We start from the raw sequence: 144,179 nt of genomic DNA, 5'->3' as shown, positions 1-144,179 counted from the left end.
TTTTTGAGGTGAGTTAGTCATGTTAGTGTAGAAAACGAAACCTATAACAAGTTTTCTTTGGGTGTTGCGCCAGCAAGAACATGATAACAGAAAAAATTTAAATAGGCTGACAGACAATGTATAATCCATCAGTCTGCTTTAGCTTCCCCAGTACGGGGTCTTATAACTGAACAGTTAAAGTTTACCATGATCATGTGCAAAAACATAGAATCCATTTTCTATCAAGTACATGGCAAGTTCTGTGTAATATAGGCAATGTTCTGCTGCTCCATGACAAATGAATACAAGTCCCCTACAAGGTAAACATGTCATTTAATAAATATGTTTGATCATATACAATATAAGAAATATCATGAATATCTAAGCCCTACTCTACCATGTCTACATAAAAGAATTACCTAGGCAGAAACAAATATCTTGTTTGAGGAAGTGACATTGCATATTTTGTAACAACAGGCTCAAATTAGTTGGTATCTCTCACATATAGCAGTACCAAGATATCATTATGCTACAAAAGCTGAAAATTGTCAAAGTCCAAAAACTCCTCCATAAGTCAGTCACATGGTCAGCATGGTCAGGGGCATGTAATACTCATACAAGTCATGTTTATTTATTTCAAGATGTAAGTAATATTTACTTGTATATAAGCATGATAAGTAAATTTGAAGATTTTCATTTTATTTTCAAGGTTTGAATAATCTCCCTTTAATCCATGTGTAATCTTTTCCAAAAATTTTACAAGTAAATTTTTTTTGCAATCCCTTAAATTCTCAAGTTTTGGGAGTTCAAAACATGCCTAAACAATTTTTTTTTAGTTCAACCTGTCATCTCAACAACTAAGCAAAGGAATCTACTGTGCACAGATGTTAAGTAACTGCACAAAGCCTTCAAAATTACCTGCAGGAGGCTTGTAAATGAGCAGTATTTTGAAGATAACAGATATAGAGCATAGCCAGAAAACCTCAAACTATAACACCTTGGACAACCTTATCTTGGAGGAGTGCACAACAATTCATACCTGGGCCTCCAGATTATTACAAAAAAATACAAAGCAGAGATGAAGGATGTAAAATGTATCAACACAATGGCAGTGGAGGTTTAACATGTAAAACCACCCACACTTGACATGCTTGACAATGCTTGAACATGTTGAAAGTAGAAGAAAATACTTAAGACTCAGACTGGTGATGTTGTGCAAGGTGGTTCTAGCAGATCAATTTGTCAATAAACAATTGCAAAGACCTAGAAAATGAAGTAAAACTTAAAACATTCAAAAACTGTGACACATCAAACCTTTGTGACAGTTAAATGTGTAAAAACTCTAAAAGCCTAACTGTTACTAGAGGAAACACACACTAATAGAATACTGGAATCATCTACATATTTTACAATGTAAAACAGGAAGTGGTCTGAATCAAATCTGTGGAAGCCTTGAAATCAGCCATGGATGGGCTGCAGGAGTTAAACTATTTGCATTCATCCTGCTGTGAAAAAAGCAGTTGCTTCAATGAACTATTACCAATACATGTACAGATCAAGCAATATCAGCCGAAACAGCAATTACAGAAAACCTGATTGTTATCAAATCATCTCTTAATCTCTCATGTCTCTTGAACCTCAAAGATGCAGAATTTGGAAGCATTCATCCTATTTGGAATACTTGTTGATCTGAACCTTACTCCACATTGCATGCCTGCATCAAATCCAAACTAGTGTGTAATACATATACTCTTCAGTGTGATAAGGAATATAAAGTGTTCATCAGGGACAGTGTTAATTCGAAATGGAGCTTAATAATGAACTTTAACAGGTCAAATGAAATGAGTCCCAGTTTCGTACGTGTATATATCATTGGATGTACATATTCTCGTGTGTAAATAGGCGTGGTGGTAATGTGTAAAAACGTAAATATTATAGTGTATTGGATTAGAAATCTCACTGAAAAGTGGGTCGTCTGATATAGGCGGAACAGTACAGACTAAAGTAAAGTAAAAGCAGAGACATATAATACAAGAGATTCGCAACTCTAGTAGAGTCTATATAACAGCCAATGAAATGACGTGGCCACCGGAAAGCCGATTAATCCGATGGATTTATGGGTAATAACCCGTATTGTTGTGTAAAAGGTTCTACGCCTCACGATTTTTCTAATGGATAATGCCGATACCTTTCACAGCTAAAGCATGCAAGTATATTTAAAAGTTACAAAAAACTTATTCTAATAATTTTTTATTGATAAGATGTGTTCTAATGATGAGATTAATCAAATACAAACAAAGTTAAAACTCGGCCCATTTTACTTCACCTATTGCCGTAGAAACCATTTGATCTCCCAATTGTTTTCTTAAAACTTGAAAATATGCTAATAAATATATAATTTTATGGGCCAATAGTACTCCCAAATGTTGTTTCGTGACTGAAAATAAGACTATTTTCGTAAAATTTGAAACAACAATGTGGCGATTTTTTCTGATTGATACCCGAAATTTTTTATTAAACTGGCTAAATATTGAAATTGTTCATGGACAAATTTCCTTAAATCAGTCCTTCTTTTTTGTGCACTATGAAATTTATAGCCTGCATTTTGTTAGACATTTTATTCATTTTTCATTCTGTTTATAGCAAAGTTGTTTATTTTCTCCTATTCTGAAGTTATTGTTTTTTTTTTCTTCTTTTTAGGGTGCCAAAGATGAACGAATGCAGTAAATTTACAAAAGGAGTAAAATTTTCCTAGTAAAGAAAACCTTCTGCTGGTCGTAATATTATGAATGAGCTTCATATGCATCTGCTGTCGTTTCAGACTACGCTTCTCGTTCAAAACATGAACCTAATTCATTTTTAAATTAAAATCGTATTGAGGACATTAATTTCAATGGTGACTGCAAAAGATATATATATATATGTTTGTGGTATATCATCTTTTCCATAAGTTTATTGTTTTCTGTTTGGTATTTAATTAATATTAAGATCCATTTTGTTAGATCTGGTGATCAATTTATTTGGCAATCGCCAATGGCAGTCAGCAGGGTTTAAGAACATCAGTTGTTCGACCTGTTAGTCAAATGCGTTTTGTTAAAATAGACTTTTTCACTTTTTTTGGTCTTTTGGAAATTGTTGTTTGTGCTTTATTTAGACCCCTCTACCAAGAAATTTGTTTTACATGCACACGTATAAAAATTGCGGTTTTTATCCAACGCAATCATAGGTTTGAACGTTGTTTTCAATTTAGACTTTTATATATATATATATATATATATATTTGATAATAAAAGATTTTATTTACACTAAGGATTTGTATATGTATACACATAAACAATCTTACTTTTAAATTGCCATCTCTTTACCCGAGAATAAAAAGACAAAAACCGCTACAAATGATTAAAAGACAAAAACCACTACAAATGATTGTCTCGTGGAAACAAGGTTATAAAATACTTTTTAAATAGTGTCTTCCGTGTTGCTTTGATGTATGACCTGTGTTTTTTTATAGATGTTTTGTTGCTTCGAGGACACACATATCCATCTATGTATGCAGTATTGTCAATTGTTTTTGTTGGTGGGTCTCTCGCTTATGTTTTCGTCCTTTTCACTATCAACAAAGAGTTCGTTATCAGTTTATTCAACTAGGAGTATATCTAAGTCGTAATATTAAGATTGTCATCCCACGAAATTAAGATTGTCATCCCACGAAATAAAATCGGAATTTTCCATATTGCGTGCACATGAATGAAGCTTTATTCAAATGAGAAATTAATTGTAATTTTCTTAAATATTAATTCTCAATACACACTTCGAACATGAAGAAACCATAAATTTACCGACAATCATTTAAAAAAACAACTCAATGCAAGCCTTTTTGATAAAACTGTCAAACAACACTTAGAAATCAAACATTTACCGACAATCCTACAGAAAAAAAACTCAATGAAAGCCCAATAAATGAGGAATATAAAAATAAATAAAATTTTAATAATTTATAAATATCAAGAATAAAAAACAAAGCCTATCATGATTAACAATTAATTAACAAATAAATTAAGTTTTTTTCCATATTAATTAATTATACATTTTGTGAATTGTATTTTTGGAAAGAGTGTGGACACCTGTGGTGTGACAACTTCTTGTTTACAAGGTGTCAATTAAAACTCATTATTTATAACATGTTCGTGATTTACCTGGTCATCGAATAATTCAAACCTAATATACATGTCACACTGTGAAATTATGTCTCCGAGACAGGTGTATATTCAATAGAAACCCATTATGTAACTATCAAATAAAATGAACTCTGACACAATTTATCAAGTGTTAATTATTTAATATCAGTTTTTTTTTATATACAATATCAAATTATGTCTCTTTTTCAATAATACAAATCTAAAATCAAAATTACATTAAAATAAATAATTATATATGTACTCAAATTATATCTAATTAATTATGATAAATTTAACACTGAAACAGTTTATGTTATGCTTAAACATTCGTCCTTACTTCGAGTACTTTTAATACTTTTATTAATGACTTTATTACCTAAGGAGATCTCGCGAGGTTTAACTAGTGGCCGCGTGTTATTACGGGATTTCGCCGAGTTGCGAATCTCTTGTATTATATGTCTCTGGTAAAAGTTAAAATGAATCTACGTCTTCTTCACTACTTTCATTCTAAATGAGCACATTACCTAGTTGAACTATTGTCTGCTTGTTGTTCTTCGTTCCAGTAACGACAGTATAATTTTTTACCATTATTATTTACAATTTTCTTCTCAAATCTTTCGCTCGTATCGGTTGTCATTTTCAGGGACACTACAACGATGGGGGATAGAAACTAGTCAATCGATTGCGTGAACTTGTAATATTTATAATCTTCCTCCTATAAAAAGATAATCAATGGTCATATAGTTCCGTGTATAATTTTAGAAATTCAAAGCTTATCAAAGATAAAGAGTTAGATGCACGTAGATGTTTTGAATTACAGTACATTTTTTAAATTTTCACCTTACTTTACCGGGACCTGACTACAGACCTTCTAAAAGTCAAGCTGACCACACGGACGATACACGCACGGACGATACACGCACGGTGAATGCACGATCCATGATTCACGCACGATGAGCGATGAGCGTTACACGGAGGATTAACGAAAAATTAATGATGAATGATGAATCCACGATACACGCACGGTGAATGATGAATGATGAACGCACGATACACGCACGGTGAATGATGAATGATGAACGCACGATACACGCACGGTGAATGATTCATTGACGAATGAACGATCAGCACTTAACACACGATTCGTAAATCCATTTTATTAAGAATGGCATTTAAAATGGATATATGAAAATTAAAATGTATAAGGATTGGTCGGCAATTTTACTTAACATTCAATGTCGTAAATAAATTAATTTTCGTATATCTTTTAGTGTATTTCCGATACATGTATCAATGAGTGTTGTCAAATTATAAAACTCATCGATTTTTATAATTCAACTTAATATTTAATAAGATAAAAAAATTATTTATAAATTGTTACATTTCAAAGAGGGGCGGATCGACCATTTTTAAAAAGGGGGTTCTTAACCCATGATAAACTGAAGGGGTGGTTCAAACCATATGTCCCCATTCAAAAGCATTGATCGTAAAAAAAAGGGTGTTCCAACCCCAGAACCCCCCCCCCCCCCCCCCTTTTGGATCTGCCTTAATTTGTAACCTTATCTAATTTTTTGATCATTTGTTTTCGTTCAGAATGTATGAAATATTTGCCACTGGACATTACGCACCCATCAATCCAGGCGGAGAAAATTTACAGATTTAACATTGTTGTTCTAATATTTAGAGTTATTATGTATATATCTATATGAAAAAAAACGTGCATCGTAAATACAACATTGCAAATAATACTTTTTAAAAATTCCCATTATAAGACTTAGGACTTTTTTTAGTATTTTCGACGGGATAATGAAGTTTTGAGAATTTCCCGGCCCATAGAAAATACCCGAAAGAGACAAAGGAAAGCCCTTTTAGATAAACAAAACGTCTAAGATGGGTACGTCTAAACACCGCTCAGGACCTCCTGAGTGCACTCAGGACATACAATGTGCACTCAGGACCCTTTATAGTCATCGTATTTGCACACAGGATGGATGGATATATTTGTTACACGCTGCTTATTTAAGAGTTAAATTTTGGTACAACTTGAAATCGAACTTAGATAGATATGTTAATTCTTATGAAATAATGAGGGCACGTGTCACTAATTACACAACTATACTGAGCCGTGAATTATCCAATCAACAAAATTGATTGGATTATCTTTATTGTTGTTTATGAATTGTGTTGTTAGTACTGTGTTACGTTTAAAATGAATAACACGATGTTATTAAGTTTTGTGAAAGTTGCAGTGTAGAGACTGAAAAACATTTCCTTATGGAATGCACACTTTATGACGATATTCGATATAACCTTTTTCATGAATGTTCAAAATTTATTCAAGATCTTCACAGCCTTGATATAGATAACAAATTTATTGAAATTATGAACTGGTCCTATATTTTCAATGACAATATTTAGAACTTAACCTTAATAAGACAGATCAGTATTTATTTATATGATTTGCTAAGTCTAATATCTTGGCTGCGTACGTGCTGTCTTGGTCTTTTCCTTTGGTTTGGCTTACGAGCAAGTTTTGGGGGTTTTGGCACTTCAAACTCTGTGCACGAAGACTTAGTCGTGGTTCGAACGGATTTCGTTTACTTACAAATTATTTAGAAATAATACCCAAATATGATAATTTTCAGAAAACGGAGACAATTTAATTTTTTAGAATTTATTTTCACATTGGAATTCGTTCAAGGCTTGTATTACAGCTAGACAAGAACAACTTTAATGAGAAAGATAAATCCTAATAAATGCGGATTTTTTTAACATTCGTATTACTCAAGAATGAAATTACTGGACAAGAACGATAAAAATGAGAAAGAACACTAACTATATGAGATTTGATTATTTGAAAAGCGTATTTTGGCAAGTACGGCTTCTACAGTTAAGAACGGGTTCCATTTACAAAACTAAATCTTAATTCATGAAAAGTATGACAAATTTATTTCCCTTTTCAAACTCGTTCAAGGGATTTATTACTGGACAAGAACGAGTTACAATAGGGGAATAAATCTAAATGAAATTTTGATTGAATCGTTATGTTATACATACACAGCCTCTCATTGGTCAAAAAGTGTTAATTATTTGAATGAATCTCAAAGACAAGAAAATAGAACAAAACACACACACACAATTATATAAATAAGAATTAGAACGCAATGATACCAATATTTTTTTTTTATATTCATTGCTATTTTTAGTGAGTGATCAGATTAACTGTTAGCTTGAAAGTAAATTATAAATGGTGTTTCACCGATTCTTTTTTTTACTATGGAACAATGCAATTAAAGTCTATTGTAATATATCTAGAGATATGAAAATACGAAAGAATTATTCTTCTTAATTTTTGAACTTGTTTGCCAATCTTACTTGTATGAGGTCAGTACCATCACTAATCACTCCTAATTATTAAAGATCAAACGACCTAATCAACATGATAATTGGTATTCAATGTAATCATCGGTCATGCCTGACATATTTCATAAAAACGGCGCGTGCCGATGAAAACCTTAATAACTTTTTAAATATAAATTGATTTTATCAAAACAATAATTATAAGATGAAAAATTAAATTATCTATCGAATGCATACCTTCACCACTAACCAAAACATATATTTCATGTCCTGAGTGCACTTTGTATGTCCTAAGTGCACTCAGGAGGTCCTGAGCGGTGTTTAGACGTACCGGTCTAAGATGGCCATTTCATTTAATATTATTTCATAATGTGGTGTATACTTAATGATTCGGACATCTGTGTCCCTGGATCTGAACAAGGATTTGTATAATCTAAATTTTATCATGTCATGTCATTGTGTATTATTACTTATCAAATATGATTTCATGCTATATAATGTCATTTCCGTATTTGATAAAAAAAAAAAAAAAAAAAAAATCCAATAAGTATTGATTTTTTAATATATTTGTATAATAACTATTTAATTAGTTGACATGCGCCGATGTTGTCGACACGGTAAGACTTTAAATATCAACGAATACGTGTTATCTCTGCGGTCAAGCGTAACCGGGAGTTTAAGACATGCGTTTTTAATTGGAATGATAAAACCGATCCCGACGGCCCCTAAATAATCACTAAAACGGAACTATATAGAACAATGACAAATTCAATATCAAAAATGTCTGCGGACGAATTTTCGAGAACCAAATTTAAAGTGTGAAATAATTAGTCGTTTTATTCCTATTACATTTAGTCTTGTTTTTAAATAATAAACATTCAATTGGATGTCATTCTCTTTATCTCTCTCTATGATGTTTTTGCAGACAAAAACAATTCGCAGAATTAATCTAAATAGTCAGACCAAGGAGGTCATATAACCTCCTTGGTCAGACCATGGAAGTATAATATAATACTTCCATGGTCAGACATTAAACTCTCTCTCTTATAAAACTTTTAGCATTAAAACCTAATTGCATGAAATTGAATAAGTATGTTATTATTCTCATCACTTTGGTTTAAACAATATTTATTCAGATAAATCAACATTAAACGATATTATACAAATGAAATAATATTAAGGATTCAGAAACAAGCAATTTGCTTTTACAAATCTGTCTCCTTTTACAAAAAATAATACACTTATTGGACAATACATAAATATAAATACTGGCATGCTCTGTAATAAATATATCAATATGAAAAAAGGTGAAAGAAGAAGAAGAAGAAGAAGAAGAAGAAAAAAAAAAATAATTAATGAGAAAAGAAAAAAAAAAAAAAAAAAAAAAAAAAAAAAAAAAAATAAAAAAAATAAATAAACATGAATTATTGTAATCTATACGGTGTGAAATGCTTGGGTTTCTATTGAATGATGAAGCATTAACATCAAGGGTTAAAACGTTTACTTTTAATAATATATTTCTGCACCAAACTAAATAAAAGACTATTTTGCTCATCCGAGAGTACCGTTGATCCAAAAAGCAAAGTTTTTGTGTTAACTTGGACAGGAAGAACTGAAACAGAATCTAATAGTTCATGTCTTAAATCAGTGTATATGGGACAAGATAACAGGAAGTGAGAATTTGTTTCTACATCACCACAACGACAATTTGGAGAGTCTACCAAATTACGAACGAATAGGTGAGAATTCAATGAACTTGAATCCATTCTTAAGCGAGCATGAAGAATTTGACCAAAACGATGTCCTATATAATAATACGCTGGGACCTTACAATTTTGGGTACTAATTTGTTTTTTGAATAATGATAGAGATTCACATTTTCTTATGTTTAAGTTAAGAGTGTTCCATAGTTTTGTTGTTGCTGGGATGAAATATTCAGAATATAAACGGGTCCGAGTATTGACTTGTGTAATATTATTTCTTTGTCTTGTATTATGATCATGCCTACTTCCTACTGAATCGGGCAATAAGTCTCTTAAATACTCTGGGGTTTTATTATTCAAAATTTTGTGATAATGAATTAATCTATGATTGCGTCGTCTTTCAGATAATTTTTCCCATCGAGTTTCAACATATAAATTGTTTATACTGGTAAGTTTAGTACCCCCCGTGACGATACGCGCTGCGTCAAGCTGAATATTTTCAAGTTTAGCAATCAAATTCTGATTTTGAGAGTCCCAAACGACATCGGCATATTCAAGAATTGGGCGAACAAATGATATGTAAATTTTTTCAAGTGTAAACCTATCAAGAACATTTTTCATTTTTCTCATTATATTTATTCTTTTATAAGATTTAGAAACTATGTATTCAATATGGTCGTTCCAGGATCCGTTGTTAGAAAAAAAGACACCTAGATGTTTGTGTTTACTTACTGTTTGTAGCTCTTGGGTATTCATATTTAATGGAGGATGAAAGGGTCTATTTATTTTTTTTGAAATTATCATACTTTCAGTTTTTTGGGCATTAAAATTCACAAGCCATTTTTTTGACCAATTATAAATCTTATCTAGATCGTTATTTAAAATTGTAGCTGTTTCTGTTGGATTGTCAACCATAATATACAATGAAGTGTCATCTGCGAATAGCTTAATTTGAGCTTGAATGTCTTCTATTATATCGTTTATAAATATCAAAAAAAGGAGAGGGCCCAGAATGATAACCTTAATAATGTTTACCTATAAAATGATTTTTTGACAGAATTTTTTATATTGTAGAATTCGTTCTTTTCATAGACACATTAATTGCTAACGTAAAATGTTATTTTTCGCGACGTCAAACTGTGAAATATCTGGAAAAGATGCATTTTTTTCGAGTGATTTAACCATTAGCTTAAAAACGAGCACATGGAACCCTCTTTTTTTAAAATGACATTTGGCTTGATACTGTATAAAGATTATTCGTTCCAACTTTTACGAAGAAATCACCGATCTTTTTAAACTAGATAAATATACAACAAAATGCCGTTTTTTTTCTAAAATCAATTTCTTTTAACAAAAATGAATTATTAAACAAATGTAGAGCTAATTTTGTAACGAAGATATTCACAATCTCTTTACCGAAATCCGCATATGTTTATCAAAAAAGTAAAGGATGATTGTTCAAAGGACAGAAATGTCCAAGAAACCGAAATTTTAAGTAAATGTCGAAAAATTCAAACCCATTTATCTTTTAATTTAGCACATGAAGATATATTTTTTTATTAAATTTCAATTTGATTTTGTAAAGAATAGCTTGTATGCAAACTTTCGTAAAAAAAAAATCACTGTGGGTTTAAAACTGTATCGTATGCCCATAATTGCCCTAAAGCTAAATGTCATCGTCAGATTATGAGGGTCTGAATGGGGATTCATTATTTCTGTATTCTATTATTTTTGGGCCATTTTTTTCTATTCGTTATACTTTTTGCCCATTATTCTTTATTCCTTATATTATAGTTCCTCATTATTCTCTTTTCTATATTTCTTTGGTTATTTTCTCTATTCTTTATTTTTTTTGTTAATTATTTTCTATTCTGTAAAACCCCCATCCACACTCTCATGTATAATGGAAGACGATAAACATTTTAGTATACATACCACCTGTTGTTATTTCTCACATGGGCACAGGACTTATATATATATTACGTAATAGTAACGAATATAAAATTATCGATATAGTAAATTCAGTAGAATATAATCTGTATCAATGCACTGGCTTGTTAAATGTATTTTGATCTGACAACAAGAATACATTTGTTCAACATATATTTAGTTTATAAAGTTATATTTGGTCATGTTTTAGTTTCGAACAAGGCGAAAACCATCGTATTTTAAAAAAATCTCTAAAACGTGCTGAATTTAGAGCCTATTTTACCTAGCTTTAGTGGTTTTGAAAAATATCCATTTAGGAACCAAATTGTGGCTTTTTTATATTTATATCAAAATTGAAATTTAAGGTCGTATTTTGTCGAAGAGAACAAGGTTAACAATTACCCAAAGTGCGACATGCAAAGGAGGTTTCGTTTTCCCTAAAAAAAAAAAATTATTGAAGAAACTAATCTTTTGAGGTTACGTCACGGAAATATATTTTAAATGAAAAGGTGCAACTGGATGCATCCCTAAAAAAACAAAAAAAAAACAAATCATAAAATGGCGGGTATGCGTCAATCAGACAGCAATCCAACATAAACACAAGTAAGTTACCTGACATCTAGAATAAGAGGTTTAAGCATAACCCGCGCTGGTATCAACTTTCTGAGTTCTGAGTAAAATTCTATATACATGTAGGACTCTGAAACGTGAAATATACGAAAGTTGTTTGTTTTTACGTACGTTGGAGCGTGGCATTCCCTAAATACATACGGGTCCACAGACTCTTCAAGGCTTATTATAATATAACGGTAAATGAGGATCTAATGAGAGGAACAAAGTAAAGATACATGTAAACGCAGAATAATTTCCACATGATGCAGAAAATCAAAGAGGACGATCTCTCAATTAGTATGCAACTGTAACTAACACATCCATAGACAATAACACTAGTAAATGCAAATTTATATACTGACTTTGAAACAAATATACTGCTCATAATAATTGCACATCTGTAGATTTTAATCTAGCTATCACGCGTCATATAGACCATCGCACATCATCGAACGGCTCACCGCACTTCGGCGCAGACCATCGCACTTCAGCGTGACCATCAAACTTCATGGTCCGCATTGCACCTCCCAGTCATGCATATATATACACTTCTTTTTACTTGATTTCAATAATTGCAAACACTTTTATACCGATTTTCTGATAATGGTTTTTATTGTACTAAAGTAATAATTTGTATTCCCGCGGGCAATATTTAAGGGTTTACAAATCTTCATGGCTGAAATATTTTGATACTTATGTCACGAACAGATATGTACGACAAACATTTCTTAAATTGTCAGTATATAAATTTAGAATTTTTTTTTAAGAAACGTAGGTTTCAGCCACCACAGACTAAGTTGGCCTTTGATGGATTTAGCTCTTATGTAAAAATAAGAAGATGTGGTGTAATTGCTAGTGAGACAACTCTTCAAGAAAGTTCAAATCAAGAGGATGTTAGCAGTTATATATATAGGCCGTACGACCTTCAATAATGAAAAAATACGGAAACCGTAAAGTCATTATTAGGGGGAGAAAATTAATTATGATATAATTATGAACATTGGCAATCATACCACATCTTCTTTTTTACGGACGTACATGTGTAGATTTTCGTTTTTTTCTGTAAACGACAGTGTCCCCGGGCGTCAAAACCGAAATTAGACTTGTGTAAATTTCTGAAACATACATTCATTATTTAACCAATGTAATGTGTACCGAATTCACTCCACATTTCTGAATTTATTCTCATTATGAAATCAAGAAGAAAGAACCATTAAATGTTCATGCAAAACAAATAATACCGTTTTAAGCTATAAAACCAAGCAATCCTTAGGTAAGGAATACAGACAAAACCTAACGGTTCACCTTTTATTATGTTGAACCAATTTGAGAGTCAAACGTAAAAATGTATATTTGATGGATGAGTCATGTATTCTGTATTATTCCCCAACAATGAAAGCTCAGATGAAAAGGAATTGGAATGATTTAAAAACCAAAGTTATAAATGTACATGAACAGGCAAAAAATGTACTACATCTCATTCATTGGTGATTAAGTTGCATATCATATAATGTACGTATTACTAGACAAAATTGCTGGACGGGATTTGTTTTATCTTGATAGATGCAAACGAAACTTCAATGAATTATTTGTATTTATCAAAATAACTATTATATCCGATAAAAATGAAAAAAAATCTATCGGATAAAAACTACCGTTTTTTCTATGAGACAAAATATATCCTATTGGAGTCAAATTTGTCCTATGGATTGGCAAAGGACAAACATATCCTCAGTAACGGAACAAAAAATACCCCCATGGTAAAAAAAAATCCCGTCATTTTTTAATAATCCTAGAAGGTTAACAAAGTACTATTGTAAATTATTTTTTCGGAATTTATCTTTTAGACATACATTAAAACGGTGACCCGGATTTGCAATCACTGATGAACCGTGACGATGAAAAGTTAATCCGAGAAAGTGTTACATGTTTATTTTAAATAAAAAAATTGTTATGATACTACCATATATTTAACGATTTTATCAGAAAATAAAAAAACTGTATTTTAAACCCGTAAACACAATTTCAAGTAAAAAAAGTTCCTATATTAAAATCATTCTTAAGGAATACGTGATATATTTGCCTGATCTTATACTTGTTTATTTACAAAATGCCTTCAAATACATATAATGTTTATATTTTTATTTAATTTGCCACAAAACGTATTTAGCTTAGTTTAAATGAAAATAAAGAACAGAGAATAAAAATATCGTTGAAGAGAAAATACATATCGTGTTAAATTCGCCTCAGTATGTTTAAGACAGTTAATTCAAGTTTGACATCTAACTAATCAGTTTATTTTCAACTTATGAGTTTGAATGTCCCTTTGGTATCTTTCGCCTCTCCTTTTAATACTGAGTGATCACCCTATGATGGATATACTTGTTACAGGATAGATTAGACCTAGATAAGCGACAAGGTTCCGGTGCAAAAAATAGTTGGCATGCATTTAGTAAAATCCTTGCGTATGACGTAATATTCTGGCCGATTTATCGTAAATTAGAAATGTCAATATTGGTAGTAATTCAATAATTAAAGATATCCAGCTAGATTAGGACAAATAGAAACAACTCAGTCATTCTCATATTTTAGATGTGGGTTTGATTTAGTATAAATCACGATTTTCTGTTAGTCTGCTATCATATTTTATATGAGTTTTAGAACATAAATATCTTCACAAGTCACCAACCATAAAAATTATTCTCCGACGAAAGCCTAATAAAACCATCATATTTTTTTTGATGACTGAAAGGCTTTCTATAGTTTCAAGAACAGGACAGTCTAATAAAAAATGCACCAGTTTCATCTTTTACTGTTTCTTTACACATATATATTCTTTATATTTCTGTTTTTAATTTCTATGTTTATCACATCTAATTTATTTAGCAAAAATATATCTGTGTTCATCTTAGTCTATATTCAAGTAAGGTTTAAATTCATATATATATATATGTTACAGGGAATTTGTAAAATCATGGATTTTGTAAAATCACTGGACTAATTAGTGATTTTGTAAAATCACTAACAGTTTCAGTAAAATCGTTAGGGATTTTACAAAATCACTGAAAATAGAGCTAGGGATTTTGTAAAATCCCTGATTACAAGTTTAACTTGCTATTAGAAATGTGTTTTTCTTAATATAAAAATAGACTAATGATTTTGAAATGCATTTGTTTAATAAACTAGTGTATAATGATAATGACTTAAAGGCATGTAAACAGATATTTAGACCACAATTTACTTATTTTTGCATCACAAGTTTGGGTGACATCTACTGTTACATAATTGTCCTGCTTTTCTACAGGCATACATATTTTGTTAACATCTATTCTTTCCAGAACATCCACATTTTAAAACCCTTGACCATCACAAATGGAAGACAGTTTAACAGCTTGTCGAAAAGATATAAAGGATTCAATTGAAACAGCTGATGGACTCAAAAACAAGGAATCAGTGGGTTCAAACTGGTTTCTTGTGTATGACCCTTACAGAATACCATGCTTGGTAGCAAGACGATAGCCTTTCTCTGACTTTCCATGAACAATAGCCATTATATTTCGGGGATTACCTTTTCCACGATCAACGACTGGGATAGGAACAACAACATTACATCCAATATCTACTTGTTCTAAAACTCTATTAGACCGACTCAATATACGATTGGCTTGTTTTACCATTGACTCGGAAGCGTTTGCACGTTCTTTTTCAATGACCGTTTCTGTATCACACAGAAAGCAAATTACTTTTGACGTAAAGTCTTCTGTTATCATAGATTTTCCACATAAAGCATGTACAGTTTTGTTACAAGAAGAACAAGAAGTTGCATTCAATGCAGTTGCTTCACATACATCACACATGTCAGTTTTTGGTTCAGTAGGTTGTGGCTCAGAAATCTCTATTGCTTCATCATCAGTTGTACATGTGTTTTCGTCATCAGTATTTATATTGAGCTCCATGTTTTCTAAATCTGACAAATGTTCTTCGCTGTCAATTTTAGCTATAAGTTCATCAGGGAGTGAGGATGATGTTAGCCCAACTCTTGCGTCTACCCCAAACATAGCTTTGTAGGGAGCTCTGTTTATGCCTGAATGATGACTTCTGTTTTTCTATACATATCTATTTTTTTCATATGTTCTAAATTATTACTAGCTGTGGCTCTTGTTTTCTTATCATTATTCAGTTCTTTATGCCAAATTAAAACCCTATAAAAAATGAAAACAACACGTTATAAATTTCACGCGTCCGAAGCGCTTTTCTGGATTTACCTTCCGATGATCCGGAACGCACAAAGCCGAGTAATTGAAAGCCAAGGATGCAGTTGAAGAGCTATTTAACCAAAAGGACATAAAACAATAGCCAAATACGTCTAAGGTCAACTTTGCCTGAGGGAGTTGAAAACTAAATTTCTTTATAATTTCAAAAATTTATAAACGGACAATTTTAGAAAGGTTTGTTATAAATCATGAAAGTATAGAAGTACTGACTACCGAGCTGATGATACCCTCGGGGAATGATAGTCCACCAGCAAAGGTATCGAAACAGTGCTGTAAAAAATGAAAACACCACGTTATAAATTCCATGCGTCCGAAGCGCTTTTTTATTTATCTTCATCAGGAACGTTCAAAGCAGAATATTTGAAAGCCAAGGATGTATAAGAACCGAAAAAGTTGAAGAGCTATACGACCAAAAAGGACCCAAAAGAATAGCCAAATCCATCTCAATTTCGTTTTTAAACAACATCTTATCTATTCATTATATAATTTTGTTTATATCTTGATATATTTTTATGTAAGTGTTTAAGATTCAAGAATCTTGTGAATACAATTAACCCATGCGTCTTGTTGACAGTTGACATAGCACGGCAACTTTCAAAATTGTGTTAACTTCATTATCATCAATACATGGGACTTTGTTCCTTATTTCAGTTCCATTACAAATGTCCTGTATAGTGAGGCTTTAAGTTAACCCAAAATTTAATAACATTAGATATACATTATAGAGCAATGGTAAACTTCCAAGTTCTCATCTCAAACCGTGTTTCAAGTCTTTGGTCCAACTCTAGTCCGAAATGACAGAATTTTAGACGGATCTTTTCTAGTTGTTAATTTTCCAAATTGCTTGTGGTAAATTTTTCAGGGTCCTTCAGAAATTTTTGAACTGTGAATTCTCCTTATTGTTCAGACCCGTATAGCAATGCTGTTTTTTTACATTATAAAATATCAAGACGATTGATTGATTGACTGATTGATTATTGGTTGCTTAACGTCCAGTGGCAAATATTTCATGCATGTTCAGGACGAGAACGAATTAACAATAAATACAATTGGTAGTTCCTGTAATAGAGGCCGCCCGGGATGAAGGTCGGGGAAATTTAGACTACCACGGAAAAATGAGGGTATATTGGATAGGGACAAAAATTTAGCCTTGCAACAGGCCACCTTCGGACCCCTCAAAGAGTTGTTGCAATGTTTCTTAACGTGCAAAGAGTGTGGCACTCTGTTTATACTAGGGATCGGACTTAACGTCCCCATTCTGACCGGACTTGGCTGCGAACTTATACATCCCGAACAGCCAAACGGACGCCCAACTCTGGCGAGGGTTTTACTGCCGGTCGGAGAAGACAAATGGTGACCATATTTCTATTCCTAAGTCACCCTTGGGGATATCAAGACGATGATGATTTATGAAACTTTTATTATTTACACTTTGTAGCTTTAATGGCTCTTATTTTCTCAACATACTAAATGATACTACATTGCCCTTTCCAGGTAATTATATATAATGATTGCACAGGAGACATAAAAACCAATGTTAATATTACATTCGAATACTATTTATCTCCCCTTGTGCACGTTATACTCAATGTCAAGTTAGTCTTCAGACAATTATAAAAGTGAATAATTCAAAGTTGAATTTCTTTTCACTGTCATTAAAAAAAGGTAATTCTGTGATTTACTACCTAGTCGGACAACACTTGACACATACAAAAAAATCATAATTTTTTTATCGTATGCCCAAAATACACTACACGTAGAGAAATTTTACTAAACAATCTTAATTGGCTTACTGAAAACTTTGTTTAAGGTACTAAACTATTAAATTGCAGAGACTTTGAACTTTCGAATGAACAAAATCTCCTAATTTTCAAACATGTTCAAGATTTTATTTAAAGGTCTAACGGATTACTAGTACCTTCATAAAGTGTTATTGATACTGGCACGGACAATCATCGTCACCAAAACCTTAGTCATCATCACAAAAAAATATGATTTATAAAAAAGAAGATGTGGTATGATTGCCAATGAGACAACTCTCCACAAGAGACCAAATGACACAGGAATTAACAACTATAGGTCACCGTATGGCCTTCAACAATGAGCAAAGCCCATACCGCATGGTCAGCCATAAAAGGCCCCGAAATGACAAATGTAAAACAATTCAAACGAGAAAACTAACGGCCTAATTTATGTACAAAATAATGAACGAAAAACAAATATGTAACACAGCAACAAACGACAACCACTGAATTACAAGCTCCTGACTTGGGACAGGCACATACAGAATATTGCGGGGTTAAACATGTTAGCGGGCGCCCAACCATCCCCTAATCTGGGACAGTTGTATAACAGTACAACATAAGAACAAACTATAAAAATCAGTTGAAAAAGGCTTAATTAATCAGATGGATACAACTAGAAATACATCTAACAAAAAACACAGAGTGGACGTGGACGGGTACTCGTACATCCCAACAACAAAAAGACACTAAGTACAGATCTGAGAGTAATCGCAGTTACTGACAGCTAGTTCAAAGCCAATAACAACTAATAAAAAAAAATCATACATCTAAGACTAAATCATCAATCAGTACACATCCAACATCCAATGGATTTAGTGTAAAGACGTCATAAATAGTCATAAATAGTCAGAGAAAAACACGACCTTGTGCAATGCCAAGCTACAGGTACATGTATCGACAGATTGTAGAGCCATGAATGTGCGTATGTATATAACAATAATATTTAGTTTGCTTTTAATTTACTGATAACAAAATCAATATTAATACCAATAAAAACAATCTATATTTGCTTCTTTTTCTTTTCTTCTTTTGCTTTTCAGTTTGTATAAAATCTAATGAATTTGTTCACTTTATATGCATGCTCATAATGTTATTATTGTATATATACTTATATTGTGATATGCAGAAGACTTCATCAGTATGATTTACTTGTGTCCCATCCATTTGGCTGATATTTAGCAAATAAAATATGTTTAAACTAAGTAACCTACAGCTAAACCAATAAATAATTAATCACACAGAGTATGTTATTACATCATAGAGATCATATTTGTAAAATAAATATTATCCAGTTTAATTCCGATGAATGCTTCAACTACACATGATGGACGATTCATGGAAGATGCAGAACAGCAACCTTTAACCTTGACATGTGACAGTTTTTAACGTAATCTTTTCGACTTTTAAATGACCCAAGTTCATAACAAATTTCTTTTAAATATAAATAAGAAGATGTGGTATGTGTGCCAATGAGACAACTATCCATCCAAGTCACGATGTGTAAAAAGGAAACAATTATAGGTCAAAGAACGGCCCTCAACACGGAGCCTTGGCTCACACCGAACAGCAAGCTATAAAGGGCCCCAAAAAGACTAGTGTAAAACAATTCAAACAGGAAAACCAACGGTCTAATCTATATAAAAAAACGTGAAACGAGAAACACTGATGAACCACACAAACAAACGACAACCACTGAACAACAGGCCCCTGACTTAGGACAGGTGCATAAAAATGCAGCGGGTTTAAACGTTTTAACAGGCGCCAACCTTCACCCTAACCTGAAACAGTGGTATAACATTACAACATAAAAAACACACAATAAATTATCAATGAAAAGGCTTAACTCGATCAAAAAGACAATACACAAAAACAAGTAAATATACACTGAACGAATAAGTTTGATCTATGGCACAATATAAATAAAAAAGATGTTTCAATGTCACAAAGACAACTTTAACCTAGGACAAAATGGCGTTAAATAAAGTAACGTACACAGGTAAATTTAAATATAATAATTTTGTTGTTAGTACAGAAACATTTTACAAAATGAATTTGTTATTCATAGTACGAGCACAGAAGTGATTTTTTGTTCGTCATACTAAATACTTATCAAAGGTGGTACATATTAAAAATAGTAAGACGAGATACAACACAAAATAAGTAAACATTGAATAACAGAAATGCATTACAAATTGTGTCAACAGGTCAAATTAACACGAAAGTACGATTTGAGAGTACTCTCAGTTACTGAAAGCTAGTAAAAAGCCAAAAACAATTAATAATAAAAAATCATGCATCAGAGACTAAAATCAATTAAAACACCTCCCAGACAGGGATTTATGCATTCTAGATGCATGATCAAATACAATTTGGTCATTTTTCTCTATAGTTTCAATAACTAGTATTGTCTGTTTTTATTGGGAATGATTTTCGACCTTAATGTTTTTCTCTCTCATTTTGCAAATGTTTAAATAGTCTAACGCTTTGCATGTTGTTGTTTTATAATTATTTTGACTTCATCTAATTTTCTCTCCTTTTTATGCCAAAATTACGTAAATTGACATACGAAATAATAAATTTTCATACTGAATGGTCAGGTGTATAATTTAAAAATGCAAACCACATACAGTATCTCAGCAGATAATGAATGGCTAACAAAAGGAAACTGAGTAGAAATCACAGTAGATTCAAATTTTGACAGAAAATGAACAACTATATATAATATATGATAATGTATGATACCATTTGATTAAAAAGTAAATTTCGTTCCTTTTATTTTCAATTACAAGTCATTGAAAGAAGCATTTCATTGCTCGCATGCTTTTAACAAGTTCTTTTAATTTATTGAGATTAAAAAAAAAATCTCTTGAAAATTCATGTTTACGCCCGGGCGTTTTGACGTAAACGTGCGAAACGCGCCTGGGAACGCCTTGTAGCTTTTAGAATGACAAGCAATGCTAGAATAATTCGTAGTGCTGATGTTTCGAAATAATCTTTTAACACATTAATTATTATATTGAAAACGTTAAACTAATTCAAGTGTACTTATTACGATTAAGATAAAACTAAGACTCATTTCAGGTTCATTGGCCTTTGATTTTTTAGTACGTTTCGGAAAACAGATTACGATTTGAATTCAAGTCTAAGCAATACAGACCAGTTATAACAGTAAGGCAGAACGGTAAGACCCAATATACTAGTATAATGTAACGAATCTATGGACCCTTGGCCCTCTAAAAAAGAGCAATTTGAGCTTCCTCATCTATAGTTGATGAAGCAGATAGGATAGAATATTAGTAGATTAACTAATAACTTGGTAAATATATTTTTTTTCTAATTATTTACGTGTAACTATATTTTTGATTTAGTACATTGTATATGTTGCATTGATAAATTGCTTTTTTCATGCAATTTTGTTTTTATTGAAAAATGCCACTTGAGATTTGAAGCTTAACCTTGAAGCTTGTACCCTTTATACCTTACGTTTCGACTGGTACGAAACATATTAAACTTTTGGTACCAGTTCATGTTCTTTGAGCTTACGTGTTTCACAGCATTTTTGCAAATATATTGTGTGGTCTTACACATTAACCAAAGGATTTGAAAAGTTTATAGTTTTATTATATCATTTCAATAAAATAATGTACTTCAAAATTTAAGAATGTTTAAAACACGGAACGATTATTAAATATTTGAACTTATTATAAGGGTCATATGGACGTGACAGAATGCGGTAAAATGAACATTTCCAATATACATGAACATTTAAAATTCAAAACCAAATTCAGCGGAAAGGTTAACTTTAATGATAATCCTTTAATTGAAATTTATTTGTAAACAGGAATAAAATTCAAATGTATTCAGCCAATTGAAATATTACAAAAAGATTTAATTTAAGCTGATGCAGACATGTTCAAAATAAAAACTAAGGTCTAAAATATTTCTGCTTTTAAGATTATCACATAAATATAAAACAAATAGCCACAACAATAAACTTGGAATAAATTATTTTTGGACAATTAATTAAATGTGAAGGCCAACACTATCTATCGACAATAAGGCTCGGGTGAGATGATAATTTTACGACAAGAGAAATGATCTCAATTTTTTCAATGTGAACATTAAATTCAATGTAGAACATTTCAGAAGCAGCTGGATTAAAGAGTATATATCTTCTTGACGATATGATATGCAAGCGTATAATATTGTTTACTTAACAGGTACTACTATAGTGGAGCAAGAAGTGTTAACCTTTTCACAGCACACGTGTTTATTCACCTGTCTTTGCGAGGGTCATGTTGGTAATTCCTCTCTGTATAGTGTTTTTGAGACTGTTATTTGTCTTTCCTCTTTCTAGTATTTATTTGACAATGACTGTTATCTTGCGTTTAAAAAGAAAATCGTATTACCTTCTTGTTGCTTCCATTGTAAACATGAATTATTTCAATGAAAAATTAAACGTTTTCCATACCTTTATTCCAACAGTGTACACATTTCCATTTTTAAATTGAAGTGCATGTTCTTTAATGAAATAAATTAAATAATATAATGTCAACGACTAACATAGAAAATATCCCTACGTTACCAGATCGTAATTTAAGGAAATGCACCACAAAAAAAGTCAAATCTTTGACAGGGAATAATTTAAAATTTGAATTAAAGGCGATGTGGGTTATACGTTAAAGTGACAGCAACCTAACGACACAAATAATCAAAAGATATAAATAGAGGTAAACGTTCGATCTTCAACATTTGACAGATGTTTGAACAATATGCTAACGTTTGAATAACCCCAAGTCTAAAATGGTTATGGATAAATCAACAGAAACTATGATAAATACCCCAAAAATCATTTAATTACATTAAGATATATACGAAATCAACCATGGTTTATGCCTATAGCATACTAAAGGGTACATAGCAAAACATATACTCAAATTAAGTTCAGAAAACGCAAATATCAAAGTCACATGCAGGTACGTAAACGGAGAAACTCACTGATTTTTATATAATTTTGCATGCAACCATATAAAGAACACTGCATGCATATGACTATCGAAAAAATGATGCATGTTACATTTATGTTTTCCGAAGTATCGAAATTAAATATTGGAAAAATAGAAATACAAATACATAGAATACAAATGAAAAGCGCAATAAAATTTAGTAATTTTGAATTTAAAATTGTTAAATTGTTATTACTCATAATCCTATTCCACAAATTTTATTTAAAAAGGATATGTTTTTTGCGATGTTTATGTGCATCCTATCTGTACTTCTTTTTACATAATATTCAATTTGTTTGTTTCATCTCCAAAAGTACAAAAGTAACTTAATCATATAATTATTCGATATTTATATGCAGTTCCTCGTGCTCTTGTTGCTTGCAAATTTTCATTTAAAAAATCATGAGATTGCTCATTTACGTACCTGTTACAATAATTAACTCTTTAATACAGGTACATGTACAAAAGACAACTAAACTATTTGTACTGGCTAAACAATAAAAAAAACCAAGACCGCATTAAAGAAAGCTGACAGTTTCTGAAAGGTGCTTAACCTGTTAGTGATATGAAATCACGCTGTCCTGTACTCCATTATTGGCGGTTGACTTGATTATAACTATAAACTTAACCAGGAAGTTTTGTTAAGCCAAAAAGAAATAATTAAAAGAACAAATGCTTGCTTAAGAATCAATATAACAATTAAATACTGGATGTGAAATACAGGTTTTTATCATTAGATTCTCACAGGTGGTATCATACTTCAACAATAAACATCATCATGGAACAACAGTCACGTATCAGTCCTTACAGCTGAACGGACGTGCTTGGTCAGCTCATCATTTACTGCAAACTACAATGTTTAACTGCTGAATAGATGGCTCACCGACATACTACTTGTGATTTCAGAAACCAATTCAACGCTGTACAGGATGTATAAATGTTGTGTCAGCATACATTTCCAAAACCCATTGTGGATGGGGAGTGCTATGCCGTCTGACGTCCGAGAGCCCTGTATCCGTGGTGTTGGGTAATGGACCGTCATTTCACCGTCTCACGACAGTGGTCATGATAATCATTAATACTACGTATTCGACTCATCTGTACCAGTACTACAACAACGTGGTAAGCGGGCTGCACAGCTGACCTACGTGGTCCCGATTAGAGTCGTTGTGAAGTGCAGAGCTGTTAATAAACAACAAAATAGTAAAGAAACAAAATCAACAATTGCAAAACCAAAATGACCGCCTACTTCCAGACCATCTTTGATATCGACAACTAAAATATTTAAGCTCACCAGACGACTCAGGGCACCGAGCTTAATAGCCAGTCATGGTCGTAAAACACACCCAACCGACCGGTCCACAATAAACCCAAATACTTCAGTTCGAATTCAGTTAACGTTTATACCAGTTTATACTGTCTATAATATATATGGTCAAAGTCTATTAGTAATGAAAATATTGGGTTCTTTAAAATTTGAGACGGCTCTGTAAATATGCATTTATATCGAACTAACTGTACCATGTGCTTTCCTTAAGAGAATTCACGAAAAATCACTATTAAGGTCCTAGGAGATGGAAATTTTACAAGAGAAGAAAAGATCCACGTGAGAATTTCCAATATCAAGGTGAAACAAGGACAACGATCACTCTTAAGGTTGGATTTAGTCAAAGTTAGTTGAAGCAGTTAAATCAATATGATTAAAATTCAGATCTATCGTAACCCGTTTACTCGTCGTATGAGCATAACGAAATCAGAGATCTATAGTTTAATAAGATCGCAGTTGAATTTTGTTTCTATATTTCAATAATTCTAATATATTTAATATAGAGTAATGGGTTTTTATATATCCGTGTGTTATTTAAAATAATATGACAGTGTTTCTTTAAGTTCTATGAAATTTAAGATGACATGCCATTATTTTAGCATTAACGAACCCCATTTGTAGCGATAAACTTTGGTTGATAGTCGTATGAGAACAAATCTGACACAAGAGGTGTACAGTAAACCCTTATCGTGATACTCAACTACCCCCCCCCCCCCCTCCAAAAAAAAAAACAAAAACAAAAACAAAAAACAACCTTCTTTAATCCTAAAACCTGACTGAATGTGAAAGTATGAAATGAAAACATGGTTTTAAAAGACAATGTAAGAAAAACTGTTACGGATAAAAATATCGCATAATTGAGAAATAAAATGCCACAGAAAACTAAAACATAAGTAACATGAACCCCTTTAACACAAGTCAAGGGATGAACTCGGGTTCTCAAATTAAAATACACCTAACTGATATATTATATGTAACTTTTATTAAGAAACGAAAACTACAACGGCTACAATAAAACAACGTATATAATTATAACATGCGTCTTTGATTATTACGTTATAGAAAGACCATTTGATAAAATAGGAAAAAGTCTGTCTGATCATATTTTGTGATAGTATAGTATACAAAGAAGAGAAATTGTATCCGTCATCAGAAATTCAACTGACCATAGCGTATCCGCGACTTGCAGTATGCATGACAATACTAAAATTTGTATGTCAATAGTGAATACCTTGGTACAGTACTTGTTATACGTAAAACAACGACATTGATGCAAGACGGCTTTTATAGCTGGTATCTTCTTTGCCTAATATTTTTCTCTCTTTTTCAGTTTGAGTAATGATTGTGGTTTTCAGTATTGACATCCTTATTGTAGACAAATGTTGTTTATAAACTATAATCTACCATATGCATGCATTTTAAGACAGAATGTTTTATAAGCTTCAAATGCAAAATGAAAGAGACTCATTGATGACGCTACAACATTTTTCTGTTTCTATAACTGAAAACTTTCTTTAATATGCTTTGCATTGAAGGAACCAAATTTTGTATTGTTTTAACCATTTGAAAATTTAATTCTTATAAAAAAAAACTCATCATATAGATACCAGGATTAACATTTTGTACGCCAGATGCGCGTTTCGTCTACAAAAGAATCATCAGTGACGCTCGAATCAATTTTTTTTTCAAAAAGGCCAAATAAAGCACGAAGTTGAAGAGCATTGAGGACCAAAGAAATTCTGGAAGGCTTTGCCAAATTCAGCAAAAGGAGAGAAATCAAACACTGTGTATTTGATTTGATAGTTTTAAATGTTTTAGTTATGTTCTTGCAGCGCTATTTAAATTAACAATCCATGTCAACCGTTTATATCCAATGTGTTAAGATAGAAACCCAGATTAGGCGTTTCGATTTAACTTAAAAAATATGAAATTGGCGTGAATTCAAAATGCAAAATAATAAAGAAAGAACAGGTGTAAAAACTAAGTTTAAAAAGTTATAAAGGAAAAGTTAATTTGTTATGATCACGATCGTAAATCATACTTTAAATAGTTTCGTTTTTTGTTTATTTATTTGTTTGGCAAGTGTAAACTATTGCCTGTAAACAATCTCTTAAACTGTCTATTGATAAAGAGAATTCATGGTATTATTATAATACATAAAGCATATTTGGTACAACGTTTTCGCAATATTAAGTAGTATATTACATTGGTTGTCACAAGATTATTGGTTGTTATTGGCTTTTAATTAGCTTTCAGTAACTGCGAGTACTCTTGGATCGGAACTTCGTCTTTTGTCTTTATATTACATGTAGTTGGGTTTTTTGTGCTTCGTATCGATCTGATGAGTTAAGACATTGCCAACTGAATTTAACAGTTTGTTCTTATGTTGTGCTGTTTCACCATTGTCCCAGATTAAGGGGGGGGGGGGGGGGGGGGGGGGTGTTGCGAGCTGACAAACATGTTCAACTCCACCACATTTTGTATGTGTCTGTCCCTAGACAGGAGTCTGTAATTCAGTGATTGTCGTTGGTTGTTGTCTGTTATATCTGTTTTCGTTTATTGTTCTGTCATAAGTTATGTCGTTGGTTTTGCTCGGGTTGAAGGCCTTACTGTAACCTATATTTACTTATATACACGTCATTTTGACTCTGTTGGATAGTTGTCGTATTGGCAATCATATTGATAAAACCAAATTCAGGTGGTCAAGATCGTGTTAAAACGTAATTTTAACAAACATAACATGGTTTGCGATAAGCCGACAGGTTAAGCTAGATTCTTATTGAGTTTGGCCATAAAGAAAGCTCGTAGGAAGAACTGTCACCTTGTTTGAACACGTAACTCTCTCTTCGAGGTGACCAGTGATTGCTCTTACTCATAATTGCCTTCAAGTTTGTGACTTTTTAAAGTCATTTGTCTGACCTTGCCGAAGATCGAACAAATGACATACATCAAAAGTGAAAGGCATGCAAAGAAACATCGCAATAACTTGACTACGATACCATATACATTTCAATATAGTTGACATACATCTGGTGTAAGTTAAACAGAATGCAAGGAACATCTTTCCAATTGGTTTTTGGATAAAGTTCATATTTTTGCAGATAAGATATAAAATTCATCATAATTCTTTGATTGTCAGTAGTTTTATTTGGAGAATGTCGCACCCAAGCCTGTTGTACAAGTTGAACCCCTGTCGAGATTTATCTCCGACTAGAGCAAAAACCACAGTTTACTCCATCATGGATGGCTTGTATACGTACACGTCTGTATCAATGGAAAAAAATTGCATTATGTGATAATCCAAAACAAGTAGGTGTTTGCTGAATGCGGGAGAATGTTTTTAAAGGATTTATACTGCAGTTTTCAGCTAATTCTTAATAAGATATTGTTCCATATATCCTGATATAACATGGTGTACACAGTTTACTGATCAACTTGGTGTACTAATTTTACTGATATGACAATTTGCACATGTCTATTGGTTTTTATATTGATGTCTGATTGACGTACATGTATATCCAACATCTCCATTAATTCTGATATATATGAACACACCTTTATCAAATTAAAAAAAAAATCTGATGTATGAAAAATTATGAAAAATATTGTAGTGATATTAAATAATGTTCATTAACCACACATGGAGATTTTGGTTTCGATGTTATCCGTTTATATTTCACTTCCAATTTTAATAATAGGAAACCAGATATGAGTGCTGCCTTTTTCTGTCTTATTCAGCAAAAGATAAAACGATTGTTAAGTTCAAAAGTGTGCGACACAGTTAACTATCTTTAAAGGAATAACATTAAACGTGATGGTGAGAAGGACAACACATCAACAGCTTATGTAAAATCATGATCGATTACAGAAGATAAATCGAAATAGATTTGAAGAAATGCACCAAACCCACTGCTCATATTTTACAGCAAAAATGTATTGAATTCAGCGCATTGTACGTGTATATGATAATTGTATGTTATTAAAATGAACCCAATTACAATGTCTGAACTATAGATGACACAATTTAACATATGCTTAATTATAACATAAACTTATAGATGGCTGAAAGTGATAACAGCAGATCTTGATGGTATTTCTCTGTACAAAGAAGTTAGGTTATCGCAATACGTCATCAGGTTTAGAATATGTCGTGTACAATTTATATGCAAATTACTGTTAATTGAATAGTAATTGAATAATAATTAGTTTCATATAGATTCTGTTTGAATGCGTGTATGCTTAAAATGTTAATAACGATTTAATTTTGTACAAAAGACGTTAGCTTTAATATACATTGACAACACACACATTTATGTATCATTGTGAAAACGTGGAACAGTAAAGTTATGTTCAGTTTTTATTGTAACTAGGAAATTTTCCACTAGTTAAAACCGGGTTACGTCATGAAAAAGCAGAAACGTCTTGCTACTTGTCTATGTCTAAGGTGTAAGATTCGCATGATCGTTTTTGGTAAAACAGAAAGGGTACTTTTGTTTTAATTCAGGTTGACATTCAACACAATAGATTAACCTTATGTACGATTTAAACATATGATAAATTGATTTGACTATCTGTGCGTTACTAAACTGATTTATCTATGTTTATAGAGTTATGAACAAACTGTCTGGCAAGATAATAATTTATGGCGTAGACCCAGAAATCTGTTAACTGGTCACTAATCTTGTATTATATCGACAGACCACGAAGACCCCATGATCAATTGTTACTCTTTACATAATTTCCGCCATAGTTTAACCTTGTTCTTATTTCTTAAGTAATTTTTATTTAAACTAAGCTACTTAGTTACATGTACTAATATGCTAAGACTTACTATTTTAATGCACTGCACAAGTATATTGTTGGGTGTCCATCGATAACGATTTCAGTGAAAACTCCTATTTAGAAATTACCAAGAGTTACAAAGGAGTAAAATACACATCCAAGGCTTTAATTTTTACAAACCAAAAATGTGTGGGTTAAACGACTTGGAGAAAACAATCAAATATCAATAAAACAAATAATGTGTTTCTTCTATGGAATTGAATATACCGACACTTTGTAAAAATTTTACCATTTGGTATTGTAAGTTAAATTGGTGAAAGAGAACCCTACCCTTCAGTCAAAAGTCGATAAATTCTAAAACACCCCCTTGTACTTGTCTTTACTCAATTGACCCAATTTACATTCGTTTTGCTGATTGATTGAAGTAATATGTACAGACATGATTTTAACTACACAGACAACTCAGACACCGATGGCCTTATACCGGTATTAAATCTAAAGATTCGTAAAAATACTAAATGATGATGATGATGATTATAGGTTGGTTTGTTTTTTCGTCCATGAGCAAAACTTGCATGCATATCTTATTATAGCACAACGTTGACAGCTGTGCCCTTATTTTTGACATTTTGACCTATTATGTCTGTTTGTTTTGTTCATGCATTGTTGTCAATATAATGGAATTTTATGCGACTGTCATACAAGTGAGAGGTTAAGCTAGCTATAAAACCAGGTTTAATCCACCATTTTCTACATAGGGAAATGCCTGTATCAAGTCAGGAATATGACAGTTGTTGTTCCATTCGTTTGATGTGTTTGAGCTTTTGATTTTGCCATTTGATAAGGGACTTTACGTTTTGAATTTTCCTTTGAGTTCGGTATTTTTGTTATTTTACTTTTTATGCATATCAGAACGAGAACATATTCATATAATATAAATATCAATCGTGCTTTGTACTAGACCAACTCGCTGAGCATATACATTAATATGCAAGTTCACAAGGTACAGAAAGGCCTGTTACTTTAACTGGACATGTTATTCTGATTTCAAGTCGACCAGTCTTTGCTCTTACCCCTAAATGACATAAACTTAGCAGGGAACAGAAAACACCAAATAGTTTTAAGTCATTAGTTTTACCTGATCAAACCCACGAAATCCCGCACGCGAGGCGAGCACGGTATCGCCTCTCCACCGATGCGGTCTAATGAAAAGGAGATCTAACACACTGTTGTAACTGCTTTACAATTCAGAAAACTACCTATTTCTTTCTAATGGGACGAGATGAGTTCGTCCTTTTGGAAGTAAGAAAATTATACGTATTGAATTTAACGAAAGTAAGGCTCCTTATATTGTTTTAGTTGCCTAACAAATAATTGCCTAAACAACAAGACTAAGTGAATATAGGAGAGGTTTTAGCGCTCACAAACATGTGTAACCCCACTACATTTTTTAAGTGCTTGTTGCAAGTCAGAAGCTAGTTATTCAGGCGTTGTCGTTGGTTGTTGTCTGCCATATTTGGTTCTCGTTATTGTTTTTAGCATAAATCAGGCCGTTGGTTTTCTCTTTTGGATTCATTGTTTATCATTTTGTCATATTCGGGACTTTTATAGCTTACTATACGGTATGGTCTTTTCTCATTGTTTAAAGCCGTACGATGACCTATAGTTGGTTATATTCTCGTCCATTGGTCACTGCTGGATAACTGTTCCAATGGCAATCACGCACCTGCCAATGTTTATACTGATTAACAGTTTGCACTAAATATTAAAAAAAAGTTAATACAATTTTAACAATAAGCAGTTAGCATATTTCATAAATAATAAGGCTATTGATTACCAAACTTATAGCCTCTATCTACTAGTATTTAAATTAAAAAAAAACGATCCATAATTATGCAAGTATGCCTTTGGTTAAAATAAAAATATCTTAAACAAAACAGCTCATAATTATAATCCTTATAACATGCCAAATCATAAAGTTTCAATCACTCTATGTTTTTGTTAGTAAACCAACAGTTGCATGCAGAACTAAGCATGGATCTTTTGTACCACACAAAATTTTAATCATGTACATTTTCTACATGACGTAGCTAATATTTAAGCAATGATTTTGATAGTTGAATGACAAATCCTTACAATATTAGAAATATAGTGAAATGTTATTTACTTGTACAGTGATTTGTCGAGTCGGAATACTTAATAATAACTAATGTATTGTTTCTTCTTGTTTTGAGTAGAAAACTCCTATATTTACTAAGTGGTTCTTGTAAATTAAAAAAATTGTTTGTTATATTTTTGGGCGATTGTCATTTTGTAGTTTACTCACATCATTTATTTCCCATTACGAAGTGAAAATGTCATTGTAAAGTGTTTACTTAGGATGCACTTTATGATGCAAATTTCTAACAATTCAAATTCTCCAAAAGCTGAAAAATTTATTTTGACGTAAAGGACATCAAAGACAAATTAGGGTAAACATTATAAGTGCACTTCTTGTACATATAAAAATTAAAGATATTGCAGTTGAAAGTTTCAAACGCCTATTGTAATTATTACCCTTAGAAAGCACATCACAAAAGTATTCCTATAAACATTCAATTGGCAATTTAAGTCCAGTGTCTGAATGTATGCACTTTAACAAACACTTGTAGGGCTTCAAATGTGAGTCTAAGTAGGAGGTAATTGTCATGACAAACACTACAGGCTCTTGTCGTGTTTTAAATCATAGTACATGCACACAATAAAATCCATTAACAAAATTTAAATGTAAACAATACATCATGAAGCATTCATAAGTATCCGCTTATTTATACACAAATGGATCTTTGATTTACAGAAAAGACATATCAAATGTATCTCTATACATCTCTTGAGAAAGTACACGTTGTTGACCTATATAAATCCTTAAGTAGTTGCTTGTAAAAGTTTGTATTTTCTTTTATTTTATCCGCGCGCATTTTATCCTTTTGTCATTGAACCTCTTGTTATATGAAAACTTTAATACACATGAAGTTTCGTTTTTGAGTTTGGGGATTTAGTATAGGGTATCTTATCTTTAACTCTTTCATGATGTATCATTTTCTTTTTAATACTTACATCGTAGCGATATTAACTGTTCTGTTGCCTTTAAAAAACAGATCCTGTTTAAATTTTTTTGAGACTATTAGTATCAAACCAAAGCAGAAACCATCAGGATAATATGTAAATACAAATCTTCCAAGACTAATGAATTTTTCATCATTGAAAATAAGAATGGGTTCATTACATACTTTCCTTTTTGAATGTATTCCTTTGTGCTGTTGTCCTATATTGGCTATTATTTCGGTTTCTATTCTTTGTAGTTCATAATATTTGCAATAAATGATTGAAAATGTGGAAACAAAATAACTAACGATTATAGTATTGATCATTTATATATATATATATTGCAAGAATTTCAGATAACTGTGTCTCACACCCTCAATACATATGAATGGTAGATACAATAATTGGTCGAAAGCATGCAGATTGCTAGAATCTTCTATATTCTCCAGTCAAACGATGTTCAAGATTAAAATTGGAAATAAATCACTTATCGGATAATCCATAACTTTTTAGGGATCCTTTGAACCTTTTGGATGTCCACACGCATTCGGGTCATAATTTCTAAGATCTACCGGAATAATTTCGCAACCGGGCCGCTTTTGTCCTGTCATTACATATACTTTTTCAATTTTAAAATTTGAGTATCAAAAGAAACCCTCCTTTGATGCTGATGTAAAGTGTGACTATTTAGCAATTTTTGTTTAGCAATTTTTTCCCTTCACTTATCTATTTATTTGACCTTATTTGTTAAACTTAGAATAGGAAAAACAGTATAAATCTGGCATTTCTTAAGGGATATGATGTATAGTCTACCAAATAAAAAATTGCCATAAAATATTAGTATATGATGTCGTTAAAAATTTTTTAAACGAAAAAATGTTTTTTTGTTGACGTCTTTGTCAAATTTGCTATCTACTACAAACACTTTTTTGTTGGCGTCTTTGTTGGATTAATTTGCACGTTTCTTTGAACTTTTTAGTCAGTTGTGATGTATAAAGTAAAATAACAAAAATACCGAACTCCAAGGAAAATTCAAAACGGAAAGTCCCTTATCAAATGGCAAAATCAAAAGCTCAAACACATCAAACAAATGGAAAATAACTGTTATATTCCTGACTATGGAAGGGAATATCCGCTTTAATTATACATTTCTTAATTTGTGAAATGTCATTTCTTAATTTGTAAAATGCAATTTCTTAATTTGTAAAATGTAATTTCTTAACTTAAAATATGTATTTTTTCCATCCGTATCATGAATTTCTACATTTCTTGATTTGTGAAATGTAACTTCTTAATGTGTAAATGCAATTTCTTAATTTGTTAACGTATTTTCTTCGTTCGTTAAATGAAATTCTACATTTCTTAATTTGTGAAACGTAATTTCTTTGTTTGGGTCACGTTTTGGGAGAATGTGTCAGTGTAATTGTTACCGCTGCCAGACAATGACAAGTTCCGTACCTCAAGAAATACTACAAATTACAAATCAACAAGTTACAAATCAACAAGTTTTACAAATCAAGAATAAAATAGTTCCACAATATTCCGTACGTGGGCGCTGTCGATCCATGTCAACTCGTACCTTAGCTAACTCGTTCTCAACCATCTCGTACCCAATATTTACCAACACGTACTTCTACCAACTCGTACCCAATATTTAATTATTCATACGCATTTAAATTTTTATGTTCTTTTATATAAAACACAAAATACAACAAAGTACAACTTTATTAATTGGTAATCTAATGTAATTAAATTTCAAATCAGAAATATCTAAAGTTTTCGTCTTTAGAAGTAAGTGATTATATTGTTTGAACGATAATTTATTTTGTATACATGTTGAACAATATAATCATAAAATATTCCAATCAGTGATCATTAGTCAGTGGCGGGGGTGGGGGAGGGGGGTGGGCGAAAAGTATGATCTTACATGTGCAATCATGGTTCGTATCTGTTATAGTATCTAAATAACTGTATATGTAAAAACGTTTTGAATATGTTTAATTTCTGTGCTGGCTATATCGCTTCAAAAAAGATTTGAAAGGCGAATATGTTTGAAGCGATAAAGCCAGCACAGGAATTAAACATAGTCCAAAAACATAAATATAATCGTCTGGTGGGTTTAAATAATCTAAGTCAGTTAATATCGTTTCAATAAAAATACAGATATCATGTCCAAACAAAATGTCAATGAAATCCAGAGACAGCAGTCTTTTCTTCAGCCCATAAACATTTAAAAAAAAACAAAACTTCAAGCTATCGAGGTTCAATTAATTTATATTCACTATTAACAGTTCCATTACTGGTCGATTTCTTTTTAGATTGTCCTCATGCAACAACACCCTATCTGCAGAAGTCGGTGGAGTATTTGCGTTTGGTGGACGAGGACACGGCCCCAGTCGCTGTCTTTTGCTATGTGTGGTATCACTAGAGTAAGACCCTTTTGTGGTCGTGTCATTATTTGTTGACCAAGAGCTGGTACGCTCTGTTCTAGATTCGTCGAATACAGTGCCAGGAATATAGAGCCTACTGTCCAAGACGAATGATTAACTTTAGGTATTTCTGATTCTGAAACAAATTGCACCAGATTACCAATTAATAAAAGTATACTTTATTGTATTTGTATGTTTCTATATTATATAAAAGAACATAACAACTTTAATCCGTATGAATAATAAAATAATATGTACGAGTTGGTAGAAATACGAGTTTTGAAATATTGGGTACGAGTTGGTTGAGTACGAGTTAGCTAAGGTACGAGATGATATGGATCCACAGCGACCGCGTGCGGAATGTTGTGGAACTATTTTATTCTTTATTTGTAAACCTTCTTGATTTGTAACTTGTAGTTTTTCTTGGGAAACTAAACTTCTCATTGTCTGGCAGCGCTGAGACTATAGTAGAATGTCATGTAACGAACGAAGAAAATACGTTAACAAGTTAAGAAACTGTATTTACACATTAAGAAGTTACATTTCACCAATCAAGAAATGTAGAAATTCATGAAAAGGATGGAAAAAATACATGTTACAAATTAAGAAATTACATTTTACAAATTAAGAAATTGCATTTTACAAATTAAGAAATGTATAATTATGGTGGATATTCCCCTTCATACCTGACATGGTACAGGCATTTCCTTATGTAGAAAATGGTGGATTAAACCTGATTTTATAGCTAGCTAAACCGCTCACTTGTATGACAGTCGCATAGAATTCAATTATATTGACAACAATGTGTGAGCAAAACAACTACACATAATAGGTAAAAATGTCAAAAATTGGGGTACAACAGTCAACATTGTGTTATAATCTTAATCACTATAAAACAAATAACTTTCAACAAAGAAAAACATGGCATATAGACACTCTATAGACAAAGTACATAAGCAAAAATGAAAGACGAGAATACAAAAATGACCATAGCACAATAACATAATGGCGGGTTGTATAAATACTGAGCCACGCCGAAAGTATATTACCAAAAATGGACTAAACAGTAAAGGTAAAAAATATAAAAAAAGACAAATAAAAAACAGTATAACTCGTAGTTAAGATGATAAACAACGTCAGTACCTAGAATCTATACTTCAAGACCATAATCTATTGTTTGTGAAGTTGATACGGAATATTTATCAACAAGGTCTTGTTATCTTCCTATAAACATTTTTTATAAAGAGGACGAGACGTTCTTTGACATAACCCTGGTTTATCAACTTTTTGCTCAGACATTAGTATGATTACACAGTTTTGGCTGCTTGATACCAATTATTGTAACATTACCGGTAACCTATTATGTCTGTTTAGGTTGCTCACCCAATTTTGCAATTATAATGAAACTACAAACAACTGGCATACAAGTGGGTGGTTAAGCTAGATATAAAACCAGGTTTAACCCAACATTTTCTTCGAAAATTGCCTGTACCAAGTCAGGAATATGGCATTTGTTTTTCACTTGTTTCGTTGATTTTGCAGGTTTTTTATGGACGTTTTGAATTTGCCTTGGAGTTTGGTATTTTTGTTATACTTTTTTCCTCTCAATGCAGCTTGTTTGTATCACTCAAAGACTCTCTCAATTCCCAGAGAAATTGTATATATTTTACTATTTCCAGTTCATAAATAATGTTATTGTACCACAAATAGATAGCAACAACCTCAGCCAAAGTTGACGTAGTCAGTTTACAGTGATCTAGTAAGTTCATTTAGATTTTTATGGTCGTTAAATGTTTTATATTTTTGACCTCTCTGGTGTACTTGATTAGGGTTATTCCAATAGCAGGAGTCGAGTGCACAAAAGTACTATGGTACGATTAGCTATCATGAGTAACACAATGCTACAAAAAGTAGTATATCAAATGACTTGTTTCAGTGCAAAAGTGCACTATTCACTAGTTCAGCAATGTCACGTCAATATTTTAAATGCAAACTCATCATATAGTACTATAAGAAACAAACGTACTAAAATAACCTTGAATAGAAATATTTATGAATTTTACAACTATGAATTTATGTGTTTACACTTATATTTATTATGAATGGGTCTTTGTTTATGATATTTCACATACAAACAGGTTAATTTTCAATATAGCTATAACGGAAATTAAAAAGAAAATTATTTAGTGTTTTTTTTAAAGATCGATTCATCTGACTGGATAGAATTACTGAATCAAAACAAAGCAATTTAGGATATTGATCAGGAATCCATAGGGGTTAAAACTGGGAGTGATTCTTAGATTCAAATGCTTTGTTAAAATCTTCAGTAACATGCAGAACATATAGTACTTTACTACACAGGACTGACTGAACCTGAACGTTTCTTACACCAAAGAGAAGTGTTCTTTCCATATACAACATAAAAAAACCACAAGCAAAGAATTAAAATTTGCGAAAGGTAGCTATAGATTTAGGTGTATATGAACTCGATTTTTATAATCTATAAATCTACTAAATGATATTATAGTATATTTAATACTTTTGATGTTGTTTATTGGCATTATATTTTTGTGAAAATTTATACGTTGACATTACAGTGCAGTGATAATAATTTCTTTAACATTAATTCAACTACTTTACATCCACAAATTTTATTTAAATGTTAAATTTATGTTGTTTTCAAATTTTATTGTTGTACACATTATAATTTGTACAGAATAATTGTGCAGTTTTATGATCAAAACAAAATTTCACCAAAGATACCAGGCTTATAATTTTGTAAGCTAGTCGCGCGTTTTGTCTACATAAGACTCATTAGTGAAGCTCGAATCAAAAAGTTTAAAAGCCAAAAAAGTACAAAGTTGAAGAGCATCAAGGACCGGAAATTCCGAAAGGCTTTGTCAAATACAGCTAATGTAATCTGTTCCTGGTGTAGAAAACACTACTATTTCGAACAATTCAGAAATCTCGATTTGTAAACAGTTAATTTATAAATATGACCCAATCAAATATATGTCATGTCGACACAGAAGTAGTGATTACAGGGTTGGTGCTACCCTTGGGGAGGAAACCTCTAACAAAAGTTGCATCGACACAGGGGTTGTAAAAAATCTCATCAGAGGTACCAAGCTGATATTTGTGTACGCCAGATGTTCGTTTCGTATTTAAAAGACTCATCAGTGACGAACGAAAAAAAAAATAATGGACAAAAAGTACGAAGTTGAAGAGCATTGAGGACCCAAAATCCCAAAAGGTTTTGCCAAGTACAGCTAATGGAATATATTCCTGGGGTAGAAAACACTAGTATTGAGAACAATTCAAAGACAGTGCTTAACTTAGTTTGAAATATATATATTTTTGAACCTCAAGCGAGTTAATTTTTGAAGATATACTTGTATCGCCTGGTGTAAGAAGATAACATGTACAACACAAGCCAAACGGAGGTAAATCGAACGAACCCCTGTAATAGTACGCAGCTCTTTGTTTCAATAATAACACTTGCCGTGTTGTTCATAACAAATGCAATTGGACATATTAGTTATATCTTATTTGTCATTAACGGAATAAGGAGGCCGGAATTGTAGCTATCACCAATTAAAAATATTGGTTGCTATGAATACCTGGACTGTATACTTGGTTCAATAGCTTTCTTGTAATCAACAACCCTCATTCACATTAATCTTGATAGGAATCACGCCTTATAAGATATCACATTTTAGTATTATCACTTTATCCTTAGATGGATTGCTGATTTAGCTTAACTCTCAAGTACTTGTCTAATCCACAGGCCAACATTGTTTATGATTATGTCATATCCTTGTGCCCGTCCATCTTTCTGTCGAGTGTTCCCTTTGTTTAACCACAAAACCACCGAGAAGAGACCCACACGTAGCCTCTGGCTATTGGCAATCCTCTTAAAATAAATAAAGAATTAAATTAAAACCGCCCAATAACCAACGTTTGAATAAAATAATAAATATAATAATCTTTATTTAAACGATTACTTGATTCGTGTAGCTCAGTCTTTAGTTTCTATGTAGTTTCGGTGGAATTGTTCATCTTTTTTGGCATTGTAGTTGTTATTTGTTCTTTGACTTATGAGTTTTGAATGTCGCTTTTGTATAGATCCTCCGCCTCTTTTTTTTTTTTTTTTTGATGTAGCAAATTTTTTAAAAAATTTAAGCAAAACAATGGATCACTTGCTATGTTATTGTTCTATTATAAATTTGAAAATACTTTGAACGACGAACGACAAATTTATTTTACTCGCGTAGTGGTATTAACCATATGTGGATTCTTAAAAATTCTAAAGAACTTCTGGCCAAATATGTGGATTCTTAAAAATTCTAAAGAACTTCTGGCCAATTTTAAATCTCGGTCTATTTCTGAAATTAATTATAACATAACTTTTGATTTTTTAACCCTGTATACCAACATTCCCCATGTGAAATTATAAAATTGTTTTGAATAAACATTGAACGACAAAATTTCTTCTTATGTAACGTTTACATTTTCTGACGTCAGACACACGAAGCAATGAATGTGGTTTTTAATTTGATAGATGCTTTTGTGCTTTTTTGTAAATGATTGTTTGTTTTGATATTGTAACACAGTGATGACTGCTGTAACCATATTTTGACTATTTTATTTATTATGTCTGTTTTGTTCGCGCATTGTTGTAAATATAACGGAATTTGATGAGACTGTCGTACAAATGAGAGGTTTATCGCTATAAAACCAGGTTCAATCCACCATTTTCTATATTTGAGTTCAGTATTTTTGTGATTTTACTTTTTGCTACAAATTAAGTTCTATTATTGTGAAGTTGACATTGAACCTTTCAAGAGCACGTTTTCTGAGGGAAGTCACATTGTAGTGGCATACAATACCTGTTGCAGTTAATACGATATGAAAGAGTGTTTACTATATTTATATATTTTACCAACATTGATAGACTACCGTTCAATCTGAACATCTCATTCTGTATGATACCTTTATTTCTTATACCTGGACATGATATATTAACTGAACATCGGTATGCTACCTTTAAACCGCATACATCAACTTGTGAGGTATTAATTAAATATTGGTATGCTACCTTTATATTATATGCTTGGACGTATGGGGATGTCTTAGCTAAACATCGGTATACTACATTTATAACTCGCATGTCATTAAAAAGATCTGGGATGGTTGTCAAGGAGACAAGTATCCACGGGCAACAGAGTCCAAAATGACGTGAATATAAGCAATCATACGACCTTAAACAACGAATAAACCCCATATCGTATAGTAAGCTATAAAAGGCTCCGACAAGAAAAGATGGAAAATAATTCGAATGAAAACCAAAGGCCTGGTTTTTGACAAAACAATAATCGAAAAATGAATATGACAGACAGCTCCCAATGGCATCCACTTATTTAATGATTCTGACTTGAGACAGGAACATAAGAAATACGGCGGTTAAAATATTTTCTGCGCGCAAAACCCTTCGCTAATCTGGGACAGTGGTGTAACATCACAATATGAGAACAAAAGTTAAAATCAGTTGGAAATAGGTTGACTCATTAGATTTGAAAAGAAGCACAAACACAACTAATATTAATAAAAAAGACGAAAACTACCTATTTTAAAGTATTCACAGTTACTGATAGTCAGTTCGAAGTCAATTGCAACTAATAAATAAGTCTCCAATTGGTATTAAATTGATAACTTCCATAATATTTTGATTCAAATGAGCATTACATTTACATTGGTCTTATCTAGATTTATGGGCTCTATAAGCAATATCTCGTTTGTAGAAAGAATTTTACAGGAACAGCCAAAATTCCAAACCAGATATAAAAAAAACTGTTATCACAGAGATATGTCTTGCCTTCTTGTAATTTTGATTATGCAAATGTTGAAATTAAAATAGCAATACTTTAACTTGTAAGTTATGCAAATATTCAAAGTAAATGAACCATGACTGAGGTACATGGCTAAACAATCTCCATGGAAATGCTAATACCACTGCATACCAAATACCATTGACTTATTATAAGTCGTTCCCTTTAAATAAACCGAAACACAAACATTAACTTGTAAACTATGTAAAAGTTTCAAAATCAATGAACCATGAAGAGGGGTAGGGGCTATATAATCTCCATAGAAACGATACTTGCAAATGCTAATAAATTTGCATACCAAATATCATTGACTTAACATTAGAAGTTCATCTTAAACTGATCTAATCACAAACTAATACATGTAAACTAAGCAAAAGTTTCAAAGTCGATAGACCATGACAGAGCGGTCGGGGCCAAATATTCTTCGTGGAAATGAGATGTGCTAATGCATATACAACTGAATACCAGTTAATATTGGCCTACCACTAATGGTTCCCCTTGAACTGACCTAATCACAAACTAAAACATGTTAACTAAGCAAAATTTTCAAAGTCAATAGACCATGACTAAGGGGGCGGAGCCAAATAATCGCCATGGAAATGAGATATGCCAATGTTTATACAACCGCATACCAAATATCATTGACCTACCACTAGTGGTTCCTCATAGACTGACCTAATCACAAACTAATACATGTAAACAAAGCAAAAGTTCCAAAGTCAATAAACCATGACTGAGGGGGCAGGGCCAAATAATCTCCATGGAAATGAGATGTGCCAATGCTAATACAGCTGTATCAAATATGATTGGCCTACCACTTGTGTTTCACACTAAACTAGACCTAATCACAAACTTATACATTGTTGACGCCGCGGCCGACGCCGCCGACGCCGTAAACAGAATACCTATGTCTCACTTTTTGACTCCGTCAAGGCGAGACAAAAACTGGCAAAAGAATTAAGTAAAAGTTTTAAGTGATCTGCCTAGAATTGAGATATTAACTGAACATCGGTATTTACATCTTATGACTAGAATTATTGGGAAATATTTACTTAACATCGGTATGCTACATTTACATCTAATGACTAGAATTATTGGGAGATATTAACTAGACATCGGTATGCTACATTAATACATTATGACTGAACGTATTGGAAGATTGGCTTAACATTGTTATACCTTTTTTTTAATCCTTTGCTTCGACTTGGAGGGCCTCAGAGAAGATTAGTTTTATAGCTGACTGTATAACTCTCTTTAAAGAAAGAATTATTATTATTATTATTATTATTATCATTATGAGCTATTAACATAATATCAGTATGCTACCTTTATATCTCATGGTTTGACTAATAAGATTTGAACTGAAAATCAGTATACAATGTTTATCTCATGCCGGGATTTATGAGAAATTTTGGGAACTCTTGTTACATTCGAGCGCCACTGATGCGTCTTTTGTAGACGAAAATTTTTTTAAGTCTGGCATTTATGATGAGTTAATAGTTACTGAACATCGGTATACTGCCTTTACATAGAATACCTTTACTTATGGTGAGATATTCCCTGAACATCAGTATTTAATCTTAATATCTTATGCCTTGACGTTTTAGATATTAATATCTTATGCCTTGACTTTTAAGATATTAATAACTTATGCCTCGACTTTAGAGATTTTAGCTACATCGGCATACGACCTTTATATTTATAACTGGACTTATGAGATATAAACCGAACATCGTTATAATATTTTTAATCTTATACCTTCCCAGCACTAATATGGATTTATTCACTGAACATGAGTATGCTACATTTATATCTTTATTCTAGACTTTGTATCCATCTGATGAATTAAGCCCTTTTCAACTGATTTTTATTGTTTGTTCATTGTTGTATTGTTACACCACTGTCCCAGGTTATGAGGAGGGTTTGGCAACAGCAAACTAGTTTATCCCCGCCACATTCTATATGTGCCTGTCCCAAATCAATAGCCAGTAGTTCAGTGGTTGTCGTTGGTTCATGTCTGTCATATTTGTTTTTCGTAAATTGTTTTGTTATGAATTAGGCTGTTAGTTTTCTCAATTGAATTGTTTCATATTTTTCATGTCGGGGCCTTTCATAGCCGACTATAAGGTATGGGCCGTACGGTTGCCTATAATTGCTTACATTCACTTCATTTGAACTTTGGTGGATAGTTGTCTAACTGGCAATCAACTCCTTATTTTCATATTATTAGTTCTTGACTGAACCTTGGAATGATACATTGTACCTCTATATATTTTACCTAGAGTTATGATAATAAATGAACATCGGTATGCGTGATACTTTAATATATTATACCTAAACGTGTGAGATATAACTGAACATCGGTAGACTACGTTTAAGTCTTATACCTGGACTTAAAAAAATATGAACTTAACATCATAATGCTACTGATTTATTTTTTACCTAGACTTGTGAGATATTAACAAGAATCGGTATGTGACCGTATGCCTGGACATATGGTGAACCTCATTATACTTCCTTTATATTTACTTAGAGTCATGAGATCTTAACTAAACTTCGAGGTCTTTACTGAACTTCAGTATGCTTCCTTTATACCTTTTACCTAGAGTTATGAAATCTTAATCGGACATGGGTACGCTACCCTTTATATTGTCCTCTTGTTTTCTCTAAAGGTAAACATTAAGAATTAAAGAAAAATGATAAAAGTTTGGTCACCTACCAACTTAGCGTTGACATTTATAGCAAATTAAAATTAATGTTTAAACTGTAACATGTTAAAACAACTACGGTGAAATATGTTTTTGGTAACAGTGCAACTTTCTTGCACGTCTTCAGTACGATTTGTCAGCTTCGATGACATTTGGCATCTTATTGACTAAACAATGATAATGGTGTTACATTGTACTGTGGTTGAAAATGTAATAATCTGCAAAACTCGATGATTTAAAAAAATAAATAAGCCTAAAATTATGATAGACATTAAAGCCTTTTAAATTAGCATAAAATTACTATAAAGGGAGTGTTAATAGAGAAACAGAAAATCGAATGTTTCCCACATTAATTTGTTTCCAATACTTGTATATATGATACTTTGCATTGATCTCGAAAAGAGCGAAACGTGCATATGACGCAAAAATAACTGTAAAATAGCAAAAGAGACCGACTATTTTCATTTTTTATACAAGCGTATTTTCCCATCTTTAACCTAGTTATTACGCCGATTTTAATACCTGTACACGATGTTTGAATACATGCATACTGTCTTAATTAGTTATTTCAGTATAATGCGATAGTATGACACATTTGTGCCATGTGCCTAATTTCGTCATTAACTCATTAAGAAATAGTTTTGTTCAAGTTGTTACTAGTAACTTCTCAACAAAAGCTTTTATTCAATTTAAGAATATAATATTTCACTTGTTAACAAGACAATTCTTAATTAACCAAATCATGCCTATAGTTCCCTAGTTGCAACCTAATTTATGGCATAAATCTATTATAATGGTTTCAGGTCAGTGGGATTATTGACAGGGACTATAATCAGATATATAGACTACAATCTATTGCGAACAATAGAACATACCATGCATACTGGAAAATTTGGCAACAAATCTAGATCTTGATTTTGTTGGGGTTTTTTTTCATTTAAAAGTACAAAAGTTGTTTTAACCTATATTTTGCCTCGTAATTTATCTTTTAACAAAGTTTTTAAGAAGAGACCTGGACTTTTTGGATGAGTAAACACTCCAACCTATGTAAACAGTCTTTTGTGTACGAGATTTTCAGAGGCATTATTAACACAACGCAAAAACCGCTTCTACTGGTACAATACACGAATCAATATTTTATCTGTAAATTCATGAAAACTCAGTTAGAAAACTGCAGCAAGAGTCTTTACAAAGTCGACAAAACCTGAATTCTATTGTCTGACAGCTTTTCGCCTTTTTTCTTTTATACATGTACGTCCCATACCAATATCATTGCGAGTAATATCAGTTATCACCATCATGATCTTCATCTCAATATAATCATTGAGACAACAACCCCACACCTAACTACACAAAAAATATGCACCTACAGTATGAAATAAGGAGATGTGGTAAAATATGGATTTAAGTAATAGTAGGTCACCGGTCAAAGAACAGACTTCAAATAAATACAAGAGTCTATAATTACGTTATTATAAAGTTCTAAACGGTCCCGAGTCTCTAAAAGCCTTTTTCATATTTATATACACGGTTACTATATACTTTTTAATATGTCCATAAAAGAGGGGCGAAAGATACCAGAGGGAAATTCAAACTCATAAATAGAAAATAAACTGACAACGCCATGGCTAAAAAAGAAAAAGACAAACAGACAAACAATTGTACACAAAACACAACATAGAAAACTAAAAACTAAGCAACACGAACTCCACCAAAAACTGTGGGTGATCTCAGGTGCTCCGGAAGGGTAAGCATAACTTTTGGAAGCAAACTTTTATATCGTGATGAAGCATGCCTTTAAAACAAAAATTCAGGATCAGAACAGTCAAATCCGTCTAAAATCAGCAGTTGAATGAGTCGAGTTTATCGTTAGTAGAATCACATAATAGTTCTTGAAAATTTACAATAGAAATTTGGTAATTTATTCATTAGAATATCTACGCATTGGCTACATGGCATACCCTTGTGTCCAGGTGAAAGAATCTTGATGTTTTACGGCATTTTTGAAACTATTCAAAAAGGCTTCTTAAAATGTCAACAGGAATTCACTGTTTCTTTCTTCTCTTGGTGTCATTTGGGTATGCATATCCTATAGATCTAATCACAACCATGGCAATGAAGATAACAACATTACGAAAAGAAATATTTTGATGATGTTTTTATTTAAGCAACAATATAATTTATAAAAAATGAATACATATTGAATGACAAAATATTATATCACAGTTTGTATAATGGACGGTGTCTGATTGTTACTGTCAAACAGTAATGCTGATTACCATGGCAACAATGAACAGTTTTAAGATTCATGAGAAAATAAAATTACAACATACAGATATTTGTGTGAAACAGTTATATTTTATTTAATTTGAAGAAAATTTCAGTTTTTACCTAGATTAAGCAAATTCAAAATACTTTTTAAAAAAATCTTCAAACTTATTATTAATTTAAGATACTAACTCACGAGAACTCTTATCAAATACAGATTCCATTGTTAAAACATCAAATGAAATGGAACAGCACAAAACTGTCATACATGTAGCTTGTTTCCAGGTAAAATAAAACATTTAAAAAAGATATAATTTTTCATCTGTTTTCAAACCAAAATTTAAAGTTATATTTTTTGAAATTTCGATAAACAAGTTTACATCAGAAAATCAAATCATATGAAGTAGTTATATCAAAACTTGACTAGTGAGAAGGGGAGTAAATTGTTCATCCTTTTTTTTTAACAAAAGAACGATTTGTTAAATTTCGAGATAAATCCAGAACACTGGGATTCATTTTTGTAATAAGGAAATGAAATACAGAAAGATGAGTACTGTGATTTTTTTATGAGATTATATCCCAACAGCAGTAGCACTTTCGATAATGATAACAATGATAAAATGTAACAATAAATTAAATGCGGAAGTTCTAAACCTAATACAAACATAACGTAAGAGCACTTGCTACATGTCAATACTGATATGGTATGTCCCAGCCTTCAAACTTTTGATTTGGGCTGATACAACACAAACAAACGCTAACAAAAATATGGTAGAATAGGGTACTAGTAGTTAACACAAAACAAAAGTTTATACAGAGAGAAATGCTTGTATCGTGTTGATTTGAAGCATTTTTTTTCATTTTAAATGACTCGTTTCAGATATCATAAGTCTTGACCACAACCAAGACTTTTTCAGTCAAGATTGCAAGCTAGGACAATCTCATTTTAAAGGAATTATTATAAAGTAAAGGGGAAGAATATATAAAGCAAATCTTGAAAATTTATTATAAAGAATAGTTAAAAGTTTGAATGTCTACTCAAATATTTTGAAATTTTTCCCTATTCCACCATATTTATAAACTATCTACATAAGATGTTAAATAACAAACGAGGTAGGTATATATAATAATGACTACCAGAGGACAGTCCATCGATAATAATCGGCAATTTCCGTTTACAGTACCGACCACAGACGGAAATGGACGAAATCAGTGGACAAGGAACAGTATTGCATCACACACGCTATACGATTACATACAGTGTTCAATGTTAAATATGGAAACATCTCAATACAAATAAGATTTTGAATAATGCTTGCACAAGTTAATGTTTCAATGTGTACGATTTTTTATTGTCTTTTCAATTTGCTTTCATTGACTGAGGGAGCTAGCAATATGCGCAATAAGACTGCTTTCCTGTCCTTTATCTGTATTGGATCTAACATATCCTGACAACATGGGTGACCCAGATACCCAATTGTTGCAAGAGAGATAGCTCGCTTATATTATCAATCACGTGTTTTTATTTAACTTAAGTACAATTCATTTACCATCTTGCATTACTCTAAATATCTTTTACTTTGTAACTTCATTGAAATTTAAAAACATTAAAATGTGGTGGTAACATTGCACACACTATCTTTTGATTGTACAATGTTTTTCTGACGAGATAAACATAACATAAAATAAATCATTATTCATAAAAACAACCATTTGTAGACAACTTAAATTTTATATTCAAATTATAAAACAATTAGAATGGTAATGATATGGCACCTAAACACATTCCACAACAAGACCTAAAAATAAAACTTTTACCCTCTCTCTAGCTTTCTATAATGACAGTCTCTATTTATGGCATCACGTATGAAATTATATACTTTTGGTAATCAATTACGCTATTAAATTACATTCTCAATAAGGAAAATTGTACGAAATCAGTGACATGCTGATTAAATTTCAACATTTGCATTCAAATTGAGTTAATTAACACCAAATATAAAACATCAAGATTTATGCACGTACACAATCTCATAACAATTCATCAACGTATTCTATACGATGTTGAAATACAGGCACATCTCTGTTTTCTTTCATAATATGTGCTGTTAAAGTAAAGTAATAATTTCCTTCTTGTGGCAATGTAATGTGGAATGTCTCGGCATTGTCCGAGTCTCGAATTTCTTCATCAATGTTGTCTCGAAGTGAGTCAGCGTCTAACTCTGCACCAGGGCCAGAATACTCTAACACTGGTATTACAGCCACGCCTCTAAGTAATACAGTCACACTTAGTTTACCATCGTAAGTCCGAATAACAGATTTCATACTTAACGGTCGGATATTAAAATGAAACATTGCCGGCCATGTTTTGACTGTCCCTTCAAAGTCTTCTACTGATAAAGACTGATTCATTAGCATCCATCTCTTTTCCTTTGGAAAGTGGGATAATATTAAATCGTCTGGTGATGTTGCAAAATAATGATCAATGAAATATTTCTCTTTTCTTGCTCCGAAACAAGGATCAACAAGTCTGAATTGTCCATCAATGCTCACTGCATTCCACGTATGTAAAAATTTAGATGATTGCACTGTATTTCCCGGAAGATAGTCTTTGTTTTTAACATAACCTTCGACCTTTTCACATTTAATTCCAGCAGCCCTGAAAGAAATATAATACACAGATAAAGCAAAATTCTTGTGTTTCTTAATCTCTTTTCTTTGACTGAACTGTTTGTACATTTCATTTTGTATGTTATCGGTTAACTCTTTCGCAAACTTTTATGAACTTCATGTCTGTCTTATGACGTGGATGTCTGCGTATTGTTGGCGTTAGTTTTTTACCTCCGGATTAACCTTTTTTGCTATAGCGTTGTTAGATTACTGTCGTTTGCATCACGTTTTATACTAATTACTAGTAACACATTGCACTGAGCTAATGCGTTAGTCTATTTTGTAAGTACTGTCCTTTATTGAAGCTTTATTTACTTGAAACCGATTAGTGCTAGTATAAAGGCCACAAACAGATTTCTCAACAAACATACAAGCCATAGATGCGTGCAGACACGAAACAATATCTAGCTCAAGTTTATTTTACAGTAAGTTTGCATTTTTGAATTTTCAAAAAAACTTTCTTAGTTATTTTCTTTACTACTGGGGCTTTAACTCATTCGAAAACGTTTTTATCGAACGCCTGCATATTGTTTATATCTGTAAGCGAAAACGCAACTTGCACAAGACAATTAAGTGCACATGTCAAAAACTCAGATAACACTGACCTTTGATCTTTTTATTGAGATTTGTAACAATTAGCCAAATAGAGATGCTATCAAAATTGTATCTATAAAATCAAATTCCAAAAATCTTTAAAGAAAATGTAAACTATTGTTAATTAGTCGGATGAAACGGAAAGAAATTATGTAATACTTCCCGGTATAAAAGATTGTGATTTAGGTGACAAACTAAAAACAACTTACTTGCATAAATCCTGATAGAATTGTGCATAGCTGAGTTTCTTGTCTACTATCTGGCGTAGTTTAGCACATGGCGTACTTATTCGTTTCGTAGTTTTTGTGTACTTATCGAAACTTATCCTAACAAGCCACTGGTATAACGCCATAGCTTTCGTCTCAGTAGATGTCAGATCCTTTGTTATTCCAGCAACAAGACTTTTGATGTCGTTGAAGGCTTCAGGTTTAACCTGCAATGCACATAAACTATGTAACTATATATCATATATAGGGGTTTTATTTCGTTTAATTTATCTTAATAAGAATACAACAATTTAAAGGTTATCATTTTTTTTTCGAATATTGAAATTTAATTATGTTAAAAATAATAAATGTGTAATACGAAGTCCTATTTGAATCTTCAAACTGTATTTTGCACATAAAACACCAACAATCATGCCATGCATCATTTTGATTTGCAATTTCTTTTAATATAGTTTCGATAGTAGCTGTAAAACTAATAAAAAAAATATATGCAGATAACTATTGCAGATGTCTATAAAGTAGTGAGACAAATTTTGAAATTACATGTACTAAATTGGTGTTCCATTGAAAAAGAAACTTATTTAGTATGTGATCAATGTAAGGAATAAAAAAAATATTATTAATGTCTGTGATACAGCGTTTTACATTATTTACATGACATGTGAATAGAACATGGATTGGGAAAACAAACAAAAGCAAAAACAAAATATGAAAAGACTGAGACCAGAAAAAAATTCTAAAGATAGATTAATCTTGATTATATTCAAAATTGTGAAATTAATTTATTGTGGAATTCATTTCAAAGAATACCAGTGCCAAAGCTCAGACTTTTGGTCAAGTGATACCACTGAAGACTGATAGTCTAAAAGTTATATCTATTTAGGATTTTTCTTGCAGATAAAAAATAGTGTCAAACTATCTCCTCGTTCTAAATAGTGAAATAATAAAAATACCAAACTCCAAGGAAATTTCAAATGTAAAGTCCCTTAACAAATGGCAAAATCAAAAGCTCAAACACATCAAACGAATGGAAAACAACTGGCATATTCCTGACTTGGTACATGCATTTCCTTGTGTAGACAATGGTGAATTAAACCTGGATTTATAGCTAGCTAAACCTCTCACTGGTATGACAGTCGCATAAAATTCCCAATATTGACAACAAAAAGCTTACATTTTCTACTCTATCATATAAAACATCAGGAATTTCAGAATGACAGGCTTCGTCAATATCATCCCTTGGTTCCTTGGCCGTATCTGAACTTGAGTAACTAGAGTAACTACCAGAAGACATGCTCACAGCGATACCACTGTCTGGCCGACTTTTTACGCTGAATTTACCCTCCGTCTGTTAATTAAAAAAATACTAAACTTTCTGGTAATATAAAAAGCATTTAAAATTGCAAAACTTATACCTTGCAGGACTTTTGTTTTAAAAGTATGAATAATAGATGTGAAAGTTTGGACTGGTGAAATTAGCTGCACCTATTTCTCTTTATTTCCTTGCAATTACTCTTTGTATGACAATTGGTGTACTTAATTGTTCAATACAGTTTGGCATCTGTTACAATTTTCTTTCACTGCTTAGATTGACGGATAATGTTGTTCTACCGGAAGTTGTTTTGTAATTATCAGAAACTTTCTATTTATCATGATAATTTTATTGTTTAAAGGAAATAATTAACACGGTAAGTAAACATGAAAATTCTGTATATAGCTGCGAAATAGGAGTTCATTTCGTGCTGTTTTGTTTCTGTTACGTTTTTGTACGAGATCAGAAAGTGAATATTAAACAAAAGTGAATGACCATATAATATCAGCTTCTATTCAATCATAAACTGACAAGTGAAACACTACCTCCAATACACTAAAGTCTAAATGGAGATTGGCATTTTATTTTCATCGTAATCACAACTTCGTCCTACCAAAAAGATGAAAAATCGAGATATATTTTTTTTTAAATTTTGATATCTGGCGTAAAAAAATATACGAAAAGAACATTAAGGTGAAAAGTAGAGCCGAGTCTTTCAAATCAAAAATAAACTGAAAATTTTTCATTGAATTTCAATAAAAAAGAAATATTTATATTTTATTAATATAAGTTTCCAAAAAAATCTCTTTTTAACACACCACTGTTGGCGCTTGCTCCAATAAAGAGTTAACTTCCGCACTACTTAAACATTCTTTTACTTATATACAATGTCTACAAAAGTAAAAGTGTGATATGTACTAGAACATTAATTACCTCTTCCACTTTTGTAAGATTATTATCCTCCATGCCTTCACTTAAAGGTTCCATTGGAGAAATCCCAATCACTTGTATCGTTCCTGGTCGGCGTTTCCCCGTGGACACTCTTGAGCGTGCTGATTTCTATAATACAAGATTAAAACGGACTTAGATCCAGTAAATTAACTAATTTATTAACTGATAAAATCCCTTTCTTCATTTCAAGGATGATTTGCAGGTAGATTTTACGTAGATATAAATATTTGAAATTCAGTACGAATGTTAACATCTGAAAATGGAACTAAAAGTAAAATATCTTTGTGATAACAATAACTGAAAAAATCACACAAAAAACGGGATGACGTCGAAAAAGCTTCTTATGTATTTAAAATAAAAATAAAACCTATTTTCTTGGTTCAAAGGATTTTTGATTTATTCTTTTGTCTGTCCATATCAACTAAAATTTGAAATACACCATTATTGACGTATAATATATCATTGCAATCAGATGGTACACGGTTATAATGTATATAAACAGTACAACCAGGAGTCGTCGTACAGTGTTAGCTTGTGTAATATTTAATAACAAAATTTTTGTACATGTATAACAAATTTCAAGGGTAAAACCTTTGTACAGAAGAAACCCGACCATCTTCGTCACAAATTCCAAAATATATTTAATAAACTGAAGAATTTATTTAATAATGCTAATATTATATTTACGAAAATAATTGATAAGTTAGAGTAGTGTACATGTGTTCATAAGGTCAAAAAGCAGGAACTCGAAAAATAAATAGTATGTAATACAGATAGCATCACTGACAGTTTATTTTCGACTTGTGAGTTTAAATGTCCCCTTGGTATCCTTCGCCTCTCATTTATGTAATTCAATATATAAAATTAGCTGATGAAACTGACGTTGCCTTTCATTATATTTCAATTTAGCGTCTTCATCATCTGACACCAGAAAAGCATTTTGAAGTTATATGAATATATGAAATGTTTGCAAGTATTTTTTACTTTAGCATGCCAAATAAATGATTAAAATTGTTAAAATTCAAGGTTAACATATTTATACGAATGTTTTCAAGTATATTTTTCCATATTTTATGCAAAACTAATGATTCAAATTGTTGAAAATCAAGGTTAACATATATATATGAATGTTTTCAAGTATATTTTTACATATTTTATGCAAAACAAATAGTTAAAATTCAAGTTTAAAGATATTTTTACATTATCAGTTTAATTGATGAGATTATTGTTTACATATATAATTCTAAATATCAAAATTAATGTTAGTTCGATCACCCTGTTCTAAAACGGGACACTAGTATTATATAATGCACATACATGAACTAGTTAAAGCCCGAGTTGAAGTTGATGATACAAATGATATAAACACTTTATGTAAAAAATTGATTTGAACCAGCTAACAGTTTTTGCTTAAATATACGATTAGATTTACCGACGAATTGAGAGCCAAAGGATAATAAACGTCTAGAACATTTGCCAATATTTTCATTGTCTCGTCACCTGCATACACATTTCTTGTACAACATAAGGATTAGTATACATTCATAAAATATTAGTGAATAATAAACAGCTTAATCATAATCAGCTTAGAAGAATGAACTTCGATATGGCAGAAAAAATATAAAATAGGATTGTTTATGGATCATTACCAATTACTTTATGTGTATTGCTGCTTATACGTGATAACAATTACTGTATTATCATATGGCAGAATTTATTTTTATTTTTTTTTACTTGTGTTGTTGGCTTACTATCTCAAGGACATGTTTATCCTAATCCTCCTTTTATCCATATATTAAAAATTTCGGTTAAAATAAATCAATATGATACATATCCAAAATAAGTCAACAATAAGTTTGTAAAACATTCGGAAACAGAGGCGGCAGGTACTAACGGGGTATCAAAACTCACAAGAGAACCCGATAAATCATGGTAAAAAAAAAACATAACACTACATAAAAAACCAATGACTACACGAAATCCACCAAAAAATCGGAAATTATATCAGGTGCTCGGGAAGGGTAAGCACATCCTTCTCAAAATATTGTACCCGTTGAAACTAGCTAAAAGACCAATGAACTGGTCCCCCTTTCCAAAACAAGAAAAATGTGACCGATTACAAAAATTCAAATAAAACTGACAGCTTACCAAAGTGTCCTTAACATCCATTTAGATCGATAATATGACATACTAAGGCAGCTTAGTGTACATGATAACATGCTCCAGTATATCATTATTTTGTCTCAAAACATACAGTAAAGTTTAAAGGTTAACTTTTTTTTACATGAAATCTATTTTAACTGCCTCCCGCTGATATATTTGTTTTCATTCTTTAAAAAACAAAAAACAAAAAATCGTACTAGAATATTGCTGACGTCGATCGATTTATAAATATTTATAACTAAAAAAACGGCTACCTGAAATTAGACCCACATTATGAAATCTTGAATCCATACTATATTTTTATTGTTTGATGTGAAAGGGTCCTCTTTTGTTGCCATTGTCACCCATTGTTACGATCCTTCCGTAATAGTTTGGTAACTATTATAAAAGCCAATTAAAGCTCAAAATTACATTCAGTTTTTTACTACAGTTAAAAGAAAGAAGTATGATTTGTTAGAGTCGTATATTATGTATTGTTATTCAAACAATGATTGTACCAAATTGAATTTATTGTCAATATTGTTGAAACATATTGCCGGTTTAAGATGCTTAGGGGAGGGCGTTTATATAAAATCAAGCGAGGTTCTGACACGCAGTATATCAAATCTTGACGTATTCCTAATTAATCTTTTGTGGGTATTACCTAATAAAGTTTCCTTATAATAAAATCTTAAGAAATTCTTGAAATTAATAACTTTTAATTTTATAGATATGTTTGAAAAAAGATATTAATTAGTTGTTATTGATGTTGCTTAGACAGACGGGTGATGATAAAACGACGTGGGACCGTACAAGGCACAGGTAATACTTTCATAATATCAAAGCAGTTAAAAAGGATTAAGGGGGTAAATGTTCCCGAGGGAAAAAAGCAAATGAAATAATCAAGAATATAAAGAAAGCGTATTACAGACAATTATTTTTTTAAGTTTGGTGCGTTTTTTCTTGATTAGGAACTCTCAAACCCCAGAATTTGAAAGCAATTCAAGGATGTATAACCTCTTGAATGAGTTGCTAGCTTTATGAACAAAAAGGAACTTAAAAGAATAACAAAATCCGTCTTTGATCAACTTTGCCTGAAGGAGTTGGATCCTTAATTTCTTAATATTTTCTAAATTTTTCAACTGAAAATTTAAGAATAAAAATTTCAGTATAGCAAAGCATAAAGCATCGACTACTGACTTGATGAAAATGATAGTAAAAGCAGTCCGCCAGGAGCGGCACTGCAGGTTATTTTTTTTTTTATCTTCATAAAGAAACCAACATACATAAGAATAAGAATAAGAATAAGAATATTTATTGAATCCAATTAAAGGGCCCGTTACCGAGCATATACATATATATATATAGTATTAATTATACAGTAATTTATGCAACGTTAAAAGAAATGTAAAGAGGTCCAAATTAGTCCATCAATATAAACGTTTATTTTTTACGTAAGAAAGTACGGACTTGTATAATCTAGTGTAGAAATCACTGCCAATACTGAAATAACTAATTCGGCCACAATTCCAAAAACTATTAACCAACATCGTATCTGAGGCTATGTGTAGAAATAACTGGATGAGTTTCAATAGAACTCTGAATAGATCTACTAAGATATTTTATACACATAAATATGCCTATTGTGGAGACACCTGTCTATTGTCAAAGAATATTTGCTGTCTTATGATGTCATTTGGTTATTTTTGGGGGAGGGGAGATTGCTGTCTCATTGATTAATACTCCCCATCTTTCATTCTGAAGTAAATATCATATTGTTCAAATTAAAAGCTGAATCAAGTCAAAATGTGTACCATGAACATGTATTAAAAGTCTTTTATATTATTATTAGCTATTCGGTCAAACCAAACCACAGACATTTTGCATCAGAACTATGAACATTTTTAATTCTGTATGGTGAGACATAATTGTTAATGACAAGATTTACAAGAATACAGATTCTTTTATAAAATGTGTATGTTGATGGTGCCATTTTTATGGTAAGGAACAACACTAGACTGCTTCTGCGCAACGGTTCAATATTAACTCTTTAGATTAAAAAAGTACATCGCGGCATATAACATTTTCATAAGTATATTTCTATATTTAGTGACCTTTAAATTATTCTTCGTTTATATTAAAACAAATCAATATCATAGAATTTCATAAAAATTTCTAGTCATACATTTATATTCAATATTTTGATCCCCATAAACATCAATGTAACTAGGTCAAGTTTGGCATAATTTCAAATTAACTGTTTAAAATAGCTAGGATTTAGAATTTAATTAAACGAAAAGGAAAGTATTAGAATTCTAAATATAGATTTTTTAAATTGTTTTGTTTAACACGATATTGAGTTAACAAATTTTAAATAAAGAAGTGATTGATAAGATTGTTAAATAACATATCATGTTAACTTTGTCTTCAAGCAATCATTTGTCGCATTGCAATGTTCCTTTCACAGGGGGTAAAAAGTCTATCAACGTTTCACTGGTTTTCCTTCCCACAGGGAGATAGTATTGCTAAACATTGAATGAAAATTCTAGTCTGCTGGGTCATTAATGGTCATGAAACCCCGGGGCATTACTAAAGACTACGTTAAAATCAATTGTTTTGTAAAAGGTCTTTTTTTCTGCAATGAACAATCACACTGCTCAATTTTAAATTGTATCCAATATCACTTAAAATTCCGAACTGTTCATTCATTATTTCAGAAATATTAAGTAACATTATTGATAAACGTAATTAGGTCAACTAATTCTGATGTTTATTTGTGAGTGTTATGACGTAAGATGATATGCGTTGTTCAGTAACAATTTACTATACCGGGTCTCTTATTTGTTTAAATTCTATAATAACTTGCAACCACTTAAGTTTCATTTAAATCATTATTCATCAAATTATTACTATAATTTATATATACTAAGTAATTTGTTATGCACAGAAAGCTGATTAGACCTAGTGCAGTTCGAATATTATAGAGTCTAAATGAAATCGGCACTTTACAAGCTAATCGAAGTGACATTGAACACTGAACAATGCTGTTGTATAATATAAAGAGACAACTACCCACCAGAGTTAAAACGAAGTGGTAGTAAGCAATTATAGGCCACCGTACGGCCTTTGACAATGAGAAAAAAACACTTGTATATGAAGTATGTATAAAGTGAAATTTTTGTATCTGAGACCATTAGGTATTTTATCTACATGGTAAATGATACTGTTATTTCTATTAGAATGCTAGTTTTAGTTTAAAGTTCCTTTATCCAATAGCTTTTGAAAAAAAAATATCCAAATTATAGTTTTGAGCCATCTCACAATTAAACAATTTGATAATAATTACGATAAACAATAAGAATATATATGTATGGTTGATATTGTACATACATGAGACTGAGATGCTGCAAATTTTGTTTAGATTGCACGGAGACCTTTTGAAAATGGTCGTGGTGTAAATAACTTTGGGAGAAAATGGCTCTCATTCTTTGACTTGCGAAATATTAGAAATAATCCATTATATAAAGTAACAATTTACTTTTTAATAGCCTTAGTGTGCATAACTTTAAGGGACAATTGCTTTTCTTCTTTGACTTGCGAAAAACCATTATATCTAACAATTCATTTGTTATGGTCGTGTTGTAAATAACTTTGAAGAAAAAACGGTTCCTTCTCATTTACTACGCCTTGCAAAATTACCTGGTATTGCATTAACTAATGTTGTGTACATAACTTTAGGAGAAAATTGCTATTTCTAGTTGCCTTACGAAAAAAACATTATATTATATAATAATAATTTACTTTTTTATGACCGTGGCGTAAATAATTTTGGGAGAAAATGCTTTCTATTTAATTGGAAATGCCCTTGGTGTAAACAACTTAAGGATTTACTTTTTAAGGATACCTTAACAGTATCATCCTCAAAATGCTACAAAAAATGTAAGGTACTTTGATTTAAACTTGGTATATTCGACCATTTAAGTATAATAATATATTATAACACAGGACCTAAACAGATTAGATTGAAATATTTAATCCTTTTTAAATTGAACAAGACACAGTTCATGCAGGTTAATCGGACAACGCATTAATATTTAATTTCACAGCTACTTAAATTTATTTCTTTACATTCGACAAGGCCAATTATTGTTCACAAGTAGTTGAAAAAACGATACTTAATGCAGTCTATATAGCTACTTTTGATCATTTGTCACAGTGTGTACTAACATTTTCTTGACCATAATTTTGATTTGCCACCAGAGTCTCTTGTTAGAGAAATTTCATTCAAATGCGAGTGGTTACTACTTTTCAAATTATTTTACTGAAAGGCTTAAAAAAATATGAAAACTAATAGCTGGGCTATGTATGCCTCCCTTGGAACAGACATGTGTAGATGAGCATCCCGGAGAGCATTGTAGGACTCGAAATGTTTAAAACAGAATTGAAGTTTCACGCTTCAAATGGTGCACAGGCTATTAAACGATGACAGTTAATGAGCATCGTGCACATGCATGGAAACGAAGTGTGTACAATTCTAAAGTAATTTTACAAGCTGATTTCAACAAAAAATTTAAGTGCTTGCTTACGTCACGACAGACCCTGCCATTGTTAAACTTAACACCCGAACAAAAGATCATGCATATTAAAAGAATGCATCACGACGATTTAAAGCTTAACATATAGTATAGACATCTGTCTATTGTTTTAGACACAATGTTGCCCTCTAGATGTCTTTGGGTTATTTAAGTCATTGCGTTGCGGTCAATGAGACTATACCCAAATCTACTTTCACCCGTATCAATTTACAAATTGCGACTTCAAACACAATTTAAATGAAATTATGAGCCATCTCATGGGGTTTTTGATTTTGTGATTACCTGGCCGTTTTTATAGTGATTATTTGATAACCAAACCAAATATTTCATGATTATTTGATTATTTGATAATCTAGGACTGTATTTTTGATTATTTGATTATCTTGATTAAAAAAATAATTAATAATTATGTGATTATATTGACAAAAAATGTGTGATTATGTGATTACTTAGACACCCCCATGAGGGGCCTCAATTATGCAAGATCAAAATGTTTTCACATCTCAAACATGTCATACATTGATCAATGAAAAACAAAAGATATGCAGCAAACAGCATAGTAAAGATAAGCCAAGAAGAAATCCACTAAATTCTATGCTAAAGCGGTTACTTAGATTGTTGACTACTAACAGAATTTTATAATTGTCGTAGTTTCCTTGTTTTATAAATACATGTGTAACATTCAAGTTGATGAACTACTCCCAACGTAAACATTTGGGAAACGAAAACCAATTTTAAAATCCGCACACGTGTTATTAAATACTTAGTCGAGTTTCAAATAAAGCTTTTCACCATTTCAAAATATAAAAATATAGAAAACATTCGAAATAAATTGTTTTAAATATAGCAAATAATTCATTTTAAAAATAAATGAAATACTAATTTCCTCAAAGGAAATTTTTGTTAAAGTTCAATGACTTAGCAGATTCTGGCACAAGAATAGTATTTATTAAAAGATCGTTTGCACGACGATGACACTGTAGATGCCCTGTATGAACTAACTGCGGTCTAAACAATAACCAGACTGACAAAGACGTAAAGATATGTGGGTTGTAGTCCGAGTCAAATGCTTTATTGTAGTAAATATTTAAATATTATTATTCAATTTTGTCATATTAATATTTAGTTCCTGATAACATCAACAATTTGTAATAAAGACGTTAATGCTATTTATTTTCTTTTCAGTTATAAAGGTATTATAGATATTATTAAGTGAAGGTTTCTTTTTTTCGTTTTGATGGCTTATTAACCAAATGTGTAAGTTCATGAGCAGGCTGATAGTACAATCGACTAAAGAATAGTGAATGCACCATATCATTACGTATGCATTTTATACAAATAACTTCTTTCGCTATCCATTTATAATAAGTTGAGAGTAGTTCTATTGATTGAAATTGAATCTGCATTTGCATTCCTTTTGAAGTCAAATAAGTATACATTTTTCATTGCTCATTTTTTCTCTCTTTTTCTTTTGAATAAATAAATAATGTAGCAATAGATAAATACTAATACTAATACAGTAAAAAATATCACAAGAACATCGCTATTTTTTAAATTTACATAACCAAATAGTTTATTCATCAATAAATGGTGATTTTTCACGCCTTCATTTCCCCAATTCAAAAATATTTTCAATCTATTAATTAATTTTAAATGAAACATTTAATAACAATTATTGATTTCGGAATTTTATATTAAGTTAGGTTGATATCTATTGTTAAATCTGAGAATAATTTTCAACATCTAGTCATGTCTTCTGCTAATTGCATGCATCAGTGTTGTAAAAAATTATGTTTGGACAAAATATGGAAATGGTCGTTATATTTGGTCGTTTTTCCCCCATAAATCATGATATATTGTGTTAGTACATATGTTGCTAAAACATATTGCAAAACTACGTAGGAGTTAAAAACAAATAGTTAATGATATTAAAAAGAAACATTTAATTAAATACTGTTGATCTCACCAATATAATCCTTCGTTAAAATTAACGACAGGTTCAATTAACCTTCAATAAAATCATTTAACAAAACAATAATATTTAACAAAACAAAGTCGGTAAAACGGTTTATCTGAACTAAAACACTTACAGCTCTTTGGTATTTTTCCACTTCTCCCCAAATATCATCGGAATTGTTAGATCCCAATCCGTCTTTTTTCGACCATTTCCGCATGTCCGGCTCACTTTTCCGACTGATGGTGCTTCCTGCACTATTGATGAACCCATCTTGTCTTGGGTCTATGGCATCAGTTAAACTATGCGTTCTTGATAAAGGTGCTTCCGCAACCTTGATGGTCTGAACGGTAACGCAACTTGTTTTCCTCATGTGTATAATAATAAGTTTTTCCAAAATATCCTCGGTCACGACATTTTTGTCTAGCTTCTCTAGGATGTCTTTGGTGAAGCTGTGGTCAAGTCGCTTTAATTCCTGAAATACATCCAATTATTAAAGTTCATGAATCTAAATTATAAATTATCTGAACTGATGACCGGTAGCAGTTGTGTTAATCAATATCCATTTTCATGTTTTAAAGAACAGAATCAGGAAGTCAAATATAAAAGAAAAACTGATATTATTATGCAGACAACGATAGAGTCTTTTGCTTTCCTTTAATCATCCATTGTGTATGTCACACTCTATCCGTTATTCAAATAGCCACTTCTACTTTTCCCTTTCACTGCCTATTGTGAACCTTCGTATGCTTATGAAATTATTATAAACGAATTAATATACCACAAAGGTTACTGGTGCGTTTAATATCTTCGCTCAACTAGCGGATTTCTATTGTTATAACAATAAGTTTAAAGATCCCCCGCCAATATATACAATTCGAGAAGGAAATGTGATTCTAAGTGCAAAGGTCGTCTCGTGACAATTGTCGTTTGGTGTTCAAGTGATTGCGTTTTTTTCAAACTGTGTCGCAGCAGACGGTTCAGAGATCTGAACCCATTGATGAACCCTGGAAGTAATTCATCTCCATATAAAAGTTGGTTTATGGCAGCTGTAAAATTATTTAGACTTTTATTGACCATAATGATTAACATATACCTGTGTTAAAAGTTTTTTAATAGCGTCTTAATTTTTCAAATATTTATACTTCTTTATTCATTTCGAAACAATTTTAACACTGTCTTTAATCTATCCGCTAAAATGTGAGTATTTTTATATTCTTTTAATAAAATGCCTTTCCAACTCAATCATTTAAATATCAAACTTAATATTTATATAATTATTGAGACCACATCAATGATAAAAATCGGATCAAAACGAGAATTGAATTTAACACTGATTTAATGACTAACCACCTCATTTCGATCTATTACCACAAATTTCTAAAAACAACATTGACTTTCTGAGCAGTCACAAACACTATTGATGGCTATTGACAGTTCTGTATCATATCTCTTGAAGTCATATCGAAAACATAGAAATATAAATTCTATTTTAGAATATCAAAAGAATAAGGACTGAATCTTGCAGATACATTTACATTTTTTGTATGTTAAAATTTGCCTTTATTTCCATGTCGAAGAAAATAATATGGAAATAATATTTTCTAGTTTACTTATAATCGTACGTAACATTATGAAGTATGGTATCAAAATGTAGGGTCAATTTCCCTTGAACTTTTTGAACGCCTTGGACAAAATTCGACACTTGCTATAGCCTATCGGAATTAGAATATTAATCACATAATGAGCAGGATCTGCTAACCCTCCCGGAGAACATGAGATCACCACCGGTTTTGGGTGGGGTTCGTGTTGCTCAGTCTTTAGTTTTCTATGTTTTGGCTTGTATACTGCTGTTTGTCTTTTGGTTGTTTTTCGGTTTATGACATGGCATTGTCAGTTGTTTTTCGGTTTATGACATGGCGTTGTCAGTTCGTTTTTCGGTTTATGACATGGCATTGTCAGTTCGTTTTTGAGTTTATATAGTCTAAATTAAAAAAATGAAAAACAAATTAAATTCTAGCCCTGAACATTGATGTTGAAGACCAGTTTGATACATTGTCACAATTTTCACATGTTTTTTGAAAAATAAAATGATTTTTATGATCTTAACATACATGAATAAATTTATATCGAAAAAAAAACATAACTGAACTTCCAATATAATTTTAGTTTAGGTTGACATTGTTATTCTCATATACATTTTTGTGTTAACAACTAATGATGATTTGGCAAATTTTACCAAAATTTCAGTTTTCATCTATCTTTAGACATTCAAATTCTAATAACATATCAAAGCTACACATGCGCGGTGCATGTTTTAAATGAAAATAACACTTTATATAATTTCGTGCGTCCGAATCTCATTTCTGGAATTACCTTCATCAGGAACGCTCAAAACTCAAAAATAATTTCGAGTCCAAAGGCCGAAAAAGTGAGGGGCTATATGACCAAAAGGGACCTAAAGAAGTAGCCAAATACATCTAAAGTTGAGTACACAATAATGGTAATACAGAGAGTACAAAAAGCAATAAACAATATTATCCTGTATTAAGCATAACTGCAAGGTCAAAGTATACCTGTAACCTGCTAATATGAAATCAAGCCGTCTTACAATCTTATATCGGTTACTGTAGTTCAAAGAAGATTCCATACAGCAACTTTATAGACGATACAGGAAAGCACGATCTTACCGAGTGTCCAGAATTAATTGTACAAATTTCAAGGCTAAATAACAAAAGAAACATGTAAGTATTGTTTCAAACTATAAATCAGTTAAAGTTGTTGTTTATTCCCACAAAAATTGATGCAGTGACTGATGAATAACAGTATACTTGTGTTTATAACCTTCTTCACTAAGTCAGATTTGAAAATAAATCATTGCCTTGCAATAAGCCTTATAAATAATATTACCGTAAACTATTGGATGCAAAATGTCACTTTTATTAAATTCCTGCAGGTGGAATCATATTTCAACAATAAAATCATTCTATTTGTGATAAAATTTTAGTGAAAGTTTAAAATATTTATGATATCTTTGTCCCTGCTTTAAAGGTTTTTTAAGTAATGAACTTATGACGTTCATTGAAATCCCATTTGTCGCTACATTAAAACATGAGAAATGCACTCCATAAGAAGGAGCCAACATATGATATTACCTACAGGAAATAAAAATAAATAAAGGAAAAGAAAAGTCGTCCCGTTTATCATAATCTTTGACATGAAGATTGCAACGAGAAATGGCAAGGTCGAAAATGGTATATAAATCATTATTGCTGTTTGGTTTAAAAAGAGTGAGTTTATGTGAATAAATTTCATTTGTATATTTAATGTGAATAAATTTCATTTGCATATTTACAAAAATCTTGATTATTTACAGAGAATATATATTTATGCATTGTTAAAATATCTGTTGAGTGGTCTTTATGAAATATGTATAAATATGCAATAATAGTCCCGATCCGAACAATATTCTTGTTTTCAAAATTAAGACAGAACAGGTTGTAACTGGACAAAAGCCCGAAATTTATCCTTGCTTTTGCCATAAAAATCGGTCAAACATTCATATCTGATTATCATTTATTTGCTACGTGTTGGTCAGCAATAATATTCGTGTTTCTAAATTAAAGAATAAACATATTGTCATTTAACAAAATGCCACACACTTATTCTTTCCTTTGGTCATAAATCGGTCAAACATGGGTTAAAAGTGCACGCAAATGCAACCACACAGAGCCTAAAGGTTAATAAGATACTATTTTCATTTTCTAATTTTGATTTATCGCCGCAATCAGTGGTTTTATATGTTGTGGTTTACACCAGTGTGGGTCAGTGAGCAGGAGACGGAATTGATACATGTAGTCCATTTAAATATACAAAAGACCATACTGTTTTATAAAAGAACCACAAAAGAATTTACGCTACTATACGATTCTATTTAAAGACGAAACGATAACAAAGAGATATGCAATAAAAGGATAAAACAGAGTTTTTTTTTTTAATTAAATACCTACTTTTAATTTTAAAAGAATCACAACCATTGTCACTATTTTTTTTATATTAACTAGATCATGAACATAGTTGTACAACTTACAGTTATGAAATTTATTCTATCCATTACAGTCAGTTGTCTTCTTATAAAGAAGAACCTCTATAGCACTTATTGGGACGTATTGTATTAAAAATATGATAAATTCCTTTTTAATTCGGTAGTTTAAATATGAAATGAAATATTAGTATAATTGAAAGTTATGAATTAGCATAATAAAAACTGATAAGTAGAGTTAAACGTCCCACACTACCCTCCACGAACTGTTCTCTCCTTGGGGTAGCAATTTAAACTACGTCATAGTTGCACTATTATAGCCGTGTATATGTTCGCCCTTCTCTCACGAAAGTTTGTGAAATATAAACCATCGATTTTTCCATAATTTCAAGTGGATTTAAAATATTCGTTTAAAAATTTATGATATGCTAAATACAAAGGTCTAGACATCTCTTTTGCATGAAGATATTATGACGTGACCCTTGCTAACCTTTGATTCAGATATAAGTGCAAAAATGTCCATACTTCAACTTTAAATCCTTTGTATAAATTTGTACAGGTCACCTTAAAAAGTAGCATGTCATCTTACAATAGCAGTGTAAAACATACATGATTCAGACACTTTTACGGGATTATGGCATACACTTGAATATGAAAGAGATTTATAATATAACATAAAACATACTTTTATTTTTAAAAAGCGTTCTAATTATTTTGTTTTGACGTTGCATATTTTCTATAAAGAGCCGTATTAAATTAAGTGGTCACTTGAAAACCAGACTACAGTATAACGCTATTAGAATTTTAATGTCATTTTTGTTCGGGGAAATCGGCCACCTATTTTTCAGACTATTGCGAATGCCTTATATAAAAATAATGTGGTATGATTGCCAATGAGACAACTACCCACCAGAGTTCAAATACAGTTGATGTAGCAAGTATATAGGCAACCATACTGCCTTCAACCATGAACAAAATGCACACCGTATAGCAGGCTATTAAAGGCCCCGATATGAAAAATGTGAAACAATTCAAACGAGAAAACTAACGGCCTAATTCATAACAAAACAATTTACGAAAAACAAATATGACAGACATGAACAAAAATCAACCTCTGACCTACAGGGTTCTGACTTGGGCCATGCACATAAAGAATGCGGCGGGGCTAAACATGTTTGTGAGCGCTCAAATATATTACAGTCTTGTTCTGCAACTGGTTTTTACAAATAGCATGATTTTGATACGTTGCCTGACCACGTTTTGAAATTTTGTCGTTCAGGTTTTAAATAGGTTTCAAATGTAAATTTATCAGCTGAAAATTACGCAAAATGTCTGTTATTTACCATGACGGGTGTGCAAAAATCTCTTTGTAGCTAAGAATAAAAATAAATTACTCTGTCGTAAATAGATTAGTTGAGTATTTAACCCATTGAAATTGAATTTCCCCTGAACATATTTCACACCAAGATCATTTTCAATAAGCCAGACTTTACATAATATTACAGCATCATGAAATTCCATGTATTTTGTTGTTCTTACAACGTTTCAGACAAAAACCGATTAACTTTATTGGGGTGTCAGTTGATGCAAACTTTTACCAAAAACCACGAAGAAGTTATCACATTGTATCCAACTTTTCTTCGTCATCAATTTAGTGCTGAATGTCTTTAATGTTAAAATTAGTCTTACATATCTTACTTGAATTAGGTTTTATCATTTTTTTTTTCAAATTTGTCATTCTGAGCGAAGCGCATACATGGTAACTTGACCTTTTGATCTGTGATTCATGGTAAGAGTGTTTACCTCATACAAGTATATTGTTAGGAAGGGATTTAGATGAAAATGGCTTTCGGTATCTAAATGATTTGTTCTTTTCACTTTCATGACACATTCAACAACAGATTAATTTCCCCCCGATGGTTATTTAATTCACACGGTCATATTCTAGATATCAATGTACATGTATATAGACCTGAATCCATAATGTCAATACTCTATTTATAGACCATAAATATTTCTCCAGGACTCTGGCTATTTTATACATTTCGAATATTATTTATGAAGGACTTTGATTGACCTGTATGCGAGATTATAAGCTTATGATAAAGATATGACCCATTAATTTTGTTTGATCTACATTTATATATATATATAATTTGCCACAAAAGGTGGTGAATAGAAATAACACAGAAAAGTTAAACATCGGTGTTAATAAAGGTATTAGCTTTAAGTGCTTTCAATGTGAACCTTTCTATAAATTAACTTATTGTAACCAGAAGCGCGAAATCCTGACGTTCGAACATATTAGTTGGAACGTAAACATGTGATTTTCAGGTATTTTGAAAACTTTTTTTCAAAATGTGCATTTCTTTAGATTATCTTTGTCTCTATATTTGACAAATATTTACGTCACAAATAACGGCTCCATGCATATAGTGCGATGATTAGGTTCATCTTAAACGAGAACCTTAATATAGATTTTCTTGATATTTTATGCTTAATAAGCACTTTCAAATCCTTAAATCACCATTTAACGTTATATGCCATATCACAACTAAAAAGGCTTAATTTATCATAGACTAATAGTCATATATACTTTACATGTGAAACTTATTTAAGTACATATCTATAATAATTTGATTATATTAACCAACTTTCAAAAATGAAATAATTATGGAACGAATATTATTATATTAAAAAAAAACGTTGAATTGCTCTAAATTTCAATTCCTCTCCTCAGTTGAAAGAAACTTCCTTTCGTTTTTATCGTTATTCAATAAGTTAATCGTTTTGAATATTAAAAATCGTCTATTTATGTCACAAAAATATGTTGTCTGCTGCTGTGTCGATGTTTTATAGGAAGAGTTGCCTATATTTAACGGATCTGGAATCTACAGTGTCGGATGTTGGTGAAGTTCTCTATGACGCCGTTGCATTGTAATTACGCGTCATTGTAGTCGATAAGATTATACATCTGCCTTTCGTTTGTAGGTTCGTGGTTTTTTATCATAAAGACTACATATATAGTACAAGTTCAAACATTCATGAAAGTACACAAAATGTACAACTATTGTAACTCTACCATTCAATATCTATCCCTGTTAAATGAAAACGGGAGTTGATTCAAAGCGAGTGTATTTCATGCGAAATATATGGACAATTAAATTGCAGGCGTGGATCCAGGATTTGATGTTAAAAGCGGAGAAGGCTGCTCCTGAGAATAAGGAATTAAAGAACCTTATTTATTTTGACAGAAAATTAGCTGTCATTTTACCGTTATTATATGTTTTGTTCTTTTTTATTGCGCCCCCGCCTAAATCCGCACCTGAATTGGACAGTTTTTGATAATCAGAATAAAACCTCATACTTTTACACCATAATTTCTGGTTGTATGGGTATTTAATTTAAGTAATTAAATAAACTCACGATTAACATAGCAAAACAGACGAATAACAAAGTATTAAATGTTGTTCTCGTGCCAGTCACTGAAATTTACGTCAGAAAAAGGGATGTCATAGCCCACGCTTGATCTGTCCTATTACATTATATAAAATATTTTATCCAAAAGAGCAAGAAAATACTTATTTACAGATGTAAGCACATTACCAAGTTATCAAATTACTATTCTCTATAATGTACTCTCGGTTTCCATGCACCTATTTTTAATTTCTTCATTTTATGTGATATCATGAAATTATCTTTACAAAATATATATAAAGCAAGACTAAAAGCACTGTTCTCCTGACGAACACAGGGTTTCTTATCTATTTATTTATTCGCCTTCAGTTGTTTTAATCAGCGGAGTGGGATACCAAATTGATTTCTTTTATAAATTCAAAGAAGTTATTCTTTTTTAAAATTTTTAGCGACTATTAGGATCATTTTATGAAAGAATTTAAAAAAACATCACAAATTTAAAAAAAAAAAAGATTGTTTCCATCATTCGTTGAGAAAAAGTATATAGACCTATTATTATATCTTATCATGTTCATAGTGCATTAGGAATTAAAAATTGTAACAGTTTCCCCCATAGTCCTTGCAATCAGTCAGAAATATAACAGTTCTCTTGTCGATATGAAGTCAATACAATTAACCATTGCTGACATATATACAGTCTTATACACTTTGACTTTTTTTCGGAAGTGACATTATTTTCTTATACACGTTCTTACCGTACATTGAACTGTACTATTATTGAATTACATCTTTGTTCTTTGGTCCTCAAATGGACAGTTGTCTCAATGGCAGTAATACCACATCCCTTTATATTCATACTTGTCCGAAACTTAACCAAATAATTTAAAGGTAAAAAAATGATTAGCAATCATTTAACCAATTCCTGTCTGTCTTTAACAGCTAGGTATCTAATAATAATTGTTAAGGTTATGTAATTAAATAAACCGACAAAAGAATTAACGAAAACATCAAAATATTTGTGTTTTGTGTATTAAATAAGATTTACAAGATGATTAATCCCCGTCATTACTGACGCAATAGGGAACAATATTATCCTTAAAAGTCTATTATATAACGTGTCTATAGAAGTACACTGAACCATTAGGAAACCAACAAGTGAGAGTACAAGATAAACGGTAAATTTCGAGTTGTATTATTTAAAAATACATTTGCTAGTCTATTTAGTAGATATAACCATTCTTAAAATCAACTTAGAGACTTAGAGAAATTTAAATTTGTTAGGTCGTAAAACGTAAAATCACTCAAGCAAATGCTTAGGCATTGACCATATTTTTTTGATTGACTGTGGTTTGTTTCTGGTAATTACACAAGTTTTAAAACAAGAATCGGGACAAATATAAATACAATCAAGTAATTATGTTTCATTATGCTCTATCTCGTGTTTATTTTCAAGCCGGGCCATAAAAACGTCAAAAAAGGCAAACTGAAACAACTCTTTTCTCTTGATTTCTGACTATGAACAAAACTGATAAACAGAATATAGACAAAAGTGAAACTACTTTTTTTGTCATATTTAAAAACAAAAACAAATACTACTAATCTATAATTCATATTAATGAATTTCGAGGATTAAATGGGGTTTACAAATGTGCTCTTCTTGACTGCGCTCGTCTGGTAGTAATCCCATGTTGAGAGAAGCGTCCGTTTGCAATTGTCTTTGATGGATGTATAAATACGAAACCACGTTTAATCTGATGCGTCGTGTAGAGCGCACTATTTACAGAATCATGCAAACAGTTTGTTGGGGAGCCGTTGGTAGCTTTTTGAAAAGCAAAATATCTGCCTCTATTCTTTGTTTCCAGTGACAGCCGAAATGTACCGCCCTTCATACAAGTCGAACAACTTGGCTTAACCTATATGTTAGTTTCATTGTTAATCATTTTGCTTTCGACATGCAACTGTGTGATAAGCAAAAAACAACAAAACAACCAATCAAAACAAAGTTACTATCTGTATCATGACTTCCAAAACTTTCTATCTATGAAATTTCATTGCAAGCGCAGACTAGTAGTGTGAATACTTTCATTACAAAAATAATACATATTTATCTTGCAATCCAACAACAACTGTACAAATAACAGGTGCACAAATACGTTTTTGCTTTATTTGTACGTATATAGTCTCCGGTTACTCCGCTTCCATATTGAGCAAACGGTAATGTAAATATTTCTTTGTGTGTGACAGTTCAGTTTGAGGTCCTATTCGCGGTCCGCGCTTAAACTAAGTCGATTTCATTGAAAAATCAGTCAAATCATTTTTCTGTAAAGTGCAAAGAGCGCACTCTACACGACTCATCGGACTAAACGTGGCTGCACATTTATACATCCAATAAAGGCAATTCCAAACTGAGCTTACTACAAGACGAGCACATTCAAGGAGAGCACATTTTATACCTCATCAAATTTATTTGTACTCGCTACGAAACAGGAGAAAACCTAGGCGAACCTCGATTTTTATTCTATTTCTTCAAATAAATTTATATTTTACAATAATGTACATATATTGTATATATACCATCATAAAAAATGATGAAAACTGTTGGGGCACAGAATGTCTTGATTAAACTATAATAAATAATAAGAAAATATTTACAAGAGTAATCAACTTATTATAAGATAATCTGCTTATGGTAAAACAACATAGTTTAAAGATACCAGAAAGCATAGAAAGCATTAGCTTTGGACACATAATCAAAATACTTACAAATGCATTGTCCCACTATTAAAAATCAAAGAAAGCCTGAAGGTGAGTTGCTCTTTTGGATTTAACATGTATTGGAATTACAGTGCACGGAAAAAATAACTTACCAGTTCAATTTCAGCAGGTGTTGCTTCTTGACCACCTTGTTTCCCCTTACTGGTTGTATCCTGTAAATGGAAAATATCCCTGTATCCTTTTTCTGAAGTTTATTTATTTAGAATATACAAAATATATACTTTTAAAGTTGAAGCACCTTAATGCATTCAAAGTTGTTTGCATATCAATTCAAGCTAATTCGATGAGATAAATAACCATCATCATATGTGCTACTCGAAATTTTGATAATTTTAATTGACTGTTTATGAAAATAAATATTAATTTCAATTGTCGATGAACACCTAATCTACTTATTTAAACAAAGATAAGATGGATATGAAATAAACATTGAACCAAAGGTGTGACCTGGGGGTTTGATAATGGACCCTGTCTTAAGTGGAACGTTTTGATCTTTTGACAAGATTTAATTAAATGTCGTAAATAGCGATGATTTATTAACCAGATGATAAATTCTGGATTATGAAATTTAATACCAGATTAATAATTCGAATAATAATGGAAAATACATTTCATATATATGACTGACAGTGTGTATTGACAAGGAGAAATAGTCCTTTTAGCTGCCAAGTCAATACATGAAAAGAGTTTTTATACGAAATACAAAAGACTATAAAAAGCATTTAGCTTTTGATTGAAATTTCAAAATGCCAATAATTTGTTAAAAGGCCAGCCTGTGTGTAGGTGTTAATTATTATTTGACTTGTAGAGGCCAGACTACAGGACGTCCCGTTAACATACAATAAATAGATCTAACTTATTGTTTATTTATGAGTGAACTAGAAATGTCAGCATATTTAAGTCCATGAGGTAGAATAGGACATTGTACTCAAATTGATCAGATTTAATAAAAGTCGTTTCATTCTTTTTATTTTTAAAATACAGTTAGTTTTTCTATTTCCTTCATTTTGCTGGGTGCATAATGCAATCAAACGGCGTTGAAATTCTAGTATACAGCGTTCAATTTTAAACAATATACAAATACACTGAAATTGACACTTCCGTTTTCTTTCTTTTAATTTCCATGAAGAGTGATAACCTTAGTTTTAATACAAGATCATAATTTTTAAACTGACAATTAACAATAAGCAAGTATCACGTAAAGTATGTCAAAACCGAAGAACTGACTACTTCGTGTGTTATACCATCATGGAATGACATTTCAACAACAGAGACACGGATTTATTTGTAGAGATACTGATTTCAGTGTCGTAGGTTAACTAATTCTCAACTGAAACTTCAGGAAACATTTGTTAAAAAAAAATGTTTTGAAAAAAGATAGTTGTCACGTTTGATAACAAACATACACACTTCACCTCATTTCTTGCCATTTTTTCCCAATTTTTCTTTTTTCTCGTATTCAAATGCTTTTCTAGGTTGTGGGAATATAATTGTAAATGATAGTATTCTGATATACCATAGAGAAAAGATGTTCCTAATTTGATTAACTTGTGTTATATCTCTTTGCTTTTAGTTTGGTTACAGAGATCTAAAAGAAAATCATTTTTGGAAAAGGTCAATCGCCTGCTTACATCATTTATGTAATGCAATTATTCCAAATTTGATTATATTCATCGAATGATGATGTTTAATCAAGAATAGCGCTTCAACCAATTAAAAGAAGCAAATTCGAAACCTTGTCTAAGAACGGGTATTGTATATTTCTCTAATAAAGTAAAAGTCGGTGAGGTTTTTGTTTGATTAAATATCAACATTTAACATCAATTAGATATTGATTTTAATTCGTTGTAATACTTACCTTTCATGTCAACATTTCTGTTTCCTTATACAAACTAATGCATCAATTAAACTCTTACAGTTTACAAAGTAAAAGGGATAGCTTAATTTTGATAGTTATTCTCAAATTAACTGTATTGTTATATTGTTATAATTGAGTTTATACAGTACACGCTTTTAATGAAATGGAAGTGCTTACTTTGTTCTATTTGACCTTCATTTGTGATTAACCTTGAATATTGATGCATGAGCCCCTCACTAAGTAATTGAGTATGTCTAATTTTATTACGTATACCGTTTACAGATGTTCAAAAATAAAGAGATGTGGTAATATTGGCAATGAGACAAGTATAAACCAGAGACCAAACTACGGGGATTATAAACAGATATAGGCTACTGTACGGCTTTCAACAATGAGCAAAACCCATAAAGTAAAGTAAGCTATAAACAGTCCCAGCGAGACAAATTTGAAACAATTCAAAGGAGAAAACAAACGACAGGATTTATGCTAAAAACAATAAACCAAAAAAAATTGACAGACGGCCGCCAACCAGGAAATTAGTTAATTACAGGCTCTAGACTTGGGACAGACACATACAAAATGTGGCAGAGTTTTGTAAATAATCAATAGGAGTCAAGTTCGACAACTATCCATAGACCACAGAACAAGGATCTGAACACCAATAGGTCACCGTTCGGTCTATGTGTTTTATTCGATATCAGTTACTTTAGAATAAAAGAACATATCTGGGAGGGTATGTCCATGTATACAATACTACTGCAGAAGGAAAACTTAAAGGAGCAATTGTATGTGTATGGTAAAACAACAAAAGAAATCGGGATTTAGGTGAAAATACTAAAACTTTTTGCCATAATATTTTCTTGACTATATATTTGTCTAAATATTTTGATAATAACTAAATCTAAAATGTAAATAGCTACGTTTTAATTTGATTGTATTATCCTCCTAAAAAAACATCCTTATTGAGGATTACTCTGTAATTCTTTCTCCAAAATTATACCATACTCACGTTATAACTCTAGATATTAGAAATCGCAGACAATTTTGAAAAGACTTGTTTTGGATTCTTAAATTTTATTTTATTACATTTAATTTTCCTTATCAACATCCAGATATGAAGACCTCATCCAGTCCAAAACTTCGAGTACAAATACATGCTTGTTGATAAATGCCTAATTTCATCTTGAATCGGTCATCTAATCACGCAATTTCCTAGGTGAAAGCAAGCTAGCCAAGAGTATTGGAGATAAGATTACGATCACCGGAAGGGTAAATAAAGATTTTAAAATTAATACTTGCGTTTTCATCTCAAGCATTCTACTTTTATAAATAATAATACATTCAAATAGGAATCAAACTCTTATGAACAATGACATACACTTTAAAAAAAATTAGTAACGCTTAGGTCCGATACATTAAAAAAACCAAAAAAAAAAACCGAATACCACAAAAAAATTAAATTCGATCAATGGGTTATTAAAGGTGTATTCAAAATACAAAAAAGTCATTGGGAGCAACTTGGCAACTATGTTGTGTCATCATAACTATAATTTTTCGTTGAAGTTTCCCTTCTCCAGTGTTATTGTATGCATGGATTTAAGGTCCCAGATCTTAATCTTTAGTAACTGACATTGTTTCCTGCAAAATAAAGGTTGCTGTTACCGTGCAAAAAAAAAAAAAAAAACCCAAAGTGTTCAGGTGTATTCTATGGAAAACTCAATTTTATCGTGAAACTATCGTGGTTAAAAAAAGTCTTTTAACAGGCTATTGCCATTGCTACTTCACGCCATTAGCAGAGTCTAAATAAAACAAGACCAGCTCCAGCTCGTCCTAGAAGGGATAGGCAACGCATCACCTATACAGCCAAAGATCAGTATATCCGAATGTTGATATCGAACATCGTCACTGCTACAGTCATTGCTGCTGATATCCAAGAATTACAAAAATTATTCAATCAGACAGTCCGTATCAGGTTTTGCCAGAGTAGAGTTCGACTATGAAGAACTTATACTGGACTAGTTTTAACCCCGGTACACAGAAGTTCACATGTTCGTTCATGTCGTTCATTAGGTCTGGTCTTTGAAAAAACTTGCTCCGAATTTGGTCCAGGAATGAGTCAGGTTTTCTTTAACTGAAATGTGATGAACTAACTCTCGTATACAAGCGTTGAAATGAACGTTTCTATCCTGTACAGGAAGTTGACATATTTGGTGTTACATCGTCATGATGTGGTCAGCAATATCCCTGCAGAACATACATGGTGCGTGACAAGGATATGTAGCGGCCCAGCATTATGGAGACAATATTTAACCGGCACATATGCTCAATGTGTTGACCAACTGAGGAAGATGTTTTAGTAGGACAATGTCCGGTATCATACAACAAGGAGAACCATGGATTTCATAACTCTGAAGAACATATGTGTATTGACATGGCCCTGAAACTCGCCTGGTTTGCACCCATTAGAACATTTTTGGACAAACTTGATAGACACGTCAGCTCACGCAAACCCCCGCCGGAATCATCGGACCAGCCTCGTCAAGCGTTGCAACATGAATGGTAAAGTATACCACACTATAACAATAAGGAGAAGTGGTATGATTAAAAATGAAACAACTATCCACCAGATTCTAACGTGGATACTAGAAAAAACAGGTCACCATACGACTTTCAAAATATAGAAAACCCCATACCGATATATATTCTATAACAGCGCCAATAAGTCCGAAAATATAAATTGATTCAATCCATGCAGAGAATATGGACAACAGTATTAGTCGCATATCGGGATCACAATATATATATATACTGACTTTAAAGTTATACCAGAATTGTACCATATTTATCGTAAGTGACTGTTTGCCCAAACTGTGTGTTCAGCATTCCGTATGACATATTGGCTCAATATACCTAACAAAGCATGATGTAATCCATTTGAGGTATACCGAATACAATTAAAAAAAAACATAACGCGTTGTTGTTGCAGAGTATATATATTTGGGTTAGCATGACATATAATAGTGTCGGTCTAGTAAAAGGCTGGAATAATTGTATGACATAATCATGTTATGGTCCTGAATGTATATATAATGTGTTTAAGCTGCACATTTATATAAAAAAGTATATTTACCCAATTCACGACATCGATGATTTATCCTGCTACAGTGTTTAACATTGCTCGAGATACATTCGCAAGGTACAAAACGTTCAAAGACAAAACACATATAAAAAAGATCGTTAAAAGTTCCAAGGCATCAGAATATTGTCAAAAGGGATATATAAGGTAACGTACGTTACTGTAAACATTTTTTTTAAATGAATGGCATGTGAACTAACTACATATAAAGAATGTAGGTTTAATATGCACTGAAAGGCCCATGGATCAACTATTAAAATATACTTAATAATTGTCTTACTGTATGCAACATAAAATATGTCAGTAATGTATTTGACATCATTATATATGCATGATTGTATTCAGGAGGTCAAGTAAAAAATCATGGTTATGAATATTAAACAAAAAAGAATCAAATAGTTCTAAATTTTTACAGAATTATGACTTATGCTCATATATTATTTAAAAAAAATTTACGTTCTAGCGACTTATGCACATGATTAAATTCAATAAAAATGCTAAATGTCTTAATAATTCTTTTTTTTTTCATCATTCTTAAAAATGAATATTTACGACTTTCTTTTAATTAAAACTAAATTGTGTGCAATAAAGAAAAACATACATTAATAATTATTATATCAATCGTTTTCATTCTTTGATCCTCTTTCGAAGACCAACCAATCCTTTTTATATGGAATATTGAACTTTATGATCTTTGCATCCATTACATTTATGCTTTCATTATAACTAAGTCAACTTTTAAGGAGAAAATACCGGTATTGTACAATAGAACATTAACACGGAAGCTCACATTAAAGAGCATGCCAAAGTCATCGAACAAATAGAAGTTACCATCCCACACTGTCCAGGGTTTGCAGGGAACGCAAAAAATCTATATCAATATTCTCAAGTTTTCAAGAAACTCAAAAGATTTTTTATTTCATTATCATACACCAAAAGTCGTTCTCGTTTATGCTTTTAGGCTGAATCATAGAACGATGCTTTGTAAAGAAATCGAGCTGTATCCTTCATCTGGAATTAAATTTTAGATCAATTTTTCAATACTTGACATATATTTTTTTTTATAGAAAAACGTAGATATTTTTACCACATGGTGATAATTTTACAAATTTTGACTTGACATTAAGAAGGAAGTAGATTGGCGATTGTGTCTGTCGATGTTCAACTTTATTTGACATAGCTTCAGTTAAATGCCCACTCTATGTTTATGTAGAAGATTTGTGGTCATACAAGCTATACAACGAAAAAAAGTCGACAGTCATTGTACATTACTTGTGACAAGTATCATGACCATATAGATGTTTAAATTGTAGTTATTGTAACTGTGGAGGAATTGCCGTTATTGTATGGAATTCTGGTTCGGTTTTAAGCATTTGGAAATATATTTATATTTTTCTTTCCCTTTTTCTTGTATTTTTGTCCTTCTTCAAAATATAAAATATGTAAGATTTTTTTTAATTTTAGAGTATATCAAGTTTTCAAAACTTCTATGTGTAGTATGGTCGTATGGTATCGTTCATGTACTTCATTATGTAATGGTTAATGACGAAATCGCTCGTAAGTTCGATTCCTACAAGTGACATTCTATTTTGAGATGTGTATAGTTGATACGTTTTAAGTTATAATGTAAATTAACTTTAGTTGGCAGTGGATATCTAATCATAATCTACAGTCAGGACAATAGACTGACATAGAAATGGATATGATTCTAAATTAGCGTAATGTGCATTTGAATTTTCGTCCTCCTTGCCTTAAATATTGTGCGTTGAGAATTTTCAATGTAACTTCAATAATTCATTCGATAGTTTGAGGTTTCCAAAAGCATGGGACTAACATTGCTAGTTTTTCAAAATAAACTAATTTATCAATAAAGGGAGATGTAGGAGTAAAAGTCAATAAAAAGTAACTCAACAACAATATAAATTCATACAAAACATCTACGGATCACTTTTGTTATAAAAGAAAAGCGAAAGATACCAAAGGGATATTTACGATTATCACATTTCCTTAAACTCTTACTTCACCAGGGTCAATTCACGCAGACGTATTTGTTATTGAACACGAAGACGTGAAATAATGCTTAAAGGACTAAGGACAAGAAGATTGAAATTAACGAGCAGGGTTCTGCCACAGCAAAAAATGGTAGAATATTCTTTCGTCCAGAACTTCAACTGTCATTACAAAAGAAAATATAGGATATATTGAAGCTTTGTTGTGATATATTAGAAATATTATGTTAAAGGTTTTTAAAAAGATATTATGTTTTTGAGTTTATATATCAATCCTTTAACAAGTCAATTTGATTAACGTAGTCCTCGTGAGCATGTAGCTTTTCATTAAATCAACTAGTATAGTACGATTAAAATCGAAGTATAGACTTCATTTATCTGATCGCCATCGGAGAATTTAATTATGTGATATTCTATCCGACACTTCGACCTGCAATGTTTATTGTAGTCGTTCTGTCACATAAGGTCAACTCGACTTGCTTTCAAAAGTATCAAAAACGACGTAGTTATAAAGATTTACTTAACAAAAGCTTAACCTTAATCATTGCATCGGCAATTTAAATGTTTATAGCAGTCTATATTTCGATACGTTTGACTTCAAAAGGTTTAAGGAGACACCAAAAATTAGCATTTAAGTGGGTGTCAAGTTATCGCTCGATCTAACTAAAATCGTTGGTTACAAAAGAAACTGAAATTTAAATATTTGTCATCCCAATTATCAGTAAACCGTTAAATGAAACAAAAATGAAACCAAATACACATGTGAAGTTCTACGTTGCTAAACATTCCACTCAAAACAATTAAAATTATAAAGTCTTGTGATAAAAGTATTCTGAAAAAAGAATATCTAAGCTTGCACATCATTAAAAGAGACGTTTTATTCACTTTTCAAGCCATCATTTTATATGGATTCGAAATTCCTATTTTTGTTCTCTTGCCTTTTCCCCCCGTATACCACAAAAACTCAGGAATATTTGTTGTACGTTTTTGTGTATATGAGATTGTAGAAATAACTCTTTATAAATTTCGCGTGTCCGAAGCGTTTTTAATTTTTGAATTTATCTTGCTCAAACCAAAACATTTCAAAGCCAGTGACAAGTAACATGGAAAAAAGTAAAATAACAAAAATACCGAACTCCAAGGAAAATTCAAATCGCAAAGTCCCTTATCAAATGGCAAAATCAAAAGCTCTTACACATCAAACGAATGGAAAACAACTGTCATGTCCCTGACTTGGTAGAGGCATGTCCTTATATAGAAAATGGTGGATCAAACCTGGTTTTATAGCTAGATAAAACTCTCACTTGTATGACAGTCGCATAAAATTCCATTTTATTGACAACAATGAGTGAACAAAACAAACAAACATAATAGGTAAAAATGTCAAAAATAGGGGAACCGCTTCTCAAATGCAAGATAATAAAGGTTGAAACCTACTTCAATCAAGTTTACAACGAGAGGGCGTTTATTTAAGTGGGGCAAATTCTGTAAAGATCAAAAAGAAGGTCTAAAATTAATAAAGGAATAGTGTGAACTTAAATTGACTAGGAAAGTTAAACTGCTGGATAAAAAATACATGAATTAGAAGACTATACTTTCAAATTCTATAAAGTACAAATTAGCCTAAATGTGCAGAAAAAAATAAGATTTTATTCCAGTGTATTAAGCCAAATGATTAATCATCTTTGTTTTAAATTCTTAAAGATTTATAACTCTGAAGATATCTATCACATTGCCCCATACGTAGTCGTTTATAATACGGGTGATTACTTGAATTTAAAAAGAACCGGTGTCTTGCATATCATTGTGTAGTATCATGTGTTATGTGTTAATATTATGTTGTAACAAATGCCTCCCTAAACACTTGTAATTAGGTGTATGTTTCAAAACCCTATGTATATGGAACTAATTTCTTTTGAAATTTGCACAATGATAGTAAGCCAAATACTATTATCGTTTTTGTTAATTGAATAAACAATAATAAAAATATGAAAGTTAGACTATTTCATTTATTGTCTGAAATATTAGTCTTCAGTATAATGACCAACATTTTTAAATGACCGTGAAAAAATGTTGAAATTGTGTTTACTTCGCTTAAACTTATAACTTTAATGGGTTATTTTTGAAAATGTAGAATTATGACATATTTTATGTAACAGCACGAGTACTAAATCTGAGAACAAAATGAATAAAGATAATATTCCATGTGTCTCACATTTTTATAATTGGCCAAATGTAACTCGTTTTTAAAACACTCCAACATGAAGGAGGAAATAAATACAAAGGATTTACTAAATTTCAAGTCGATTTGGATAAGAAACTTTTTTTCTCTGTAGTGAATTGTGAACTTTTGTTTGTCTTATTTTATTTGACCCATGGTGTTGATAGACCACTTGATATCTTCTGCCTCTTTTTCCATTAAGGATAATTTTATAATTATTTTAATTTTTTGCGAGACTGCAACTACGAAGAGAAAAATCTCATTAACAGAAGATAGGAAAGTATGTCTCGACTTAAAATGCGTATAAGATCGTATAAGTATAACTTTAATGATATATCCAATTTCGAACTTCAATTAAAAGGAGATCAATCGGAATGGTTCTAACCTAAGTGCAAATTAAAACAAAAAAATGGGTCAATATCGATAGGCACAACAAGAAATAAAACGCATGGCATCATAATTGTCATGGAATTTTATGAGTCCATGGAATGCAGTCCATGCAAATAACACAAAAATGAAGATTAATAATTCAGACGCAGCCCCGGCCTGTAATTGTATGTACAACCTTTTATGTTATGGAACGGATGAACAATGAAAATTTTAAGGCCGTTAAGAACACAAAAGCTTCTTCAGAGGTCAAATGTACTAAAGCAATAAAATCGATAAGCAGTTGTTATTAATGCCATAATAATTTGAAAAAGAGTATGACAAAAATACCGAGCTCCAAGATAAATTCAAAAATAAGAAAGTCAATAAAAACTGACAAAATCAAACGTTATCAACCACCTGAATGAGTGAAAAACAAATATGGTGTGGTTATCGACCACCTGAATGAGTGAAAAACAAAATATGGTGTGGTTATCTTTACACCGTCGAGCAAATAAAAGGCTAAAGCTGATATTACCTTGCCAACAGCTTTTTTTTTGTGTTTCATATTCGTTCATAATGTTTTACAATACATTCAAAACAAAACAAAACCTTTATGGAATAAAAAACACACAAAATGTCAGATCAATCACCATGATTTTAGCCTAGAATAACATACATAGATCTCGCATTTAAACACGGAGGAATCTATTTTGTTATATTTTGCAAAACAAACATAAGAAATCAAAATCAGTTATTTCAATATTTTGAAATGTTCATCAAGATATTTATTAGCCTCATGTAACGAATCTATAAAAATGAAACAAATGAATAAAATAACTTACCTTAATCAACTCTTTGAAGTAATGGCCATACTGTAATATGAAATCTTCTCTCGCTGTCTTTATCAGCTGACAGTACTCTGATACTGACTGACTTTGACGCCTGCTCCAGAACACTTGACACAACTCTGTGGCCACTACTGCTTCTTCATTAGTCTGCAACGATGCAACAAACAAAACTATTTTTTTATTGCACAAAATAAAATTCAATTTAGAAAGTTGGTAATTGAAGTGTAACTTTTATTATTCAAACTTTCATTAGCTTAAAGAAAAACAAAGTACTCGGTACTAATAAAATACCGATAAAATATCATAGTTTGGCAACATGAAAGGAGTACTAATTTAACCTTGAGGTATGAAATATAAAAGGTTTAGTTTATAATCGCTTTATTATTTTTGCAACATAAGTTTATAACATCTTACAATGCTTGAATCCATAGTATTAAATTAAAAAAGGTGTTATTAAAGTTTTAATAAGAAACCAAAAGTTACCCTAAGGGAGACAATTCAAATACAATTTATGGAAAATCTTATTTCCTATAATCTATTACTATAGAAACACTTCCATTACTTTTATATCAGAGGAAGAAATAATAAGATAAAACATAAATTATCTGATAATTACATTTGTAGAATATGTATGTAATACATTTAAGCTAAGCACCTCTTTTACTTGATATAGAAGTCATATAATAATTACTTTTATATGATATACATTGACATATTTATGAATACGTACCAAATTAGGTGGAAGTGTACACTGCAATTTCTGTTCATCCAGTGAAATGCTTTTCTTTAGTTTCGATACCTTTACTGGTGAATTTGCATGTTGTAGTTTTTCTAAATCGACATCAGATGTGCTTTTCTTTAAAACCTTAGAATTAGTACAAGAGTCTGTTCCATTTGTTTTCTTCAGCACAGAATTATAAGGTTTTGATTGGTTGCTCTTTTGATCAGTAAACATTGGTGCATTAAGAGATGTAAATGCTTCATCGGCAGCTTGGTTTTGATTGTCAATTGTGGATGGTTGTATCCAGTATGTTTTTGTGTCGGTTGAGTCAGAGTGAATCATTGCTTTGGGTGTATCACAGTCACTGCTATTTTCTATCGTACTTTCAGTATCACTGCTGTCTAAAACAACTGGACACACTGCATTACCTTTTAAGCTTCCTTTGGGTTTATTTACCTTTTTATTTTTGGCACTGTTCAATAAGTTAGGTTTAGTGTCACTTAAAGCTTTGGACTTTTGATTATTATTTAATTTAGGATGGGCAGTAGGTGGCGGTTTCTTCCTTTTATTATTGTTTGGATTATCTTTGCGGGAGGAAGGAGCAGATAATAGTCTCTGTTTTGTATCTTGATTGGTCTCGGACGTATGCAATCTTCCCGAATCCCTCACATGTTGAAGTTGTTCTATGGTTCTGAGATGGTCGCCCAACAAGCATGCAATATCTTCTTTACTTATATTAACACCTTTCTTAACAAGTCGCTTAGCCAATTGCTTCTCGGAAGTTTGAAGAATCTGAAAAAAATTATCAGGATATTGCCAAAGTTCTGTTTTCATTTGGCGTTATGTAGTATAGATTGGATAAATTCGTCATTAAGTGAACTACCAAGTAAATCTATGAAATGGAACCCTTTGAAATAGAAAGTCTGCATTTAATACAGTGCATAGGCAATTAAACTGCAATGCGACTGAAATTTGCGCAAATGTAGAAAAATAAGTTCAAATATCAAACGTTTTTCTTCTTGTGGCTTTGGTTTAAAAAAAAAATGGCTCAGTCTTTAACAATTTCAAATATTAAAGGTCCCTTTGTTGGCCCGAAAAACGTACTGTTTGCACAACAATCCATATGGCTTGCTTTTTTAAAGAAGCAGATGCCTATTCTGTATATTTATCAAAGTTGGTGTGCAACAATTTGACGTTATTGGCATGTGTAAGGGAGCATTCTCATTTACATATAGACTATTCTGGTACAACTTTTGTTTTTAGCCTTAAATTATACTGTTACTACTACTGCATTACGGTCCGCTGTACGAATTTTTCATTATTTAGTTATGTTTTTCATCTTTATCACTAGACTTTCATTTTGTAAATGTGTGTATTGTATTTGTTAAATATAACAGTTGTACTCACCTCCTCATCTGATGAATGCAAATTTATCTGGACAGCCCAAGGGTTATCCGAAAACAAAGTTTTGGATTCCGACTGAAATTGATTTTAAGAAACACATTAGTGATGTCCCTGGTAAAAAGAAAACGAACTTTGAAGAATGTCCAGAAACCTCAAACAAATACAAATGCACTGTTTTATGCGCAAATTACGTCATGTTAATCTGCATCTTTAAATCCTTCTAAACAATGACTATATCCCGCTACATTGGATGACAGGGGTTTTGTTTTTGATACAGCATAAAATTTTAACAGAAATATTTCTTCATCGTAAGAATAATGTGAATGTACACTAAATAAAAACTGATTTTCAAATGGACCAGTCACATTCGTAAGCTTTCTTTGTCAATACAAACATATGAAATTTAATTGTATCTTACTATGTCTTTGAAAGAGTTATTGGTTTATAACAAATTGAACATAAGCATGGCAACCAAACAAAATGTATGTTAAAAATACTAAGATACAAAATATCAAACGAGAATAAATATTTATTTAGACTGCAACACAGCCATCATAAAACAAAGGAATAAAAGGTGCATATTGTATATCAGTGATATGATATCGATATTGAAGTGAAGTGTTTAAAGCATTAATAATAAGATATTGTTCATCAAAGAAAATTCGAATATCTGCATGTGCACTCAAAACAAAAAAAGTAAAATTACAATATGAAATTAAAAGGAAAACTGTAGAAAGAAAGTTTCGTATATGCTGTGTGTGGTAATGTAAACAAATTAATTAGAGAAACTAAAACCTGATATCATTGAACAATTTGTAACGAATGATATAGTATCGATATGCTGCATTGATAACACGTATAATTCGGAGTCTAATATTGGGATGAAAATCAGACTTGGAAATATAACAATTATTAGCTGAGTGGGCTATACAAAACAGCAAAAATATCAAACATCACTATTATTGCTATTCACAAAAGTAATGATTAGTTGTTTGCAAAATACAATATAAAACAACATATAATAAAAATCTAATCTACTAAACGAAATGGATTGAGCTTCATTGAACTGACCACGTGATCTACATACCCGTGAATTATTATTCAGCTCTAATCTGATATCCTTTAGATTCTAATGAAAATACACGAATAAATGAAATAAGTAACTGTTTATTGTCCAAATACTAAAATGATTGTCTCGCCCGCTAACACAGAACAATGAATTGGATAATCTTTTTTACAGTGAGTTTGAATGAGACTTAAATTTCTTAACTAAGACTTAGATCCATTATAAATGTTATTTTTATAAAGAAATAATATTGTGGGGAATTTTGCTGATTTTTGTTTTAATTAATTGAAATATGTTGCATTTGTTTTCCTGTGACAGCTTCAAAAAGTAAAATGAGAAACCAAGAGTGCGATCAAGTCTAAGAGAGACAATCAATATCATAGCCAACAGAAAAAAATGAGAACAAAATTAAGGAATCTCTAAACTCCAACTGAAAGGAACCTACATGGGTCGTCGACATGGTAATGCATCATCCGCCATGCTAATCTAGACAAAGTAAAACATGTAACGATAGGAAATAGGATTTAATCGGGGGAAAACATCAAATTACTAGTATTCTGATGTTTGCTTACTAGTATCTAAGACCGCAAAAGCATGTTTCTCGGGAACAGGAAGACAGACAGATCGTATCGTTCAACTTAGTTAATTCGAGAATGTGATAGTAAAACGTCATGAACGTGTACAGTGTCGGTTTCAGTTGGGTCTTCATCACCCCTGGAGAAGTTTGTATGGTATAAGCAAATCTCTGTTATTAAATTTTTATACTCCGTAGTGAATACATTAAATAAACACCATATGATGTGACAGAGGATATGTAACAACTGAGAAATGGAAAAATTAAATTAAAGTCGTAACGTTTGCCATAGATACCAGTTGACTGAAGTCGTTTATTTTATATAAATTGGTTACTAAAAAATAGGCGAAAAACACGAAAAGGAGAACCAATAGTCGTGAAAAAACGAAAAACGACGAAGACAAAAGACAGTCTGGAAAACACTACATAAAATATATAAAGACAGAGCAACACAACAACCGGTGTTAAGTCTCATTTTATGGTGTCATAACCGAGGAATAGAGGACGGGAAATGGCTACGACAATTGGAGCATGTCGAAGGTCATTCGTAACACATATAGTCTATAATAATCAATCAACTCGTTGTGGCGCCTGTAAAACTTCGGAAGCGAAGACTCCAACTTTACTCATAGGAATCATTGATTCAATAACGTCCTTGTAAGCAGCTACTCTCTTTCAAGGAAATCTTAATAGAAAACGCAAGCTCTAGAATATCTTATCAACTGAGAAATATACTCCATATGAAGGCGCTGCTGGAATGTTGCTACATAGAAATGAAATGTTCACAATGAAAGGTTGAAATCATCTCCTTTGTCGTAAATTTGTTTTTCCCAACCGACCCTCATAGTCGATTTCTAAGTGTGAGTCAAGATATGAGTGACTAGTCAGCCAAATGACATGTACAGAACAATTCTTTATAAACTACAAATAAATTAAGAAACACGAACACGACACGGTTAGCATCCCCGTCTATGCAAATCTCACCCACCATGCGAATTCACCTTCAGTCAATATGACACAATCGGAATAAGACACGATCGTTAAAATTACAGATTAGACGATTATTACGACATCTAACGATCTAAGACTGCGAAAACATATAGTGTCGATTTCAGTCACTCTCCCTGATAACTCTGCTTTTGTAAAAGGATGACACTCGTTCAAATGAATTCCGAATAGTGTGAACATGCACGAGCATAACGTATCAGTTGAGATATGTTAACGCCATTTATTCAGGCAGAGAGTATGGTACTGCTGAGAAATATAAAGTTGACGATTGGAAAGTTGAAATCGTCACGTTTGTCATAGATTCTAGTTTAAAGTCGTCCACCTTTGTCAATATCAAGGAAACGATCAAGATATGAAGCAGACTATCAAGTTCTCTTGGATATATGAGATGCAAGCATTCACTGAAATTTTGGGTATCGAGTGACAGCACATCTTCATTATATATGAAAATGAAATTAAAGAACTATGCAAGATTTTTTTTGTTTCTTTTTGTCTTTGACAAGGTTTAATGTGAATTTTATAATACGAGTACAGTAGGGGTGCACAAAAAGGACCTATTGGAACATAGAATTTGTGATGGAATATCAATCCACTAAGCTCATCAAATGTATTGTCGATCAACAAGTACGGACCTTCTCCATGTTAACTTTATAATAAAATTTCACGGCGGTCAGTTACATGTACTTATTACTTATATATGAATGTATATATAACGCTTCTAGATATCCATAACGTTTGAGTTGAGTTAACTTCATGTGAAATCATCAAATCAGAATATGTCTTGGCATATCGGTCAACTGAGATACCTATTTTTCAGAATCATTATTCGTTGTTTTACTTTTTATTTTGTGTTTTAATAAATTTGGATGTAATGCTGAAAATATGTACAGAACTGTTTGAAAATGTGATAGAATCAAAACAAACAGCAGTTGGATACTTTTACTATTCGAAAAAGTGAAATAAGTGACCACAAACATATTCAATGTGCATTTGTTCTTTGAAAATAGTTAATCCCAAATAATAGATCATGTCTATAAAGATAAAAAAAATATCTTACCGTGACTTCTATCCTGGGTGTTGAGTCGTTATTTATACAAGTGAAGACAAAAGCCACCAGCTGATTCCGTAGGTTCTTCATTATACCCTCATATTCTGACTGAGTAAGTCTTCCTTTTCGTCGTCTTTCACGGAGTGAATTCATAAACATCGTCACCAAGTCGTCCATTTTCTATAAAGTAACAGCTACTTGAAGATTTATTCAGATACTAAAGTAATAGATACAAACTGCAACAACCAATGAAAAACATGAAAATTATTGAAGGTGTGGGGGCTAACATTTTAAAATTTATCGACTGCAGACCGATTTTCAAATCACGTTTTCCGCGTTTGTCTAAATTATAAAACAGTTTCTAAATACTCCCTTGGTACCAGATCACTGAAATGTATGTCTGTGTTAAAACACTGAAAATATATACTCCTATTATATTATTTATCAGTCAAATCTATGGAACAACGCAGTAAAATGTATGGCTTATTTCTAGTTGATGATGTGAAACAATTCTATCTACACATTTTTGACAGATAATTTATTATTCATATAGTATAGGTAAAATCCTACAGAATGCAATTTCCCTGTTTTTAAAAATTAAAACATTCTCTTTGTAAAAAATGCATTGGGATGTAAATTTTCAACAATAAAAATCAATGTAAAATGACAATATGGTTTTTGTTTTTGTGCGTGGTGATATTGATTGTGGCTATTAGTAGGTAAATCGGTTTCAAATTGATATGTAATGATGTTTTTTTACTGTAGAACAAATATTTGTTTTTCATTATTTTAATGGAAGGTATTGTGATTTTTTGTCATGTGAGAAATAAACCCAGGAAACATACAATGGATATGATCATTAAAAATCATTTATTAGCAATTTGCTAAGTAAAAGCTTAACCGTTAGTAAATTCCAAATTTCCAAATAACTTAAATATTGACATATTGTACATCTATATGCTTTTTTTACCTATCAGAATTTCCGTTTGCATAACGCATGAATATAAATAGTTTAAATAATAATGCCCGGTGAAAAGTGCAGCACACCAACAGCAAAATACGGTGTAAAAATCGCGTATAATCTCTAAATCTTTTTTTCAAGCATTTTAGTCATTCAGATTTACCTATACACAGCAAAAATCACATTTAACATATATCATACCACACTAAAAACCAGAACACAAACATACACACATTCACACATTGGCATTATAAAGGTAAACACTTTTTTTAGTTGGCAAAGCTTGTCTCATTTCAATTATGTTAAATAAAAGTTAATATAGGCTCATAATACAGGTGTACAATCACGGATTGTCTATCTTTCCCCACAACTGAAAAATCTTCTACCAAAGCTGTTGATTAAAATGCAATGTTTACCTTCTGTGATATAATTCTAAAAAGCTGTGAACTATTTTATAAGCATTTGTTTCTATTGAAAAGAGAACAGCACATCGAAGTTGTTGAATTAAATTTCGGTACTGATGCCTCTGGTCGATAAATATTTTAACTGCAAAGGCACAGGCACTTGTCTCTGAAAAAAATGGATATATGCGAATTTTTCTCAGAGACCAGTGCCTGTGTCCAAAAGGTCAAAAATCAAAACTTTAAAAATCCAGAAAAAGTTATCGAAACTTCTTCGCTATTCTTTTGTTATTTAAATTATGAGGTTGCTGCATTACATTGCACAATAAAGATCTCCATTCACATTCTATGAAAATACTTGATAGTTCCCTATCCTCTAGTATTTATTTTTTGGCGTGTTTGAAACTTGAAAACTGTATAACTTGGTAAATGAATAACTCCATACCAACAGAAAACACCATTATGTCGATTTCTTGCAGAATTTATAAAAAACGTGCAGCTCTAACTATGAAATACATTTGTTATTAATATTACGTTATTCCTGAATTGCAGTGTTAAATTTCATTCATGGAGAACTTAGAAGATATTTATTTATTTTAGTATTCATTTAAAAGTCATCCATTTTTATGAAAATAATGGTGACCAACAAAACAGTATATATTTCTAACTTTTATAGAAATACAATAATCTAATTTCTCCATGCATGTGTTTATACATGATATGTGTGCACTAACCCTTTGCAGGTGAAAAGGCAAACTGTTAATAGGTTCATCCAATTCCGTGTTAGTAGGCGATATTAAGCCATCACTCGGCATTAGTAAGATGCTGGATATAGACATCTCGCTTGCTTTCTTCATGATATGTGCATCATAGCGTTGGTAACTGTCACTTACTATTCTGTAATAGTCCAGTCCGTTTTGCGATCGTGACGTTAGGGTTATAGATTCCGATTCATCACCCAAAGCGTCATCTTGGCTTACCCAGCCTTTTCTTTGTGACGACTTCCTAGACTGATCAATTGTTTCATCCGGAATAACCCACATTTCACCGTCACTGGATTCCCCGGACGAGCTATTAAGATCTCCAATCACCGTGGCGCCATTTGTGTCTTTGCCACTTTTTAACCTACTAACCTTAGTTCTTTTGTCTTGAAATTTGAGCTCTGATTTAATATTTTGTTTTGTGTCCCCATAGAAACTGTCCTCTCGTTCAATGTCCTGTTCGTTTTCATCTGACGAATTATTTCCAGTCTTACCATTTCTCAAAATTTTTACTAATTTGTCCTCTGCTAATACTATATCATCAGGCTTTTTGCGAGACGAGGATCGGGTACCGAGTCGACACGAGTGAGGCCGAGAAACTTTGGTAATTTCACACGGAAGGATGTCATCATCAGACGACTCGTCGTCGCCATCTGCATCTTCGTCGATTATATTATTTTCGCCATCTACGCTACTGAAGCCGGGGAGTCCGTGTGGAATCTCATTTTCTATACCAGAGTCACGTGACTCGCATGGATGTAACTTCCGAGGCGACGTTATGATATTGTCATTTACATCTTCTTGCTTTATGTTTTGGACGCTCGCAGAAACGACCACCACAGATCTTTTATTATTACAGAGTACACTAAAGCTTGTTCCCATATCACCAGGTATTACTATTGTTCTTGGTTAATTGTCGATGTAAGTTCAATGCCTCGTCTTGTTTCCATTGATGTATCATCTGCAACATAGTAAAATTTATTTTAATAGCGTCAAAATTTAACAAATATTTATTTGGTGCTGATGATTTAGGAGGCAGCGACTCATTTCACAAAAAATCATACGAGTGAAAATACTCGTAAGTCATGAACATTTCAGTATAACTTAGTAATACGATCAATTTTAGTCGAAAGATATTTTGTGAAAAGAGCCAAGTATCATCTTCAGTTTTTGGTGGGATTCGTGTTGCTCACTTTAGTATTCTATGTTGTGTTTTGTGTAGTGTTGTTTGTCTGTTGGTCTTTTTCGTTTTGAGCCATGGCGTTGTCAGTTTATATTCGAATTATGAGTTTGAATGTCCGTCTGGTATCTTTTGCCTCTTTTCTATTGTCTCTGTTAAATTGTCAGATTGATATATGTTGCAGACTCCTGTATTCTATTGAAAACTAAATGTTGCATTTAATTTAAGAAATTATATTCTTTTAGTTCAATATAAGAGCCAACCATAAAAATGTAAACTAAAGTTTGTAATTATATAAATGTGGTGACGTTATATGTTTCCATAATGCTCCTATAAATGCGATCATTGAGTTTATTCTAAAGTCCGTTGAATCTACTCTGGTTTAAATGACAAATCATCATATCGATGGAAAATGGACCATATTTCCCGATTAAGGGTACTTTTTAAATGCAATATAAATTAGGGGAAAAAAACTATAACAAAAGAATTAATAAATCAGAAATTGAAAGACTCTTCAAAATCAAAACCTTGGATGGTCACGATAAATTTAATTTATTATTGCCTCACTAACGGTTGTGAAATATAACTCTTTTTGACATTACAAATTGGCATATTTCACATCTACTTCAATTTCTGCAGACAAGTGCATTTTACGTTTAATTGAAATTTGTAGGTAAAAGAATATTTGCAAAATTATAATAATGACTTGCGATTTGACAATAATTATATAAATAGATATCTGCTGAACTGTAGCATTTGGTTTAACATTTATGATAATAAATTTTACTGTACATCTTGTTATGAGATTAAAAGGTTTTTTAAAAGTTTAGTTTTAGTGATATCAAAGTAAAAGGAATAAGTCAGAAGGTACATAAGACGGTATATCGCAAAAATTGCAAACCCCTTTCATATCTGGAGGTCACGACATCAAATTGTGAAGGTCAAGAAAAACAATTTATCCGCATGGCTGTAGTGTTAAAAACTTCTCAATTAAACATACGGAATTGGTTGCGTTCTTAAAACAATTGTTCCTGATAATACATACAAAGGAAACCATCGAGAGAAACATAATCATGACGTTTGGACAGTGATCGTTAGATGAAATTTTTGTAGAGTGGCGCAATCGTATACTTAATTTTTGGCGCAAGTGATACAGGGTAGTTTGAAAACTAGCGGCGCAAACCTAGCATTTGGCACACATGAGTTGTGGCGCAAACAGATTTCTCCCATATGAACAAGGGAATATTTCATTCGGATACTTTACTATTTGTTTTTATTACAGAGGAATCCCTCTTCTTTGCAAGTGCTTTATTTTGACTTATAAATATGGTCAAGTCTATATTTATTAATATGTTTGCTTTTGATTCCAAAATTCTATAATGATGTTTTAATCAATTACAATATTTAACTGTATGCATGTATTCATTCATAAGAGAAATGACGTTTGTATTTAAGAAAACGGAATTCATATACTTAACTTGAAATTGAGAAAGACGACTGAAATATTCTTACCTCAGATTTAGATTTTAACCGATTTATCAGTTATTATTTTCAAACGAACTTCGCGTCTTAATTGATTATAGTGAAACATTTGATTAAACATTATAACACACCTCATCTCCGACATGTACAATCGATTTTATTGCACTCAATTACAGACACAAAAACACTATGTCAACTTGAACTTTTTATATTTCCGTTTTATTAATTTGTGATTGATGAATTATTTACATTGGGAATGAAATTCGTTGAAAATGTTTCAACTATCAATAACACTCAAGTTTCTTCACTAATTTTCAGAAATTGATATATTTCTTTATTGTTTTTATCCCTAATGTAATGATCTTGAATTTTGTCAATGATCAAGTCAAGGTAAACTTTGGTTTTATGATTGATTTGTAAATTAGCTTGTCTTCCATGTCAGCGATGTTATGACGTTATACTAATTCAAAATGTAATGATTTATTTATTTTTTTTATTATATAAGGTTATTTCTTTAAGTGGAACATGAAAGCTTTTTAACTGTAATCTGGGTTTTTTTTTGTGGTTTTTTTTTCTCGTGGGTGTTCATAATGTGGTTAGTAAATCTTGCATTGCTTGTTCTCATTACACTGACTTGCATTAATATTTGTTATGTAAATACATTTATATACCCAAGCAAATGAAAAATGCTGGCACACTAATGCATGAAGAATTGCTGTTTCGTCAGTCCCATTAAAAATTATAGTTTATCCAAAATGACCCTAAAAGAATTTGTTAGTTGCTTAACGTCCACTGACCAGATGACAAACTATATCAAACTCAAGTTCAAATTATAACCCGATTGATTATTCGACTCAAGAATCGTGTTTAAGTCTAAACAAAAATATAACATTTTTACATTTGAATTAAAACGGCCATCTGTGCACAATCTGTCTGTTCTAAAGGTTGAGTGTGTAGTAAAGTCTATATGGGTTGCTAACTTTGTCAAAATTCATTTACTCAATTCCAGCTTATTATAATTTTGAACAAAAATGTCAAGATCTAAAACTGAAATTACTACAAATCCAAATAAAAGGCCAAAAAATAGACTAACAATTACTGACTGAACTCGTTGAATTACAAGTGACTACATATTTGACACCAATTTTACTGCACAAGATTTGACTTTCGACCATTGATGTTTCATGCTTCAGTGATACCCGAGGCCAACATATTTGAAAATCCAAAACCTAATACAAACTTCCAATAGCTAATATCAGCAAAACGGACCGAAAAGTGAAAGCCAAACCCTGACAAGGAATTAGAGCCATGCATGAGCCATTCCTTCATGAAAGGATTTTCTAAAACTCAAAACAGTAAATTAAAAAAAAACAATATTCGTATGTTCATGCCAGTAAAAGAGAAGCAAAAGATACCAAAGGTGCAAAGTCGAATACAAACTCACAACGCCATGTCAAAACACGAAAATACGACAAAAAGACAAAAAGTATACAAAACACAACATAGAAAACTAAAGACTTAGCAACACGTACCCCACCAGTAAAGAAGTCTGGAGATTTTATTGGGGACCAACAGTCCACCAGCAACGGTATCTAACCAGCGATAGTTATATCATTGATGGCACCCGTTTTACTGTATGTAGCCAATGTTAACATAAATATCTGATTATCAAAAAATGGTTTAAAATGAGAATTTTTCAAATCTTTTTAACATTTACAAATCGAAATTTGCAAAATAAAAAAGGGTGATATTTTTGTTGACGCAAGATGAACCTAGTTGTAAAGCATACAATAAAAACTGTTAGAATTATGTTCTTTGTACTTTTTTCATGACGTTATCCTAATGAAGGAGTTATCACTTTCTCCTTGTTCAAAACTCTATTTTAGGCCCTGTCTGTAATTTTAAATCAACAGTTTTGTGGTCTTTGTAAAGTACTAAACGTCAAACCTATCACTTCACATGAGCTCTCTTATCAGTAATTCATTTACCGAAATATTATTGAAAACTAAAAGAAGTCAACAACCTGTTTTTATATTACTGGTAACGACAACATTCTTTGAATACAAAAATATCTTATCTTTCCACAATATAGAAAATATTTGACCCGTTGTTCAGAAAGAACACCATTTTGCAAATTTATTAAACAGAATGAAAGAATGCTCCGGATGTTGTCTAAATATGCATTGATATTTCCTCGGAGACAAATTATTCCATCAATATATTACAGTCGCGTACGATCAATTGGGTCTGTCACGTTTTAATCGGTGCAGTAGTGCTCTTTTGTTCTGTAACCCACCATTTTAACCGTTCAGATAACCCGGACTGGAATATTGCCAGACTATTATTGAATGTTTCTGGTATTTAATCCTCAAGTTAAATCTCATAATGTAAATTCAAAGATCTGCGCGTTTATAAAAATTAGCATACGGAAACTAAATATGAAGTCTGATCTGAAGGATTAAATAATGGATACGGGTTTAGTCAGAAATATCTATAGTCGGAATCAATTAAATATATCGTGTTTCTCTATTTGACACAGATCATAGCATTTGCTACAAAACCTCAAAAGCTCATTCATAATACAATTTGTATATTACACAGATAAGAAACTTGCTTCTTTTAATCGAGTTTTTAATCATTTCGGACACCTAGGCTACATGTAGAAGAATGCGCTTGCTAAAATAAGCACGTGAATTGACTTTCAGTGAAATTGTTTGTAACTTATTTAATGTGAAGCGTGTTATTTCATCCTCTCTTTTTCCCCTCTTTCCCTCTTTAGTAAAAATTCTTAAAAAGAAAAAAGTCATATGCAAAAGCATTACATACTTGTTGTAATATTACATATGACCAAAAGGTTCTTTTGTAATGGACACGGACAAATGCGGAGGAATTTAATCGGACAATCAAGTTCTATCAAAGTATGCATGATAGTTAAGATAAGCAACTGTAAAAGAAACTCATTTTGAAATTTTTAATGATTAGGAAAATCAGAAGAAAAAATAAAATTCATCTGTTAGTATATTCGTCATGTTGATTTATATTTATTTTTATTTCAATAAAGATTTGTCACACAGTGGTTCATGTATGATTTATCACAAATATGCTGTGTTAAATGTCGGCTTATTAAATTTGTTTAATACTTGTATCACAAAACCCAGTAGCCATGTACTTCTAGACTGTCATGGAAACATGGAAATTGCTTTATTGAAATTTCTGTAATGAAACTAGGAAGTCATTTGAAATTTTAACAAGAATGTGTCCATAGTACACAGATACCCCACCCGCACTATCATTTTCTATGTTCAGTGGACCGTGAAATTGGGATCAAAACTCTAATTTGGCATTAAAATTAGAAAAATCATATCATAGGGAATATGTGTACTAAGTTTTAAGTTGATTGGACTTCAACTTCATCAAAAACTACCTTGACCAAAAACTTTAACCTGAATCGGGACAGACGGACGAATGAACGGACGCACAGACCGAAAAAACATAATACCCCTTCATTTCTGTATTATTTGTTTTGGTCACTATTCTTTATGCTTTATATTTAAGCACCCCATTATTCTCTATTCTATATTTTGTGCCCTAATTTTCTCTATTCCTTATTTTGGGGGTCCATTTTTCTGTAGATTTGACCCATTATTCTCTATTCTATTAACCCCATCCTGACCCTCTTACATGCTCCAACTGGTTACATTTGCTCGTCTTCTAACTTTAATTCTAAAATTTTAGCTTACTCGATGATGGATAGACGTCATTAAAAGGTGGAAGGCTAATGAAGCTTAGCCAACAAATGATTAACCTTCTCACAGAGTTCAACAAATTTTCATCATCCATGCAATGAGTCTTGTCACTATAATTACCGGCCCTGAAATTCAAATTTGTAGATAACGATGATGGTTCCATTAGGAGTTAAATGAACCTTCCTATCATTATTATAAAGCACCATATAATATGATATTTTGTCAATAGACCAGTCTAAATTGTGTACTGTGTATGGACATTCATCAATCTAATGGAACTGTCAGAGATTTTGATCATTTAAATAATTAAAGTTTAACATAGTCTGATGAAGGTATTGAAATTTCTGTACAAAACTGTTTTGAACTAAGTACTTTCATCAGCATACTACGGAGCCCGATTTGGTCCCGTATAGATATTAAAGTTTAAGTTTTAAAAGTACAGCGCTAAAGAATTATTGTCCAGTGCACAAAAGTCTAGCTCTAGCATTGGAGATGCAACTCTAGCGCAAAACTCAGCGCTACCTGTAAGGAAAATTGCGACATTTTGTATGCATTTAAAACTCGCTGAATTTGACCTGAATATCAAAAAAATGATATGTGCAGATTTTATACTTCTAAAGATACAGTCTATTGAAAATTTGTAATGTAAAGAGTGTAGATTAATTGCATCGAAAAATTTGCATTTTATTCGTTTTAAATTGCAATATCTCGAAATCTGTCCGCATAATTGTGTTTTTAAGCCATAAATGTTAGTTCATAGAGACTGATAGAGAGCAAATGTCAAAGGAAATATCAATGAGTATTCACGGTCATTCCCTATGATCTGCAGCTCCTAAAACTCAATCAATGGTCAAAATTTAAACTTATATAATTCATTTTTTATATGAATATATTGGACATTGAGTGTCCGTAGGAGTGTTGGGCATTAAAATGCTTTATCAATTAAAGCGTATAGGCTTTCTAACGTGTCCATTACTTTTAAAATTTCGGATTTGATGTACATAATTCTAATATGGATAGAAGTGTCAAAATATCAAATATGATATACTTCTTTTACATGAAGTCGTATCTGTTGTTTTTGTTTTTGTTTCAAACAAGTCTTGTCCTTGAAACAATTTTTACACTGAATCGATTTGACTGCATTAGGAATAACATGTATACATCGCATGTTTTCTCATTCAATATGTTTAGGTTCATACAAATACGAAAATATTGATTGTCCTTTTGTCCTGAATTAACGATGACCTTATTCCAGGACACAAATTTAAACAATAAAATCTTAAATATTGAATGTTAGCAGCAAAACTAAACAAGTTAAGTACTATTTAAAACCATCACTGAATACTGACTTCAAAAGTAAATAAAACTACTTCCTAAAATTAAATTCAGGCAAACAGTAATGGCCTAGTGACGACTTTACTAGTCAGATCAATTGTAAAGCAGTAAGAGATTTGAAAAAGAAGGTCAAATCTATAAAGTTTTGTTACATTTCAAGTTATATCTTAAGAGAAATCAAATATTTCTTTTAAAAAATAATGCAAATATGATTTAATTGAGATTACGTCAATCACATCTATTAATTCATTTAATTTACAGTAAGAAAGCCAGCGATCTTTATACTTTTGTCACAGAATTTTTGTTATAACCCACAGCTGTGATTCCCACGTTATAGAATGCTACATAATACATGGGTTACAAAATTAAATTTTAATTATTAAAATACCTGAAAAACGCCTTTTTCAAGTTTGCTGTGCAGGGGACCTGGGCAAACATTTCAAATATGGTATATTGCTGAAATTCGTTTTAAATGTTTAAGTGCATCTTAGCTTTTCGTCCATTGTAAAGGTTTCACTGGGAACATTTATTCATTTTAATGAATGAGAATTTGTAACACTATGTATGCCTGAGAAAAACACAGAAACAAAAACGTATTGCAAATAAAAAAATAAATCATTATAATGAGTTGCTTTTTCGTAATATATCACATATTTTCTGTAGTTATCAAAATAAGTTTGCCAATCAGTTCCCCACATTCTTTGTTATAAAAGAGAGGCGAAGGATACCAAAGGGATATTCAAACTCATAAGTCGATGACAAACTGACAACTCCATGGCAAGAACAAACAAAAAAACACCAAAAAAACAGCGTACAAATCAACACAATAGAAAAATAAAGAATGAGCAACACAAACCCAACCAAAACACCTGTGATGATTTTAGGTGCTCTAAAAGGGTAAGCAGATCCTGCTCCATCTGTGTATAAATGTTCTGTTTGATTGATTATTGCTCGCTTCATGTCCAGTGGCAATTGTTTCATATACACATAGGGAGAATTTCCTATTTACTTATTATTATTATTATTCATTATCATAATTATGTTTGATGGTATCAAATCCCTATTTGATGGTTAAATGTTAATAGTTTCTACAAAAAAGAAATCGGATGAATAAAATATAACACTTTGTCTTAGTTTTTGTTATATCACATTGGAGTCATATTCAGTCAATAATAATCTCGTCACTCAAGGTACGAAAGTACGTTTAACCTGAAACACCCCGTAGGTAGAAAATATATATCTTGGAGCATACGTGAATATTTAATGTGAAGTCATAATGACATTGTTTACCACAGATCGTCATAAAACTACCACTATATCACTTCTATCTTAAAACTGTGACCGAATAGTATTTGCCACTTGGAGGCAGTGTGCCAAAAGATTGACAGTTGCCGATAGTAAACAGTAAATTCAACTTTAATAGAAGTAGCGTTTAATTTGTGCTTGGCTTCAAAATATGTTAGAAAAATATAAAATTCGGTTGATACATTTTAAAGGTCTATAAAATCCGATTGATACTTTTGAAGGTCTATAAAATGTTTTAAAATTATTATGTTATTTCCGTTACTTATGTGATGCTATTAAAACCGCATTACTTTACGAAATTTACTATGATAATATCGTGTGTGACCCTGCAGTAACAGTGGGCTAAAGAGTTATAAGACGGTCCAAAATAATGTTTTAATGATATTTATTGGAAGGTCAAAGGGCAGAACCCATTATTAGTCTTCAAACAAATTATTGTACAACACATTTTATTCGTTTCTTTCCCTAGACTTTGAAAGTTTGTTTTTCGAGTAGGAGCACACTGGTACCATCAGTATTACCATTTTTTTAATGAATATAAATCCAGAAAAGCGCTTTGGACGCACGAAATACTAGTATATAAAGGGTTAATGATTTTCATTTTATTGAATGATGTCTAGACAATTTCAAGAGAAAAGGGCAAATATATCAAACATCAATACATCTTCTACGAAAATCAATGTCAACCTAACTCGAGCACCTGGTCTCGTTCCATTTAAAGTTTATGCAATTCGATTGAGCTTTTCTCATTAAAGCACCATATATTCACTAAGACATATGTTTTTAAATGTATGCACTATATATGGTCAATCGTAATCACTTATAATAAAGGCGACTGGAACAAAAAGTCCTTGAAGAGGACGAACAAGCATTATGTTTATTCTAGAATATAAATTGTAAAAGTAATGTTGATATCCTTTTTATCAAAGTATTCTTTAGAACGAGTAATGAACCAATATTTTGGATTTACACAGCACCAAACATCAAATGTATATACATTCATTCTGCAAACTTACAATTCTAAACTATTATTAAAATCAATTTTTAAACACTATAATGAGGTTATCAAAGTTTACCTGCAATTGTTTGATTCCTGGACAAATGTTGATTCAAAGGGTGGATTCAGTTTTAACCAAACTGGTTTTTTTTTCTGACAGTTATACGGTCAAGTATTAATTTTGAAAGTTCCCCCGTCAGCAATCTTTTTACCCCCCAACTGATAAGTCATTATAGTCAAATGGAATTACTAAACACGTATCGTGTGTTGGTGTAAGTTAACATTTTGCGTATAGTACTGCAGTTCTTATATACATTTAACAATACTTTCAAATGGGGAAGGGGGATTGAAAACCGCAAGTCAAAGAAAAACACCTTTAAGAATAATAGGCCATGAAAAATTACATGGAAACTACCATGTGTCGTATTGATAAACTATACATCTGAACTGAAACTTAACCCTGCCATAACAATAATCAATGTTTGTTGGTTGTTATCTGCCAGTATTATTGTGGTATAATTGAGACAGTAGGTATCTTTCGAATTGTTCCACATTTTGCCATCCAGGTGACTTTTTTTTTACCTTTTTAGCTTACTTCACGGTATGGTGACCTGTAATTGTTCACATCCGTGTTCTTGGGTCTTTATTTATAGTTGTATCTTTCGCAATCATATCACTCTCCTTATTTCTATTTACATGGTTGAAAAGACTACAATACATGTGTTAAAGTCAACTGAGTTCATTAGAACCAAAGTAACCACCATTTTTCATGTGTCGTTTTGAAATGATAAAATTTTAGAGACCAATGAATTAAATTGCCTTTCAGAGTTGAACAATTGTGAGGCATCGCATAAGTCGTCGATATAAATCAATTTATGTATGGCAGTATTTCAAAAAAATAAATGGAGAGGATTAAGGTAAATTGAAGACATCTTTAATGAATGGTATTCCTGTAACGATTATTCATAGATGCATACAAATCATTGACCTTCACACGTAATTTAAGTACGTTTCATTACGGACGAGGGTTTCGTGCTTTACTCACTGCATGTCGTTGCATAATAATGTAGGTTTATTGACGATTTTAATTGATTTTTTTGCACTTCATTTTACACGACCGTTTAACTTTTTGATATGTATTTAAGTAATTCATATAGCAATACTTGTAAATATAAATACGTGACATAGAATTTCAATTAACGAGTAGAGAAACATTTTCGCTGCAGAAAGTATCCCAAAAATTATCGTGCAATATCACCAATTATTGCACCCTTTGCAATATTTCCCCATTAAATTGGCTAACTTATCAGTTGGCACATGGTGTTATAATCAGTTTAAAGTTTTGCCTAACAATTAAAGGGATATTCACTAATGTTAGTAAAAGTTAACCCCCGCAAAATATTAAATCCACTCGCAAGCTTCTGCAATATAATATTTTATTTCGGCCTTGACCCTTTGTTTGAAATGTTTGCCGAGTTGTATCATCTGCAATCTGTTCTGTTTGTTTCAGCCATGTCTAAGTTTATAGTCGCTTATAAATAATAAATTCACATTCTTTGTACTACTCCTTTTTTTAAATCGTACGTCTGAAATTGCTAATTATTTTTTTCGAAAATTAGTAAGCGGTTTTAAAAGCTCATTTTAAAGAAAATAATTCCTAGACTGAAGGGACTGTCCTTATCACGCAAATCATATATCATGAATATTAAAGAAAGTGAAACAAACCTATTGAATTTTCTTATGAATGTTTCTATGATAACTCTAGTGGAAAGTCTTGCTTGAATAAAGCCAACAAAATTTCGTTGGCTAATCAATATGGTATCAATTCAGTTTGATGAAATCACTTTCATTTTATGGTTTAACGGGTAATTTGATTCTTATTCGAACAAGATAAAGAACAAGAAAGTAGCACGAAAACGGGAATAACGACAAAGAAACAAGTACTTTGTAAAAGATATGCGAGTGCTTGACCTAAAAACAAAGTAACCTTTTAAGTCAATGAACTTAGTTTTGCAGAAGTAATGATAATGATTTTTTTCTAAGGAAACGAAGCTGCATTATATAAGTCAAATCAAAACGAAGACAAAAAGAATTTGAATATGAACTGTGGCTAGATGATAAATATCATAGATTACTAGTACCCGAAAAAGCAACATGTGTCCAAATCTGAAACATAAGCCTATATAAATTGTCATACATTTAATTGAAGCCCGTTATCAGTTCAGTGGGGAAATATCTCGCTCATCAAAATTGTAATTCCAACTGAAAAATACAGTCGCGTTGGTACAAAATGTAGATTGTATATTTTCTAGATTTAGAAAACAAAATAACAACTGCATTTTGCATACCCTAGTTGGGTTTTGATTATTTTCCCGAAAGAATAATCATCGAGACGTTTGTTACTTGCAAAGTGAACGAGGTTTAGGACTAAGCATCTACTCCGAATGAAATTCCACAAATTGATTGCTATTTTGGAATTGCACATTTTAAAAATTTACATTTTTGCACATCTCTGATGTCTGTCTACAGCGAGTTATTAAACCAGGTTATGAATATAAATCGTTAGCCTCGCACTTAACTCTACAGAGGTGAAAATCTATTATATATTTTAATATGGATCATAATTTGAATCAAGCACATACATACATGATAAAGCGTCAACAGTCTCTTCTGCAGATAAAGGTGAAAATTAGGATGATTATATATTGATGTAAAATTGTAAATAATGAATCAAAGCTATGCAGTTTATTTTATAGACTGATGTTTGGTTTAAAGCCTAAATCTAAATACACCTTTAAATGGGTTAATTTTATAGAAGCAATATTAAACAGTACTGGCATTGGATATATTTTTGCCAATCAAACGGGCTACTGTGATAAAATGTACTTAAAACAAATACTTTGTGATCAGTTTGTACAACAGTGGTTTAGTGATATTGAAAACTCATCACAAGGACAATTTTACTCGATATTTAAAAAACGATTTTACTTTAGAAACATACCTTCTAAAACATCCTGAATATTGCAGGCTTTGGATCACACACTTTATGTGTTCAAATCTGCGTCTGCCTATTGAAACAGGCAGATGGCAAAATATTCCGAGGCATGATAGAATATGTACTCTGTGTAGGGGTAATATTGGTGATGAATTTCATTTGTTATTTAAATGTACTAATCAAAATATTGTTGTTTTAAGGGAAAAGTTTCTACCAAGCTACTACACAGTCAAATTCTAATTATAAAAAAATGGAAAGTCTGCTTTCAATATGTAATGTACAACTGTATAAACGACTTTCTGTATTTATCAAAAACATTGCCAATATGTTCTGAAAATGTTGTTAAACATATTTGTATATTATTGTTATATCTATATGCTATATCTATATTGTTGATACCACATGTTTACTTCGTCATGTTTATGTAATGCTATTATTAATGACCTCATGTTACACATGTATCTGTGTCTGAGTGTTCAAATAAAATCTTGAAAATCTTGAAATCTTGTTCAACGTGGATGCAATTATTCAACATGCAAATACCATGTTTTGCTTTAAAATTTCAGGTAAATGTCTTTTCTAAAACTCACACATTGAAAGTGCGAGATTAATTCTTGGGTAAAAAAAAACATACGAAAAAAGACTCTGCATCAGAAAAAAATATAAAGTCAACCCAGTTCACATTTTATTATTTACGTTCAATGTTAGTTAACTGCGAGTTTTTTCTCATCGTGGTTTTAGTTGTATGTTGTATTGGCAAACTAGATTGATTTTTTATGCATTTGCAATGTACAATACAGATTTTGTATTATACTCTTGCAATGCATTATTAATTTCTTTTTTTAATTATAGTTATGGATGACTGTCAATATAAAAACTGTAAAACAAAATTAAATGCGTGAATTTGGACGTTCTCTTAAAAAAATCTTTATACCTTTTCAAAATGTTGAATTTAATTGCGCTACACGTATTAAATAAAGTTATCCATCGTTTGATAATTGATTATCGGTCTTTGATATTCTTTTTATATTTTCTAAAAGGTAATGAAGTTGTTTGGAATAAATAAATAATAATAAAAATAAAAGTAAAATAAATAATAAAGTTCGTACGTTATAAAGAAAAGATCAAAAAGACTTACCTTATTCATTCACCATATTGACAATAATCCGCCACTTCAAATAAATTCCACATATAACATCAAATTTAAATCTTATTCCGCTGTTAAAGGTCTCGAATTGTTTGTATTGTGCAACAAGGTGTTACAAAGAACTAAAAAATATTCTTCAGGGCATAACACTTAGTAATTAACTGCTGATTAATAATGGCTCGTTCAGTTCTGCTCATGCTTTACTAGGTTTAAATATCGAATACAAATGGTACAAATGATTTTATCAATACTAAATTGACACGAGATTTAATACCTTTTCTAATCTTTTTTGTATGGCAGTTTACCTCCTCCTTTTTAATAAGCCAAATACGTTTGAAAAAATTTCAAAATAAAGACATTCTTTAGACTAAATTTTATCAATCTTTGATAAAATTATAACGATCTCATTTATTGATTAAAGTTTGAATTAATCCCAAAAGCAATACAAACTTGTCACAAACACTACAACGAAAGGTTAAAATAGTTGAAGTGTCTCGTCTGTAAACGCTGTAAGCTAGCGTGAATTGCTACGATATCAGAAGTGTTGGCATGAGTTTGTCATTTGCCCAAGTTCAATAAAGCTACACCATGATGAAAATATTCACCTTGAAATCTTGGTTGGAGGGATAACAAGAGTCTTTAATACAGTTAAGTGTAAAAAACAAACACTTTACACTATGTCACATCTTTGACTTTTTGTTTGATGTTATTTTATCATCTCAACATGGCTTATCCCACGGTGTCCTAACAACAATACTTATGCAACAACTTTATATTGGAGGGTTGTGTAAAAACCTTGTTTTGTGGAATAAGGTCAGGAATATGATATAAATTCGTCAGTTGATGTGTTCAAAGTTTCCCAATTTTACAATTAATGTGCTGGTTTTAAATTTTTGCATATTGATACTAAAACACTAGATACGAGCAACATCTCTTAGATTAATTTTTAACCTTTCATCGTCATCGAGCAGCATTTGAGCTGACAAAATATGTAACACACATATCCATTATATCGACAGCAAAATACCAGTAAAATTGGTATTCATTTAACCACTCTGTATTAAGATAAACATTGTACAAAAAAATAATCAAAACGTGTTTCCTGACATGCCAAATAACTATTATAGATAGCTGCAATTAAAAAAAGAATTTCGAAACTTTGGTGAAATGATATGTGGGACGCAACGATCTAAGGATACCAAATGTAAAAGCTCATTGAATTGGTGAAATATTTGTAAAATGAATGTTTGTATGAAACTAACGACTGAAATTGTTGAGTTTACCTCACAACATGAACATTGCTTGATGTAGTTAAGCAACACTTTCTGTACATTTGTTTAATAACATGGTGGAAAGTTCTACCATCGGAGGAAGCCTTTGTGAACCAACAATCTTTGGTATATACAAAGATGTTAATCGAACATTGCTCATGTTTGGCAATTGACCAGTCTTTGAATCAAACCCCTACACCAGCTTTATTAAATTTCAATAGACAAAGATATATTTGTAACTGTAAGTTTTGATTATGGACCAAAAGCTTTGTCCATAATTTAAATATGTAGGCCCAGAAAACTCAATTATTTTTGAAGTTTTTCTGTTAAGACGAAATGAATATACATTTTACTTTCCCCGTAGAAAAAAGTATATATAAAAAAAACAACACAAGCTCAAGTTATAGTTTTTATTTAAGCTTATATAAATCTCTCATTTCACAATTATCACTATGACAGTTTTACATTCAAGTTCCATACTAGTATTTCAACTATGACACGAACAAAGCATTAAATAATCTTGTCTTTAAAATTACAATATTCTAATATCATAATTCTCCTAACAATTTCATATGATTTCTCGGGCTAACATGTCAAAAATGTTAATCTTTATCTAAATAATTTGTTGGACATTGAACAGTTTAAGTGATAAAAACAGTCACTTGACCTAATGACCCTATGAATAAATATTGTGTTTATCCAAACTTCTTATAGTAATACTTAAAATTGATAATCATTTGTAAGTGGTCAATAGTCTCGAACACTAAGCAAATATTATATTATTATTTGGTTTTAAATTTAAATACCGTATGTATGACCTAAACGATGAAGTGACATATCTAAAATTATCTCGAGACTCAAGATTTATGCCCCAACCTTTAAAACATTTTTTTCTTTCGGCGGCTATTTTTTACTGACTTTTGCTATTGCTTTTATTGAAATCAAAATAAGATAAGGAGATGTGGTATGATGCCAATGATACGACATTCCACCAGAGGCCAACAGACGTAGATGTTAGAAACTAAAGGTCACCGTACGGCCTTCAACAGTGAGCAAAACCCATACTGCAAAGTAATCTATAAAAGGCCTTGACAAGACAAAATGAAAAACCATTTAAACGAGAAAACCTACATTTATGTACAAACCAACAAACGAAAAAAAATATATGATATACAGCAATAAACGACAACCACTGAATAACAAGCTCCTGACATGACAACTCTATACTATTACAATCAGGAGAAAACATGTTAATAGTCTAAGCGTGTCCGCTCTTAAAGCATGCTCTCTTTTAAAATGGTTGTTTAAGCTTCATGTGAAAACAAATTTTGCATTTGATCAATATTGAAACTTACCAGAGACATAAATAGTACCACAATCATGAGACCCTTAAATCAGAAGATCAATAAATGCCTAAGAGATTTTGTCATAAATAAAAACATGACACTACACAAATGATGTTTTACGTCGAATCTACTTTTCAGAAGCTTTTTGCCCCTTTCGAAAAACTCAAGCGTAATGTACAAGATGTTTCGACAACAGTACAGTTTTGAGGGATCTTAAGTAATTTCTCTATGGAATGCTGGGAACGAGATTTACGAGATTTTCTACTTTCCAATCTCGAGTACTATACATGTTTCTAATATACTATAAATACTGCATATGCCTGTATGTTCCCTCGGTAAACATTTTTTTAGTATTATTTTGACAGAATTGAACTATGTATTTGGTCTATCTCAGATCGAATGTCATTTTGGCTGTTTTTGAATGTTTCGGTTACCCAGAAAAAGCGATTCGGACGCACCAAATCATGAACATCTAATAATTTCCCATTTTGTATGCATATAACCAAAAAAGGTATGACAAATATATTGAACTCCAAGGCAAAACATTATTGCTAAACGAACATATTGCAATCGATGTTTTGCAGTTGGGTAATGTTTATTTTGTCTTTAAGAAAACCTGTTCCAGGGTTTTATACCTCATAACGAATCTTTAATTATGGTACACTAAGTAGTGCTACACATGTAAATGATTTATTCAAAATTATATCCTATTTTCTTAAATTTCGAACAATGTTTCGCTCTCGAACATTGAACAACGATGTTTGTTTAGGGTACAAGTGGCAATTCAATATAAATATATAATCTACTATTTCAACAAAATATGGATTACTTTTGAGAATAGTGTTGTATCTTTAAACAATTCGTTGAATCCGTGCACGTCCCACAGTAACATATTCTTTAATTGAAACAATATTTTAGACTTGTTGCTTAGTTAAAACTGTTACATAAAAAAGCCTATTAAGAACAGTAAAAAGAAGTAGGCGTTTCTTATACATAATACGGTACCAGTTTGTAAACATTCTATCAAATTTATCAGCACTACCTGTGTGGAAGTCAATACATTTGTTATTTTGAGATAAAAGCAGATCAATAGATTGGGGTTTGAATTCATGAAAAGAGCTGTTCAAATGTAGTTAGTAACTTATTATACCATATTGTTCACGACAGACCTATGTCGACCTTTATTAAGAGAAAGAGAACTGAGAATATTAGAAATCATCTTGAACACTTGAATCATTTGATCTATTATACAAGCAAGTCACCCTGAAGTATGATGGATTTTTTATATTGAATTTCTCAAGTGTTGCCTTTGCTTCGTCCTACATGATACTTTATTTTACCGGTTGAAAAGATCTTAAAATTTACTTTACTCTATGATATACGTATAAAAGAAAGCACATAGAACTGCTTTGTTAGTTGGTGACCTTTAATTAAAGAATTGATTTTTGAACATTTTGAATTGATGACTGGCATGAAATTAAAATTAGAATTGTACACTTGGTACCCTTTATTACTATCCTAAACGAGGGTACCGAAGGGAAACTTACATTGAACATATAGACAATATAGAGAACAACAAATAGAATTAACGTCATCTTATTGACTGGTTTGAGTGGAATGGTAAGTTTATTGTCCCCCGAGGTGCAACTATTGCCCTGAAGCGTAGCCGAGGGCAATAATTGTATCCGAGGGGACAATAAACTTACTATTCCACGAATATCCAGTCAGTAAGTGTTTTATTATACCGAAAGAGACAACAGGCAATAAATGTCGGGGTTTAATCAACTATTGTAGTATGAAAAGCAGAAACACAACCATACTGTTTGACGTTTACTTCATATATATTCTGAATGCTAAGGCTACGTCACGCACTGACGTCATTCCTAGATATAATAGTTAAAAAACGCGACGTTGTAACTCCCGCGGTATTCTCAACATTCTCTAATCCCGTATCTGCAGTTGAAATTCCGCGAAATATAATGACGCTTGCGGTCAAATAGTTTCATCGAGGGTCAATAGTTAGTTAGAAACTATTGACCGGTCAAATAGTTCAACGCTTGCAATTTGAAAAATAGTGAAAATATTGTGCACTTATTTTATATAGAAAATGATAACTGAGGTATAATAATGTATATTAGCGTACCGAAGGAAACGTTGCATTGACAATCAAGCTGTGCGAATTCGCTGGATATGGAAACACAAAATAGAAGGCAAACACCGACACATTATAAATCTAAAAAGACAAATTTAAACGTGTGTACGTACAAAAAAAGTTTCAAATAAACACTGAACAACGAGTTCTTTAGCGTTGGACAATAATTTAAGATTTAGACGAGCCCCTATTGAAATCGAGTGCAGGGAAGCGGTAGCTAGAAGGTAGCCAAAAGTCGAAAATAAAAAGAAAATCAGAATGAGTGAATCAGAATCCTGCTGCATATATAAAAGCTGTCGTGTTACGCATAATAAGATAGGGTCAGTTATACAGGGGTGACTTTTCTTTCTTTAAAAATATCATAACATACATACAAGCTTCAGTTATTGTTTCTATCCATGTACCGGTTTGGGGTTGAGTTAAGGTATTAATTCCAGCAAAGACAAATTAGGTACAGAATAGAGAGGAGCTTGCGATTAAATAATGAATAAAGAGCACAAGACAGCATCTGATGCATAATTTGTGACACGACATATTTTAACAGACGAGACAACATGTTTTATTCGAGCATCGAACATGGTGCTACAAGAGGAATACAGCTACACAACCAAGTTAAACATGTGGCACATGGTATTAGTTGTTAAAAACAGTATTTAAAAAACACCAAGAGGGATAAATTGTGATTTATATTATTAAAAAGTTTAAAGCAATTGTTTCTTTCAAAATTGGACCATTGAATGTGTAGACCTTGTTAGTTTTATTTATATATCTGCATTTGCTCCCTCAATAAGATATTAGCATGTATCCTATAGAGATGGTTATCGATAGATATCTAACAGAAACCTTTAAGTACACGCCACTGCTATTAGGCGGTAGCTTTTTAAGTTAATCGTTGAAGACCTTCCAGCTAGTGACTGTCTAAATGAAAAACAACAATGACATCACTGTGCCTTTGCTGTTTTGTTCTCTTCATTGTATTTCATATGATTTTTGTCAACATGAATCCTTCTTTTCCCAATATATTGGCAAATTAACTTAAACTCTCCATTTGAGCAAAGATGCTTTAAATTTCAATATGAATTTGTAAAAAAAAATAAAATTGGTTTCTCAATCCATAACCTATGGCCTACATTTTGGCTGAAACATGATTTTTCAAGAAAATTACAAAGACAGCGGATGGCAAAAATGTGCAAATCAGATATCAACACGCCTTTCGCCCTGTGCGGTAAATCATAATGTTTTATGAAAACTTTTTGGACCAAATTAAGCTTTTTTTATCTGCCATGCCAATAAATATTGGCACGACGGCTGACTCTTATTGAAAAGATAAAAAATAGTTTAATACAAGTATATCAAGTGGAATTAAAAACGAAAATATTGACAAACATTGATTATATAATATAGTATTATATAATCTTACAACCAATAGATGTTTTCTATATAGGCAAATTATTTAAATACTTCGTCCTGAGGTATTATTGAGAATACTTAAAAGACAAGATATTTTATAAGTTTATAACATTGAATAACCCATAAAGAATTACTTTTGATGCATATGGGGGAGAAATATAAAGCTCTTACCATTTATATTTAACATGTGAATTCACTTACAGATCAACTTTTATTGTTATATTGTTCAATTGTCTTCCATTAAGTACGCGTGAATCACAAGCATTAAATATTGTAAGTGTTGTCTGGATGGGATTTTCAGAATAGAGAATATTGAGCAAAAAGTGCAGAATAAACTGCAAAAAATAGAGAAGAGAAGAGAAAAATAGTCCAAAAAAATAGAGAATTATGGGGTGCTGAAATATAAAGAATAGAGAATAATGGACAAAATAAAAAAAAAACATAGATAAAAATTGCCTAAAAAGTTAAAGAATAAATAAATGAAGCACCCTCATTCTAGACCCTCTTGTAAGTTATGTGGTTATCATAAAAGGACATACGGGTATACGTCAAATAGACAGCAATCCTATGAAAAATAACTAAAAGACATCTTTCGTTTATTGTTTTTAGCATGAATAAAGCCGTTGGTTTTCTCTTTTGAATGGTTACACATTTTGTCATGCCGGGTCTTTTTAAGCTTAATTTACAGTATGGATATTGCTCGTTGTTGAAGGCCGCCCGGTAACCTATAGTCGTTCACAACAAAATCATTGTGCCTCTGGTGGACAGTTTGTTTTTCAACTGGCAACCATACCACATCTCCATATCTTAATATGCAATACTAGACAGCTAGGTGAAAATGCAATATATCAAGCCCTAAAACGACCCAAGTTTGAAGAAGTTTTGAAATAATTTTACAAATAGCGACAAAGATCTTAATATACTGCTACGTAAAATCATGTACATTTAGAATGAGAAGAAAAAAGATATACAATTTATGTGCTTGAGACAATACTACATTTGATAAATTATGAACAACAATTATACCAAAGGAGTTGTTATTCCTCATGATAACAATAAGACTAAATTAACTAAAACACTGTCGCCGGTGTCAAAGTTTTATCTTAACTTAAGAGAATAATAAAATCCTTTAAACGTTTACAGCTCGCATGTTATACGACAAAAAAGGGAGACCGAGAGACGTTCGAAAATCATGAAGAAACGTCCATATGTTTTTCTAGATGTCTTTGTGTGTGTGTTGTTGGGTGTTATCTATATCTCACGTGTTATTCTATTCTTAATCAATAGCACACAAAACATTCGGAAAAAGACGCAAGATTTCCGTTGTCTCCATGAGACTTAATATATTAATATAATATTGTTATTTTTATTTTTTAGCACTGGGTCGATGCTGCTGATGGCGGGCTGCCAGTCCCAGATTATATCATCAAATCAGTAGTCAGTGCTTCGGTACTGACACATTATTGAGAAACTAAGGGTCTTACTCTCTCAGACAAAGCTGAACTTGGATAGATTTAGCTATTATTTTAATGTCCCTTTTTTGTCATTTAGCGCCTAACATATTCTTATATAGATATACATCTTTGGTTTTCAAATTTCAAGGTTTGAGCATTTCTGATGAAGATAAATCATGAAAAGCGCTTCGGATGCACACAATTATAAATGTTATTCTTTATTTTGTCAGTATATATACATTTTATTTAGTGTCACATCACACTTTAGCAGAATATCAAAACACTCTCAAGGTTAACAGGGTCATATTTAAACGTTTTCTTTCGAAAAACTAAAACTACATGTACAACACAAACAACACTGTACTTGACTTGAATTTAAAATGTGATTTTCTAGATTTGATTTATTTTCATTTTTAGTATTGAATTGTTTAATCTTCAAGAGCCACCTGCATGCATGTACCTGGCATCTTATTATGGTATGTTAATTGTCGTTTTAAATATATAAATTGTCAAAATTGCTTTTTGCATACAGAAAATAAACTAGTATCATTTTTGCCTGAACGTTTCATGTAAGTTTTTATGCTATATATGTACTACTAACTCAACGAAGCAAGTAATGAGCATTCATTGAAAACATTAACTTACCTCAAATCTTTCAGATTACATTCCGTCCATACTAATTGTATTCCTTTTATTCAAAGTGAAACCATTCCAACTACCTAATCTTACATTCCGACGTAGATATTGATATTTATGTTTTAAGATTTATGAACATATATGTAAACATTATGCCTGTTTGTACACTTTGTAGCAATTGATCAATACGAATTTATTTGTTGATATGGTTTTTATTAAAAATCGTCTCGACCGTTCTATGGATATGACAAAAAGTCCTGTGCAAAATTACATGAAAAATTAAAGCTTTTATCAATAGATTGCAATTCAAAATCCATCAATAATCGGAACAAAAAAGAAGGTCAAAAGGAAGATTGAACGTACACATACTTTACCTAAAAGCAACTACCCGAGAACTAATGGATCGGTTTGAATATTTCACCTTTAGTATAAGTAATACAAATAAGGAATTCGATAAATAGACGCAAATATCAGAAAATAAATTATTGATATAAAAATATGACAAATTATAAATTGTTGAGGTTGTCAGACTTTGTAATATTGCTTATTTTTAATTAAAATATTAACATTTCTAGGCAACAGATGTCTGTATGGTACTGGTAAATGTTATCTATTGATGCAGTGAATAAAACTTTAAGCCTGAAAAGCTTAGTAAATGTGTATGTTAAACCCCCTTTTAAGTGTTTAGAATGGAGTTGAATTCGTACAGTCTAAAGTCATTTTTACTAAAGTAATGCCGATTCAATATTTTTGACTGATTGGTGTGTTATTATAAGAAATGAAAGTCTTAAATCATACACTTCTTTGTCCGGGTGTCAACTTTTTACAATATTATTTTGTCGAATATAAAATAATGCAAATTAAAATCTTTTCATATGAGCGTCTGAGGCGTTATAAACCGGGTAATTTATGCGAAATTAAATAGAACTTCGGAGATATGTAAACACACAATTGGAAGGTGTTATTAATTTCACCTGAAGAACATCTTTGACGTCATTCAAATTACCCATGGTTCCTTTCTTTTGTTAAGCACACTTTTTTTTCTGTTTTGTAATTTTTTTCTTTGACTTAAAATGAAATGGTGTTCAATTGGCAATATTTTTTCTTTGTTGTAAAAGGATGTCTATTTCAAAATTAACTCAAGGATAACTGCTGAATGGATGGCTTGGTTTCTTTATTTCTATTCAAAAATGGTACGATTACACACGCGTTAAGGAGCTTCGTAAAGAATTCAATAATGAGACTTAGTCCTCCCTCATTATTTTGATATCAGAATTGCACAATGGCATGCACTTATGCAGCAAAATTTAATTTTATTCACGTAATTGCTTTTAGTCTATTGCATGTCTAACTTACTATCATTCTGTATCGTTCAAAGTAAAAAAAAAAAAAAAATTCTGTAATTCATCAGTTGAGGACCATTTTGAAATGTACGTGTACACTGTAGAAGAGAAGCGAAAGATACCAAAGGGAATTCAAACTCATAAATCGAAAACAAACTCGCAATGCCAATATGGCAAAAAACAAAAAGGCAAACAGTACACAAAACACAATATAGAAAACTAAAGACTGAGCAATACGAACCCCACCAAAAACCAGGGATAATCTCATGTGATCCGAAAGGGTAATTCAATTTTGCTTTTGTAAATTAAATTTCTACGTCCATAGTTTTAAAGATATTATATACACTGTATGCTGCTTTATCGTGATTGCGGATGAAAGACTGGTTTTAATAAGTAAGAATTCTAGATATAGCAATGGCGAAATTGAAGGAAAACATTACATTTAAAATATGCTGTTTTATTTATTTTAAATATTTATAAATGTTTAAACTATTATAAAGTAATCAATTTAAAACATTTTTTTAACAATTTGGTTTTAATTTATCTGGAGAAATTAAATTACATATGTAACAAAATAGTTTGCAATATCAGGATGAATCTATATCTTTACATTATAAATTTATTTAATTACTATTTTAAAAATGGTACATCATGGTATTCGCATGAGAAATTCAAAACTGTAATAAAATATGAGTAGGTTGAAATACGGAAATCTAGACAATTCATATCACATTTAAATGAAAATATTCAAAGAAAGCCATTTGTAAACACAGAATCATCACAACACTAGTTTTACATGTGAACGAATTAAAAATGTAATGCACATATTCACAGTTAGGGTTGTTCGAGAATCAAACTTTTCGACGAAAGAAGAGTATGTAATTTCGACACAACTGATATAACTTAAATGCACGACAAAAGAGACGATTTCAACTTTGCTATGACAAACTTCCCTTTTTGACGGCTATGTTTCCATTTGCGTACAATTCATAACATGTATGGTTTGCTAGAATACGTTCTACGAGAGATTTCCAATAGATATAGACATTACTCAAGGTAAAACACATACATGAATGTATCTTAAGCTAATGCACTGAAGCATGAAGAAAGGGAGCATATGCTGCATGATTTTTCGCTTGTTTAAATTCATATTGTTTGCTAGCATAGATTTAATTAAATATTCAACCGATCGAGTTTGTTGCATTAAAAAAAGTTTCAGTTTAGGATTTCGGTTTCTGAATGGTTTGTTGTTTGGTTTAAAACTGGTTTTTGATTACAAGCATTGAATCATCTCGAAAGTTTTTAATATATTGTTTTGTTATAAACTGTACAAACCACAGGAGGAGTTTGATAAGTTTCCTCAAGAAATAAATGTACTGGTTTGGAAGAACAAATAAAAGGTTTATCGAAACCAGTTGAGAGGCAAAAAACACGCCCATAGTCTGAGAATGTAAATGAAAGTAAAGAGAGTAAACCCTGGACTAAATGTAGACTTCTGGATTTACCATTGCCTGGACTGCTGAGAACCAAATGTTTGGAAAGTTAACAAGTATTCAAAAGTGGAAAATAATACCCAAATCAGGACAATTCAAGATAATTTACCAGCTACTGTCATTTGCTTAGAACAATAATTTACAATTGTATGTCAAAAGAGTACGCCCATCTTGATACCAACAGTCTTTCCTACTGGACAGTAAAGAAAACCTCCATCGTATTGAAAGTTCACTACTTTACCATGAACTATAATAAATCCGCTGAAACAAAGATACTAGTAATTACTTAATTATAGAAATAGGTACCTAGAAAAATCGTCCCTTTTCCTAAATTTGGTTACGTATCTTTGTAAATGCATTTCTCTACTGATTTTCATTTAATGACCTAAATATTGGAGTTAAAAAAGGGAGTAGAAACTTGAAGAATCGCTTATACGATTTCAAATCAAATATCTTGTAAGGATTGTAATGTTCTAACCAACAAATGAAAGCTGGTGAAATTATCAAAAAAATACCTCATTTTAATGGAAGGCATTTTTTTTTTAGCTTGTAACACCTAGCCACAATCACAAATCTCCGAATATACATAATTTTAAATGGCAACAATATAAACTATCATTCAGCTGATGCCATCAAAAATCATTTACCAAATCTTTATTCGACATTTTTATATCGTAAACTTATTTTCAATATAAATCACGATCATATTCTAAAGATAAGACATTATAATGTTATCACAAGCATCTTTTTTTGACTGACGTGATTTGTACACGCCACAGTTATTGTTATTATGACATGGAGGTTGAATTGACAAAAAAGTTTCTAATTTTGTATACTAATATAAGATCAAAAGGGTCTGATATAAAAATTATACAAGTAGGTCATCCGTAGCTAATTTTTAAAACAGTATTCGCATTATAAACTGTGTTAGTAGTATTGTATGGTAAATAAATTCAAAAAACCATGATTGATATACATATTGCTACGTTGTACATATGCTGAAAATGTATATTTACAAGTTATTTTATCTAAAGAGGTTAAGAATAGAATGTCAAAAAGAAAGAAAAACTCTCAAGCACGCAAAAACGTTATTTTTCGTTTTAATTTAGTTTAAAAATTGACAGTGGCATAATAGGAGCTTCAAGATATATTATTTTAAGCAAAACAAACACGCTATATAAATTTTTTTTTAAATATTGAGCTAAAATTGGTGCTTAGTACAAATGTATGTGCTTTGTAGTTCATATCCCCAAATTAATTTTCGTGAACTACAGAATAACCTTTATGATAGTGTCAAAGAAGGTTAAACTAGTCTTTCGTTCTATATTGCACAATATATTACAATTATAAAATCAGAGAGAGAAAAGGCCATACTATTTAAATAATTTCAATTTAATATATGAATCATATCGTGGTTTACATATCTGACTCAAAATAGGAATTAAATTTAATGATTTTAATACTTACACAAATATTGTATTCAACTTTTGTCATATGGCTATGTAGGGTTAATTTGATATGTCAAGGTTTTGACAAGTGTTAATAAGTTTTCATTAATTCTACTTTTAAAAAATTGTAAAATTCGCAGGGGGTTTTATTTGAAACTGCCTTTCAGAGCTTCTTTCTTATATCCGATCAATCCGTCTAATCTTAAAGAAATAGCTGATCAAATATTTAATTTTCTCATGTTTATTGACAAAGATATTTCATTCGTTTTGAAAGGCATATTTTTATTTCATACTTAGCTTTTAATTTTTCTGTGGTTTCAGTTATATTTAGTTTATAAAATACCCGAAGTAGTACTATTTTTTTTACAAGAGATTATATATCTTATAACAACAGCAATTACATCTATGTATTCAATAATTACTAAAGAAGATCTATATTTACCTGAAAAATGTTCCACATTAAGAATGTTCCTATTTAACCAAAAATACTTTTCAATAACATTTTCGAATTTTAACAAAAAAACAAACATTTTTATGGCCAATTCCCTTTGTAAATTTTTGCAAAGTATCACCTAGAAAAATCTTTCAACAAGTATATAAATGTCTATCTATTGACCTTAAATGTAATTCTGCACCAATTTTGAATCACCCAAGTTTCACTTTTAACAAAGACCACTTTCAATTATATTTTAAAATAGTACTAAGTGACAATGCTTTCAAGTTGTTTTAAGTTGGATGCACTTTGATGGCATCTAATGATAGCCAATGACTAAGTAAATATTTAAATAACTCTCCGTATTCACTAAATCACACTTAAATACTACATTTGAACCCTTTAAAACATACATATAGACTATTACTTTTATGTATGTGTGTGTACTTAATGCTTATGGTCGAAATGACTATATCTTATCCAAACATACAAAATTTAAGTCTTATGAATAAAATGGGAAATCATTTCGCAAAACACTAAAAGAATTTCAATAATCGTATTATGAAATAGAATATTGCCTAAAAGTCTTTTTAAAAGCATGTCCTAGTTGCATTTGTCTGAAATAGTCCGTGGACATATTTCAATTCCAAAACTAAAGGAAGGTTACATCTACTTTTCACACCAAAACTAATACCTTGAAGTAAATTTATTTTCTGCTGTCTTGTTACATTAGTTTAGAAAAAAAAAATGAAATACATGTAGCTAGAAAGGTATGTCGACTATTGTAGTCAATATAGCAAAATAGTATGCGAAAAGAAGGTCTTTTTGGTGAGCAAATTTGTATGCGTAAAAATATGCAATGGGTGTAAGTCATTCATACTTCTAAAATGCAGGAATCATAGCGTACCCTTAAAGTTGCAATTTTTCGTAAAATGCTGTGGCACCATATCTATTTTGCAGATGTATTCCCTCCTAAAGGAATTTGGTATTCGTTTCCACGAATATTTTATAACGAGAATTCAAAAATTTTACAACTGTCGCCTATGCAAATGATAACTTCCTTTTAATCTAAACGGTAGTCTTTATCTCAGAAGTGTTAGATGAATTGTAAAGAAATCAACAAAGGCTTCTTACAAAAGCAAAATGTAACTTTTTGGTATGACCTTTGTTCATTCCAAGCATTTTATTAACCTTCATTAGAAACAATCCGAGCAAAATATCTAAGAAGAACAAGATATCAAGTTAATATCAAATCACTGACTGAAAGGTGGATTAATATCTAAAGTCTAAGTCTAAGATTCTCCAATGGAAATCAGAGATACACCATTTATAAGTTGATTTCATATTGATAAAAATCCCCTGTCTGTAAAAGAGAGGCGTAAGATACCATAGGGATATTCAAACTCATTAGTCGATGAAAAACTGACAACTCCATGAGTAATTGAAGAGCAAAAAAGCTTTCTTTTTTAAAATTCTGTTACAATGACACTCCTTTTTTTTAGCAGAAAATTTAAATCTAATTGTCATGTAATCAGTCACTGTGAGTCACATGTTTATGGTTCACATATTGTTTATATAAATATAAATTGTTAGAGATTTATTTTCATATTTCTATTGAATCTTCAGAATCTGTTGATGAATATTACTTTCACCACAATTTTATAGGACATATAGTATGAGAACATTTTTTTTTTCTTCAAAATCTGTTTATTGAATCTCACTTTCACATCTGGCAAATGAAGCATGTTTCAAAGTTATTTTGAAGTTGCGCTAATATATGTAAATTCTATATTTAAAGCTGACCCTGAAACCTCATTTTCTTGTGTTAATTCTTATATATCTTAAAGTCAAATGTATAACTAGAACAGTTCATATTCATACCTTTAATATTATTTACCATACATATTACCATATTGTATAGCATCATTGTTCCTAAATTTGAACGTTTTCAATGAAATGCCAAAAAGAAAGAAAACTCTTCAATAATTAAGTTAAGTCTCGTTACTTCTGATCGAGTAAACAAATCATAAAAGTCAAGTCCCCAGTTTTCAATTATGATAAATGGAAATTAATTTACTGGACGTGTACAATATTATTGACCTTTCCATTTAGTATTTAATATCTAATAAAAGTACGATTGTTAACAATTAACAAGGCGTGTTAAATGTTGACCAGAACAACATATTTCTGGCTTTTAATTTTTAGAAGAGTCGACATGACTTAAATTTTGTCTAATGATTTTAATACATTCACCATATAATGCTTAAATCAAAATAATTGTCCTTTCCAGATGTCGTTTCGAATTCATTACGAGTTATTTCCCTTCTTTGTTAGTAGTATTCACTTTTAGTTCACCAGATCGAACAGCAATGACGAGAAGCAGATGTGCCCTGTTTATGTTCATGCAATTTTTGAGTTATATATCAAGGACTCTGTAGTTCCAAAACACTACAAACAAAACAACTTATAAAGGTTATAATTTTTTTATTGCAGTAATAAGCATTCTTATACTTATCTATATACTTCACATCGCTGCTTATAATTGCAGCATATCATAACTAAATATCGGTAGTGGGATACAATTTGTAACTTATCATATAAGAACCAGATTCCTACTTTCCAAATGACTTTCTGAAATCGTACCTTACTTAGTGGCTTGCATATTATTTTTTTGGAATAATTATGACAAAAAAAGAAGGTTCTGTTCATATTTTACCTAAAAATATATATATATATATAAAAAATAGATATATCTATGTATACAAAACTTTTGTCGTGATATATTTTATTCTCGATAATAGGGCTAAGTTATTCAAAATATTTATCCAAAGAATGATTAAATCTTGCTATTAACAAATGCATTGAATAATGTTATCCGTTGAAGAAAAGTTTTGAACAACTCGACCTAGGAAAATTTCCATCAAGGTATTTTACAATGGTGGTATCAGTGGTTAAGAAAATAAAAAAAAGAAAATCAATCTAGCTTATAATCCCCATGATAAAAATAGAGCATATCTCGGGACCTCAAGCGCCCTACCCCCACAAATAAAGTTGAACAAATTTTCCGTGACCCAGTTAACATCAAATAGATAAAAAAAAAATGTAAGTAGGAAGTTCATTATTTAGAAATAATACAGAGAGATGGACGTTGATGCCGGATGGTTGTTAATGTTGAATCATTCTAACAACTTTGTTTATGCATGTGGATATAGATGCGAACGTCAAAGAAGACACTCTGGATGTATTTAATATTTATTGCGTACTGAATCCAATGGTTTTGTCATCAACTTTTTTTCGAATGCGTTATGTTTTTATGAATATTACTGAAGGCAAAGGTGTTGACGGTAAAACTGAAATAGAGGAGTACTGTAGGCTGCAATGTAATTATATGATAGTATTGATGGCTACAACTTATATGGATAGTATTGACGACTTTACAACGTACGTATGTATATATGACAATATATAACGGCTATGCATTGATTGCACTGACGGTTAGAACTTATGCTGATGGTATTGGCGACTAGAACTTTAATATAATAGATGGTATAAACGGCTATGTACTCATTGTACAGGTGTTCAGTCGTATATGGATGGTATTGACGACAAACTTTACACTGATAGCACTGTTACTCTTTTTAGTTTTTTAATTTAGAGCTAATTATCACAATGAATAATTTGTCAATATAAAATGTTTCCACAATTATCAAATATTTGAAATTAAACTGGTTATTTTCTATATATAATGTCCATTATCAAAATATATAGATATGTTTTTTTTACAAATCGATAATATTTTAAATTAAAAATTATATACCATGATGCATAAATTGTCATTTTGCATGCATGTATTAAAAACTTAAATTACCATATTTTGTATACTAAATGGATATATTCATTTCACAATAACTTTACAGTGCCTTCTAGTTCTAAAAGATTATTCGATAAATGTGAATTTTATACGTATTTAAACTACAATTTAAAGACTCATTGTATTCGGATAATATGTGTAGATTCATTAAAAGATATTGAACAATCTGGCCTGAAGATTTAAGAGATAGATTTTACATAACAAAGTGTATTGTACATCTTTGGCACTCATGCTATTAAATTTATTTCAAACAGAATAATAATAACAATTAAATGGAATGAATATGTCATGAAATATAACAATATTTAATACACAGTTAATTATATGTATTACCCCCATGGAGATTGATATGAAATTGTCTAACTGGAAATTTGAGTTATTTTATTATAAGTTTAACTTCCTTTAAGTAGGACCAAATTAAAATCAAATCAAATATTTTTATAAAACATATTGTGTTAATTTTTTTATTGGCAATTTATTTTATATAATTTCCTTTATTTTATCATGTATTGAATAGAAATTCAGACAGGCAATATCAAGAAGTTGTATGTACATCTAATACAATATTTAATATCTAGTCTTATATTATTGATGTGACGAATAACAAATTCCATTTGCAAATACATGTATTTTATTCATTTTAAAAAAAGAAGACATATTTTGTATTCGTGTTTAAAATGGTTATCATATTATGATGTTGCATCTTTATATGTAGCAATTAATAATGTTGGAGTTGCAGGAAATTGGAATGCTTAGGTTGCAATTACCATGCAACAGCGTATATATGATTTATAAACGCAAAAAGCCAGCAGTGCTTTTACACTATATCTTACAACTCCATTCATTTAAATGTTTAGTAAATTCATACGTCCCTGTTGTGTTATCGATTTAAAAACTTACCTTCGTTAGCTTTGGAAATACATCTGATATCATTTAAACTACAAACACAAGAAGTGAGAATAAACGGACCGTAGTGGATTAAATCCCCTTTATTTCTAACAAGTTTAAAAGACAATCGCGACCGGGCCTACGTCAGTCCATTCATATGCCGCCATTATTTAAATTGTCATGACGACGTTTTGTAAATGGCAGTCAGTGTATTGAATTTATCTATGAATGCTGTTAGTAAATAAACCAAGCCGACAAATAGTAAATACACTTTACCGTGTTTTTATTTTCAAACAATTTAGTCTATGTATTGATTTAACAAATATGTCAATCAACTTATTTGGTCAATCCCAAAGAAAGAAAGAAATTGCCGCCATTTGTATCAGAAACCAAAATAAAAAAGATCGAAGTATGACCGTAAGCAACTGTAACGAACTAATTCATTGTATCACTCGGAAACCATTGTCGTTTATCGCATACATCTCATGGGGATTTACCTAATGTGATTTGTCACTAATTATTCTTTTATTGGCAATTAAAGAAAAATGTAAAACAAGGTCTTTACAGGACACTTTGTCAATATCAGACGTCTGGTTTTACAAAATACTACGTAGAAAGGTCTATTGGGATATATCATGTGTTATAATATATAGCCCAGACAGTCGCATTTAACTTATTTCTTGTTTTTTTTTGTACAAATCAATGATGATTCAAGAAAAAATCTAATTTTAATTATATTGGTAATTAACAGATTATAACACTCAAAACACCAATAGTAATACATATTTTTACAGGAACTGATAGATATTTGGGCACCGATTGTTCGCACAGAACTAGAAGTAGTTGGTTTCGATTTTATCGGTTTTCGGTTCTAAATGCGGCATATATTAAATTAAAGTATAGGACATGCCGCTAGCAGACGAATGCTTAGTACCGATTTTCAGGTTTTCTGCAAAATGATTTTTGTGAAAATAAACATGTCATAAGATGAAGCTTTTTGGCGAGCGAGTTCAAAAATCAATTTCAAAACAATTTACATTGTGTCAAGGAACTTAAAAAGTAAATGTCTTTCTTAATTACTTTCGGCTAAAACCCCTGGTTGGTAAAAGTTTTTGAGAACAAATCAAACACATATGACGCTATAAAGCAAATATTTGGACTCATTCTTAAGGAAGAGATGGACATGGCCGCTCATGCTCTAGGGTACCGATAGGTGTTATTGGCAACATTTATTTTTAAGTATGGAAAAATAAAGTATAATTTTGAAATGCACCCGTTTCGGGAGTACATATCTCCTTGCTGTTATGATTTTTCAGGGATTGGTATTTTCTATCAGGGCATTTCCTTGATGTTTTATTCCTTATCAGGTAAACAATTTAATCAAGGAACATTAATAGTAAATTGAAGTAATCTATTCAAACGTTCTAGGAACTTTGCCATAATATGGTTGATCGTTCTGGAAATAAACTCACCATAGATACCTGGATTAAAATTTTGTATGCCAGACGCATGTTTGGTCTACAAAAGACTCATCAGTGGCGCTAAAATTAAAAATTAAACAAAGGCCTAAAAAAGTGCGAAGCTGAAGAGCATTGAGGACCAAAAACCCAAAAGGTTTGCCAAATACAGTTAAGGTATTCTATTCCGGGGGAGGGTTTAGAAAAACATTAGTATTTCGAAAATTTCAAAGTTGTGTAAACAGTTAATTTATAATTATGATCATATCAATAATAATTCAAGTCAACACAGAAGTGCTGACTACTATATATGTCAAATATGACCATGAATACATGCATGTTCAATTTATTGAATCGTCTCCCTTGTCATCTGATTAATATTTGTCATTAACAAAACGATGTGCGTCACTTGTGGAGCAGGAACTAATACCCTTAAGTTGGTACCAAACACCTTGACTAAAATTAATTTGGCTCGTTTAATTTTCATAAAATTTTGACAAAATATAGACTTTGACCCTTTGACAAAAATTAAAAAAAAATCAAATAACTTGAACCACATACTTTATCGGAGAAGTCATTGGATATATAGCAGTTTGACAAACACTAATTTTGATCATTGAGAAGCTTAATATTTCATTAGCAATAGAACGTGATTAAAACGTTCAGCTGATTTTTTTACAGAGTTATCTCTCTGTAGTGTTATGTACCACCTTAAAAGTTTCTAAGATATTGAGTTCATACCCAGTAAGATTCTACTGACATTTGTTGACTTCATCCTCAGTAAGATTCTACTGATATTTGTTGAATTCATCCCCAGTAAGATTCTACTGATATTTGTTGAATTCACCACCAGTAAGATTCTACTGATATTTGTTGACTTCATCCCCAGTAAGATTCTACTGATATTTGTTTAATTCATCCCCAGTAAGATTCTACTAATATTTGTTGACTTCATCCCCAGAAAGATTCTACTGATATTTGTTGAATTCATCCCCAGTAAGATTCTACTGATATTTGTTGACTTCATCCCCAGTAAAATTCTACTGATATTTGTTGAATTCATCCCCAGTAAGATTCTACTAATATTTGTTGAATTCATACCCAGTAAGATTCTACTGATATTTGTTGAATTAATCCCCAGTAAGATTCTACTGATATTTGTTGAATTCATCCCCAGTAAGATTCTACTGATATTTGTTGAATTCGTTCCCACTAAGATTCTACTGATATTTGTTGAATTTTTCGCGTGTCGTGTTTTGTATTTGTCTTTTCATTTTTCTTTTCTTGATAGCAAGTTCTTAGTGGTAGTTCAGATTTAAAGGGCATATTAAAACAATTATCATTAACTGATATAAGATCAACAATATATGGAAGTATATTACATAAAATTTACAAGAATCTTGTCTTTTTTGTGTTTTTATAAATCATTTCTCATAAAAGTAATGTACATGACATGTTTAATATTATGAGTGAACATGAATATTTATCGTTCTGTTTAATATCTGAAGCGACGTGTTAATAAATAACTTATTTTTATATCTATACTATTTTTTGCTATTTCTTCACTTATACTCATTTATCGTATTATAATTATTCTGAGAACAATCTCCAGCAGGATTTTAGACGTTAAAATTGTAACATTCAAAATTGCGAACAAAATTTACTCAAATATACGTGTGCAAATAATGATATTATTATTATAATATATAGAAATAAATTGAAATACCAACCGTTTTGGAAGCCACAGCAATTTCAACCACCAACTACAAACTACTCTTTAATGAAAATGACATATTATTATATATTTATTTAATCATATATCTATATAGGTTTTATTTGGAAATGACAGTGCTTTCCGTAGGTGTTCTGGTGTCAGATAATTGGACGGTAAAAAACTTTGAAGATTACTGTCAAAACTCGAATATGCTTTTAAAGTTCGACACCGGATGCGTATCACACTAAAACTGAGTGATTCATTTTCTATATGATTTATAATTTAAATCGCTTTCATCTCAGTTCATATGACTTTTTTAATACAATCGAAATTATATTCATCGCAATTTATCTTACCATTGTCGATTGTGTGTGTTCCTTAAGAATGTTGAATAATCAAAATTCTACAAAACAATCATATGAACAACATTATTTCTAAATCTAACTTTATTTAGAAAGCACCTTCAATGTATTTTAAATTTCAAAATCTTTGCTGCGACCAAAAACCGATTCAGGAAACAGTTATTGCAAATAAATTTAAAAAAATGAAATTTTTATTTAAAAACAAACAACCCAAAACATAAAATCGTTGGTGACTAAGATCATTTTAAGACGGAAATCACAAATGTTCACCTTTTAAATATATAAACTGAAAGGACTATTATTCAAAAGAGATTAACGTTGCTCATAACCATGTGATTTAAACAATACCAACGAATCGTGGCCTATTTTTATTTCTTCTTTTTTTCGTCACCCATATCAAGGAGACGGTATAATAAAAAGCTGTTGTAGTGTGCCTTTCGTAATTCGTTTTGTGGCTCTTGAACAATACAAACCAAGATTATATTATGATAGGTCCTTCATAAGAAAAACTGTTGAATGAACACTTGATCGACAGAAATATTTTGATTTGCAAATCTTATAATTGTATTTTAATCTAGTAATAAACTTATCTAATCTTCAACTGTATCATTCCTTCAGGAATATGTTTTGTAGCTTACTGATAAAGATAATGAAAACGCCATTTTAATTCAACCATTTGGGAATCATGTTGTTTTTTTCTTTATGTTACTTCATTATTCTGAATTAAGTTGGGAAGGAAAACATTTTTGTTTTGATATTCCCGTTTAAAACTGAAATATCAAAATCTAAAAAAGGACAACTATTGCTAAATATGTGTTTATGCTTTAAGAAAATGTTGACAAACAGACTGTCAGAATTCAAATTGGAACAAACTGTGCTACTCTTTTCCTTGATACATTTTTTATTCGTATGAATATGACTTCAATGAATAAATAATTAAGGCAACAGTATTTTATCGATGTTCAAATCTCGTAAATCGATTAGGAAAAGACAAATCAAAGTAAAAAACCAGAAACTGAGGGAATACCGCGTGAACTTCAAAAGAAGAGCGACCGAATGCGTCGACAGGGAAGGGTTTCCGACTATGCATGCATCACTCACATTGAATAACCATATTTCGAAATAATGTTTTGCATTTATTAATACTAATTCTGATCAGAGGACATCTAGTTTTCTATCAATGCGATACTATGACCTTGTCGCATTTTATTAAAACATAACTTGTATTTAGGCACACTATATGCATGGGATTCTCAAGAAAAATAAGGTAGCATTATCTCTTAACTTCATAGTCCTCTATGCAAATATTCTTCTCTGACTAAATAATTCACAGTTTTGCACACAAAGTTGATACCATCTATCTAATTTAACTTTAAAATAACATAGATACAATTCGGGTTTCTACATACTCATACTTACACTTGGATTTCGACAGTTGGGTTGGTTGCATGAATAATATTACAAAAAAGAAAAAACGGGATTTTTTATCGTACATTATATTTATGTAGAAAAGTTTTAGAAGGTGCATTTGGTGTTTTATGTTTTCTTCTACTTGTGGTTTTGATTTCTCCTTATTTTTAAACCACTTAATACTGAAAACCTTCTCAAATTACACTGTCACATGAGAGGCTACGGCATTTAATAGAAATAAAAAGTATTATAAAGATATCGCATTCCACCTTCTGTCCTTTAAAAATAAAAAGTCAGAAATAAGAATTCAAACATTATGATTGTATATGACATAAATGAAAGATTATTTTTCCAACACTTAAATCCTTGCTACAAAATTCTTTCAAACTAGTTAAGAAATTTGATAGATTACTGGAGGTCTTAATTTTGGGTGTTTTAACCTTAAAATCATAACCAAGATAATCTTACATCTTTTGGTATTTATGTATCATTACCGAAGACCCATATAAAATAATTGCTCTTTTTAATATTATACCCTTAGTCTTATCGAGTATAATTTCTGCGACTAATGTACAACTGTGTGAACTTCAGTAAATGTTTGGAGAGATCAATACAGTTTCTATTATTCTAGTATCATTGGTAAAAAAAAGATAACTTCAGTAACTTTGATTAGACCCCTTGGTTCAGTAGCTTCTTTTAAAGCAGTGATTCTCTTTTTTTATGAAATCATGATACGAATCGTAAGATCTGGTATATAGTTAGACATAACTATGGGAAAAATTGGAAATTATTAGATAAATGAATAATATCTCTATATCAATACATACATTTTTATCGATTTCAATTATCGATTATTTAGGCTTCAACTGTCAAACTTAAATGAACAACATTCTTTATTCTGATTTGATTTCATTTTCACAGTGTAAAAATGACGTTTTGCGTCGCAAAGGAGTCAATTGCAATTTAAAGCGCGTACAACAAACCAACCTTTTACCATTCGCGTCTTTTGCATGCGACCAAAGTCTGAAACGATTTATAATTGGACAAGTCGAATAGTTGGTTATGTCTCATTGTCAAACCAAGCGTGATCGCGTACTCGTACTGCCAAATTTTATAAACTCTCTATTACGGCTAAAAAACGTTTCGATGACCTCGAAATTGCCTTTCAACAACTCTTTTAGTAAGCTAAGTTCGACCTTTCCAATTGTACAACGAAATTAATTTTCTAGTAGATGGCGTATCTTACTGTCAACAATTTCAAAGACCTTAATTTTTTTTCCTGGTAGTTCAAAGTTAGATAACTTGGCAAGATATACTATGTATCATTAGGACAAACAATTTGGATGTAGGACTATTGCATAACAACTTCAATTTTTACGCAGACAGAAAGAGAAAACGTGAGGTCATTGACATAAGAAAAATAAAGGCAACAGTGGTATACCGCTGTTCGAAATTCATAAATCGATTGAGAAAAAACAAATCCGGGTTACAAACTAAAACTGAGGGAAACACATTAAATATAAGAGGAGCACTACGACACAACAGAAACACAACATTAAAATGTGACACACACAGAAACGAACTATAATATAACAATAGCCATTTTCCTTACTTGGAACAGGACATTTTAAGAAAAAAAAGGTGGATTGAATCTGGTTTTGTGGCTAGCCAAACCTCCAGCTTTTATGGCAATGTTAAATATAACATTAAAATGACAACATTACATGACAGGACTACAATACAAATAAACGGGAGAACATATAGGACAGAGAAACATACGAATAATAGCTAACAAAAGGTACCAGGTTTAAAATTAAATACGCAAGACGCGCGTTTCATCCACACAAGACTAACCAGTGACGCTCAGATCAAAAAAGTTCGAAAGCAAAAACAAGTACAAAGTTGAAGAGCATTGAGGACCAAAAGTTCCAAAAAGTTGTGCCAAATACGGCTAAGGTTATATGTCTGGGATAAGAAAATCCTTAGTATTTAAAATAATTCATACTCTGGTAAACAGTAAATTTATAAACAAAAATGACTATATAATAGATATACATGATAACACCGAAGTGGTGACTAACTACAGAATAAAAACGGATACATAAAATAACATTAACCAGCACATAAAAATTCACAGCCGAGTTAGCCAAAGAGATCAACGCAAAAAAAAAAAAAAAAGTGACGTCACATTTGAATTTCTGAAATTTCCCCAAAATAGGATAGAATTAGGATAGAATTCAAGATTTGGTTTAAAATACTAATATAACATTTGAAAATTACAATACTAATTAATATAAAATGTGGTAGTAATTAGATAATTAATAGTATCATCTAGCTATGTCGGTGTTTCTTCTAAATCAAACTGTAAACAAAGTATATCGTATAAATATAGTTGACCCATACTAAAATCTAATTAATAAACTGGGTGATTAATTATCTTTACCATAACAGACGAATACAACAGAAAAAAATAAGATTTACAACTAGAAAAGTTATCTCAAGAAAATATACGCAATATGCTGTAACAATATGAGAGCATCCACCGCAAGCACACATAACCATCTACGCATTCTTTTCAGCACGAGGGACAATTTTTTTGTTAAATCTTGACTGATGATATATACACAAAACATCAGTGATCAGTTTCACAAAAAATCTTACGACTAAAGTTGATCGTGAGTAAACTGAATTGTTCATTACTTACGATCAACATTAGTCGTAAGATTTTTTGTTAAAATGATCACAGGATAATATACATTTTACAGAAGTGAATGCATATTACACATTTTGGAAAGAAGATAATCATAAAATGTATTACTGTTCATGATTATATAACACTCGAGGATATATTTGATTTGTGAGTCAACGTGCACGCCTTTTGTGTATTTATTGCAGAAAGTAAACAGAATGTTAAATGGAGATTAAATATGCTTTGACCTTTACCTGCTTTTAGGAACTCTTACCAATACTTGAAGTACAAGGCAGTGACATCATTGAGTGCACTTGTTAACAATTTACTAATAATAACATTTTTTTCAAATTTAGCCTGTAACAATATTTGTCTGTTCCTAAAGTAACATACAGCATTTAGATTATCGAGGGTTACGGTATCATACGCAAACTCAGAACAATTCTTGCTAATTGTTCTACACATACTTATATATTTAGTTATAATCTAAAAAGAAATTTACAATGTATTTTGTATTATCAAATGTTAATAGAAAATATTGGATTTTGTGGGGTTTTTTTTTCTAATTTATTCCTATTATCAAAAAATTCTTCGATGCAGTTCATCAACTGGTTCGTTTATAGTTTGTTAAGGACATATATGTTGTGCATAATCTTTGCCTGAAATATAACTAGCTATTTATAATTTACAAATACATATCATTTATAATTATATTTGGTTTTTTGTTGTTGTTGTTTTTTGTTTTTTTTTTGGAAAGGGCGAGGGAGTTGCGTTTTTTTTTTTTTTGTGTGTAGGTGACCATTTTTTACCAAGTCCGTTTGATATCTTCCCTTCAACGTTTACATTTACATTTGAAAGAGACAAGATATTATTCGAAAAAAAATATGGAAAATTTTTATATCTACATAATGTTCTGAATTGTGGACAAACATGGCAGTACATGTAGATCATAAATAAATTCTTTGTCAATAGTTTTAGGATGCAACGTATCCAACTCGAACGATTTTAATATACTGCACACTAATATCATAATTAAATCAATGGATAAACCGATATAATCAGATTTTCCAAATACATAATACATGCTCTACCAGACTTTGATATTTTCATGGAAGATATGTTATGAAGGTACACCTACATTCAAGATTCAGATAGCATAAACAACCACAAAACTAATTTGTTACGCCAACATGTAATTATACACTACTAAGTTCATTCATGTTACAGATACGTTGCGGATTTATGATCGAAGTCTTTTTACAAAATTTTATTATTTCTAAGATATTCTCTTCAACAATCAAAAACTATGATATTTAGATTTTATCTTGTGTTTTTATATATTTGATGATGCATTTAAATGTCAATTTCCGATTTGCATTCCGAATCCATTTAAATACATGTATTCTTTACTTTAAACAAAAAAAGAGATGACTTAAAATTCCTCATTATGAGGTTTCCAATTTTGTGGTGCAATATTTAGAATTTCCCTCCACAAAAAATGGAAAATAATGATGTCGTGTTTTAATTCAAGACACAAAATTACTACATGTGTCGGTCAAAACCAAAAACATAGGAACAATGTTTGTTTTGCCGTTCATCATCTTAAAGTCACGATGAAACCCCGCAACATAAAACTTAACCTCACACTTCAGTACAAATTCAATACGGCCCCTTGTACCATTATGTGCAGAATTCTTTTGCAGTATTTATCTTGGATGCTTCTAAAGCAAGGGTTCTGAATGGCAAAATTTAAGTCATCTTTTCAAAAGTTTAAATGGTCACCGTTCTGACTTTGTTTACCGGTACGGAATATTTGGGTAACAAATGACTATCGTTTTTTGGTCTATCCGTTTGTCGTAGCCAATATGTCATCCCAAGTGCGGCATATCAGCAGAGTTTTTCTTTTTATTAGCAACATAAGAAATGTTTTCCGTCGTTTTGTGATTTCTATGTGCCCAATATTCATATTTATGATATATTATATCGTAGAGTTGCAATGCTAATTCTTAAATTTGATTTATTAAATGTATAAGATTGTATTGGTATTAACCCGTGCCTTACGACAAATTGTCAACCCTTCAAATTATATTGTAATTAGATCGTGCGATTAGCACTTACTAAGTTATTTTCCTTCTATAGATGTCATATTACTTTTCAGTCATTTTAAAAGCTTTCGCAAAACAGTCTTCCCCCAAACCAAATTATTATGACAGAATGAAATGTATACTTGGTCCTTAATTACCCTGTAACAGAAATAAGACATTTCTAATATACGAATTAACAAACATCAGAAATCCCTTCAGTTAGTATTGTAGACCTTTACTTGATCTTGTCACTTTTGTATGTTATAATAACTTGAAAAAAAGTAAAAACTTATTAACACAAACTCTACTTTGTATGCCGCTTACTAGTTGACATGAGTTATAGGGAACCATATGCGACCTGCATATGCTCGCAGTATTATCATACCTGCTTAAACTTCGTTTAGTTGGTATTACCTCTTTCTCTAATCAAATAACTTCACACTTCAGAAGAAGTAAAAAAAACTGATGGTGAACTAAAGTAATCCGGAAGGGTTATAAATTTCTCCTTTATTTGTAATACCCATTTATAAAAGTATACTGGTATTAACATCCGATCAGTACTCTGTAAGGGTCGATGTAAACAAAAAGGCCGTTTGTATATGGTTTATAATCGAAGAACTAAGAGGTATTCAGATATAGAAAAGGTTATTTCTACATAATATCTAAATATTCTAATATCAATGCATTCTTGTGTGAAACAGTTCAAAAGAAATACCCAAAGCTAAAAACAATAAACGAAAAACTAATATGACAGACAGCGACCAACGACAACCTCTGAATTACAGTTTCCTGACGTTCACGACTCATAAAATCGGCACGAAACACGGAAAAAAAATATTGATAGGACACAAAGTACCAATCTTAGAGTGCGTGCAGTCACTGAAAGCTAGTTCAATATTTTACAAGACTAAAATATCAATCAGTACCCAAAATGGATATATTGTAAGGACGTCGAAATAGTCTGAGAAAGACACGACATTGTACAATGGGAAGACATATGTATTGACAGAGATGAAGGACCATAGTATCCATTACTATATAGCAATACATAGCATGTATTAGTAATATTTTGGGTTATTACAACAAAAATAAAGAAAGGACCAATATAGACAATATTCACAGAAATTACTACATTGTTGAATTGATAACATGTAAGCATAAGTTCAAAGGACCAATACGTGTACATAGATTGTATCTAAATACTATTTACACTCCAAAACTGACTAGTTCCATTACTTTGATATGATATATTTACATAAGTAATATAATATATTCATTAACTGTTCAAAGAGAACTAGTTGAACGAACAGAAAGATTGATGTTGTAAAAAAACTTACTGGAAGCAGAGAAGAAACGATATCAAATGTTGTTTTTTCTTTTTGTTTTTGTGTAGTTTACATAGTAGGGACCTTAAAATGTTCAGAGGGGGAGGGTAAGCAAATGAGATGTGGTAATGATGGTATACTCTTTAACTCTCACTCTCAGTGGAGTGAACGGTATTGAATATACAATACGTTTTGCAAGTACATTTTTCTTCTTATCTAGAAAAGGGAGTATTATTAATCAATTTTAATTTCGAAATTATTTTCGAAATGCGGTTATTCGAAACGGTTTTTGGTCAGTTAATACGATTGCAGTGTTTTAGCTTCGGAGTTCATTGTTTAAAACTTTTTTGCAAATGTGTCTAAAGTCTTGTCATTAGATCTAGCTAAAAGTTTCATTTTGATATATGTTTGTTATACCGATAAATTTTGCAAAAAAAAAAAAAACTATGCATCTCATTACATCAGACATTTAAGATATCAAATGAGGAAATCGGTCATACTAATTAAAGTTTTATAAAAATATGAAACTAAAACTAATGAGATGAAAACACATGATAATAAATTTAGAATTCTAGGAATGTTCACTTGCATTACAGTGAAACTAAAGAAGGAAGAAATATATAATACTTAATGATTATCACTGCATGAGATCAGTTATTCTACAAAACAGAATATACTTCTAATTGTGTGTAACGATTTCTGATTTATTCTAAAGTTATAAAACTCTATATAATGACAGACTAATATTCCAATTAATTATCAGCTTGTTTACTTGTATATTGTAATTTTTTTTTTTTGGATTTTGTTAAGATTTATAATGACGTTCATTTAATACATACAAAAACTCTTGCGGTTGTATGAATCTCATAAAGGATTTTTTCTCTCTCGTTACATTGCGGTTGGGACTTGTTTTCACCAAATATTTTGATTGCATAAATTACTTTTCTAACGTATCTGAACAGATTAACTGAGTTTGATTCGGGAAAATGTTTTTCATATGACTACCATAAAAAGAAAATGTATACTTCATTTCGATGTAACTTAATGTTACTTCCGTTCGTTTGTTGTTTTGTTTTGTATTTATGTTGTTTAATCATGATAACACTTTTGAGGTGCACCTTCATGTTTAAACTCATCATTTGACTTACATTTTCCCGATTTTAGATAGAAACGTCTTATTCTTAACTATTTTTTTTAGATTATCTTATATCATGAGTCTGTGCTAACTATTTGGTGCAATATCGTATACAAATCGTAAAGGCAAAGATTTTTTGAGCCACCGATGGGGGAAATGTGAATCGAGTGAATATACTTCCCACTTAATATTCCTGGTGTATAGAACCACGCTTAAAAGGAAAATGATGGTAATAGGAAAGTTTTTAAGTCTTTAATCATTCATTTATATGACATGTAACATGGTTCACTTAAGACTTTTAAAACCGTAGCAAGTACGTCTGTACCTACGACATGACCGTGTTTCATCTGATATCCATACAATAAAAAAAAATCTACGATAAAAATTAAGACTGAAACGATGCGAACCGCTTCGTTTCTTGTCTTTGTTTGATATGTAAAAGCCAAATAACCTTCAATTAGGGAAAACCCAGCTTTTTAACCGACAAATTTCTATTAAAAATTAAATCAGGTGCAGTAAAACGGGTTTGTCTCCACGTTCTATCGCTCAAAAGGTATTAACTAGAAATTTCTCGCTAAAAATGACAGGGAATAAACAAAATATTTTTGTTAACCAATCAAATTGATTACAGTGATTTACTTCTTTGTAATTGGAATCGTATTTCAAAAAATAGTCCTATTTCTCAAAGAAATATAAAATTGTTTCAATTCATCATGCGTTTTTAAAAATTCAAATGAGTATGTCGTTATATGAACTATAAGTGACTTAATATAAGTAAATTTGAATACGTACCTAATACTTATATTTTCAACTGGTTATTTGGACACCGCAATGTTAAATAGGAGTGTGGAACTCTTTGCGTGAAAACTCTGTCTCAGCACATTGTTTATCGTTAAATCAAATTTACTTTCAATGATATTCGTCATTTTAACAAAGACATGTGTAGGATAATTTTCTCTGATTTTAACCACAATTTTTAGAGTTCAAAAATTAGGTTTTTTAGACTTCTTGTTCACGGGTAAAACATATTAAATCTTAAAAGGTTAGGAAATGTTCCTACGTCTTACTTTAACATAAGTTTGCTTTCGGGAATGTTAAATATTGATATGCACAATTTAACGGAGGGGTGACAAGAACCCATCTTTGAATTTAAATATTTTCAAATCTGCCGTTCCTTGGTTAGTTAAAAACAATCCCTACTGTACAAATACACACAATCGTTTAACTTATTCCAAATCAACAGTATTTCAATTATCAAAAAGGAAAAATACGGGTTTTGATTCACTGGTTCATATACATGGCTCTTTTTATAGTTTGTGTTCTTTTGTTTCTGTCCCAAAACCTTTTATCAATATCTCTTCAAAGAAGCCAGATCATTTAATTTCACATTGAGATATATTGATGATGTTCTTTCCATTAACAATCCAAACTTTTCTGGTTGGGTTCCATTAATATATCCTCCACAACCAGAAATTAAAAAAACAACAGACACGGCTTCCTCCGCCTCCTTTTTAAGACTGATATCTCGAATTTGACACAAGCGGTCATCTCAGTACTAGAATCTATGACAAACGAGACGATTTTAATTTTGAAATTATCAATTCCCCCCACTTTAACAGCAATATACCAACTTAACCTGCATATGGGATATACATTTCGCAAGTATTTTGGTATTCAAGAGCTTGCAGCCTCTACTCAGACTTTATAAAAACGTCACCAGTGTCTGAGCAGAAAGTTGTTAAACCAGGGTTATTTCAAAGAACGTCTCATCCTTTTTCTAAAAAAGTTCATCGGAAGATACCAAGACCTTGTTAATAAACATTCCGTATTAAATTCACAAATAATACATGATGGTCTTAAAGTGCAGATTTTAGGTACTGACATTGTTTAACATCTTTACTACGTGTTACAGTGTTCTTTTCATTTGTCTTTATATATTTTTAACCTTGACTGTTTAGTCCATTTTTTGTAATATACTTTTGTTTTGGCGTGGCTCGGTATTTATACATCCCGCCATTGTGTTATTTTGTTGTGGTCATGTTTTGTATTCTTGTCTTTTTTTTGCTTTTGTACAATGTCTATAGAGTGTCTATATGCCATTTTGTTTTTCTTTGTTGAAATAGTTATTTGTTTTATAGTTTGTTATACATTGTTAACCGCTGTACCCCAATTTTTGACAAATTTACCTATTATGTCTGTTTGTTTAGTGCAAATATTGTTGTCAATATAATGGAATTCTATGCGACTGTCAAACAAGTGAGAGGTTTAGCTAGCTATAAAACTAGGTTCAATCCACCATTTTCTACATAAGGAAATGCCTGTACCAACTCAGGAATATAACGCTCGATGTGTTTGAGCTTTTGGAATTGCCATTTGATAAAGGAATTTCCGTTCTGAATTTTTCTTGGAGTTTGGTATTTTTGGTATTTTACTTTTCATTTGTTCTACTTTAATGTTCATTTGTTTATCTTTTTTAGTGTTCCTTATAAATGCAGATATTACCACTCTTTTGATACTTTTCTTTATTGGGTTTTTTGTTAATCTTTTGTATTATTTTTTTTTTTTGGAGGGGTTCTCACATTTTGATAATTTATTTTGACGTTATTGAATTATTTATTCTTAGATTTATACGGTCCCATTATTACCGGACGGTGTTGTGTTTATTTACACCCCGTACAGCCAAACGGATACCTTCTTTGCAGAAGTCTTGATTCCGAGCATGGAAGAGTCAATGAATTATCTTATTTACATATACATTATTTTGACAATTAGAAGATAAAAATTGAAAACCAAAACAAATGTAATTAAAAGAAGATACTATGAGAATGCAGTAGTTTTTAACGACATTAATTTCCTTCAATTCCCGTGACAGATTTTCACACATATGACAATATTTTGCATAGCCACTGATTGGTTACAAATTCCTGCGAATTAATTTAATGATTATTGTGAAAGACATATTTCCTTAGAGGGAATTGCAAAAATGAAGAAATCAACCAACTATGTTGAAGGTGGAATCACAAAATAAAACCCCTAGTGATATTGCATGAATGAGTAGAATCAACAGAATTGAGACAGTCGAATGGGATAGTTGTCTTATTGGCAATCATATCACATCTCCTTATTTAAAAAAAGAGGCTTACACAAAAAAAGACAAAAGACTATTTAAATTTAGTAATACCAAAACTCATAAAAAAGATACCAAAGGGAAATTCAAACTCATACGTAGAAAATAAACTGACAACGCCATGGCTAGAAAAGAAAAAGACCAACAGACAAAAAATAGTACACAAAACACAACATAGAAAACTAAAGACTGAGAAACATGAACCCCACCAAAAACTGGGGGTGATCTCAGGTGCTCCGGATGGGTAAGAAGATCCTGCTCCTTATGTGGCACTCGTCGTGTTGCTCATGTTAGTACAAACCCGGTAATGAATCTAATTCGGGGAAAAGTGGACGCGATTGAAATTACGACATTCGGAACATATCCGCTATCATCTGTGAAACGGATATTCCATAACGGTCAACCAACTCGTGATGGCGTCACTAAAACTTACGAAGAGATGAACCAAGTTCGCCACTTGGAATTCTTAGTTTAATAGCTTCCTTGTGAGTAGCAACCCTCTTTCAAGGAAATCATGATAGGAAATACAAGCCCTGGAATATCGTACCAACTAGGAGATATATACTCCGTATGCAGGCGCTGCTGGAATGTTGCTACATAGAAATGGAAAGTTCACAACTTGGAATCTGAAATCATCTCTTCTGTTGTAAAGTTTTGTTTTTAACCGATCCTCATTGTCAATTTATAGATGTAAGTCAAGAAATGAAGCAGACTTAACGGTATCTGTTGTATCCTTTATCTCAAGTTCGATGGGATAGACGCGTTCAAATTAGTCATAATGTGTACAGCTAAAATTGAAAGAAAAAAGGAAGATTCTTAGTATCTGCATACTGTTCTGACTTGTGGATAAACTTGACAGTACATGTAGATCATACATTAACTCTCTGTCAATAGTTTTAGGATGCGCTATCCCACTCGAATGATTGTAAGTTATTACATTTTATTATCATAATTGAATGAGTGGATAAACCGATAAAATTAGATTTTCCAAATATATATACATGCTCTAGCACACTTTAGTTTTTGTTATGGAAAATAAGTTATGACGGTGCACCTACTGATTTTTGATTGCATAAAAACCCACAAACTAATTGTTTTACGACAACATGTAATTATACACAACTAATTTACTTCACGTTACAGATACGTTTTGGATATATGATCAAAGTCTTTTTTTACAAAACTTTATCATTTCTAAGATATTCTATTCAACAATAAAAACTATGAAATGTAAATTTTATATGTTTTCAATATATTTGATGATGCTTATAATGTCAATTTCCGATTTGCATTCCGATTCCATTTAAAAACATTTATACTTTACTTTAAATAAGAAGAGATAACTTAATCTTTCCGATTATGAATTCTGATTTTATAGTGCAATATTCAGAACTTCCCTCAATATACAATGGCAAAAAGGATATCGTGTTTTAATTCATGACACGAAATTGCACCATGCGTCAGTCAAAATAAAAAAAAAAGGACAACGTTTGTATTGCCGTTCTTCATCTCATGGTTGCGTTTAAATTTGCAACATGAAACTTAACCTTACATCTCAGTACAAATTCAATACGATCCCTTGCACCATTATGTACAGGATTGTCTTGGATGCTTCTAAAGCAAGGGTTCTAAATGGCAAAAAGTAAGTCATCTCGTCAAAAGTTTAAATGGTCACTGTTCTTACTTTATTTACCGGTCCGGAATATTTGAGCTTCAAATGAACATCGTTATGGTCTATCCCTGTGTTGTAGCAAATATGCCATCCATCATATTCATTTATGAGTTGTCATAAAATGCTGATTTTTGCAGAGTTTTACTTTTATTAGCAACATGAGAAATATCAGAAGTGAAACACCAGCTGTTTGCCTTTCCGTAACATGTCAGATTAAATGTTGTCTGTCTTATCGTATATTCATTTATATTTTTTTTCACTCTTTGTTGCCCGTTTTTCTTCGTTTTGTGATATCTTTGTCCCCGTTATTCTTATTTATGATATAACATATCATGGAAATGCAATACTAATTCTTAATCTTGATTTATTAAATGCATAAGATGGTATTGACCCTAGCCTTAAGATACACTGTCAACCCTTCAAATTAAATTGTAAATAGATCGTGCGCTAAGCTCTTATGAAGTATTTTTCCTTCTATATATGTCATATTAGTTATAAGTCATCTTAAAAGCTTTAGCAAAACAATCTTCCCACAAACCAAATAATTATGACAGAATGAAATGTATACCTGGTCCTTAATTACCCTGTGACATAAAACATTTGTTATAGACGAATTAACAAACATAAACATCATAATTTTAGATTTGAAACTCTTCACATAGTTTTGTATACCTTTAATTGATCATGTCACTTTCGATATAAATTTTTAAAAAAAGTTAAAACTTATTAACACAAACACTTCTTTTTATGCCAGGCCTACAAGATAACACAAGTTCTTCGGAGCCCTATGTGGCCTGCAGAGCAGGAAATACTCGCAGTATTAGCATATCTGGTTTAAATTCGTGTAGTTGGTATAACCCCTTTTTCCAATATTAAATCACTTCACATTTCATAGAAATGAATAAACTGATGGTGAACTAAGATGCTACGCCAGTACTTAAAACCTTCCATCCATTATGGTGGATTTTACATAGATAAATAAAATCGTATAATAAAAAAGCAAAATGAGAATGTCAAATTTGATGTATGCCTTTTTCTGCTTCTTTGTTACATTTGTTTGTTTTTATAGTGATTAAGATAAGATGATAACACAATGTTGACTGCTGTACCCTTATTTTTTACATTTTTACCTATTTTGTCTCTTTGTTTTGTTCACGCATCGTTGTCAATATAATGCGACTGTCATACAAGTGAGAGGTTAAGCTAGCTATAAAACCCGGTTCAAACCACCATTTTCTACATAAGAAAATGCCTGTACCAAGTCGGGAATATGACAGTTGTTATCCATTCGTTTGATGTGTCTGAGCTTTTGATTTTGCCATTTGATTAGGGACTTTCCTTTTAGAATTTTCCTCGGAGTTCAGTATTTTTGTGAATTTACTTTATGCTACGGAAGAGTAAGCTTTTCCTTTTTCACTAGTAATACCCGTTGTAATACTGGTATGAACATCCGATGGGTAATCTTTAATGGTTAGTTTAAACAAAAGACCGTTTGTGTATGTTTTATAATCGAAGAATGCACAACATGAGGGGCTAGGCATTCAGAGATAGAAGAAAAATATTCAAAGGGTTGTTTCTACGTGATATTTGGAATACTATTTCTAATATACGTGTATTCTAATGTGAAACAATTCTGAGCGACACACAAAGGCTAAAAACAATAAAAGAAAATTAAATATGGCAAACGACAACAACTCAATTACAGTTCCTTGACTTTAGACTGATACATAAAAAATGTGGCGGTGTTATACATGTTTTGTCTCTCAATCCTCTGCTAACCTTGGACAGTGGTGTTACATCACAACATAAGAACAAAATGAAAAATTCAAACGAAAAAGGCTCATCAAATCAGCACGAAACTCGCAAAAAATAAATAACAAGAATGTGTCCATAGTACACGGATGCCCCACTCGCACTATCATTTTCTTTGTTCAGTGGACCGTGTGAAATTGGGGTCAAAACTCTAATTTGGCATTAAAATTAGAAAGATCATATCATAGGGAACATGTGTACTAAGTTTTAAGTTGATTGGATCCAACTTCATCAAAAACTACCTTGACCAAAAACTTTAACATGAAGCGGGACAGACGCACAAACGGACGGACGAACGGACGGACGAACGGACGCACAGACCGAAAAACATAATGCCCCTCTACTATCGTAGGTGAGTCATAAACATTAGAAACAAAACATTGTGCTATGTAAAACAATATATATTGACAGGGAAGAAGGACCATAGTGTCCATAAATATAAATATATAACATTACATATTTAGTTATGTTTTAGTTAATAAAAAAAAACAAATATAGTACAGATAAAGAGAATATCTAAAGAAATTACTATATTTTTAAAGTAATAACCTTAAAGAATAAGATACAAAGACCGATAGGTGTACATGAATCATATCTTAATATACTATAAACAGCATAACTATAAACATTAGGATGTGATATCCCGTTTGTAATGCAATTTCTACACAGAATTTATGAATCAACTTTGTAAACTAAGGGTTAAATTAATTGTTTTGTAACGAAATCCTTGACTTGATAATTAAACATTGATTTCGTTCTTTGAATCTATAACGTCACTACAGACGTGGGGATATCAAACGAGTGTGAGAGATATGCATACTGTATGACAGGGCCAACATCACCGTAAAAAAAGCAAAATTAACTGTGGGAACGAAACATTGCCTCTTTTGTCGTAATTTGGGTTCAAAATATTTTGTTTAAAAACTCATCAATGATACTAGGATTGAAATTTTGTATGACAGACGCACGTTTAGTCTACACAGGTCTCATCAATAACGCTCTCTAATCAAAACAGTTGGAAGGCCAACTCAAATTCAAAGTTGAAGCCGAAAATTAAAAATAAAATTAAAACTGAAATATCTAATTCGTAAAAAGGGTACATTGCTGTTTATCTAAGGTTCCCTTTGCATTGTGATAAGAGAATTCTTTATTATTTAAAACAGAAATATCACCAATGTTACCGTAAGTGTTATACATTTTCAATTCACCTCAGACGAAAACTTACTGAAATTGCCCATAAACTGCTATGAATAACAATACAGGAACAAGTATGTTATTAAACGGACGTAAATCGTGCCCAAAGAAATGCATACAACCTGCCGATAAATTGTTTTGCTGAAACGTACAAAGATGTTGTAAAGTGGAAGTTAGTGAAAGTATATCTAGAACATTCACCTAAGGATAATGATCATTTGTATAAATAAGAAGAAATCTGTTTGATAAGAGTATGTTAATTTGTAAAGAATGGAATCGAAATGTAATAATTAAATTATCATTACATTTATCTCAAACATCTAAAGGGTTTTTTACACTCCAAGATGATTAATTCCATGTATTTGGTATTGTATATTAACATAATTAATATCAAAGGATTTTTAACTGTGGTAAGAGAACTAGTTAAACGAACAGAAAGATAAATGTTGTAAAAAGCTTACTGGAAGCAGAGACGAAACAAACTCAAACGTTTTTTTGTTTGTGAAGTTTACATAATAGGGACCTTCAAATGTTCAGAGGGAGCGTAAGCAGCTACGATATGGTAATGTTGTATACATTTATCCTCTCAGTGAAGTGACCGGTCTTGGGTGTAGAAAAATATATGATGTTTGCTTTTTTATCGGCCGCTACGAATACAAAACGTTTTGCGAGGACTTTTTTTCTTTTTATCCATAACTGGGAGCATTATTGGTCCTTTTGTTAATTTTTAATTATTTTCGAAATGTGAATATTCAAAAACAGTTTTGGTGGTCAATTAATACGATTGCAGTTTTCAGCTTCAAAGTTAATTATTTTACAGCACAACTGTTTCGCAAACCTGACTATAGTTTTGTCATTAGATACTAGCTAAAAGTTTCATTTTGATATATTTTTGTCATACCGATAAATTTTGCAAATACAAAACTATGCTTTTCGTTACATTAGACATTTTAGATCTCAATGAGGAAATCGGTCATACTAATTAAAGTTTTATAAAAATATGAAACTCAAACTAATGAGATGAAAACACATGATAATAAATTTAGAATTCTAGGAATGTTCACTTGCATTACAGTGAAACTAAAGAAGGAAGAAATATATAATACTTAATGATTATCACTGCATGAGATCAGTTATTCTACAAAACAGAATATACTGCTAATTGTGTGAACGATTTTTGATTTATTGATGTTTTAAAGTCATAATAATCAATATAATGACAGACTAATATTCCAATCAATTATCAGCTGGTCTAAGTGCATATCGTAATTTTTTTAAAGAATTTTGTTAAGATTTATAACTACATTTATTAAATACACGAAAAAATGTGTGTGTAAAATAGAAAGCAAATGTATATTTTATTACAAAGTTAATAATGCTGCTTCCGTTTGTTTTAATATTGTTTAATTATGGCATTTTTTTTTACGGATCCGTACATGTATAATTTGTATAACTCACGTTTCAACGGACCTATAAACAACTGTTATACAAGTGAGAGGTTTAGCAAACTGTAAAACTAGGTTTAACCAGGTTTTCCTCCGGAAAATGTCTTTTCAATTTAGAAATATGACAGCTGTTTTTCGTTGGTTGATATTGTCTAACGTTTGATTTTGTCAGGTTTTATGAACTTATTTTAATTTACCTTAGAGTCCGGTATTTTTGTTCATACATTTTCCTTGATTTTTGATGGATACATCTTATGTTTTAACAATTTTTTGGATTCTTTAATACAGTCTGTTTTGTGAAATATCGTATACAAATCATATAAGCGACGATTTTGAAGCCACCGATAGGAGAAAAATATGAATGAAATGAATATACTTCACACTTCGTATTCCTGGTGTATAGAAGCACATTTAAAAGGAAAATTATGGTTATGACAAAATTCTGAAGCCCTAAATCTTTCATTTATGTGACATTTTACCTGGTACACTTAAGACTTTTTTTACACGAATCAATTACGTCTGTAGATACGACACGTCCGTGTTTCATCTTTTTTCCCTGCATTACATCTACGATCTAAATTAAGACTTAAACGATGCGAACCGCTTCATTCTTTGTCTTCGTTTGGAATGTAACAGGCAAAATATCCTTAACCTACAATTATGGAAATCTTAGCTTCTTAACCGACACATGTTTATCAAAATGTAATCAAGTGCAGTAAAACGGGTTTGTCTCCACGTTCTATTGCTTAAAAGGTACAAACTAGAACATTTTCTGCACTAAAAGTGACAGGGAATAAACAAAATGTTCTGGTTAATCTATTAAATTAATTACAGTGATTTACTTCTTTGTAATTGGAGTCGTGTTTTATACAAAAATTCATCATGCTTTTTAAAAAATTCAAATGAGTATATACGAATGTCTGTCGTTAGATGAACTATAAATGACATAGCATAAATTAATTTGAATACGTACCTAATACTTATAATTTGAACTCGTTATTTGGACACCGCAAACTTTATGTGGGTGCGTGCACCTTTATACATGAAAACGCTATCTCAGCACATTGTTTTTCGTTAAATCAAATTTACTTTCGATGATATTCGTCATTTTAACAAAGACATGTGTAGTATATATGTCTCTGATTTTAACTACAATTTTTAGAGTTCAAACATTAAGTTTTTTAGACTTCTTTTTCACGGGTTAAACAAATTAAATCGTAAAAGGTTAGGAAATCTTCCTACGTCTAACTATAACATAAGTTTGATATCGGGAACTTTAAATATTGTTATATACAATTTTAGGGAGGGGTGGCAAGAAGCCTTTATTTCAATTTAACTATTTTCAAATTTGTCGTTCTCGAATTAGTTAAAAACAATCTCTACTGTACAAAAACACACAATATCTTATCTATTTGTCAAGTTTCAAAATGTTGCAATTACTTTATTTTATCTGACTCCAAATTAATAGTATTTTAATTATCAAGAGGGAAAAATACGGCCGGGTTTTGATTAACTGGTTCATAAATTATATTTCTGTTCATTCGTTTCTGTCCCAAAACCTTTAATCAATATCTCTTAATTTGTGCTTTATCAATGTTTGATTGTTTATCTTATTAGTGTTCCTTACAAATGCAGATATTACCGCTCTTTTAATACTTTTTACAGTTGTTTGTCTATTGATCCTTTTCTTTGCCATGGCGTTGTCCGTTTATTTCGACTTTTGAGTTTGAATGTCCCTTTGGTATCTTTCGCCTCTCCCCCTTCATTATTTATTTTTCTGTGGGTTCTTTTGTTAATTTTTTATGCTATCTTTTTATATATTTTGGGAGAGGTTCTCACATTTAAATTAGTTACTATTGAAGTTATGGAATAATCTATTCTTACATGTCTAAGGTCCCATTATTACCTGACGACGTTGTGTTTATTAACACCCCGTATAGTCAAACGGATACATCTCTGCATAAATCTTGATTCCGAGCATGAAAGAGTCGATGTTCATTAGTATATATACCTAAGTCAACCCTAAATCTTGGGTATATATTACAATTACAAAAATAAAGTTATATTTAACTATTTATTGTGTATTTTGTCAGATTATACAGACAGATAATGCTTCATAAGTCTAGCTAACATCCTATATCAAAAGTTGCTCTTTCATATCAGAAAATTTATTGGAGTGAAAAGCATTTTAATCTTATATTGAAGATTTGATTCATGTTTAAATTTGGAACAAAATTAAAGTATATAATTGAAAAATACATTTTCTCTTTTTCAATTGAACACTATCAAGTTCAATTTATTGTATATATATATATATATATTGTACGTAAATACATCAGTCCTAGATCGTGTTAATAAGTACATGTATTTATGCGACAACAACAAAAATACGACAATATCTCATATACTTAATGTATTGATGCTG

The 144,179-nt window shown here is 31.2% G+C and overlaps 2 protein-coding genes across 6 annotated transcripts in view; both read right to left on the bottom strand.

Moving 5' to 3' along the window:
* The window catches only part of LOC127723720 (monoglyceride lipase-like), an 18,367-nt gene extending 13,527 nt beyond the window's left edge, over positions 1-4,840 (bottom strand). The window contains exons 1-2 of the mRNA XM_052230473.1: positions 4,682-4,840; positions 186-292 (exon numbers count right to left, since the gene is read on the bottom strand). Coding sequence (XP_052086433.1) covers positions 186-292; positions 4,682-4,794 — 220 coding nt within the window. The 5' untranslated portion in view covers positions 4,795-4,840. The remainder of the gene's footprint in view (positions 1-185; positions 293-4,681) is intronic.
* A 40,367-nt stretch (positions 4,841-45,207) lies between these two features.
* LOC127723675 (uncharacterized) lies at positions 45,208-120,459 on the bottom strand. 5 transcript variants are annotated; one of them, XM_052230414.1, is made up of 13 exons: positions 120,341-120,459; positions 88,370-89,357; positions 86,283-86,453; positions 83,665-83,706; positions 82,581-82,652; positions 81,183-81,965; positions 80,447-80,599; positions 70,104-70,163; positions 59,914-60,252; positions 51,069-51,194; positions 49,998-50,171; positions 48,806-49,029; positions 45,208-47,991 (listed from the first exon to the last, which is right to left on the bottom strand). In XM_052230414.1, the coding sequence occupies exons 2-13, from the start codon at positions 89,276-89,278 to the stop codon at positions 47,364-47,366; spliced, it is 3,681 nt and encodes a 1,226-aa protein (XP_052086374.1). In that variant the 5' UTR covers positions 89,279-89,357; positions 120,341-120,459; the 3' UTR covers positions 45,208-47,363. The 5 variants fall into 5 exon arrangements, with proteins under 5 accessions (XP_052086374.1, XP_052086402.1, XP_052086389.1 ...); XM_052230442.1 differs by having other exon boundaries at positions 88,529-89,357; XM_052230429.1 differs by lacking the exon at positions 120,341-120,459 and adding an exon at positions 110,862-110,881.
* Positions 120,460-144,179: the final 23,720 nt, after the last annotated feature.

Source organism: Mytilus californianus, unplaced genomic scaffold, assembly GCF_021869535.1.
Source record: "Mytilus californianus isolate M0D057914Y unplaced genomic scaffold, xbMytCali1.0.p SCAF_1, whole genome shotgun sequence".
NCBI lineage: Eukaryota > Metazoa > Mollusca > Bivalvia > Mytilida > Mytilidae > Mytilus > Mytilus californianus.
Note: the sequence above shows the minus strand (reverse complement) of the source record. Positions and strands in the feature narration are given on the sequence as shown.

Bases quoted from the DNA above. Each gene is read 5' to 3' on its own strand.
- LOC127723675 (XM_052230414.1), bottom strand. From the start codon at position 89,278: ATGGGAACAAGCTTTAGTGTACTCTGTAATAATAAAAGATCTGTGGTG. The intron at 83,707-86,282 runs GTAAGATATTTT...TATTTTCATTAG, and splicing joins CACCCAGGATAGAAGTCACG to AATCTAAAGGATATCAGATT. The intron at 80,600-81,182 runs GTACGTATTCAT...GCATCGTTGCAG, and splicing joins GTACACTTCCACCTAATTTG to ACTAATGAAGAAGCAGTAGT.